The sequence below is a fragment of the Phacochoerus africanus genome, chromosome 2 (assembly GCF_016906955.1).
Source record: "Phacochoerus africanus isolate WHEZ1 chromosome 2, ROS_Pafr_v1, whole genome shotgun sequence".
Classification (NCBI taxonomy): Eukaryota; Metazoa; Chordata; class Mammalia; order Artiodactyla; family Suidae; genus Phacochoerus; species Phacochoerus africanus.
In genome coordinates this window covers 191404647-191548825 of record NC_062545.1, presented here as the reverse complement: position 1 = coordinate 191548825, position 144179 = coordinate 191404647, and the positions used below count along the sequence as shown (strand labels likewise).

Below are 144179 nucleotides of genomic sequence, written 5' to 3'. Positions count from 1 at the left end.
TTTTTATTTTTTTGTCTTTTGTCTTTCTGAGGGCCGCACCTGCGGCACATGGAGCTTCCCAGGCTAGGGGTCTAATCGGAGCTGTAGCTGCTGGCCTATGCCATAGCCACAGCAACACCAGATCTGAGCCGTGTCTGCTACCTACATCACAGCTCAGGGCAACACCGGATCCTTAAGCCACTGAGCGAGGGCAGGGATTGAAACCACAACCTCACGGTTCCTAGTGGATTTGTTTCTGCTGTGCCACAATGGGAACTCTGGAATTACTTTTCTTGAAGGATCCTGACAAACTAGAGCTTCATCACATGAGAAAGGTCATAGAATCCCTTCATTTTCTGCAGAGTAGTACTAGAACCAATGCATGGGAATTACTGAGAAGACAATTTTAGTTCAGTATAAAGGGAAGGGAATGAACTTGGCCTGGCCTAGGATGTACCAAACTCCATACCAGGCTTAATTAATTAATAACCAGTGTTACTTAATTCTCACAATAACTTTGCAAAGAAGATAATATTTTTCCAATTTAAAAGAGGAAACTAAGACTAAGTAAATGAGCTCATTTGCAGACCTAAGATCTTCAGATTCCAAGGTCTCTGCTTTTTCTGTTGCCAAAGACGACCTTCCCTCTTGAGAGGAATTTCTTTCCCTTTGAGGCCCTTTCCACTGCATTTTCCTATCCAGGAAAACAGAACAATGGCAACAGTGGTGTCCTAACTGAAGATGTCTTGGGAGATGGGAGAGGAGTTATATTGCACATTACAGAAGCAGAATATTTCTAAGCTCCATGTAAAATCACCCCATATCCTAGAATTTTGCTTCCTGCTGTCACCTCTTTCATTCTCCTGCCCTTTCGCCTCTAGGAAAACTTCTCTCTTCTCTTCTCCTAACATACCCTGCTTTCTTTTGGGCACAGTCATTACAAATCCCACATAGCAAGACAAAAATGAACATAACACCCATCGACCCCCATCCCACAAGTCCTTGGAGAGCCCCTTCATACTGCAGTTGGTAAAAACAAGGCAGAGGCCTCTTTGTGGAGAAGTAGCAGATAGTGGGAAGAATCAGGTTAGCATCATAGACTGAAAACTTAAGAGCCTGGGACCAGGCAAGTGTACTCTAAGTGTGATATGAGGCTGGGAATAATACAATAAGCAGTGGTGAGAAATGAGGACAAGGAGAGCATATTTATTTCATTTGAAGTCATCTAAAACAATAATTGTTTAATGTTTTAAAAGTTTTGGAACCAAAAAGGACACTCAAAGCCAACCTCAACTCTGTGTATTCTGTGGACAAGTTATTTAACCTCTTTCAGCCTTGGTTTCCTCATCTGGAACATGGGAATAATCACCTTGCAGAAACAGATGAGATCCTACACTTAAAGAACCCATCATTTTGCCCTATACCATATGTGTAGACACACAGGAAATGTAACCATTCCTTTTTTTTTTGGTAACCATTCCTTTTAAGCAATTTTTTTTCTTTTTCTAGTTTTAATGAATCCACTTCCTTTATTGCAGTAAGCTCTGTACAAAGCAGCATCTGCAATACTCAATGTTAAAACCTTAGAAAAGCATTTGTGTGACAGTTATAGTACAGTATTATCAAAATAATACATTTTTCAAACAGTAGATAAACATCCACCAGACCTCAAATCTTTCTTTCTTCATTTATTTATATATTTTTTTGTCTTTTTAGGGCCACACCTGTGGCATATGGAGGTTCCCAGGCTAGGGGTCTCATTGGGGCTATAGCTGCTGGTCTACGCCACAGCCATAGCAACGCCAGGGCTGAGACACATCTACAACCTACACCACAGCTCACAGCAACACCGGATCCCTAACCCACTGAGCGAGGCCAGGGATTGAACCTGCATCCCCATGGATAACTAGTCAGATTCATTTCCACTAAGCCACGATGGGAACTCTTGGACTTCAAATCTTTAAATTATTCTTCCACAGTCTTTAAAAATGTGTAATGTCAGAAAGCATAAATGAAGAATGTAAAAAGAAACTTAAAATACAAACGAAATAATGTAACAAATAAATATTTGATTTAATAATCAGCTAAAAACACCACCATTCTCTAAACCCAGTGAATTTGTACCTATAGAGATAATGAACTATCAGATGTCATTGCATAATTATTTATTTCCAAGTTATCACCAATGATTAGAACTAAAAGTAACTGGCATCAAAATAATCAAATTCAGCATAAATAGAATACAATAGAATAGCTTCAACACTAGCTAGCATCTCTAAGAATTAATTGTTGAAATTTATTAGAGCACTACAACAACCTTGAAAATTTTGACCTGATGTCTAGTGTTAAGTGAAAATAATGCATTTTTTCTTTAAAGTGAAAAGCTTCTTACATTATTTCACAGACAATATTGCCCTCCCCCATTATGCATATTTAGATATATTTTATGTACATTATATACATATGTATGATAGTATCATTTGGTTCCTATAGTATAGATCACAACAATGTTTTCCTGAATGGGAAAAAAAAAATTAAGTGTACCTGTGCACATTTCAAGATAGCAGCACTCAGTTATACTCTATTATCCATTTAAAAAGTTCAAACATGGGGAGTTCCCATTATGGTGCAGCAGAAATGAATCCGACTAGTATCCATGGGCACATGGGTTCAATCCCTGGCCTTGCTCAGTGGGTCAGGGACCTGGCGCTGCCATGAACTGTGGTGTAGGTCACAGACACTGCTCAGATCCTGTGTGGCTGTGGCTATGGCCGGAAGCTGTACCTCTCCTCCAATTCGACCCCTAGCCTGAGAACTTCAGTATGCCACAGGTGCAGCCCTGAAAAAAAAAGTTCAAACATGATATTGTCTATCAAATAATATGACATTTCTACTGTCTTTCCCCCAAATACTACAAAACCTCCAATAAACAGTACAATGCTGTAAGTTATAAGCATATCATATATTTTAATAATAACATACCTATATCCCTAGATTAAGGTTCACACTCTATAGTTACCAATTATAGGACTAACATCATTATTTTCAAGACTTTTTTAAACTTTCACTTCTTTGGCTTCAAGAGGCCTATGGGATTATATACATGATCTATGACAAGGATCTTCTGCTGGAGTGTCTTGCCTCCCTCACCAGCACTGACCCTTTTTGTGTATTTCATGCCACCTGCACTGAAAGTAATCAACCATTGGGTTATGAACCTAAACTCTAGATTGTTCTTCTCATAGTGTTCAAAAAAACTTCAATCCCTATATTACATGTATTATAGCATACATAAATTTTTTTTAAATTATATACTTGAGTCACCACACATTTTATCCAATCCATAGGTATTGAGCACCTGGAATATGCCAGGCACTGCTCTAGATCCTGGGGATATTGTGGTGAAAAAGCAAGGCAGTTTTCATGGAGTTTACTTGGGGTCAATAGAAAACAATACCATAAAGTATGGAAAGCAGAGTGTGAGGTGGACAAGCAGTCTAGAAGAGGGGGCAAAACAATTAAAAAAAAAAATTTTTTTAGCCACACCCACACCAGGTGGAAGTTCCTGGGCCAGAGATGGAACCCATGCCAGTCAGTCAGCGAGAGGCTGTTAGAGAAGGTGGCAGTTGTGCAGGCCTAAATGATAGGAGGAAGCCACCATGTGACAATCTAGGGAACGAGTGTTCCAGACAAAAGCAAAGGTCCTGGGGGTGGGAGTGAGCTTGGCATTTCAAGGAACAGACAGGACTCTGGGATGTCTGGGGAATGGCAATGGAGGGAAAGAGCTATGTAGGCAGAGTGACATTAGGCCACAGTAAGGATTTTGATTTTCTTTTAAGTGTGAGGGAAAACCACTGGTGGTTTTTATCCAGGGGAGTGATGAGATCTAATTTGTTTTGCTCTTGCTGCAGTATGGAGAAGAGATTTTCAAAAAGCAAAAGTGGAAGTAGAAAAATCCTTTCATATCAGTTTCATAAATCCTTAAAGAGGAAGTGAAATTGGCTTTCAGCTTTAAATGGCACAGAGTGATTATATTTTGGTGGTAGGAATGTTGTCTTTTAGAGAGCTCTTGTTACTATGGTTCATGTTTTCATTTTCTGGGAGCTATACTTAGTTATTTTTACCAATGACTCATCACATAACCTTCCTTTGTAAGTTTAGTGAAATGCAGTAAAGAGTACCTTGTAGGAAGAGCCAAGAGTAGGTAAAAGAGACACCCATGTAAGTGGTTCAATTTCAGGTGACTACTTAGTGTCCTCAAAAATATTCTCTAAGAACCTCATTACTCTCTCCCTTTCCACTCACCATTTTCCCAACATGTATTTGAAGGCTGAAGACTAAAATTCTACCAGTTAATTTACGCCTTGTGCTATCCAGTTAGGATGATAATTTAGGTGCCCCCTTATCTCAGGCACACATTTACATCTTAATATGGGTTTTTTTTTACATCTTTTGCAGAGTAAAGTTTTAATACTCTAGGAGCAAGTTGCCTTGACATGCATTGGTGAGATAGAGTAAAAGAAATTTAAGAAAGGATTTGGTAAAGACCTTGATAACACCAAAGATGAATTCTACTTCCACAACCATGCCCAAGTTCGACCTTGCTCATGGAGCTATGAAAGAAATACATACACTTCACATGTTTAGTCTTATTGGCTATTGGGTTTTCTTCATTTCATTTAACGGTCACAGACTGGTAGTCTTCAAAATAAACCTAGAATAAGCCTTTGGGAAAGGACCATGATTACATTTATGTTTAATCTTATTACCAGTACATTATAGATGCCCAAGAAATATTTAATAATAAAAATTATTATGGCTACTATGTTACAATTATAGAATCTACAGTCTCTAAATTGATGTGCCAAATAACAATTTCTGCCCAGAATGCCAAATTCAGCCTAAATACTAATGGTGTAAATCATAAGCACAGGAAAGAATAATCCTTCATTCGAAACCAAGTACTGATTAATATCCTACTATGTGTCAAACACCATTAAACATGGAGAGGGATGCAAATAATAGTTGCGTAATATATTGCAAACCTCCTATTTACCAGACTCTTAAATATGTTATAACAATTCTATTAAAAGTAACTGTTGGAAATACTTTGTTGTTCAAATTACCTTTATGGAAATTTTAAGTTCTTGAAAGAAATATTGAATAAAATATATGAATCTGTACTTTTAAAGAACCATGTGTACATTTCTTGGGGATCAGTAAAATACTGACCTTTATCCAAGTAGGCAAGACATACAAAACTCTTTTGTGTTGTCAATCACAACAAAAGCACTGAAAGGTTAAAGGGAACAATGTGAGTACTTGAAACATGCGATGCCAAAAGAAAAATCTTGGCTTGATATAAAATACCAGTGACTTATAAGGCCTGGTGAGTCATGTGTATCATATCTAGGTTATGTACCCATAAACACTGGCTTAAAGGCAGTCAGACTATTTAGACTGTCATCACTAAACTCATCATCACATGTCAGCCCTGCCTGAAATGAAAAGCTAAAATACATAAACCCATGGAATTGACAACATATGAAATTTCTGCTGTCCTACACTTAAGTTCCCAAAGGCAATGTTACAAAAATGTGCTTAAAAGCCCAAGATTGTAATTCTATCTAATTTGGATTAGATAGATATTTCTTGGCTATTTAATATTTGTTTGAAGCCTATAAAGACAAGAACTTTCACTGATTTCTCAATAAAATGCTCTAGGTGATGTAAATCATAACCCCCACCTGTGAAAAGAATTGTTAGTCAAATACCAAGTACAGCCGCTTGTCCTAATTCACAGAGCAAGTGAGTAGATAAAATTTGACTGCATGTGACTGTGGGTTTTTTTTTGTTTGTTTGTTTTATTGTTTTCTTGCTATTTTTTAAAATGTAAAACCAAAGATTAACATATAATCTTGGTGTCTATTCAGATATGAGGCTATACAAAGAGCCTCTTGCCTTGGGAGTTAGAACACAGGGTTTAGCCTTGGCCCTGATGCTATGCCGTGATGAACAACTCAGGAAAGTCATTCCTTTTTTGAATTTCAAGTTTCCACATATGTAAAACAAAGGTGGTGAGCAAAATAATCTTTACAGTCCCTTCCAGCTTCAATATTCCACCACTCTAGCAAGGAAAAATCCTGACTCTGGAAACAGATGACTATTTTCCCCAGACTGGTAACAGTAACCCACATTTTTTTCTGGGGGAACTACTTCTTCTCTCTCAGTGTAATTCTCCCCTCGGACTTCAGAATCTGGTGCAAGTTTGGGCACCTAAGTGGACCAATTAGAGTAAATCCCAGGAATTGTTTGGGAGACAACAGAGGAAAGATACCCTATTTCTCTATGATTGCTCGAAGTAATGATGATGAGTGTTTCAAGTTTCTAGGGGCATGCCCAAAGCCAGCTCTTGTTCTGGAATGTTCAGTTTCTTGAGGCAATACCTTCTCTGTTCCACTAAGTCAGTTTGAATTTGGGTTTCAGTCTGTTGGTTCATAGATGGCATTGAAATTTCACACTCACATTAGGACTTGAACCCATGGGCTTGGACTCTAACACAGCCAAAACCCAGATTGGGACTTGAACTCACTGTTTTTTAAATTAAAATCACATACCCAATTTTAGGATTTACTGAAGTTCAGGTTCTCTATGGTTCAGCACAGAAGGAATTTAGTAAGAGGTAAATTGGTAGGTAAGAAGTAGATTATCAAGAGAGATAGACCAAGTATGGGCCATCTCAGAGAGGCCCTGAAATGGGGGTGGTGGTGGAGTAGGGTGAGTTTTTAATGGGATGAATAACTTCATAGGCTAATGAGTGAGAGGATTATTCCAACTATTTGGGGGGAAAGGGTGGGGATTTCCAGGAATTGGACCACCACCCACTTTTTGCCCTTTGATGGTTGGCCTCGGAACTGTCATGGAACCTAAGGGCATGTTACTTAGCTGCTGATGTACTACAATGAGCATATAATGAGGCTCAAGATCCACTGGAAGTTGAATCTTTGCCATCTTGGACTTAATTGGTTCCAACCAGTTTTTGTTGTATCCTTAATGGCTATGTCATCATTTTTTTAAAAATTGTACCGTTCCCCCTTCCCTCCTGTTTCATCATGATAGGGGTAATCCTTGAAAGATGGGTTAGATTTTGATTAGTAGGCTGCTTCTTAGTGGGGAGAAAGCTATGCCCAGGATCCTTGAGATGGGAATGACTTCCTTAACTGAACTGGAAGTGAAGTGTGAAGTGACAATTAGGTATTTAGAAGGAAAAGTAGTATGAGACCAAATTGTTAAAGATTTTGAAAAACTCTAGGAGGACTTGATTTTTTTTTTCTAATGAAAAATTTTTTTTTTTCTTTTTACAGCCAAACCTGCAGCATAAGGAAGTTCATAGGCTAGGGGTTGAAACAGAGCTGCAGCTGCTGGCCTACACCACAGCCACAGAAATGCCAAATTGGAGCTGCATCTGTGACCTACACCATGGCTCACAGCAACGCCAGATCCTTAACCCACTGAACAAAGCCAGGGATTGAATCCACATCTTCATGGATACTTGTCAGGTTTGTTACCATGGAGCCACAGTGGAAACTCCTCCAGGAGGACTTTAGACTTGATGGTTATAGCAGACTTATTTTCAAAAAAGTTCTTTATGATATTTATTTTTTGAAAAGTTCTCCCTTTCCTCTTTCAAACCTTGCCATTCTCCTATCAAGAGCTTGGGTCATAAAAGGCAATACAGTTTCTACTTGATTCTCTTTCAGAACATTTACCCTTAGAACCACACTATCATGTTGTAAAGTAGGCCCAAGTAACTTGGAAAGGCAATGTGTAGGTATGACACGTGTGTCCAGTTGACAGCCTATGTAACAAAAATTTGGCCTTTGTCCTCAGTTCCTGTGAAGTAGCCTCTAAATCCTTGGAATTTCCCAAGTAATAGGAGAGTCTTTGTTATTCGTCATGTTCCCTGATATCTTTTGCTGATGTGGTGACTAATGGTGGGCTCTTACACAGTTAAAATAATTAAATGACTCAGGATAGAAGCTGCCCATGCCAGCAAGACCAACCACGTAATTAGAGGGTTAGAATTTTGAATTGGGTGACATTATTCCAACCTAAGGGGAAGGGAAGAGAGCTAGAGATTGAGTCACATGGCAGATGTTTAATTAATCATGCCTATGTTGTGGAATCCTAATAAAAACTCTGGACACTGAAGTTTGGGTAAGCTTCCAGAGTTGGAAATACTCTGCATATCTTCATACAGTGATGTGCGCAGAGAATGACATGTACTAACTCCAAGGAGTTAGGAAGCTTCACACTTGGAACTCTCCTCAATCTCACCTTATGTGTCTCTCCCTTTGGCTGATTCTACTTTGTATCCTTTAATTTAATCACAAATATAGCACTTTCCTGAATTCCGCAAGTCATACTACTGAGTCATACAGCCTGAGGGGCTGGTGGTAACCCCTGAATTTGTAGCCAGCTTATCAGAAGTGAGGATGGCTTAAAGATCCCCAAACTTATGGCTACTATCTGAAGTGAGGGTAGTCTTATGGAGAACTGTACCCTTAACCTGTAACTTTGGCCCAATTCTGGGTAGCTGGCATCAGAAGTCATTGCATAACTGTAGCTAATGTCGAAGTTGACAGCAAGAATCAACCATCAGACATGTGAGGGAATAAGTCTTTAGCTGATTTCAGTGCTCAGCCATCTAGTTACTCCTACCTCTGAGCCTTCTAAATGAGGTCCTAGACAACCCTGTATTTGAGGTGTGTAGGGAAGATAACTTGACTGTTTAGTTTACAGTTCCTTAGATCAAAAGATCAAAGATACTCAAGGAGGAGTTCCCATCATGGCTTGGTGGTTAACGACTTAGACTAGGAACCATGAGATTGTGGGTTTGATCCCTGGTCTTGCTCAGTGGGTTAAGGATCTGGCATTGCTGTGAGCTGTGGTATAGGTTGCAGGCACAGTTCGGATCTGGCGTTGCTGTGGCTCTGGCGTAGGCCAGTAGCTATAGCTCTGATTAGACCCCTAGCCTGGGGACCACCATATGCCATGGATTTGGCCATAGAAAAAAGACAAAAAAAAAAAAAGGAGGCATGCCCAAGAAGCAATACACAGGAAACATCATCCATTCATACAGATGATTTAGATAATGAAATTATGAACTTTAAACCTGATGCTGATGCCTTAATGGTATAAGACTTTAGGGGTTCTTGGGGAAGGGGTTAGAGGATTCACATGTGGGAGAGTCATGAATTATTTTGGTTAGAGGATAGACTGTGGCAAATTGTATTTTCCCTAAAATGACCAAGACAATACTTCTAGTCCATATCCTCTTCTTGAACCTCACCATTTCCCCAATGAAGATTCTCTATTTCCTTGAAATTAGGAGTGCTTTTATAACTGCCTTAATAAGAGAATATGGCAGAAGTGACAATAAGTCTATTGATTAAAATGATAATCTTAGGTCTCAGAAGGTGTTACAACATGACAGTGAAAATGGTAGAGTAAAAGCCTCTGAAAATCTTCTCCTCCATAAAAGCAATGGGAACCCTGAGAAAACTGTCAGAATCAGTTTTTTTTTTTTTTTAGGACACTGGAAACATGTGCAAAGAACTAAAGGAAATCATGTCTGCTAAAGTAACTAAAGGAAAGTGTATGAACAAAGACTCACCAAACAGAGAATATTAATAAAGAGACAGAAAATATAAAAGACAATGTACCTAAAATAGTGGATTTGAATATACAGTAACAGAAATGAAATACTGACTAAACGGCTTCAATGCAGATTTCAGTAGGCAAAAGAAAGAATCAGTGAACTTGAATATAGGTCAATTGAAATTATCCAGTCTAAGAAAAAGGAAGGAAAAAAAAAGAAACAGAGCCTCAGATACCTGTAGGATACTATCAAACATAGAATATATTCATAGTGGTAGCCAAAGAAAAAGAAGAAAGAGAGAGAAAGGCAAAAAAAAAAATTTGAAAAGATGATCTAAAACTCCCCCGACTTGGTGAAAATATTAATGTGCACAATTAGTAAGATTTGGAAATTCCAAATAGGAAAAACACAAAGAAATGCACACCTAGACAGAGTATGATAAAACTATCAAAAGCCAAATACTAAGAGGAAGTTTGGAAATCAGCAAGAGAGATGACTTGTTACATATAGGAATTCTCAATAAGACTAACAGCTGATTCCTTATCAGAAAACTTGGAAGCAATAAGGCAGTGGAAGGCATAATCAAAGTGCTGAAAGAAAAGATCATCAACCAGAGTTCTATATCCAGCAAAACCATATTTCAAAACTGAAGGAAATTTTAAGGTGTTCTCAGATTAAGGAAAAAACAAAATTGAAATAATTCGTTGCTAGAAGCTCTGCCCTATAAGAAATACTAAAGGGAGTCCTTTATGAAATTAAAGGACACTAGGCAGGAGCTTGAATTCATATACAGAAATAAAGAGCACTGGTAAAGGTAACTATATAGGTAAACATAAAAGACAGTGTAAGTGTATTTTTTTTGTTTATAAATTAATTTGATTAAACATGTCCATGAAATGATACAAATTGGCAGAATTTCTATTGGCCAATAGAAAAAAATAACATGATCCACCTATATCTGTCAATAAGAAACACACAAAAGATTCGAAGACACAAATAAGTTGAAGTTAAAAGGATGGAAAAGAGGAGTTCCCGTCATGGGTCAGTGGTTAACGAATCCTACTAGGAAGCATGAGGTTGCTGGTTTGATCCCTGGCCTTGCTCAGTGGGTTAAGGATCCAGCATTGCCATGAGCTGTGGTGTAGGTCGCAGACGTGGCTCAGATCTGGCATTACTGTGGCTCTGGCATAGGCCGGTGGCGTAAGCTGGCAGTGTAGGCCCTGTAAAGACAGAAAGACAGAAAAATTTTTAAAAATTAAAAAATAAAAGGATGGAAAAGATATATTGTGCAATCAGTAGGGGAAAGCAAGGTGAAAAGTCTCTACTAATATCAGCTAAAATAGATTTTAAGACAAAAAATATTATTAGGGAAAAAGAAAGATATTCTATAGTGATAAAAGGGTCAATCTATCAAGAAGATACAACGATTATAAATAAGTATAAATTTAACTACAGAGCCCTAAAATACATGAAGCAAAAATTGACAGAATTAAGGGAGACTTGAATACTCACAATAATGCATAAAACAACTAGACAGAAGGGCATAAGAAAATGGAAGACTTGAACTACACTATAAACTAGAACTAGAAGATTTGAAAGATGCTATAAACCAAGTAGACTTAACATATATCTATAGAATACTCTACCTACCAATTGCAGAATATACATTCTTCTCAAGTACACACAGAACATTCTCCATGATAGACCATATATTAGGCCATAAACAAACCTCAATAAATTTAAAAGGATTATAATCATGCCAATAATGTTTTCTGACCACAATGTAATGAAATTAAATTCAACAACAGAAAGAAATCTAGGTAATTCTCAAATATGTGGAAATTAAATCACATACTCACAAACAGCCAGTAGTTCAAATAAGATATATCACAAAGGAAACTAGAAAATACAATGAGATAATTTAAAACAAAGTACAATATACCAAAACTATAGGATTCAACTAAAGCTGTGCTTATAGAGAAATTTAGAGCTGTCAAGCTTATTTATACTAAAAAAGAAGAAAAATTTTAAATCAATAACCTGCTCCTCCATGTTAAACAAGAAGTAAACTAAGCCCAAAGCAAGTAGATAGAAGAAAATATGGAAATAAATGAAATAGAGAATAGATGAACAGTAGAGAGAATTGACAAAATCAAAAAATTGTTTCAATGAAAGGATCAACAAAATTGAAAATCTTTAGCTAGACTAACCAAGACAAAAGAGAAGACTCAAATTATTAAAATAAAGAATGAAAGAGAGGGAGTTCCTATTGTGGCTCAGCAGAAACAAATCCGACTAGCATCCATGAAGATGTGGATTTGATCCCTAGCCTCAATCAGTGGTTCAGGATCTGGTATTGCCATGAGCTGTGGTGTAGGTCACAGATGTGGCTCAGATCCCATGTTGCTGTAGCTGTGGTCTAGGCTGGCAGTTGCAGCTCTGATTCAACCCCTAGCTCGGGAACTTCCACGTGCCACAGGTGCTGACTGAAAAAGCAAAAAAAAAAAAAAAAAAGAAAAAGCAAAAGATTGAAAGAGACATTTCTGAACATTTTATAGAAATAAAGAGGATTATCAAGGAATACTATGAACATTTGTAGATTAATAAATTAGATAATTTCTTTTGTTTGTTTTTTGTTTTTGCTTTTAGGGCCACATTTGTGGCATATGGAGGTTGCCAGGCTAGGGGTCAAATCAAAGCTGTAGCTGCCGGCCTACACCACAGTCACAGCAACACAGAATTCAAGCTGCATCTGCGAACTACACCACAGCTCACAGCAACACCGGATCCTTAACCCACTGAGCGAGGCCAAGGATTGAACCCACAACCTCATGGTTCCTAGTCGGATTCATTTCCACTGAGCCATGATGGGAACTCCTAAAACAGATGATTTAGATGACATGAGATAATTCCAAGAAAGACACAGTTTAATGAAACTGATACAAGAAGAATTAGAGAATCTGAATAGATCGAGATTGAATTGGTAATTTTAAAATACCCTACAAAGAAAAGACCAAGAAGAGATGATGTCACTGATGAATTCTACCAAAGAGTTAAAGAGGAATGACTTACCACAAATACTTACAGACATAAAAGGAGAAATTGATGGGAATACAATCATAGTAGGAAACTTTAACACCCCACTCACATCAATGGACAGATCCTCTAGACAGAGAATCAATAAGGCAACAGAGATCCTAAAGGACACAAAAGAAACGTTAGATTTAATTGACATTTTCAGGACATTACATCCCAAAAAAAATCAGAATATACATTCTTCTCAAGTGCACATGGAACATTCTCAAGGATTGATCACATCCTTAGGCACAAAGCTAACTTCAACAAATTTAAAATATAGAAATTATTTCACGTATCTTCTCTGACCACAATGGCATGAAACTAGAAATCAACCCCAGGAAAAGAAATGAGAAAAAACTGACTACATGGAGATTAAACAACATGCTACTAAAAAACCAATGAGTCAATGAAGAAATCAAGAAGGAAATTAAAAAATACCTCGAGACAAATGATAATGAAGATACAACAACTCAATGGATGCCACAAAAGCAGTGGTCAGGGGAAATTCATAGCAATACAAGCCTTCCTCAAAAAAGAAGAAACATCCCAAATTGACAACTTAACCCACCACCTAAACAAATTAGAAAAAGAAGAACAAACAAAACCTAAAGTCAGCAGGAGGAAGGAAATCATAAAGATCAGAGAGGAAATCAGTAAAATAGAGATTCAGAAAAAAAAATAGAAAAACATCAACAAAACCAAGAGCTGGTTCTTTGAAAAGGTAAACAAAATTGACAAACATCTGGCTAGACTCACCAACAAGAGGAGAGAAAAAACTCAAATAAACAAAACAAGAAATGAAAAAAGAGAAGTCATAATGGATATTATGACATGAGAGAATACTATGAACAATTGTGTGCTAAAAAAATTTGACAAGACGGAAGAAATGGACAACTTTCTAGAGACTTTACAGCCTGTCAACTGAATCAAGAAGAAATTGATCAACTGAACAGGCCAATCACTAGAAATGAAATTGAATATGTCATAAAAACACTCCCTACAAATAAAAGTCCAGGACCAGATGGCTTCTCAAGTGAATTCTACCAAACATACAAAGAGGAACTTATATCCATCCTCCTCAAACTTTTCCAAAGGTTGAAGAAGAAGGAACACTCTCAAAGACATTCTATGATGCCACCATCACCCTAATTCCAAAACCAGACAAAGATACCACCAAAAAAGAAAGCTATCGGCCAATATCTCTGATTAATATAGATGCAAAATTTCTCAACAAAATTTTAGCCAATGGAATCCAACAACATATAAAAAAGATCATACACCATGAACAAGTGGGATTCATCCCAGGTGCACAAGGATGATTCAACATATGCAAATAAATCAATGTCATAAACCACATTAACAAAAGAAAAGTCAAAAACCACACGATCATCTCAATAGATGCAGGAAAAGCATTTGACAAAGTCCAACACCATTCATGATAAAAACTCTTACCAAAGTGGGTATAGAGGGAACATACCTTAACATAATAAAAGCCATTTATGACAGACCCACAGCAAATATAATACTCAATGGAGAAGAGCTGAAAGCCTTCCCACTACAATCTGGAACAAGACAAGTATGCCCACTCTCACCACTGTTATTCAACATAGTACTTGAAGTCCTAGCTACAGCAATCAGACAAACAAAAGAAATAAAAGGCATCCAAATAGAAGGAAAAGAGGTAAAACTGTCACTGGATGCAGATGACATGATACTATATGTAGAAAACCCCAAGGACTCAACCCCAAAACTGCTTAAACTGATCAACATATTCAGCAAAGTAGAAGGATATAAGATTAACATTCAGAAATCAGTTGCAGTATACTAACAATGAAATATTAGAAAAGGAGTACAAAAATACAATACCTTTCAAATTACACCCCCAAAAATCAAATACCTGGGAATACACCTGACCAAGGAGGTAAAAGACTTATATGCTGAGAACTATTAAACATTAATCAAGGATACTAAAGAAGATATAAAGAAATGGAAAAATATTCCATGCTCCTGGGTTGGAAAAATTAATATGTAAAAATGGCCATACTACCCAAAGCAAACTATAGATTCAGTGCAATCCCTATTAAATTACCTATGACATTTTTCACAGAACTAGAACAAACAGTCCAAAAATTTATATGGAACCACAAAAGATCCAGAATTGCCAAAGCAATCCTGAGGAACAAAAACCAAGCAGGAGGCATAACTCTCCCAAACTTCAGGCAATAGTACAAAGCCACAGTCATCAAGACAGTGTGGTACTGGTACCAAAACAGACATACAGACCAATGCAACAGAATAGAGAACACAGAAATAAACCCAGGTACCTTTGGTCAAATAATCTTTGACAAAGGAGGCAAGAACATAAAATGGGAAAAAAAACAGTCTTTTCAGCAAGTATTGCTGGGAAACCTGAACAGCTACAAGCAAAGCAATGAAACCAGAACACACCCTCACACCATGCACAAAAATAAACTCAAAATGGCTGAAAGACTTAAATATAAGACAAGACACTATCACAGTCCTGGAAGAGAACATAGGCAAAACATTCTCTGACATCAACCTTACAAACGTTTTTTTCCAGTCAGTCTCCTAATGCCACAGAAATAAAAGCAAAAATAAACCAGTGGGACTTAATCAAACTGACAAGCTTTGGCACAGCAAAGGAAACCAAAAAGAAAACAAGACAACTTACAGAATGGGAGAAAAAAGTTTCAAATAATACAACCGACAAGGGCTTAATCTCTAAAATATACAAGCAACTTATACAACTCAACAGCAAAAAAGCCAACAACCCAATTGTAAAATGGGCAAAAGACCTGAATAGACATTTCTCCAAAGAAGATGTGCAGACGGCCAACAAGCACATGAAACAATGCTCAACATCCCTGATTATTAGAGAAATGCAAATCAAAACTACCACGAGACACCACCTCACACCAGTCAGAATGGCCATCATTAAGAAGTCCACAAATAACAAATGCTGGACAGGGTGTGGAGAAAAGGGAACCCTCCTGCACTGTTGGTGGGAATGTAAGCTGGTACAACCACTATGGAGATCATACAGAGATACTTTATAAATCTATACATAGAACTACCATATGACCCAGCCATCCCACTCTTGGGCATATATTCGGGCAAAACTTTCCTTGAAAAAGACACATGCACCCGCATATTCATTGCAGCACTATTCACAATGGCCAATACATGGAAACAACCCAAATGTCTATTGACAGATAATTGGATTAGGATGATGTGGTATATATGCACAATGGAATACACTCAGCCATAAAAAAGAACAAAATAATGCCATTTGTAGCAACATGGATGGAACCAGAGACTCTCATCCTGAGTGAAGCAAGTCAGAAAGAGAAAGACAAATACCATATGATATCACTTATATCTGGAATCTAATATATGGCACAAATGAACCTTTCCACAGAAAGGAAAATCATGGACTTGCAGAATAGACTTGTGGTTGCCAAGGGGGAAGGGGAAGGGAGTGGGATGGATTGGGAGCTTAGGGTTAATAGATGCACTCTGTTGCCTTGGAATGGATTAGCAATGGGATCCTGCTGTGTAGCACTAGGAACTACGTCTAGCCACTTATGATGGAGCATGATAATGTGAGAAAAAAGAGTATATACATGTATGTGTAACTGGGTCACCATGCTGTAGAGTAGAAAATTGATGAAACACTGTAAATCAGCTATAATTTAAAAAAATAAAAATCACTATATGTAAAAAAAGAATGAACACAAATCCTTCACAAACTCTTCCAAAAAAACAGAATAGCTGGGACACTTTCCAGCTCATTCTTTGAGGCCAATGTTACCATGATACAAAAGCTAGACAAACACATCACAAGGAAAGAAAACTACAGGCCAACATCCCTTATGAGTAGTCAAAAAATCCTCATCAAAATACTAGGAAACCTAATCCAGCACCAGATAAAAAGTCAGTCATTATTATTATAGTTATAATAGTTTAGAATGCAAGTTTGTTTTAACAGCTTAAAATTAGTCAATGTATTACACCACGTTAACAAATTAAAGACTCCAAACCACATTATCATTTCAAAAAAACATGAAAAAAGCATTTGGCAGAAATCCAACACTCTTTTATGGCATAAAAACTTAAAACTAGTAATAGAAGTGAACTTTCTAAATCTGATAAAGGACATCTACAAAAACCCACAGCTCAAATCAAATTTAATGATGAAAGACTGAATGCTTTGTCTCTAGGATGGGGAACAAGACAAGGAAATCCATTCTTGACACTTTAACATTGTGCTCGAGGATCTAAACAGGATAATTAGGGAAGAAAAAGAAATAAAAGCATTCAAATTGTAAAAGAAGAAGTAAAACTTTTAAAAATATGATACCTATGTATGGAAAATCCCACATCCTCAAGAAAGATACCAGAACAAATACATGAATTCGGGAAAGTTGCAGGTTATAGGATCAAGAAAAAAATTAGTTGTGCTTCTATACACCAGCACTGAACAATACTAAAATGAAATTAAGAACATAATTTGATTTACTATAGCACCTCCTTCCCAACAGCTCTTGACCTCCCTTTGGGGGAAGCTTTGGTGTAGGCTAGGCATGAAGAAGTACTTGTCTTTTGCTGCAGAGGCTGAAGGGCCAGGTCCCCTCTGGCAGAAGAGTTGACATAGATTGGTCAATTTGATTCATACTTGCAGAACTCTGAATTATTAATAAATACTAATGCTAGTCCAAATTATTTCCTTGGTTTTGCACCTCCATTTTTCCTTTTGTAAAGTGGAGACAATATATCTTTCCATGGTGCCTAACACTCTGCTTCACAGGCATGTTTGTTGTTGTTGTTGTTGTTGTTGCTGTTGTTGTTTCTATTGTTGTATTTAGGGATGCACCTGCAGCATATGTTAGGGGATAGGGGTCAAATTGGAGCTGCAGCTGCACGCCTACACCACAGCCACAGCAATGCAAGATCCAAACCATGTCCAAGACCTACACTGTTGCTGTGGTAACGCTGGATCCTTAACCCACTGAGTGAGGCCAGGGATTGAACCTGCATCCTCATGGACAATAGTTGGGTTCTCAACCCGGTGAGCCACAACATGAACTCCTGCAAGCATGTTTTATTAATTGAGAATCCACATTTATAAAACATTTTGAGGTTACTGAGAGAAAAAGCACTATTTTAAAACACAAAATATCATTGCTCTTGAAGTGGAGTTCCTAAAAGACTGTATCTTTATGCCAGTTTTTGGCTCTAGGCACTTTAAAGTGAACAGCTGGCATCAAGGGAAGGCTGCATTTGCAATCCAATACAGGCAACCATCTATGTCAATCTATGAGCATCTTTATATCCTGATTAAATTCTCTGTATCTGCTTCCAAATGTGGTCCAATAAATTGTGCAAGCAAGGCTGGCATCATGACCATGTGGAGCTGTGTGGTCACACAGTTCTGCGGTGCCGTTTTTTAAAAAGCTCTGAGCTTGATTTGATCCTTTGCTGTCACTGACTTGGAATTCTTAACAACTTTTTAACAAGGGCCCCACATTTTCACTTTTGTCCTGGGCCCAGCAAATTATGTACCTGATCCTGTGAATAAGACATATAACTAATTTTAAGAATCACATGCAAATGCAAAATTCCAAGATTAATTGTTTTTGTATATAATTTTTATTCATTTATTTTCTTAGAGAGAGTTAGTCACAAATATTTATTAAACTCTTACTATATGCTAGGGCCAGGAAATAATCAAGAGCAAGACATAGTCCCAGACCAATGGCATTTACATTTTAGAGTTTTTCCAAACTTTTCTCACCATGCCCTAGCACAAACGGGTGTGTGTGTATGTGTATGTAGAGAGAGAGTGAGCGAGCAAGAGAGAAACAGAGACAGAGAGAGAAAATTGCCTCATTTACACATAAATATATGACTTTTTTTGGTTTTTTTTAGGGTCACACAAGTGGCATATGGAAGTTCTCAGGCTAGGGGTTGAATTGGAGCTGCAGATGCTGGCCTACACCACAGCCACAGCAACGAGGGATCTGATCCGCATCTGCAACCTACACCACTGCTGTAGCAATGCCAGATCCTTAACCCACTAAGCAAGGCCAGGGATCAAACCCGCATCCTCATGGATACTAGGTGGGTTCATTACCACTGAGCCATAATGGTAACTCCTAAATATATGACATTTTTAATATATCAATTTATATATTATATACATTTATATAAAAATAAACTGAAGAAAAATGAAACACATTGACACCCTTACTATATGAGATGAACTTTGATTTTTTTCACTTTTTTCTTTTTTAATTGAAGTATATTTGATATGAAATGGAACTTTGATTTTATATATCAGTATTTTTAAAACTTTTGGTTATAATTTACTAATTTGATTTTACAACCCACCAATAAGTTGTAAAACCTTGTTGGGAGGAGTAACTAATGAATAAGTGAACAACTACAATATACCCAGTATGATAAGATGGGGGGAAACTGAGTACTATAGGAGATTGTAAAATAAATTGCAGATTCTTCTGAGGTCAGAATAAATCAGTCACATAAGTGTATGACTATTATTATATAAAGTGCCGTGACAGAAATATGCACATAATACTATAGACTGAATCAAGTTAACAGGGAGGAAGCTGCTGGTGGTGGGAGAGGGGTAGATTTGAAGTTCTCAAACAACTCAAAGTAATTCAATAGTGAATTGTTATTTTGTGTGGGAAGGTGGGTAAAGTAGTAAAAAAAAAATTATGGGGGAAGAGGTGGGCCTCAGATGGTAACTGAGGTCCTTGCATGCCATGTCCAAATTTTACTGAAGGACATCGATGAGGCATGCAAGAGTAAGGGAAGTGATGGGTTTGGGTCAGCATTTTGGAAAGATTATGCTGATGGAAATGTGGGATTTGTCCTGGAAGGCAGCAATCCAGGAGGTGTAGCATTATGCACACAGCTGGAAGTCACTGAGGAGTTTATCTGTATCTAAAAACATAATTGGAAACTGACAGGGTCAAAAAGCTAGTTGCATCCATTCCTGTAGCAATAATGACAAACCCAGTGCGACTAACAGCTGGAATTAAGGAAAAAGTTATAAAGTAATAAAATAGGAGGAGCCTAAGAAGCCATCTGAAGTAGATCCCTATCTTTGAACTTAACATCTCTAGTAGACAGCCTTGCAAGAATGGCCACAACAATCACCACCTCCTGGTATTTACATCCTTGTGCAATCTCCCCACCTCCAGCGTGGGCTGGATCTAGGGACTCCTTTCTAACAAACAGAATGTGGCACAAATGATGTGATAACACTTCCAAGATTAGGTTACAAAAGACTGGAGTTTCTGTCTTCCAGGAGTTTTCTTTCACCCTCTAGCTTGTTTGCCCGAAGAAGAGAGCTGGCATGGTGCACACTGTCCTCTATATAGAGAGCTCCATTTGGCATAGAACTAAAGGCAGGCTTCAGCCAACAGCAAGCGAGGAACTGAGGCCCTTTGTCCAACAGTCTGTGAGAAACTGAACCCTGCCAACAACCACATGAATGAGCTTGGAAGGAGACCTATCCCCAGTCGAGCCTTGAGATAACTGCAGCTCCCGCCAGCATCTTGATTGAAGATCATGACAGCCCTTGAGCTAGAGAACCCAGCTAAGCCTCACACAGTTAACTGACCAGAAACTGTGAGATAAGACATGTATGTTGGTTTAAGCCCAAGGTTTTGGGGTAGTTTTAAAGCAGAAATAGATAACAAATACAGTATCTAAGCCTATGATTTCTACCCTACCTCCCAGCAATATTATAATGTATTGGTACTTGAAAAATTTTTTTGCAACACAGTTCTTTCTATCTCCCAGATATATATGACATTTTTAAAATCAATGTAAATAAAAATAAATTCATCTTGATACAGTTTTGAAAATTTAACTACATTCTTTGATGTAGTTTGAGAAATCCTGCAGTGTCTCAAACTGAGGCTCTGTAATCAAAAACTAAAATGGACTGAAAAGAGATTTTCTTTTCTTTTCCAAAGACATCCAACTAACTAGAAAGTTTATTCCAAAACTGCTACTTGTGAATTGCCAGCTCTTAATTGAAAATCAGAATGTAGAGAGGACAGCCCTGCAAGTTACCATGGCCTAAAAAGTCCAGAATTGTGAATAAGGAGGGCGTGCCATTAGTGTCTTACAAAATAATTCTTTAATTTCATATAATATGAATATGTATGTATGTGTATATATGTATGTATGTGTGTGTGTGTGTATACACATATAAAGTAAACATTCTCACACGCTTATAAATAGAATAATGACCCTGTGGAAATGTTAACATCTAATTCCTGGAAACTGCAAATATGTTACTTCAAACAGTAAAAGGAACTGCACAGATGTCATTCAGTTAAGAGTAATAAGATGAGAAGATTATCATGGATTGTCTTACTAGGCCCAATGTAGTTGCAGGCGTCCTTACAGGATGGAGGCAGGAGGGGCAGAATCAGAGAAGGAGATGTGGTAATGGAAGCAGAGGTCAGAGTGATAGGAAGAAGGGGTCATAAGCCAAGGCGTCAGGTGGCCTTTGCAAGATGGAAAAAGCAAAGAAATTGATTCTTCCCTGGATCTTCCAGAAGGAACATGGCACTACAGACAGATCTTAGTATTTCTCACCCACAGAACCATTATATATATATATATTTTTTTTTTTTTTGCTTTTTTTTAAAGGCTGTACCTATGGCATATGGAGGTTCCCAGGCTAGGAGTCCAGTTGGAGCTGTAGCTGCCTGCCTACACTACAGCCACAGCAATGCGGGATCTGAGCCGTGTCTGCTACCTATGCCACAGCTCACAGTGACGCAGGATCCTTAACCCACTGAGTGAGGGACTGAACCTGCATCCTCTTGGATAATAGTTGGATTTGTTTCCTCTGTGCCACACGGGAGTTCCCTAAATTTGCGTTGCTTTAAGCCACTAGTTTATGGTTATTTGTTACAGCAGGAATAGGGAACTAACACATATACTTCTTGAGGATATTGGCTTGCTTTTTATTGCTATCAGGTGCTATTTTCTTTCTTTCCTTTCTTTTTCAAATTAAACTATAATTGATTTACAGTGTTTCTTCAATTTCTGTTGTACAGCAAAGTGACCCAATCACACACAATTCCCTGTGCTGTACAGTAGGGCCCCATTGCCCATCCATTCCAAATAACAGTTTGCATCCCCAAACCCCAAACTCCCCGTCCATCCCGCTCCCTCCCTCCTCCCCGCCTGTCAACCACAAGTCTGCTCCCCTTGGCTGCAATATATTTCTGTTTTATAAATAGGATAATCTATGCCATATTTTAGATTCCACAAATAAGTGGTATTATATGGTATTTGTCTTTTTCTTTCTGGCTTACTTAGTATGAGAGTGTCTAGTTCTATCCATGTTGCTGCAAATGGCATTATTTTGTTCCTTTTTATAGGTGAGTAGGGTTCCACTGTATATATGTGCCACATCGTCTTAATCCATTCATCTTGTTGATGACTATTTAGGTTGTTTCTTTGTCTTGGCTATTGTGAATAGTGTTGCAATGACCATGTGGGTTTTGAATGAATATTTTGTCTAGATATACACCCAGGAGTGGGATTGCTGGATCAAAATGTAGTTCTATATTTAGTTTTCTGAGGTACCTCCATCCTGTTTTCCATAGTGGTTGTACAAATTTACGTTCCTACCAACAGTGAAGGAGGTTAGATATTTTCAAATCTAATTGAACAGTGTCATTTTATTACAGAAAACCAGCTGATTATCAAAATCACTTGGAAAGCTTTTTAAACACACATTTCCCTGAGCTTCATCCCCAGAGATTCTAGGCTGAGAATTACTGCTCCCGAATAAGCATTAACTGAAGGGAGAGCCCACTCTCATAGGATGATGGTTAAAGTGTAAATGGCAACTTTAAGCTCATTTATGGTTAGGATATATTTGTAATGAGACTTTTAAAATTAATGAGACATTTTAAAACCCAGGCTCTGGACTTCTCCAGCATACACAGACTTTCCTTATAATCAGCTTTCTCTAATAAGTGACCTAGCAGCAAGAAAGCATCACTGAGGGCAGCTGATTGCAATCCAGTGATGATAAAATATACCTTGAGGGGATTGTGGTTAGGTACTGACAAAGGAGTACCAGAGCCACACTGGAGAGGGGAGGTGTGTTACAGACAGGCTGACTGAAACAACCAAAATTTATTGTTTTACAGTTTGGGGACCATAAGTCCAAAATCAAGGTGTCAGCAGGGCCATTCTCCCTCCAAAGGCAGAGGGAAGGATCTGTTTCAGGCCCTTTCTTCTAGCTTGTGGCGGCATAACTCCAGTATGTACGTGGTGTTCTCCCTGTATGTGCCTGTGTCCAAATTTCTCCTCTTTATGAGGATACTAGTCATATTGGACAGGGGTCCACTCTACTTCAGGATGATCTCAACTCATTACATTTGGCCTATTTCCTAATAAGGCCACATTCTGAGCTACTGGGGGTTAAGATTTTAACATATGAGTTTCAGGAGGATGCCGTTCAACTTGTAACAGGGATGTAGGTCCCAGGAGACTAGAAACAAGGCTTGACAAGGAGGTGGGCAGGATAATAATAACAGGTATCTTTATTTTCATAGGGACCTTCCAAAGTAGGTATCTTTAGCTCTGCCTCAGACATGATGAAACTAAGGCTGAGAGGGGCTAGGTAATTTCTCCAAGTGCATGCAGTTAGAGAAGGCCAGAGCTGGGAGCATACCCAGGTCTGCCTGGGTTCAAAACCCAAGCTTTTAATTGCTTTGCTCTGCTTGATTCGCTTTGATTTCCAGGAATAGTCAAAAGAGCAGAAGACCTGGTTTCTAGGTTCAGCTCTGCTACATAATGAGCATAAGACATTCAATAAATCATTTAACTTCTCTAGGGCTTAGTTTTCTCTCCAGTAAAATGAGCCTAATAATAATATATGGGGAAGTACAAGTACTTCATAAACTGTAAAGCATTCTGCAACTGTAATAAATGTTATTAAGAGCAACATCAGCACAAGGGAAAGATAATTAACTTGTTCTCAGTGGAGAATGATGATATATTTGTTTTCTCTAGGTTTCTAGAGCTTATGCTGCTTTTATGACCATCCATCCTCCCTGTGTGGTTCTTCCAACAGACCACATACCTGTCTTCTGATCTTTCCCCCATTTCAGACTTCCTGCCTTGAGTAGCCAAGTGAATTCCAGGTTGCTTTTTTTTTTTTTAAACCAAATTTCCTAAGTTAAAACTATTGTTTTATTGAAACAGATCTTTCAACAACTGTGAAAAAATACAGTATCTTAGTTCAGGCTGCTACAACAAAGTAGCTTACAGCAGAGATTTATTTCTCAAAGTTTTGGAGGCTGGGAAGTTCAAGATCAAGGTGTTAGCATATTAAGTGTGAGGGCCTGCTTCCTGGTTCACAGTCACCTTCTCACTGTGTCCTACCTGGCAGGAGGATTTGGAGAGCTCTGTGGGGTCTCTTTTATAAGGTACTAATCCCATTCATAAGGGCTTCACTCTCAAGACCAAGTTACCTCCCAAAGACCCCACTTCCAAATATCATCATTTTGGGACTTAGGATTTCAACATATGAATTTGGGGGGGTTGCAAATATTTAGTCTATAGCATAGAGAAATGGAGTTTAGGTCTCTTGTTAAAGCTGTTCCTGACCTTTGCAAGTTGAAGATCTATTACCAAAGAGCTAAAAGCAAACATCGCAGTCAAACAAAAGACCAATTAACCCACTGGAGAATTTCACATAAATCTACTTTTTTTTTTAGGGCCACATCCACGGCATATGGAAGTTCCCAGCCTCGGCGTCAAATCAGAGCTACAGCTACCAGCCTACACCACAGCCACACCAGAAGCGAGCTGCATCTGAAACCTACACCACAGCTCATGCCAATGCGGAATCCTTAACCAAATGAGTGGGGCCATGGATCGAACCCTTGTCCTCATGGATACTAGTTGGGGTCACTACCACTGAGCCACAATGGGAACAACTCCTCTTTTTTATATTTAACTTTTGTTTACCTTTCTGATATTGGCAAAATGCACTTCATTATAAAGGATTAGAAGTACACACTAGGGATTCCTGCTGTGGTGTAATGGCATCAGTGGCTTCTCTACAGCACCAAGACACAGGTTGGATCCCAACCTGGTACAGTGGGTTAAAGGATCTGGCTTTGCCACAGCTGCAGTATAGGTCACAACTGTGGCTCAGATCTGATCCTTGGTCCAGGAACTCCATATGCTGCATGATGGCCAAAAAAGAAAAAAAAAAAAAAGATATACAATAAGTGCAAAGAAAATAAACCTCACTAATAATCCCACATCCCATATTTCTTTTCAAGAGAAAATGAATCGTTTGAACTATGGTTATTTACAAAATATTGGACTTTCGCTGAACATTTTTCTTTTAAATAGTATTATATTATCAGTACTATTTTTACATCTTTTAATATTCTTTAAAAATATGATTTTTTTTTCTTTCTCAGCTGCAGTGTAGCATATGGAAGTTCCCTGGCCAGGAATTATATCTAAGCTGCAGCTGTAACCAACACCACAGCTGCAGAAATGCCAGATACTTAACCCATTGCTCCACAGTGGGAACTCCAGGAAATGACTTTTAATTACTATACAGTATTCCATACTACAGATGTATTGTTACCCATTTAACCAATTCCCTATGGTAGAACATTCAATCATTTGTGTTTGTGCTACTCTAAACAGGGCTTAGAAGAATATTCTTTTACTTAAATCTGCACATTTCTAATTATTTACTTTGGATATATCCAGAGAAGTGAAATTAGTATATTGGAGAGATTTCTTTATATATTACTATACCAGTCAAGCAGCAGAAACCACTGCAGGAATTTACTACAAGGTGCTGGGCAGCCCACAAACTTGTCAGAAAAGCTAGAGCCTCAGGGTTAAACAATGGTCAGGAGCTGAGGAAGGTTGTGCAGCCACAACTCCAGCCAAAGAGTCCCCACTGAGCCAGTGAGTGAGGACTGCTCTGCCATTGCCACTGAGGCTGAATGGAAGCCTGCACTTGCTCTGCTGTCACTGCTGGCACTGAGGCTGCACATTGGACACAGGACATCAGACACCATGCTGGCACCACTGTCCCCAAAGCTCCTGGAAATTGAACATTGCTGCTGCAGCCAGAAGGAGTTCTGCTCTGTCCCAGCTTCTCAGCACGATAAGCAACAGACACACAGTCTTGGGTCAGTACATCTGAGTGCCTCGGCCTAGGGGCTGGCAATGAGAGTATCTGGTGTTCTCACCTTTTACAGAGAGGTGAGCCCTGCTTTCCACCAAGATCTGGAAAGTGGGAGAGTCCACTCACTGCCAATTTGATGGCAAAAATTAGATTTGTTTATTTATAACTTGCATTTATTTGTTTGCTAGAAAGGATGGACATTTTGGATCAAACTATTGGTAGTGTGTGACTCCTCTTTTTTAAACTGCCTAATTGTATCTTTTGATGACTTTTCTATTGGAATAGTTAGCTTCCTGATGGGGCATATAGCTGTCTCTCTCTTTTTTTTTTGTAAATGCTTCTTTAACAATAAGACTGTCAACTCTTTAACAGCCATATAGGTTTCATCTTTTCCCCTATTTGACCTTTAACTTAATTTAGGAATTTTTAATGTTAGCTTTTAGAAGTTTACCTATCTTATAAAGTTAAATCTATCACCTTTCCCATTATGTTTTCTTATTTTGCTTTCAAATTTAGGCCTTCCAAAATCAGGAGTTAGATAATCAGGAGTAGTTAGATTTACCTACATTTCCTGGATAATCCAAATAAATATGAGTTCTAAATCTTCAGGTGAACTGGTCAACCTGTCATAAAGTTGCAGAAATGAGATCTACATCCTAGAATGTGGAAGGAATCCATCAAAATTCAGTAGAGGCAGCACAGGAGGGATATTCATTCTCTTTTGTTGCTCCTGGGGGCATGTTAAAGCTCACTGCAGAGACTGCACACAGAAGTAAACTGGTCAGTTAATAATGCATTCTACTGTAACTATATTTTAGTCAGCTTACGTATTACAAGAAAGCGAAAATGTAAGTGGCTTCTCATTCAGAGTAGTGGAACTTTCTAAAGGTATACTACTATCTAACTATCTGACATTTGAGTCTCCATGGTAAAACCTCCCTTTCCTATCAGAATAGGTGTGGATGACCCTCGGGGTGGTGGGATGGGTGTATTAAAACCCTGAAGAGGATGTGGAGAACATTAATGTTGCTAGAGAAAGAAAAAGAAATACTCAAATACGACTTTCTACTAACCCTGAAGATGTTGCTTCTGAATTTCTCCCATGTTGTTGGTGGTGTTAACAGCTGGTAATGTGGGAGTCCCATCGTGGTACAGTGGAAACAAATCTGACTAAGAACCATGAGGTTGCAGGTTTGATCCCTGGCCTCACTCAGTGGGTTAAGGATCCAGTGTTGCCATGAGCTGTGGTGTAGGTCGCAGATGTGGCTCAGATACCAAGTTGCTGTGGCTCTTGCAGAGGCCAGCAGCTACAGCTCCAATTAGACCCCTAGCCTGGGAACCTCCATATGCCACGAATGCGGCCCTAGAAAAGGCAAAAAGACGAAAAAAGTAAAATAAAAATAAAAAATAGAATAAAAGTTCTCATAAAAAGGAAGAAAATCTGTAACTATGTATGGTATGTGGGCATAGCTGGCTGGAAAGATAGATGTTAACTGCAGGTATTCCTCGACTTACGATGGAGTTTTATCCCAATAAACCCACCATAAGTTGAAAATATCATAAGTTGAAAATGCATGTAATACACCTAACCTACCAAATACCATAGCTTATCCTAGCCTAACTTAAATGTGCTCAGAATACTTAGCCTACAGTTGGGCAAAATCATCTAACACCAAGCCTATTTCAGAATAAAGTTTTGGATATCTCATGTAATTTATTGAATACTATACTGAAAGTGAAAAGTGCAATGGCTCACAGGTGCCCAGTATCACAAGAGAGTATCGTAATGCAGGAAAAGGATCAAAATTCAAAATCCAAAGTGTGGTTTCTACTGAACGCCATAATGCTCTCTCACCATCGTAAAGTTGAAAAATTTTAAGTTGAACCATCATAAGTCAGAGACTGTCTGCAGTGACTTAATGCGGCGATCATTTCACAATATATGTAAATATTGAATCATTATATTCTACAGCTGCAATTAATATAATGTTATATGTCAATTATACACCAATTGAAAAATAGAGGAGGAAAGAAAAGTAGGCTGGGAGTTAAATGTTTGAGGTAAGGTGGATCTCACTCATGGTAGCAGTAAGGAGACTGCTTATTGCCCCAAACCAGTGCCCGGTATATTGAGTAATGGAGACAGCATCTGTCTGTAGCTTAACCTACCTTCCGAAAAAAGTATATACCCTTCAGTCAACAATGTGCATGCTGCACTGAGGAAAGAGGAAGAGAAAACAAATCCCATCAGCTTGGTCTCTGGAGACCCATGTATCCTGTTACCTAGGTGGTAGCAGCAATGGAAAGCCGCCAGAGAAATTTCTGGGGGCTTTCCAGTGATGTTTTGTCATAGTCTGATGTAAGGTACTACGTGGTACTTTCCAAAGAAGCCAGCATTAATAGGGCACAGGACTAGCAGCATAAAGTACAAAGTCCTATCTTATTCAATATTTCATCAAGTATTTGATGACCCTTACCAAACACCCACAATTCAGCATCAGTTTGCCTAGGCCCAAATCTCTTTTCAAGGAGTTCCTAATCTTCTTGGGAAAAGAACATAATTTCTTAATGAAAAAGCAATGCAAGAACATGTATACATATGTTCCAAGATGAAGAGCCTGGAAATATGGTCCATTTTTCTTATGATTACAGTAGATCCTCTATATCCACAGGTTCCACATCCACAGATTGAACCAACCATGGATTTGAAAACATTCAGAAAAAAACAATCAGAAAGCTTCAAAAAGCAAAACTTGAATTTGCCATACCCCAAAAACTATTTACATAATAGCATTTACATTGTATTTACAACTACTTACATAGCATTTATATTATATTGGGTACTTAAATAATCTAGAGATGATTTAAAGTATAGAGGATCATGTGTATAGGTTAAGCACAAATACTATGCCATTTTATATCAGGGACTTGAATGTCTGCAGATTTTGGTATCCACAGGGGTCCTGGAACCAACATTCTGAGGATACCAAGGGGTGACTATATTGCTTATATTTTACACTTTAAATAACTTAATATACAAAACACATTATGTGGCAAGACACTTTCTTGACCTATGAGCTGAATGTCTCATGTACCCACAAACCAATAACGGCTAAAGTTTCCTATTGCTTTAGAATGTCCATTTTACTCCAAGTACATACGGGCACCATTAAGGCAGGTACAGCAGAGAAGGGTCCTCACTTGCTTCTCACTTTGTTTTGAGAATGTTATTGGATAGCCCCTGAACCTGGGAGTGCTCCATCTCTCCAGTCCATCAGCCAGACTCGCTCTGGCCATTCTCCTTGATCTCTCCCACCCCCACCCCAGCATATGCTGAAAACACCTGGGGGTAACAATTAGAGGAACAAATTGAGTTTGGGTCATTTGGAGGGTAAATCAGTTAAATCTAGAAGGTCTAATCCAGTTGAAGACTTTCCTAATGTGTCTTTTCTCACTCCAGCCAAACTCCTGTCCAAGGGTAAAGTTTTGAAGCTCTCTGGGTAGATTTCAGCCCCTTCCATCCATAGAGCTTGATCCCATCGGCATAAGCCCCAGAGAGTTCTGCTCCAACTTGGGCTAGTCTTGGTCCCTAGGTCAGTGGTGGGCAGCCCTGGCCATCCCTCAGTCACTTGTAGGGGTTTTTAACGATACAGTCCCAGTTCCTGTCTCTGGAGTTGCTGATTTAGGGAGTCTGAGGCTTGTCCTGCAAAATCTCAGGAGTTCTCTTGTGGCACAGTGGGTTAGGGAATCAGGTGTCCCTACTGTGGCTCTGGGCACTGCTGTGGCACAAGTTCGCTTCCTGGCCTGGAAACTTCCACATGTCTTATGCATGGCCAAAAAAACCCAAAAAACAACCCCCCCCCCCCCGCAAACAAAAACCCTTTATGTGTCAGGGTTGAGGTGAGTAGGCATCCATTTAATGTAAAGGGAAAACTCCAAACAATTAGAACAGATGGATAGTGTAATCCTTTCTCTAAACTCAATGTTACTGGAAGTTTTCTGGCAGCTACCAAATTTATGAACAGTTACTCCTCTTTCTTTGTCATAAAACATAATTATACCCAAAAGTGACTTTCTACATTGCCTCATTAATCTGCACAAATGTCTGTGGGATATGGGTCATTATTATTCTCATTTTGCAAATGAGAAAAGTGAGATGCAGGGAGTGTAAATGATTTGCCTAAGATGAAGTATCAAAAAAAAAAAAAAAAGATGAGGGCAGGAGGACTGTGAGGATTATTCCTGATCAACTACCGCATGTGGCCTCAATTCTGAAGACAAGCTCTGGCCCAGGAAGGTGGCTGACAGCAGAGGCCACGTGTCAGTTCATTCAGAGACCCTGAGATTTAAATGGAGATCATCCTGGGAAAGGGTGGAGTCACCAGAGCCAGGGACATAATGCTGCAGATTTTCTTTGCTAGTCCTTCCTACTCACCCACCTCAGACCCTTGACTCTTTGGCGGTCACTGAGGAAATGACTGCTCTCATTTACTAAGTGCTTACCATGTGCCCAGGACTTTGCAAACTGACTTACATGAAGTCATTTAATCATTACAAGAATCCCAGTGGGAAGATGTTAGATCCATTTTACAGGGTTTTCCTAACCCTAACCCTGGAAACTGAGGCTGAATGTCATGCGCAGGGTCACACAGCAAGACCAGGAATCAAACTCAGATGTATGCACGATCAAAGCAGAAGGGTTGCTTTTGGGGTGGTGATGTTCTGAAGGGCAGGTAGGATAGAAAAGAATTAGTTGCACCCTTGGAGTCTCCCACTATCTCCCTGTGTAGGCCAATGGATATTTGCATGGTTAGCCCAAGGGACCATTCTCAAGGCTATTTCAGCTCCAAAGATGACATATCATTGGGGCATTTCCAACCAGACCATTACCAGGTATAAAAAGTTTAAGGATTCCTGGAACTTAACTGGCTGATAGAGTCACAGCAGGCACAAGGTACAATGTGCTGAGATGGAAAGAACGCTGTGTGCGTGTGCGTGTGCGTGTGCGTGCACGTGTGTACTCATGCACATGCACACATATGCATATGAGTGTATGGTATAGAGTTCTGGCCCCAATTGCCACTCTACATTTAAGACAGTCCAAAGAGGAATAAGAACCAGGGCCTTTTAGGGACATGCTTTACTCTACAGATGAGACAGGCCATCGGACGCTGAGATCTAAAGAGCCTTGAAACTAGCTCCCCCACCTCATCACCCTCCAGTCTTGAGCCTCTTTGGCAGACACTCTCAGGTCACATCTGAATCATCAACCCACCTCTGAGGGCCCTAGAGCTTCCCGGGCAGGTCTGGGGCCTACAGGCTTAGAGCTGTAGGGAGGTCAAGACCTTCAAAGGGCACTCTGACCCCCCCTACCTCATCCCACTTGGGAGCGGTCTAGTTTACAGCACACAGCACAAACTGCGTCCACTCTTGGTACAGAGAACTGTACTTCGGGTCTTGGAAGATGCCTTTGGGTGTCCTACTCCCATGCTTTCTAGCCCTGAATATGACATCTGTGTTTGTCATCCTCCACTGTGCCCTCCCCAGGGCACAGAAGCCTATGGGAACTAGGTGCTCTGGGAGGAAAGGAATGATGTCACAGGCCTTTTGAGCAGACAGCTGTCTTCAAGAGGATGATAGTTTGGCTTGAAGTTTTGGACTCAGACAGCCTTGAGTTTAAATCCTGATTCTGGGAGTTCCCACTGTGGCTCAGTGACTAAGGAACCTCGACTAGTATCCATGAGGATGCAGGTTCGATTCCTGACCTCACTCAGTAGGTTAAGGATCCAGCGTTGCTGTGAGCTATGGTGTAGGTCACAGATGCAGCTCGGATCCCGAGTTGCTGTGGCTGTGGGTTAGGCTGGAGGCTAGAGCTCTGATTCAACTCCTAGCTTGGGAACTTCCACATGCCACAGGTGTGGCCCTAAAAAGTAAATAAATAAATAAATCCTGATTCTGCCCCTCAGTAGCTCTTGGGAAGGTCACATGCTGACCTGGAAAATGGGGGCACTGATGCCTGCTGTTCAGGGACTCAACACAGCCTCTGGTCCGGACCTGGCAAATGCCCAGCTGAGGTGGGGCACTGACAAGGAGCCTCGGGCCAAAGCAAATCCCATCCCAGCCAACTTCCTGTCACGACCTGGGCTCTATTCTCCCCCTCAACTGCAACCAGGAAGAAAAAACTCCCATTCTGCTTCCTTGCATAGCACTGTGCTTTCTCCTGCCACCTAGTATTTGTCCCCATGTCCCCTCTTTCTAGAACATTGTTCCCTTCATACCTCCTCCCCATTCATCTGGTTAATAGCACCTGCCTCTTGATATCCTCAGTCATCCAGAAGAGAACCTTTCAGGGCTGCCCTGGCTCGGCCTTGCTTGCGTGCCTATTTTATTAATGCTTATAATAAATTCTACAACAAAATGTAGGGCCAAAAAACTGAAGAAAGGATATAAGCTTCATGAAGGTGACTGATTCACTCTCTGGTACCTGGCACACTCTGGGCCTCAATAATGACTTGTTGAAAGAATGAATGAATGAGAGATGCATTCACTTAAAGAAACATGTCTGTCACAGTGCTAGCACCCCTGAATACGGTAAGTTATTCTGAGGGCATAAAGAGGTCATTGGTCAAATAAGTTTGGGTAAAACACTTGGGGTAAAACAAAGTTGGGTTCCTTCTCTGTGGGACTTCTCTATGCCTTAATATGCTAATGTGGGTTGTGAATTTCCAGTAGGAAGAGGGTCAAAACTGAACAAGCAGCCACATTTAATCACTTACGCCCCCTTTGTGAATGAGTTTAAACAAAACCCTGCCCAGGGAGTGAGTAAAGGGGAAGAGAGGCTGTGGGCTCTGAAGGCAAGGAGCTTGGGTCTATCGCTGGCCTGCCTCCAAACACAGAGCCCCTGGGCTCCTGGGAGCAACATCAAATCAAGTCTCATGAAACTGAGTCAACAGGGCCATTCACAGCTCACGCCCTGCAAGTGAATCTTGGCCCAGAAATCTCAACCTGGACCCAAGTTCTCTACTGCTATTCTTACCAAAAGACGTCTTCCATCAGCAATGGCGGGATTTCATCTGTTTGTCATCTTCAATAAAATGTGACTCTGGCAACGTGGTGTAAGGTTGATGTGTCCTAGGAAACAGACCTGTTCTCTGTCTGTTTTTGTTTTCTTTTATTGCTTTTGAAATCCGGCATTCCCCTTTTGGTTGCTGGCTTAGGCTACAGGGCCGTGCAGGTTTCACTCAAATGGAGTATCTCTGCGGAGCTGACAGAAAAAAAACAAAACTGGCTAAAAGAAGGGTCAGGCCAGACCTAAAGATAATTACAATAGACATAAAAGGGTGACATGTAAACCAGACGGGTATCCAAAACCTGATTGGTTTCTATAGCGCAAATATTGATTTTGATTGTGAGCATGGGCCAATGCTTGAAACCTCACAATGGATGCAAGCATGTGAATGAGGTTGAACAGATCAGAGCTGAGATGTTGGCTCTGACCCCTGGTGCTTCCAAGATGTCCCCTCGGCATTTAGGAGGGTATTCATAGGCAGGGCAAAACTGCTAAACAGGAGGAGTTTGTCTCCAGCCCCTCTTTTCCACATCCAGTGGGAAACTCGGGTTGCTCCCTCACTAAAGGGGCCATAGGTACGTCCTATTTCAGCCCTAGCAGCTAACTTATGTCCATCCTATTCATTCAAGGTCCTGATCCTGCCTGTAAAACTAGTGCTTTAAACATGTGACTTTCTCCTACATAAAGTATTTGGATGTTAACAAGAGTCTTCTGGCTAAAACCAGGCGAGTCACTCTAGTGGTGGGAAGTCAGGCAGAAGGATAGATACTTCAGGGCAACTTGTCCTTCAGTTTCTTTCAAGCCCGACACAGACACAGCTGTCTTCTCTGGCTCTGTAGGACTGGCGCAGTTTCAGATCTTTGCTGTGTGGTAAAGGCAGGTTAAAGGGCAACAGGGCACCAAATGGAACCGAGAATAGAAAACAGCACACAGAGATGGTATTTTGTCCATGGAAGAAGGACTACTAGCCTAGGCAGCCAGGATTTTTCCAGTAGAGTTTTATACAATAAAATAAATGTGTTCTGTACTTTTAGTGTTTAAATAAACATGGAGGATTTATTTCTAGACATAATGTAAATCAGTGACATGGAAAGTTATGAAAAGAGAATCCATGCTAAAACTTCAGACCTCCTGGTTCCTGTCACTGCTCTGTGTGCTTAAACAACACCAATTTCTACATAAATAACTTACTTCTTATGCACTATTTGTAAGATGTTTTACTCTAAGAATTTCCCTCTTTTTTTAAAAAAGAGGTACTGTTAATGTGAACCCAAGTTTATGGAAACTAACATGAGTAAACCAAGGGCAAAGTGCAATATACTATTTATTTTATTCTAATTTTCCCCCATTGGAGCTTTTGATTGCCTATATTTGTGTTTAAAACTACAACTGAACACTGTGACCCAAGATATCCCTTTCTAAAAATAAACCCTGAAGTAGTGGCTTTCCAACCTTTTTTGACTTTGACCTGTCATAATAAATCGATTTTACCTCATGATCCAATACACACACACACAACTGAAATCAAAGTTTCATAAAATAAAACTTATTCTTGTTACATGCAGTACTCTAATATTTTCTATTATATTCTCTATTTATGTTTTCTTTCTTCTTTTTTAAAAAAAATTGTTATTACTAACCACCACAGTTTGAAAAACACTGTCTTAGAGAAACTCTTGTGTGCATATATATAAGAATGTTCATAGCAACACTGTTAGAAATGGCCAAAAAGTGGTAAAATGCATATGGCCAATGATCAACATTGTGTATAGAGTAATGGCAGGGGTTTAACTTGGATTGAAATATTAGGAAAGGACTTTCTGAGGAAATGACATTTACATTCAGACTAGAAGACAAAGCCTGGCAAAGACGACTGTACACTGAGCAGGCCTTGAATAAGCAAAGGACTTGGCATCTTCAAGGAATTGGAGGAGGCTAATGTGGTTGGGTCAAGGACAAAGCCAAGGGCAGAAATGCATGATGAGACAGGGATGGTAAGTTGGAGATAAATTAGGCAATGCCTTGAAGGCAATATTAATGTAGTGGATTTTTATCCACTGCAGCGGGTAGCCATTGAAGGATTTAAGTTGGGAAATGGCATGATTAAGTTTATCTTTTCAACCATTGCTCTGGCTCTTGAATGAAGAATGGATTAGAGAAAGGACAGAGAAAATCAGTGAAGAAACTACAGCAAAAGTCTTTGGTGGTTTGGATTTTGGTTAGAGTGGAAGCAGGGAGAAGTGGATTGATACACAGGTTATTTTAGAAGTGTCATCTACGGACTTGAGGATGCCTTATTTCTTTGTTTGTTTTTTATTTTTTGTCTTTTTAGGGCTGCACCTATGGCTTATGGAGGTTCCCAGGCTAGGGATTGAATCAGAGCTACAGCTACTGGCCTACACCACAGCAATGGCAATGCAGGATCCAAGTCTCGCCTGTGACCTACACCACAGCTCATGGCAACACTGGATCCTTAACCCACTGAATGAGGCCAGGGGTCGAACCCATGTCCTCATGGACACTAGTCAGGTTCATTACCCCTGAGCCACAATGGGAACTCCAGGGATGACTTATCTGGGACTGAAGGAGAAAGTTGAGTTTGAAGATAAGGGCTATGTCAAGGGTGATGCACCCAGTATTCTAGAAAGCACATCTGAGTAGATGGTGTCTTATACTGATGCAGATGACCAAAAGAGAAACACATTTGAGTGAGTCAAGAGTAAGAGTTTGGTTTTGTAAATCTTAAGTCTGAAATCCCTGTGAACTGTCCAAGTAGAGAAATCAAGTCAGCAGTTATCTATACAAAGCTGGAACTCAGCAAGGAGATCAGACTGGAGATATATATTTGAGAGCCAGCGGTCCATACAGATGAGGTCATTCTGGGATAGCAGAGCACAGGAGAGGAGAGAGCCCAGGATGGAGTCATGAGGAGGCCCAATATCATTCAGAGGCAGCTAGAGAAGGAGGAATCAGAACAGGAGTCTGTGGAGCCACAGCCACAGGGGTCTTAATATGCCAGGAGTGTGTGGTCTTGTAGGAGACAAATGAGGAGAATGATTTAAGAAGTGGCCAGGAGTTCCCTAGTGGCACAGTGGGTTAAGGCTCTGGCATTGTCGCTGCAGTGGCTTGGGTTGCTGCTGTGGCACAGGTTCAGACCCTAGCCCAGGAACTTCCACATCCCACGGTGTGTCAAGAAAAAAAAAAAAAAAAGAATTGGTCAGTAATCAACAGTGTCAAATGCTGCTAAGAGGTTAAATATGATGAGACTGAGAATCATCTGTTAGATTTAGTAACATAAACGTCATAGTGACCTTAGCAAAAGTTGTTTTTCTAGATTGGTGAGGTAGAGGAATGAAAGGAAATGAGAGAAACTTGAGTTAGCGAGTGCCAATAACTTGTGTACCATGGCCTGAGAAGGAGAGACGAGCAAAAGGAAGACAGGCAGAAAATGTATTTCAAGAGAAGTATTTTTTTTTGTGTGTGTCTTTTTTCCATTTGTTGGGCTGCTCCTGCGGCATATGGAAGTTCCCAGGCTAGGGGTCCAATCAGAGCTGTAGCCACCGGCCTACTCCAGAGCCACAGCAACACGGGATCTGAGCCATGTCTGCAACCTATACCACAGCTCATGGCAATGCCGGATCCTTAACCTACTGAGCAAGACCAGGGATTGAACCAGCAACCTCATGGTTCCTAATTGGATTCGTTAACCACTGAGCCAAGATGGGAACTCCCATCAAGGGAAGTATTTTTGTTTGTTTTTGGTCTGAGGATGTTTGAATGCTGTTTATAAGGTGTGGGTGGAGCATCGGAGGCTAGGGATGCAAAACATAGAGGACAGCCACCAGAGCCAAGTCCTCGGATGGAAGGAGAACCACAGACGGCTGAACGGCTTCAGGTCAGAGGAAGGATATTCTCCTTTATTGTGGTAAAAGGAGGGAGAGAGTGTGTTTAGGTCTGGGAAATCCCATGGGATTGATGGTGGGAGTTACTGGCTGATGATGCAAAGTGAGTCAGTTTTGGATGGTTTGGCTGCAAGACACAGAACACACAGCCCGGAGTGGCCTAAACAAATAGAGGCTCATTTTTCTCCCTTACTATAAAGTCCAGGACTGATCAGTTAGAATTGTTAGACTTGAATGTCTTCATCTGGGAAGTTCCTGTTGTGGCTCAGTGGTACTGAGCCAGACTAATATCCATGAGGACACGGGTTTGATCCCTCGCCTCGCCCAGTGGGTTAAGGATCCGGCATTGCTGTGAGCTGTGGTGTAGGCCAGCAGCTGGAACTCCGATTCGATCCCTAGCCTGGGAACTTCCATATGCCGCAATTGCAGCCCTAAAAAGCTAAAAAAATAATAAAAAAGAATATCTTCATCTGAAATGATGAAGCCAGCTTTACATCCTAAGTTGCATTTAATGAACTTATTGTCCCACACTTGCCTATAAAGTAGAACTTGTACTTTTCAGAGGGCAGTGGAATGTACTTTGTGAAAAGTTACAGAAAGTAAGACACAAAGAGGGGCATGAGATAGTGAGTGTACAAAAGGATCATTACTGATTATGGTTAACACGACTGGCTAGGAATGGTGCCTCCTGCGGTTATGCACTGTTGCAGCACTAATTGTTAAGTGCATAGTAGAACTCACTATAAACTCCAGTTGGGATTGTCCAGAACATCTAAGAGGAGGGGGGAGGTATAAATAAACTAGCCAGGAACTGTTTGTTACTGACAGCCAGTAGGACATGTTCACTTAAGGAAAAATGAATGTAGATTTACAATATCCCATCGTCTTTTGGTAAATGTTAGGTCTTTGTGAATGAAAAAGAAATAAAACATGAACTTTTGATCCATGTTCTTTTTACTCTGAACTGTATCATTCACCTTAGTAATAAGTCAGCATGGAACTTTTCACCTCTTCCTCCTTAAAATACAACAAAAGACGCAAGCCAGGCATATTTTGAGACATGGATAAAGGAAAGTATTCACCTGACACTTTCCTTACTACTCTGAATGATGAGGATTCAGAGAGACTAGCTCTGACACAGATTGGTATTTGCTAGCATGCATTTTACAGTCCTGAATACATGAATTCCAAGATGGACAGAAATCCCGGAGATTTGCCATGGATAAAATAAGGTACACCATCTCCAACATTTCTTCTACATTGTTAAATAAGAATTGTCATTACTCCCACTGCCAAACTCAACAATGTATCTTAATTCCAAACATCCCAATATAGGCCAAATGCCCCATTTCTAAAACTGTGCTTCACTGTTAATGGAAATATGGTATAAAGACATGAATCTCTATTATGGGCTTATGGTGCCTTAACTAAAGAAAGCTTCTCTGGGAGATCCCGTCATGGCTCAGTGGTTATCGAACCTGCCTAGCATCCATGAGGGCACGGGTTCAATCCCTGGCCTCACACAGTGGGTTAAGGATCTGGCGTTGCCGTGAGCTGTGGTGTAGGTCACAGATGTGGGTTGGATCTGGTGTTGCTGTGGCTGTGGTGTAGGCTGACAGCTGCAGCTCTGATTCGACCCCTAGCCTGGGAATTTCCATATGCTGCGGGTGCGGCCCTTAAAAGACAAATAGACCAAAAAAAAAAAAAAAAAGAGAGAGAGAGAGAGAGAGAGAGAGAAAGCTTCTCTGACATCAACATTTTGAAACAGCCCTTGATTTAGTATATCAGCACTTTTACTGCTGTGCATTTCCCCACAGTAAGGTTTTTTAAACATATGAATTTCTTTTGCAAAGTTGAAGAAGGGTAATTGCGAGACAGAAGGCAAGAACTGAGCACACTAGGGCATTTCCGAGATTTCATAAATCTCATTATTTATGAAAAATAGCTGAGAATCTGCGATGATATTCCCTTGGAAGGGCTTTGTGTTCCCCTGAAGGTTCACATAACACAGGTTAAAAGCTGCTGGTTTAGCCCAAATGTGATTCCCTGTCACTGAAATAAAAGTAGGATTCTGTGAACGAGGGCAAACCTACAATGTTTACAACAGGAGGGCCTCTGAGAGTGAGGGGGAAGGGAGTCAGAGAAACAGTAGTGGCAGAAAGTGGGAATTAAGTCCTCTAGAGAGCAAAAAGTAAGATTGCTGGGCCACATAGACCACCCTCCGAAATCTGTAATGAGACCTTTTGGTGATACCAGTCTGGAGTGGTTGGAGATTTTTTTTTATGACAATATTCAGTTGCTCAGACATTGACATGGGAGGTGGATGGGGTCCTGCAGGCAGATGCTGTGAAAGAAGAAGTCAAGTGAACCAGTGCACTTGCTGCAGGATCATTGCAACAGTGGGTCCAGGAATCTAAGCTGGTGTGGGGGAAAGGAGGGCAAAGGGTATGATGAAAGGGACTTCGGATTGGTAAAGTTTGATGAGCCTAAGCAGGAAAGCTGGAAGGAGGAGGTTATGGATGAGAAAAGGGCAGTTAAAAGTTGTGATTTGTGAGGTGATGAGTTTTTGGTAGTAAAGAGGAGCAAGGTGTGCCTATGGGCGGCTGTGGAGGAATGGAGGAGATCTTCAGGAATCAGGAGGTCAAGGAAGTAGGATGCAAGGATATCGATGTGCCCTTGCACAATGAGATCTTCGAAGGTAATGGTGGGAACAACGTGGCGAGGAGGGCTGTGAGCCAGGCCCTCACAGTGTGAGCAGGAAACAAAGGGGTGAGCAGCAGATTATTATTCCAAGGTGGGCGGGCAGGCTGTAGCCTGAGCAGGGTGAACCTAAGAGAAGGTTTTTTTTTTTTTTTCTTAGAGTATAGGATGGAAAGAAATAGTCTGAAAGTGGCCCTGGAGAGCAAAAAAGGTAAGTGTCCACTTTCCAACCCTGAGAGGTATGGTGCTCATCAGATTTCATAAACGTCCCTATGCTAAACAGAATCCCACCTCCCTTCCTGAAGATTCTGTACACTGCGATTTTTGGTAGCCCTCATGGGGCTCACCCTGAAAGTTTGCATCCCGAACACTGAGAAATAAAATCAAAGTGGAAAAGATCTTTGAAAATTCACATTTCCTAAATGTAGAGAGACATATGGAAATGTCATGTACAGATGCTTATTTTATAGAGAAAACCTGAATGAGTTCCCTACATTTGCCAACTTTCAGCCACCTCTTTTGTACATTTTTTTCCTAGATTTAGGTGAGATTTGGCCTTCTCCCTCAAAGATAATGAAATATAACTTATTTTCTTCAATTCCTACCAGAAGAATAATTGTGGATTCAGTGGCCTGTACCTACTTCTTCCTATTCTTAAATGAACACTCGGCGAATGCCAGGTACTATGGTAGGCATGGGTCAATGGCTAACAATACACAATCCTTCCCTCAAAGAGATTAACTGATTAAAAAAGATACTGTACATTACCATTAGATACCTCACCATTTTTTTTTTCTTTTTGGCTTCCTCCTCGGCACTAGAGCTGACACCTATGCCACAGCTGTAGCAACGCCAGATCCTTAGCTTGTTGTGCTAGGCCAGGGATCAAACTGGCACCTCCACAGAGACAAGCCAAATCATTAACCCACTGTGCCACAGTGGGAACTCCAGATACTTCACTAATTTATTTGTCCATCCATACACTGATTTATCCATCATCCATCCATCCACCCATCCATCCATTCATCCACCCCTCCCTCCATCCACATGCAATTTGGGCATAGCACTGCCTTAGCCACTTTGATTGTTGTGCATCTACAGGGATCTATAAACTATCATTGTGGGTCTGAACGGTAAAGATAATTTACAGTACTCCTTAAGGTAAAAAGCACATTTTACACAAAAATGCTAAGAGGAAATGTAAGGTGGCCAAGAACCTGGATCTATCTGAAGTCAGATAGATTTGGATTCAAATGGACTTCAGGCAAATTTAATCTCTATGCTCCTCAATTTTCCCATCTATAGGTTGAGAATAACACCTATCTCACAGTGGTTGAAATTCAGCAAGATAATATCTGCATAATACTTAGCAAAAAAGTACTTACTAAATGTCATTGAAAAATTATTATTAAGGCAAGTAGAAACAGACAAGACTGGAAGTTCTCCGGTAGCCTAGCAGTTAAGGATTTGATGTTGTCACTGTTGTGGCTCAGGTTCAACCCCTGGCCTGGGAACTTCCACGTGTTGCAGGCGCAGCCAAAAAACCAGAAAGAAACAGACAAGACTATATGGCAGCATTCCATCACTCCATCACTCCTTCCTTGTCCTCATCACTGTCAACTTCAGAAGCAAGCACTTAGAAAATAAAGTGTATGAAAATGCACATACGTGCACACAGACTGTACATACACAAATCTGTGAATCCACAGGCAGAGTGGAGCCTGACAGCCCAATGGCTTCATGTAACCTGACAAAAGGCTTTTTCCAGAATGAGCTGTTCAGAGTACCAATAGTAAAATCCAGTTGTCTAACAGAATTAAAATTCCACTGGTGAGATGCTTTACCTGGGAGTGAGAAAGCCGCTAGTCCACGGTCGACAGTGTCAGAATTTTGCCATGTTTCAGCTAATAGGTACTTCACCATAAGATGTCCTGGCTTCCACCTGATAACCATAACAATGAGAGGAAGTTAATTTCTGTGGATTAACTAACACATTAACTTTTCCTTGGGCAGAGTCTTTACAACTTACCTGCACATGGGAATGGCTGTGGAGCTGTTAAACAGCTTCCATGCCAGATCTCATCTCCAGAGATTCTGACTTAATTGGTCCAGGATACAGCTTGGGAAAAAGGATTTTCTGAAAAACCGCCCAAGTGAGTCTAATGAGCAGCTAAAGTGGAAAATCCCTGCCATAAAGCCCAAGCTACAGCTTATGTCACAGGAGAATTCCCATCTATATTGCATGAAACACACACACACACATTCTCTCTCTCCCTCTCTCTCTCTCTCTTTCTCTCCAGTCACTTGCTCTCCTTGGAACCTCACCAAGAAGCCACAAAGTCTGTGTTTGGTCCTTACAGAGGTGGAATGCAAGGCTGACCATTTCCCATCATTGTTTAGAGCCTAGGAGCAGAGCTCATGGCATTATCATTCTCAGGTTTTTCTCTTTTGATACAATTGCAAAAGTGCCATGAGCAACAGCAGCTACTCTTAGCATGTGGAAAGCTGACAGCATCTCTTCACAGGCAATGGTGAAGATAGGGCATATGGACTGTGAGGTCCAGAGTAGTGGCAAGGGCCAGATACAGGAGGTGTACATTCACTTTGGCCATGAATGGAGCCATTCTGCTTTGCTCAGAGCTAGACACAGTTCTTCCTGTGGTTTACAGAGGAAAGCTGCTGATCTTCATCAGGGTAAATGATGGCTAGAGTGGAGATTTCAGACAATTGTGAATGTAGAAATCTCTTGGGAGACTTGTTAGAATGCAGATTCCTGGGCCTCAGCATCTCGTCCCATTCTGATTCGCTAGCTCTGGGACAAGGTCACAAAGTCTGCATTGTAACAGGTACAATAGGTAGTTTTTATGCATGTGGTCCAGGGGTCACTGATGTTGGAGGACTCTAAGCAAATCAGTCATCAATTATACTTAATATGTTGAAAATATGAAGCTGCTTTTAAGTAGCACCCAGTCCAGTCACTGTTAAGGATCTATGTGAACAGGTATTCACAGAAAGAAGTGATACAGGTCTCATTTGCCACTAGATTTTCAGCACCTAGAATAGGAAGAATGAAGAAAGGAAGAAAGAGCAAGAAGGAGAGAGAAAGAGAAGGCCACAAGAAAACAAAGACGCACAGATTTGTGAAGTCTGCTTGGGAGGAGAGAAGATGCAGTTGATGTTAAGCAAGTATCTGCTGAGTTCCCATCAGTAGAATCTGTAACATTCTTCAGCAGCCACACCTGAACACTGTCAAGAATGATCAGTCTTTTGATTGAGATTTTGAAGACCCTATTCCCCTGACTCAGCACATTTTCTCTTTTTCTTTTCCTTCTTCTACTGATTTTACAGTGGGCACCATGACCTGATTCTCAGCCCAGTCCAACTTGGCCTGCATAACATTAGGGCATAACACATCCTAATTTGCTCTAAACTTTTCCTGCTACTCTGTGAGTGGGGCCAATATATCTGGCCAGGTGCCATCCATACGGTCTTTGTTGGGCTTCTATCTAATTGCCAGCTCTCATTTATTAAGTCTGGCAAGGTTTAAAGGCACAACAGGCACTGAGGAAGAAGATGCAGCCACGTTGCCCACGAAGAGATTACACCCAAGACTTTGATCCCCCCATACAGTGCTCAACACAAAGGGCTGTCATTGGCCTCAGAAGTTGGAATCAGATTCTCTCGTGTGGTTCAAGATAATGAAGCCAAGAAAAAAAGTGCACTTTTCTCCCTCACTCATTTCCATCAAAACAGTCTTGAGGAAGATTTAATTATATGGCAATGAACACCGATCACACAGAGCCTCACTGCTGCGGTAGTCTTTTCATGTAGATTTCCCATGTGCCAGTATCTTGAGGTCTGATGCTCTTAGAAAGACTTCTTTAAGATCTAAAGAATAAAGGATGCCCCCAAATTTGAGAATCTCTGAGTTCCCTATTAACCTGACAGTTGATCGACTGATTGTGAAATGCAATCAGGAGCAACAGAAGTTTAAAATGATTCCTGATAAAAGCAGACCACCACCAAAAGACATGGCAAAGGATATAAATAAGAACTTAATATAAAAACATGTAGTAAAATTTAATATACATGTCATCTGGCTCAGCAAATCTTTTCCTTGGATATTAATACTCTTGAGAGCAATTAGTTCAAGGATGACATATGATAGAAACAGTAATGACCTAAATATCCATCATCTGAGTTTGTTGAATAAATTATAGTACAGCAAATAGAGCGGAATGCTATGGAACCATTAATAAATGGTTATTTACTTGATGAGATGGAGTGCTACATTTGTTGACACAAAGAGGTGTCCTCAATACTGTGTTAAGTAAAAACGCCGATGGCAGAACACTGTGATACAACTTTGAAAAATCTGGAAGAGACCCATTACGATGTGGTAGGGTGAGAGGAGACTCTCATTTTCTCCTTTTTCTAGGTCATTAATTTTTTACAGTAAGTATCCATTGCTCTGATAATCAGAAGACCCACTAAAATTGTTCCACTCATAATCCTCATAATAAGAAATAAAAAGGGTCTGAGTGAGCTAGCAAGCATTTATGTAAAAGGTGAGCCACAACCTTTCCCACCTGGTATTGGAATTCAAGGTCAGCATCACTGCGCCAGTGACAAGTAGGGGAAGGGTTAGTAAAGACATGATGTTTCAAGAACTTTTTTGAAGAAATTCATAAGCCTGAAGATGAGGGGAAAGACTAAAAAGCTGTCTCCTTTTATGGTATTGTGTGTGTGTGTTTGCATGCCCTTAGACATAGCTTCTCATGCATCTTTTCCAATGAACCTCAGAGCCTCTGGGTGAATGTCAAGGGTACCAACTCTTTTCACATTCCCTTCCTCCCACGCTGATCCCCAGAGGAAGTCCTCCTTTTAGAATGCTCAGCTGCACCCAGCACCAGTCCTGGGAAAACCTTATGTAGAGGGGGCCCTCCCCATATCCTGTCCACAGGACCCTCTACCTCCTCCCACCCTCCTCCCATCACCCTCTGTCAACCGAGGCTACCCTCCAACTACCCGCATTTGTCAGTTGAGGTCCCCCGCCCCGTGACTTTCCTCTCACAGCCCTCCTTCTCTTCAGCCCCCAGAACAGAGTTGTCTTCTATCCTCATCTTCCTGTGGGACCACAGTACCTCCTGTTATGTTGGGGCTAGTCTCTTGTTTAGGAGCAAGTGAAATCACCCCCACAGTATAGATAATAAACATCCTGACAAGCATCATGTCACTAAAGCTACTTATGCCTTAGAGAGTTAACCTGGAGTAATGAAATCTATCATAGTGGAATTTGAGCCAGAGGTACAGACTAGTTAGGAAGATATTTTGGGTAGGAGGAAGCTAGTTAGCCATAAAACAAGGACAAGAGCTGTTGTTTCCCTGTCACCCAGTCTAGGACCCTTCCCATAATAGCCTCGTTTTCTCCTATGTTAAGATTCAGCACTTTTAGCACTATTTTATAACCTAAAGAAAATTCCATCTTTCATCACTTTAAAGGGAAACAATATATTGCTCTAGAAGATGCATACAAAGCTGATTTGAACAGTGTTTTTAGTCATCATGGTGTCTCAATGGCTTATCATATTATACTGGTATTTCCAGTTTAAAGAAAAAAATCAAAATGTGAATCCCTGCTAAATTGTTTGACAGATTGTGAGCTCTGGAGCCAAAATGTCTGGATTTAGTGAGTGTATCATACGCAGCAGCTAGCTGAGCCACATACTGGCTTTGTGACCTTGGGCAACTTTACTTCAACTCTCTGTGCTCCCATTTTCTCTTCCATAAAACATGACAGTAAAAATACCTACCCAATAGGGTCACTGCTAGCATTGAGTTGGTGCATTTAAAAACACTTAGAAGAGGAGTTCCCGTCGTGGCTCAGTGGTTAACAAATCTGACTAGGAACCATGAGGTTGTGGGTTCGATCCCTGGCCTCGCTCAGTGGGTTAAGGATCTGGCGTTGCCGTGAGCTATGGTGTAGGTTGCAGACGCTGCATGGATCCCGTGCTGCTGTGTCTTTGGTATAGGCCAGTGGCTACAGCTCCGATTTCACCCCTAGCCTGGGAACCTCCATATGCCACAGGAGCGGCCCTAGAAATGGCAAAAAGACAAAAAATAAAAAATAAAAATAAAAACACTTAGAAGAGTTTCTGCTGTGGTGCAATGGGATCTGCAGCATCTCTGTGGTGTCTCTGCAGCCCCAGAACGCAGGTTCGAACCCCAGCCAGGCCCAGTGGGTTGAAGGACTGAGGCTGCCTAGCTGCGTAGGTCCCAACTGTGGCTTGGATCTGAGCCCTGGCCTAGGAACTCCAATATGCCATGGGTCGGCTAAAAAAAGAAAAATCAAACAAACGAACAAACACAGAGCAGTGCCTGACACAATGCACTCAATAGATATTCTGTATTAAAATCAGTTGAAGAAATCTAAGTTACATGTATATATACATTTAGTTGGATGCCTAAGTCAGCGAAAAAAATCTGTGAAAATAGTCAAAAAAACCTTTTATTTATTTATTTATTTATTTATTTATTTATTTAATGGCCTGAAGCATATGGAAATTCCCGGGCGAGAGACTGAATCTGAGCCACAGCTGTGACCTATGCCGCAGCTGGGGCAACACCAAATCCTTTAAGCCCCTGTGCTGGATGGGCACTGAACCAGGTGGGAATTGAACCTGCAGCTTCACAGCGACCCCAGCCGCTGCAATTGGATCCTTAACCCACTATGCCATGGCAAGAACTCCTGAAAATAGGAAAACTTTTAAAAGAACAGTAATAAAATGAAGGCTTGCATTTCCAGGCAACATATGATATAATATACTGTAATATGCACATATAATTACAATATAGAAATACAATCCATTAATACAATCAATAAAACAAAGTGAGACTTATGCAACAGTGAACAAAACAATGGGACAGAATAGAAATCATTGAAAGCAATCCCCAAACACACAAGAATTTAGTGTTTGACAAAATTGCTGACATTTAAAATTTGGGAAGAAAAGTTTAGCCACTAAAAAAGTGATGGTAACTTTTGAGACACCATGATGATAAAAAATGGTAAACAATTAAGAAAAGTTGTCAGATTTACTCTCTTTTTTTCTCTCTCTCTCTTTTTTTTTTTTTTTTTTTTTTTTTTGCTTTTTTAGGGCTGCACCTGTGGTGTATGGAAGTTCCCAGGCTAGGGGTCAAATTGGAGTTATAGTTGCCAGCCTACACCACAGTCACAGCAGCGAGGGACCTGAGCTGTGTCTGCAATCTACACAAGAGCCCAAGGCGCAATCTACACAAGAGCCCAAGGCAACCCTGGATGCCTGACCCACTGAGCAAGGCCAGGGATAGAACACTCATCTTTACGGAAACTGGTAGGATTCTTTTCCACTGTGCCACAATGGGAACTCCCAGATCTATTCTTTATAATTTATACCAAACCCAGGTTGATTAAAGAGTTAAATGTAAAAACAAAATAAAAACATAAAGTTATCAAAAGTAAATTATGGATCTTAATTATTAATCAACCATCAGAGTGAGAAAGGACTTAGCCTGAAATTAATGGAAGAAGCTACAAAGAAATGGCTTGATTTGAATATACAAAGATGTATTGGTAGATTAACATTTTTTCTAATTAAAGTAAAGATTTGGGAGTTCCCATCATGGCACAGTGGAAACGAACTTAAGAACTATGAGGTTGTGGGTTCAATTCCTGGCCTTGCTCAGTGGGTTGAGGATTGGCGTCGTTGCCATGAGCTGCAGTGTAGGCTGCAGATGTGGCTTGGATCTGGCGTTGCTGTGGCTCTCGCAAAGGCTGGCAGCCACAGCTCCAATTCGACCCCTAGCCTGGGAACCTCCACATGCTGTGGGTGTGGTCCTAAAAAGACCAAAAGAAAGAAAGAAAAGATTTGTAAATAATGAGGTTAAGAGCCTTGATATATAAAGCTCATTTACAAATCAGTAGGAAAATACAGTGCACAATGAAATAAAAATGGATAAAGTACATGGAAGGTTAATTCCCGAAAGAAGCACTTTAGTGGCTAATATATATTAATTGAATTAATATGTCAAAGACTAAAAGTTTTAAATGAGATACTATATTAAATTTTTGGACTATAAATGAGGAATATAATTTATTAAAAGTTGATTATTTTTTAAATTTCTTTTTTAGGGCCGCACCCGCAGCATGTGGAAGTTCCCAGGCTAGGGGTCTAATCGGAGCTGCAGCTGCCGGCCTACACCACAGCCACAGCAATGCAGGATGCCTGACCCACTGAGCAAGGTCAGGGATTGAACCCGCATCCTCATGGACACTAGTCGGATTTGTTTCTGCTGCACCACAACAGGAACTCCTATACTTTTAAATTTTTACATATTTTCTACGGAGAGCATGTGCTATTTTAGCTGAAATGTTAGTTGAGATAACTGTATTCTCACATGCAATTATCACCATCAGGATATTGACATTGATTACAATCTATGGATCTTGTGCAAATTTCTTATTTTATTGTAATCATTTGCACACACACGTGTGTGTGTGTTTAGTTCTAATTTATCACATCTGTAGGTTTGTCTATTCACCATCACAAGCAAGATACAGAAGAGTTTCTTTACTGTTAAGAAGCCTCCCTTCTGTTTTCCTTTATTCTCCACACCAACCACCCTCTTCTCCCACCCATCCTCCTGATCCCTAACCCTGAAAACCACTAATCTGTTCTTCATTTCTAAAATGTTACATTAAATCCTTTAAACAAATGTTTCAATTTGTTAAATAATTTAAAACATGGAATGTTAAGTAAATGGAATGTTAAATGTTCAAATGTTAAAAAACATGTGTTGACTATTGGAATGTTAAATGCTAACATTTAAATGTTAAATAATTGGAATCATACTGCATGTAACTTTTCAGGACTGGCTTTTTTCCCCCCTCTCAGCATAATTCCCTAGGGATTAATCCAAGTTGTTGTGTATCAATAGTTTCTCTCTCTTCTTCTTCTACTTCTTCTTCTTCTTCTTTTTTTTTTTTTTTCTAGGTAGTATTTCATTGCATGGCTGTGTCTCAGTTTGTTGAACCCTCTAACTGCTGAAGGACCTCTGGACTGTTTCCAGTTTGAGGCTATTATGAATAAAGCTGCTATGAACATTTGTGTACAGATTTTCATTTTGACATAAGTTTTCATTTCTCTGGGATAAATGCCCAGGAATGGAATTGCCACATCTTATGGTATTTGTGTTTAGTTTTCTGAGAAACTACCAAATTGTTTTTCCAGAGAGCTGGGTCATTTCACATTTTTTTTTTTTTTTTTTTTTTTTTTTTAGTCCTTTTAGGGCTGCACCCATGGCATATGGAGGTTCCCAGGCTAGGGGTAGAGTTGGAGCTCCAGCTGTCGGCCTACACCACAGCCACAGCAATGCCAGATCCAAGCTGCTTCTGTGACCTACACTACTCACGGCAATGCCGGATCCTTAACCCACTGAGCAAGGCCAGGGATAGAACCCCTGACCTCATGATACTAGTTGGGTTCATTAACTGCAGAGCCATGAGGGGAAGTCCTTTTTAAAAAATTTTGTTTATTTTTATTTTTTTCATTTTACATTCTCACCAGCAATGTAAGAGTGATTCAGTTTCTCTGCATTCCTCACCAGCATTTAGTGTCATTAAGTTTTATTTTCACATTCTGATAGGTATACAGTAATAACTCGTGCTTTTATTTTGAATTTCTCTGATAGCTAGTTATGATGAACATCCTTTGATGTTCTTATTAACCATCTTCAGTGAAAAAGCTGTTCATGATTTGACCCCTCTTCTGATTAGATTATTTGGGGGATATTTTTAGTGCAGTTTTATTTGCATAGATTCTAGATAGAAGTCTTTGCTGGATATGTAGTTTGCAAATATTCTCTCAGTTTGTAGCTTGTTTAACCCATTCACATAGGCTCTGTCACAGAGCCAAGGTTTGTTTGTTTTTTCTTTTGAAATTCTCACTGATTTAAAAACCTGTCCAAAGAGTATTTGAGAAACTAAGTATTTCTGACGGTGAGTCAGGTGTCCTCATTGGTCGTGGCAAAATGGAGCAACAACTCTCTACTCTGTCATTCTAGATTCCATTTAAAACGGATGGAGTTCTGCCTCCAGGCGAGCAGTCCCTGAGGCAGTTTCCCCCTTCCTCTCAGAGCACACTCATGGGGCACCAATCTCTATGAGCCAGGTAATACACATGCCTGTGTTCATGACTCTTCATGACAGCGATGGACAACCCTGATTCGGATCCAGAAGCTACAACCTCGACTTTTCTGTTGTCCAGAGAAGGCAATGATATGAACTAAAAGAGGACTCCTTCTCCCGGGGCAGGGGGCATGAGCATCCAGGACCTGCAGAGAGCTGTCCTTTCCACTGCCTGGAGCCTTTCAAAGGCAAAGTTGCTGGTGGTCTATTTAATACCTTGCTTTGGGGAATTCAAAGATTACATTTATTCATAAAGTAGTGCTTCCGAACCATGCTCCTGGATCACCAGATCCTGGAGGTGGGTCCATTTCATTAACCAAGGACTCAACTAACTTCTCCAGCCTTCACGTCCTACTTCAATAAACTGAAAGAGTTTCTGTTTCTAGAAAGGGTGATTCTTGCCCTGACACACTAGAGTCTCCTTTCTTTTTTCAATATAAACTATCACGTATGCAAAGAAAGGAGTGTAAAATACAAAGGTGAAACTGTGGAGTGAAGACCTGCAAAACACCCTTCATCAAGGAAGAACATTGCCAGACTAGAAGCCTCAAGGTTCCCTCTCCAAACATAGCTCTCTCCATCCCCAGAGGTAACCACTGTCTTGACATGTGAGTTCATCATTCCCTTATTTTACTTCCCTAGCATTTTTTTTTTTGTTTTTGTCTTTTTAGGTCTGCGCCTGTGTCATATGTAAGTTCCCAGGATAGGAGTAGAATGCAGGCCTACGCCACAGCCATAGCAATGCCAGATCCGAGCCACGCCTGCAATCTATACCACAGCTCATGGCAATTCTGGATCCTTAACCCACTGAGTGAGGCTAGGGATCGAATCCATGTCCTCATGGATACTAGTTAGATTCATTTCCACTGAGCCACAATGGGAACTCCCTTTAATTCTAGTTTTACCAATTCTGTATGGATTCCTAAATAGCGTAGTTTAATTCTACCTACTTTTAAACATTTTATAAATGGAGTCATACCATATATCTTGCCTCTTTCATCATTATCTTTACGATCTTCACAAATTCTGATGAGTTTAAATGTAGTTTGTATGCTTTCATTGATATATATCATATGATAACACCATATTTACCCATTTTTTAATCCATTTTACTGTCGATGAACAATGATAATGTTTTCAGTTTTTAGTGAATAGAAATGTAAACTATAAACTTTCTTGCATGTGTTTACTGGTGCAAATGTGCCAATAGTTTCTCCAGGGTAAGTACCTAGAATGGGTACTTACCCTGGGTCATTGTGTATGGTTATCTCCAACTTTAGTAGATAATGCCAAAGAGTTTCTCTTCTGTCTCAAGAGTAGTCCCATTACTCCATGGGAGCAGTTATATTTTTAGAGTTTTGGTGGAAAGACCTATGTGGCTGATGCTTTCATAGAGTGACACCCTTTTCCTTTGCTCCTATAGATCTATGCAGGTCAAAAGTAGCCAACTTACCTAGACCCCGGACTGAGTATAACTCTCCCCAAAGACAACAGGTATCAAAGTCATCCTCACTGAGCAGGTGGCTGTATTACCACAATATCATGGATGTGCTGCCAAAGAAAAGACATAATTTGGAATACAAGATAATTTTGTAAAGCATAAAAATATTTGTTGCATTAAAATAAAATGTTCATTGTAGCACTATTCACAATAGCCAGGACATGGAAACAACCCAAATGTCCATCGACAGATGATTGGATTCGGAAGAGGTGGTGTATATACACAATGGAATACTACTCAGCCATAAAAAGGAATGACATAATGCCATTTGCAGCAACATGGATGGAACTAGAGACTCTCATACTGAGTGAAGTTACATCAGAAAGAGAGAGACAAATACCATATGATATCACTTATAACTGGAATCTAATATCCAGCACAAATGAACATCTCCTCAGAAAAGAAAAGCATGGACTTGGAGAAGAGACTTGTGGCTGCCTGATGGGAGGGGGAGGGAGTGGGAGGGATCGGGAGCTTGGGCTTATCAGACACAACTTAGAATAGATTTACAAGGAGATCCTGCTGAGTAGCATTGAGAACTTTGTCTAGATACTCATGTTGCAACAGAAGAAAGGCTGGGGGAAAAAATGTAATTGTAATGTATACATGTAAGGATAACCTGACCCCCTTGCTGTATAGTGGGAAAATAAAAAAAATTATTAAAAAAAAATTTGTTGCATTGAATGACATTAGCAGAAAACAAGAACAAAATATTTACCAACAATTCTGTTACTCAATGAATCATACTGTTTTTCTGTGTTTCCTTCCAGACCTGGCTCAATTTTTCTATTTCGATTCTTGACATAAGTACAGTCACAGATATAATTTTATGTTTTGCTCTGTTCCCTTAAAAGGATGCTATGAGCATTTCTTCCTACCTTGCTAATAAGCTTTCTAATAATTATTTTATTTACTGTGCAATATTCTGCTGATAGTGGTAGTTCTGGAGGAGATAGTTGAGGCAGTCCTAGTCTTCATTCCCTGCAACCAGCCTCAAATAAATACTCAGTGTAAGGAAAAAGAGTGTACTCTGTCTAAATGCAGCTTTAGGCCCCTTGGCCTCCCTCCAACAAAATTGTGTATCCCAAACCCCTTCCATGAAGAAAAGCTGAGGTTCTGCTGACTACCAAGGGTATATGACATAACTGACTTAACTGCTCTTCTGCAGATGAGCCTTAAGATTGTTCCTAATTATTTGTTTTCTTTTTTTTTTTTTTTTTTTTGTCTTTTTAGGGCTGCACCCAGAACATATGGAGGTTTCCAGGCTAGGAACTGAATTGGAGCTGTAGCTGCTGAACCACAGCAACACTAGATCCTTAATCTACTGAGCAAGGCCAGGGATCGAACCTGCGTCCTCATGGATGCTAGTCAGGTTTGTCTCCACTGAGCCATGACGGGAAATCCTGAAATTTTAAATCATGCCCATTCATAGGGCTATTTTCCTTCCTTTGGGCTATTTCCCTTAGCATAAATTCTTAGAAGAGGGTTAATGAGTGAGAGATGAATGTTTTTTCCTGGATCTTTTTAAATTTTTAAATTAAAAGACATATTTTTTTGGCCATGCCTGCAGCATGTAGAAGTTCCCAGGCCAGGGACTGAACTCGGGCCACAGTGGCAATGCCAGATGCTTAACCCACTGCGCCACAAGAGAACTCCTAGATCTTGATATGTAATACTAAAACACTTTACAAAAACAAAAGTGCAAAAACATGAATGGATATACTATATCAGTCAAGGTCCTTAACTGCCAACCAAGGAATTTATTGGTCCTTTCAGAGGTCTGGAGAGTATGTCTTGAAGGCTCCTCATCCATAAAGGATGCCTACACCACACTATGGGGCTGTTCTAGAGAAGATTCTGTTGTCGTCATCAGGAGATACCACTGCAGCTCACCTGCTGAGTCAGGGCACTGCTTGATGGTGGAAACTACTGTCCCCAAAGGTGGACACCTCTGCTGTTATTTTATCAGAAAGTGACTTTTGTCATCCGTTTCCCCCTGTTTTCCTCTTCTATATCAAACTTTCAATTGGATAGTTACATGTCTATATCTCTGCTGCAAAGGATCTTGGTAAAATGAGTTCTGTATTTTTTTGTAAGAGGTAGGACTTACAATTTGACAACTTCCTCAAATATAAAAAGATTGTTCAAAAGATGCTGGTGGCCACAGATATAATATGTGTCTGCCTTGCCTTCCATAACTGCCAGCATGAGACAATTAACTTGCTTTTTGCTAATCAGTTATAAAATAGTTCTTTCAGAGTTCCTGTTGTGGCTCAGTGGTTAACGAATCTGACTAGGAACCATGAGGTTGCGGGTTTGGTCCCTGGACTTGCTCAGTGGATTAAGGATCTGGCGTTGCCGTGAGCTGTGGTGTAGGTTGCAGACACGGCTTGGGTCCCACGTTGCTGTGGCTGTGGCGTAGGCTGGTAGCTACAGCTCCGATTGGACCCCTAGCCTGGGAACCTCCATATGCCACAGGAGCAGCCCCAGAAAAGGCAAAAAGACAAAAAAAATAAAGAAATAAAAAATAAAATAGTGCTTTTTTCATTTATCTGATTACTAACTACATTTCTTTCACATTTTTATATACTAATTTTATATCTACTCACGTAAACAACCAGTTCACTTTCTTCATCTTTTAGAAACACCTGTGAATATAGTTATTAATATATTTCTCATGGATGTATGGGAACTTTTACATAAATAGAGATTAACCTTACCTGCCAAAGTTTTTCATTTTCCAACATCCAAAGGTCACAATCATTTCTATGTAAGGCAGAGGTCAGGTAGGCTCAGCTTTTTGGCCTTTGTGTCCTTTTATTGCCATGATATTTATTCAAAGAAACAGCTAGTCTCTTGATATGTGCCCAGAGAATTCTAAGTATCTCTAAAAAAAGAAGAAAAAAGAATCCAAAATCATAAATATTTGTTTTAAGCCTTTGCCCAATTCATGGTTATTCTAGGAGGCATGAGAACATTTAAGTGACTGAGATGGATTCTCATCCTGTCTCAGGTGGTATTTTTTTTAACAAGACAGATTTGACCCTGACATTTTTCTCCCATCTTCACCATAGATTGATGAAACAAAGGAAATAATATTTGTTTTTTTATGTCTAATCTTTCAACCAAGGGATTATTAGTTTATAAACATTGACCTCTAGCTGAACCCAAGCTTTTTTTTAAAAAATTATTTTTATCATAGTTGATTTACAACGTTCTGTCAATTTCTTTTGTACAGCAAAGTGATCCAGTTACACACACATATATGTATATATACATTCTTTCTTCTCATATCATCTTCTATCATGTTCTATCACAGTTGATTGGATATAGTTCCTGTGATATACAGCAGGACCTCACTGCTTATCCATTCTAGACGTAATAGTCTCAAGTTTGATGTCTACCTAAGTGTCCATTTTACATATGGGGGGAAAAATAGCTATTTCATTAAGGTTATGGATACTTTATGAACAGAGTCAGGAATTGTCTATTGCTCAGTTTTGGTCCCTTACTATTAACTAAATTCCCATATGCCCTTAACACAGAATTGTGTAACAGCCAAATCACATTCTCAAGAGCCAGGGCATTAGGTGGCACTCTTTGGGGGCACTGGGCCAGGATCTCTTCTCTACCAATAAAAGCATAAAAGGTGCAGGCTACCTCATAGACCCCTGGACAAAAGCCTAAATCTTCCTGGATTGATCTGCCCATGTTTTCTGACACATATAGATTTGCCCCTGCTAATGCTCCCGGGGATTGGGAATGTCTGTGGAAGGCCTTTGTGGGATGAAGGGCACTTTTCACTACTTGGTGAACTGTGCACTCCCATGGATAATAAAAATAAATCCAACTGACAGGATTGTGTTTCACAGAAGGGGTTGTAGACAAGGGAGCCACCAATCGAAAGTATCTAAAGCACCAAATTATGCCCCTGAGGAGTCATCTTGCATATCCTCGGTTCTGTTTCCATGGTAGTAAGGACTGCTTGGGATATTCAAAGGCAATTTAAATGCATTTAGGCCACAGCTTACAAGGGGATCATCTTAGGGAAATCAGGAGTAAACATTAACAGCTAGTAAAATAAGCAATATTAAAAATCATACTCCATCTTGCTTGCTTTATTTAGGTGAAAAATTAAAAAAAAATTTTTTTGACATCTGGAAACTTAAATCTGTTTCTAACTTGGGCTTAAGATGACTCATTTCAAGACAGTCACAATTGCCATATGCTAAAATACAGAAATTTGAGGCTGCTTATTTTTTAAACTTGATTTTTAAGCTCAAAAGTATTAATTCACATTACCTTTCTCCCCAGGGCCAACCTCAGGAGTGTGCAAACCAGGTACAGAAGGGTCCCCCCACCTGAAAACACAATTCCTCACTGATGTGTCAGGGTTGGATATTCGTTTCTTTAAGCTCTGGTGACTTCTCAGCCTTTGAGAGTCTCTGAGGAAATTCAAAGTCCCCTCTGAGAAGAAGCATAGACTAGCACCTTAAAACATTACCAGCTGTGATCTGCTAACACTTTGGTAGGAACCGGAAAGGGGACTCAAGATGAACATAGAAAAAGGAAGATAAACTTGAAAGAAGGAAGTGCAACTAGGAAAAACAAAAAGCCTATTTCTTAATTTTTCTTCTAGGGCACTGCTTGATTGTAATAATGGGACCAAAGCCGCATGTTGCTTTATTTATTTCATAATTTTCTTTAAACAGATTCTTTCATTGCACTTGCTAGAGACACTATTCTATGCACTTTATAAATATTTGCTTGTTTATTTCTCATAACCATCTGAAGGCACTTTTTTTTTTTTTTTAATGGCCTCACCAGTGGCATATGGAAGTTCCCAGACTAGGGATTGAATCTGAGCCACAGCTATGATCTATGCTGCAGCTATGGCAATGCCAGATCCTTTTTAACCCACTGTGCTAGCCAGGGATTGAACCAGTACCTCTGCAGTGACATGAGCAGTCAGGTTCTTAACCCACTTGCCACAGTGGGAACGCCTGAAGGTATTTTTATTATCTCAATTGGATAGCTAAGGAAACAGGCACAGAGGTTGAGGTGAGGTACTGAGGGTCCTCATGAACCAGTTAAGAGGCAGATTTGAGATTCTGGGTCCAGGTCCAGATCTGGCTCCAGAACCACACTCTTAACCACTCCTCTCTGATCATATTACAAACCAGGAATGTTTTCAACTGTCTCTGAAGCTTTGGTGATAGAGGATGTAGATGAAGAGAGAGGTCAGTTTGTAATGGTAACAGCTATCTCTCTGAATTCAGCTTTCCAGTAGAGAATATATAATAATGTCTACAGAGAACCCTGGATAGGAGTCCTGGAATTTGATTCCCCCTCTGCTCGTGCAGCCTTTAGAGATTTACAGCAACTCACTGCCACTGTTTCCATCTTTGAACGGAGATTCTAATGTTATCAGGTAAGAATTTAAATTTTCATATAAAAGAGAGGTTGAATTCCCCAAGAGGGTATTTGGGCATTAGCTTGATGACCTATGAAGGAAACTTCACTTTTTGCTTCTTTGAAACCAGAGAATAGTGGGATGGGAGAAAAAAGTAGGAAACTCAAAGTATTTTGTGGAATCTGAAGCTCTTCTCTATGACTGAGCACCATGGGAATTTTCTTGGCCTGTGCTGTGAAGGTAGCATAAGCCTCTCTCTATGAGGGATGTGAGTTACTCACAATTTCCAGCCATACAATTGCTTCATTATGTCCACACCCACATTTTTCTATTTACGGCCAAAGAAAAGGCTCATTGTTGACGCCAAATCAGCACCTGCAAACAAATGTATCATAATTCATCTGAAATATCTTAGACTGTTCTGAGGAACAGTATATTTTATTTGAAACTGGAAAGCAATGTTTTCTTTTTTTCTTTTTTTTTCTTTTTATGGCTGCACCTGTGGCATATGGAAGTTCCTGGGCCAGAGGTCAAATGGAAGCTACAGCTGAGGCCACAGCCACAGCAACACTGCATCTGAGGGGCATCTGTGACCTATACTACAGCTTACAGCAACGCCAGATCCTCAACCCACTGAGTGAGGCCAGGGATCAAACCTGCGTCCTCACAGAGACAATGTCAGGTCCTTAATCCACTGAACCACAACAGAAGCTCCTGGAAACAATTTTCAGTCATTATTTATTTAAGAAAATGGTCTTAAATATTTCTAGGGTATTAAAATACTTAGATCTTTAAAGGTATTTAATCTTTAAAGGAATTGCAAATAATCCCTTCACTACCCTCAAAACTGCGTTTTCCTTTTTTAGACGTTATGTATTTTCACATATTAGTAGTTTATCCACAGAAGCCTGGGTTTCTGGTCTTTGAGAGCATCAGAGGACTGAAGCGGTTTGTAAGCCATTTTTCAGAGACCACTGCATTCCAAAGCCTCAATGGAGAGTGATTTTGGTCCCTCAGGGGACATTTCCTTGGCTGTAAATAGAAAAGTGGTGATGGGATGTTGTTACTGGCATTTAGTGAGCTGAGGCCAGAAATGCTGCTGGATATCCTACAATGCACCAGACAGTTCCCTACAACAAAGAATTATCTGGCCCCAAATGTTAATAGCACTGGGATGGATAAACCTTGAAATAGAGATGTTTGAAATGTTATTTGTAGGACTTTTTACATAGGCCCTTCATTTTATGCTGCTCGTCTTATAAACCTACTTTATATATAACTAATCAGTCCATATTGGAGCTTCCCAGCTGGCAAGGGTTCCCGGCAGGACTTCATGTTCAAAGAGGATCAGGGATCAGAAAAGCTCTATTTCAGGGCTTAAGGTTCCAAACCATACTAGAACTAATTTTGTGAGCTAGCCCAAGAAGCTAACCTTCATTCATAACTTAGAAAAGGTATTTGTGGGAGTTCCTGTTGTGGCTCAGCAGGTTATGAACCCAAGAAGTATCCATGAGGATTCAGGTTCTAACCCTGGCCCCATTCGGCGGGTGTAAAGATCTGGTGGCATTGCCTTGAGCTGTGGTATAAGTCAGAGACAAGGGTTGGATCTTGTGTTGCTGTGGCTGTGGTGCAGGTTGGTAGCCACAGCTCTGATTGGACCCTAGCCTGGGAACTTCCTTATGCCACAGGTGTACCTCAAAAAAAAAAAAAAATCATGCATTTTCCTCTGCCTCTGATTCTACAGATAAGCAGATCTGGTCAAAGCTCAAGGATGGACTTCCAGAGGCAGACCTTCCATTCCCTTCCAAGTGACTGATAGGCACAGCCAAGAAGTCACTTCCCCTGTGGGAGGACGGCTGCTCAGCACATCTTCCCTGACCTCCAGGGTCTAGAAATCTAAATTTGGGGGAAGGAATAAGAAGCCTGGTCCTGGCCTTTTGGGTTCCTGTGACATTGTCCATTTGACTCCTAACTCTATTGATCCATAGAGAAAATGGGTAAGATTACCATTTCAGGGAGTTCCTGCTGTGATGCAGTGGGTTAAGGATCCGGCATTGCTGCAGTTGTGGTGTAGGTCACAGCTGTGGCTCAGACGGCATCCCTGGCCCAGGAACTTCCATATTACTATTTCTGAAACTCCAATAACTAGTCATTAATCCATACAGCAATTCATTATTTCCACAGCTATTTTTCAGCATCCTCGTGTGGCAAGTACAATATTAGAACCTGGGGGTAAAATTTTGAATAAGACACAACCTCGGCTATAGAAGTACTCACAGCCCAGTGGGAAAGGGAACAAGTCACGACATGGTATAAGAGGCATATTTAGGGGGTGCCTTGGGAACATGGGATCAGGTCAAGAACTCAAGTCAGTCTGAAAGGACCAGAGAAATTCAGGCTCTTCTCAGGAAAGGTAACATCTACTGAGTCTTGAAGGCAGAGGAGTTTTTTACACATACAGACATGAGCAGAAGGATAGCATCTAGGGTGATGTTCATGTGGCTGACTTGGACAATGAGATGAATAACGCTGGCAGTAATTAGGAAAGAGAATGTAGAAGGAGAAGAATTTTAGACATTTCCTTGGCCTGGGTGTCACCTGGAGTTGTCGGATAACCAGGTAGCTCTAAGAATTTGGAGGGAAATGGAAAAGAAAGCCATGGTTTTATGGAAAACCTAATACGTGCCAGATACTATATTAAGTGATTTACATGCTTTATTTCATTTAATTTTCCTCAGACTCTGTGAATTATGTGTTTTTATCTCCACCTTGCAGGTAAGGAAAACAAGGTCTTTTCTCAAAGCCATCTAATGGCAGAGCTGAAATTTGAATCCATGTTGTTTATGCCAAAGCCCAGGATCCTTCCAGCATCTGAGACCGCTTCTGGAAGAGAAGCTGGAGGTCAGGATTGGGGAGTCTAATTTGGAACTTTTAACCCAGAAATGATGGCTTATTCTGTCTTTGCATTTGTCTTATTAAGGCCACATGTGGGTGTTCTTGTTGGGATAATTTATGACATGTAGTTTAATTTGCATTAGGTTTTTCTCTTTTTTTTTTCCCTTCCTTTTTTTTTCTTTGTAAGACTTATTCATGTAGCAGTAGGTTTTAATTACTATTTATTTTTTTCTCGTAAGTCAGAATTTAGGCTAGATCAACGGGTTTTCATGCTGTTACTCTGCTGGATAGAGCAATTTGCTGGCTGACTCCCAACCGAACACAGTTTAATCTGCTTTAATAGAAGTGTAACATTTTCACAGAAGTCAAACTGATCATGATAGTTGACCAAGCTTACAGATTAAATTTTGTCTCAAAAAGATAAAAAGTTTAACTTACGAGCTAGAATTAGCATGCACATTGTAAGAACTATAGCTGGTGATGTCATAAAGAAAGCATGTACTTGAGTTTATTTTTGAGGTTGCCAAAGTAGGAAACTAGTCCCTGTTTACTCTGAAGAGAACTGACTCTCATTCTCTGGCACTCTCTCCCTCTCTCCTTCATCTTCACATCTATCTTTCTGTCTCCCTGACTCTCTTTGTTTTTAATGCACTGGAATTCATTTTTTTCCAAAGCATGCAATTCTCAAATTAGAAAAGAAAGGCTTTTGTGAGGATCATTTTACCTGATACATTAATAGGCATGGAGAAATATCCAGACAGCTCAGATGTCCTGGTTTCCATGCAGCTTTCACAGAAATTCAGAAAAAATATCTAAAATTCTATTTACATCACCTTGGACACAATTGAGTCATAAACACAGATTATCCAGTAGAGGGCGGTGCTGATTTATTCATGAATGCCTTCAATAGTGGATGAAAAATTTAGTAAAAAAAGCCTTTTTTTTTTTTCTTTAAAGGAACCCCCAGATAGACAATAGGTAGTTATACCTGAGATGTTCTGAATTCAGCAAAAGTGGCTTTACTGGAAAGAAGGAGCCTGGTCATCAGCTTTGTTCTCTGAACACCTCCGTTTCTATGCTACCTCAGCCCAGGAACATTTCTGACTGCTCAAACTAGACTAAGATAGTGAATACATCGCATCTCACTCCTGTAGTCCAAGCCCCCATCAGGGTCCCTTTGAAGGCTGGTTAGGAGCTTGTGCTGGGGAAGATGATTCAGGGTATCAATGGTGCTTGCTGTCGAGCTGGTCCTTATGCTGATCTGCAGCTTCTATGGAGAGAAGGGTTTGAGGCTGCTACAATATGATAGATTTTGTGAGACTGAGCACAGAGAACAGTACATAAGGCACGGGGGAGGAATGAGGTGCTTTCCTTCCTTCTTCAGGGAACCAGGGGCAGTCTTGCACCCTGCAGACTATATAGTAGCATGTTATGTTAATACCAAACTCCTAATTTATCTCTGTGCCCCCATCCCCTTTGGTAACCATAAGTTGTTTTTGACGTCTGTGAGTCTATTTCTGTTTTGTAAATAAATTTGTTTGTATCATTTTTTTAGATATAAGTCATGATATTCCTCTTTCTCTGTCAGACTTATTTCACTTACTATGATAATCTCTAGGTCCATCTATGTTGCTGCAAATGGGTTTCCTGTGCTATTGGTGTCATATCCAAAAAATGATTGTCCAGTCCATCCTTTTACTTTTAATCTATTATGTCTTTAAATTTAAAGTGAGTTTCTTACTCATGTACTTGGAGAACAGACTTGTAGTTGCCAAGGGGGAGGAGAGGGAGTGGGATGGACTGGGAGTCTGGGGTTAATGGTTGCAAACTATTGCATTTGGAGTGGATAAGCAATGAGATCCTGCTGTATAGCATAGGGAACTATATCCAGTCACTTATAATGGAACATCATGGAGGATAATGTGAGAAAAAAATGTATATATGTGTGTGACTGGGTCACTTTGGTGTACAGTAGAAGTTGACAGAACACTATAAACCAACTATAATGGAAAAACTAAAAATCATAAAAAAATAAAATAAAGTGAGTTTCTTATAGACAACGTTTAACTGGGTCTTGTTTTTTGATCTAGTCTGATAATCTGTGACTTCTGGTTTTTGCTTTTAGACTGCTTACTTTCAAAATTGATATATAACTGGATTAATACCCACCATATTTGTTACTATTTTCTATTTATTGTCCTTATTCTTTACTCCTAATTTTGTCTTCCACACTTTTTCTGCCTTTTGTGGTTTTAACTAAGCATTAATATGATTCTATTTTATCTCTTTGAGGGTTAATTTTATGTGTCAACTTGATTGGGCTAAAGAGATGCCCAAGTAGCTAATAAAACATTATTTCTGGGTGTGTCCCTAAGGGTGTTTCTGGAAGAGACTGCATTTGAATAAGGACATGCTCATCCATATCACCCTCAGTAATATGGATGAGCATCATCTAATCTATTGATGACCTAAATGGAACAACAAGCTGGGGAAGGGGAACTTGCTCCCTGCTTAAGCTGTGACATCCATCCTCCCCTGCCCTCAGACATCAGCGCTCCTGGGCCTTTGGGCTTGGGTGAGGATTCACACCATCAGCTCCTCTGGTTTTCAGGCTTCTCCATAATTAATTTCCTCTGACACACAAACATCTTTTTGGCTGTTTCTCTGGAAAACTGACTAATATACTGCCCTTTATTAGCATATCAAATACATATTTTTTTTTAGGTTTTTAAAGTAGCTGCCCCTAGATTTTGTAATATTTATTTATTTATTTGGCTGCACCCCTGGCATGCAGAAGTTCTGGGGCCAGGGACTGAATGAACCCTCTCCATGGCAGCGACTCTAACCACAGAAGTGGCAACATGGGATCCTTAATTTTCTGAGCCACCAGAGAACATCTGTAATATACATTTATAATTAATCCCAGTCTACTTTCAAATAACACTGTACTGTAATGCAAGCACCTTATAATAAAAAAATACTCCTACTTTAAAATGATTACAGATTCACAGGACGTTGCAAAAAATGAAACAGAGAGGTTCTCTGAACCCCTCACCCCGTTTTCTCCATTGATGCCATTTTACATAATTTCAGAGCAATAATGGAGCCAGCAAATTGATATTGTCACAATCTACAGTCCTGATTCGGATTTTACCAGCTTTACAGATGCTGTGTGTACGTGTGTGTGTCTGTGTGTGTGCATGCTGGCATGCATGCACAGATATATGCAATTTTACCACCTGTGTATATTTCAGTAAATACCACCACTGGCTAAATCATTCACTGAGATACATAAAAGGAAGCTTGAAATGAAAACTTCAACAAGGGAGGGAGAGAGAGAGAGAGAAACAGAGACAGGGAATCATATTGTGAACTTTTCATGTTTAAGAGATGCAAGATAATGTTGAAGTCAGCTAATCTAAAGAAACAATCAATACAGTGATGTGCAAAACATCATGAGGTCAGCAGGGCACTGAGATGTTCCTGCTGAGGAATCCCATGAGATTACTCAAGAGAAGGAAAACTTACATAAGAGAAACAGGACTCCCCAGATAAGACTTGTCTGCCTACAGAATATCAGAATACTGAACAGCAATCTGAATGCTATACATGAAGTTATGGCCCAGCAGATGCAGAGGGTGTGGAGAATCCTTCCCTTGAGCAGGCACCCTGGGCATTTGGGGCCAGACAGTTCTTTATTGGGTATGTCTTCAAGTGCTGCTGGAGCTTTAGCACATCTGGCCCTTGGCCACCCGGCACTATGGAAACAAAGCACATGGTATACATTTCCACAAGTATCCAGTGGCTGGGTCACGTCTCCAACCAAAAGCCACAGATCCCTTCTCATTCTAGAGGGAGAATATTCTCTCCCCAGACTCCCTTAGTCTCTGTTTCCACTCATATGGTCTGTCTGTCTGCCTTCTTTCTTCTTTCTTTCTTTCTTTTCTTTCTTTCTTTCTTTCTTTATTTTCTTCTTTCTTTCTTTTCTTTCTTTCTTTCTATCCTCTCTCTCTTCTCTCTCTCTTCTTTCTTTCTTTCTCTCTCTCTCTTGTCTCTCTCTGTCTCTCTCTCTCTCTTCTCTCTTTCTTTCTTCCCTCTGCCCTTCCCCAACCCCCCTGCCCCCCGCCACCTGCCCCCAGAGACTGCCAACCTTGGAGGATCTGGATTTCTAGGTTATTTTTACTATATGCTTTTGTTGTGGAAGGTGACAATCTTCTTACACATAACTGCTTACCTCTTAGCTGATCTACTCTGATGGAACCTGAGCCCACACTATCAAAAGTGACCATGACTAAAGCAAGGAAGGTGGGGGTACCGTTCTACAACTGCTGGAATTGAAAACCTTAGTACCAATTATATAAAATGCCTTGCTTGGGACCTCATTCAAAGCACTTTAATTACATACAGAGAAGTTTGATTTACTAAATTCTAACAACTCTTATTCTAATACCAACCTGAGTTGAAAACGTCACAGAGGTTTACTTTCAAGGAAAGGAGAATTTAACTCAATTCAAATGTATTGTTTGTTAAGCTAAATACTGTAGATCCTTTCAAAGAAACATCAGCTTTGCTATTTCATCTTAAAGAGCTTAAAGTTTCCTTGGGGCAATAATATATTAACCCTGAAAATAATTAGAGATTTCAGACATAGTTCCTACCAGAAATAATTGTAAAAAGAAGCAAGACTAGGGAGGAAGTGATATGGTTCCAGATAGCCAGAAAAAAACCTTCAAGAGAAGGATGAGAGTGGGGGTGTGTTGCTGGAGGAGGTTTGCAATGGGACTGGAAAGGGAGAAGGAAGTGCAGGTTAAGGAAATTTAACTACTGCAAGCAACATTCTTCAAAACATTTCCAGATGAAAGAAAAGGAAGTGTGGTAAGCAAGATTGGAAAATAAAACATTGAAGAGGGAAGCCACTATCTCGCTTTCATGACTGTTTTAAAAGTTGTATCTGGCTTCTGCTGAAGCACAGCCTTTGACATCAGAGCATACAAGGTATTGCAGGAGTCAGAGATGATGGAAGTTCTGTTGCATCAACACCTAGAACTTTCTCCATTTGACTCTCTATTGTTTTCAAGCTACGACCTTGTTTCTAAGCACTCTAACTGGGTCCCCATAAGGCTTATGAATTGAAAACCCTCTTGCTTTTAAATGCTTACAGATAAAAAGGTTACTGCTGTTGATGCTTGTCTGACATACGTAGGTGTTTAGGAAGAAGCAATTAAATGCTCTGAAGCATATTTCTAGTGGAAATTAATCAAGAATAGTATCTTAATATTTTATGAATTAGAAAGAGGGGTTTTGATTACTTTCTGTTTTCACTGCATTGTGCACTTCAGGATGTGAATCATGGCTCGGGTAGGGGGAGATTTAGCACCAGACTAGGATTTATTTGCCAAAGGGGATACTTTTGCTGCGACTGAGTTTGTGTGTTCTCAGAAATCATGTTGTATGGTACTGAACTATAGTATATGGTTTCAGTCTTTTTCTCTAACTGTGAAAGGCTCCTGTTCCAACTGAGGAACCACTGCTTTAGGTCATGGGGCCTTGCGTGATGGCCCTACTCTTCAGTGCAGTCCTGGCCTCATAAAAAGATACTGAGACCTAAGGAGAGGATTGGCTGCTACTCTTTCCAAGTGGGGATGGAGATGGGCGCTTACATGACAGTGGGTCTCTCCTTGACCCTTGGCAGTTAGGTTTCTCTCTCTCTTTTTTTTTCTTAGAGCTGCCGGTCTATACCACAGCAATGCAAGATCTGAGCCATGTCTACAACCTACACCACAGCTCACAGCAACAGTGGATCCTTAACCCACTGAGCGGGGCCAGGGATCGAACCTGCACCCTCATGGATACTAGTTGGGTTCATAACCCACTGAGCCACAACAGGAACTCTTGAGTTTCTCTGTTGATAGAGAAAATACTGTAGCTTATGTTTGAATACTTTTTTTTTTTAATTTGAAAAAAAAATTTTTTTCTTTTTTTGGCCATACCCAGAGCATATGGAAGTTCCCTGGTCAGGAATCAAATATGAGCTGGAGCTATGAAACTATAGCTGCAGCAGCAAAGGATCCTCAACCCACTACACTGGGCCGGGGAACAAACCACCTCCACAGAGACAAGCTAGATCATTAAATCACTGTGCCACAGCAGGAACTCCCTAAGTGTTTTTTTGTTTTGTTTTGTTTAATTATTGGAATATTATATTTAAATGGTTAAAATTTGGTCAGCCCATGAATGGACTGATTCAGAAGGGGCCAGTTTCCACTGCTTTACCTCTATGCCCCACCAGCCTCAGAAGAATCCCTTCATTTGTTTATCTGTCTTTTATTTGTTTTGAACACTTTGGCTTCAAGTTTTGCAGTCAATTCTACGCAAAATGGAAAGAGGTAACCCTGACGGACAATATTTGTGAAAAGAACTTGCTGAGTATCTTCACCAGAGACAGCAGATTCTGAAGATGGATTTTTCTCACTCATGAACAGAACAAATGAGGACATTTGTACTGTCAAGATATTAGTTATAACAGTTATTTTTTTCTGATGATAGTAACTGATTCTTTAGATGTATACTTGAATTCCAAAATTAATTATACCTCTACTCAGGTAAAATAAAAGTTTTTAATGTTAAATTTGTACAATAGTTTATTGTTTTCATTTTCTAAGGCAAGAACTGCTGGTGAGGTGCAATGACTGTGTGGTTTTATCACAGCTTATACATTAGCCAGGGTTCTCCATAGAAACAGAATCAATGGAGATATACATACATTAGAGAGAGAGAGAGGGATTTATTTTAAGGAATTGACTCACACAATTGTGAGGGCCAGCAAATCTGAAATTTGCAGGGCAGGCCAGCAGGCTAGAGACTCAGGGAAGAGTTGGTATTGCAATTCAAGTTCAAAGGCAGTCTAGGAGGCAGAATTCTCTCACTTCTCTGGACCTCAGTGGGGTTTTTTTTGTTTGTTTAATTAATTAATTAGCTTTTTTTTTCTTTTCTTTCTTTTTTTTTTTTAACAGCCTCACCTGCAGCATATGGAAGTTCCCAGGCCAGGGATTGAATCGGAGCTGCAGCTGAGACCTATACCACAGCCATGGCAACACTTGATCCAGGCTGCATCTGTGACCTATGCCACAGCAACAGCGGATCCTTAACCTACAGAACAAAGCCAGGGATCAAACCTACATCTTCACAGAGACAACATCAGGTCCTTATCCCACTGAGTGACAATGAGAACTCCCCCAGTCTTTTTTACTTTAAGCCTTTAGCTGTCTAGATAAGACCCATCCACACTCTAGAGCCTTTACTCAAAGCCTCTACTCAAAGTATACTGATTCAAGTGCTAATCACATCTTAAAAATAACTTCAAAGCAACATCTAGACTAGTGTTTGACCAAAAACTGGGCACCATGGCATAGCAAAGTCAACACATAAAATTAACCATTATAGCTTGTAAATTAATAAATGTACATAATTTATAATAAGTACATACCCTGGCGTGAATGAGACCAAAATTATCAGATTAAAAGATAAAGATACAGTTTTGAGTCTTAGATGTTCAGAGCTCACACAGACCTCTTACTCCAGGACTGGATAGATCAGAGATCACATTCTTTGGGACAGGTTTTCCCAGCACTGGGCCTGCTGTCTCAGCTCCCACTTCTTAACAGCTATTTGCAGATCTGTCCCACCCACCCACCCACAGCTGGAGTTTGTGATGGAGAATCCAGTGTTCTGTTCTGCACATAGCCCCCACCTGCACACCTCTGAAACACTCCAGTTTTTCCCTATAAAACCTTTCCCCTCTAACTGACAACTGGGAGATGGTTTGGTGGATATTAGTCTGCCATCTTCCCAGGTTGCCAGCTTCCTGAGTAAAGCATCTTTATTTTTCCATGAACCCTTGTCTCTGGAAACACTGACTTTTTAGCAATGAGCAGCTGAACTTGAGTTTGGTTCCAGCTCCAGCTGGTAGTATTACTTTTAAGTACCTTATTTGGAAAGTCAATTATAAGAAAAAAAAGAGTGTGTATAAATGTATGACAGAAATTGACAGAACAATGTAAATCAATTACAATAAAAAATAAAAAATAAAATTAATAAAAAAACAAAATTGAATATGGCTATTCAGGAAAAAAAATAAAATAAAAGCCTATACTGCAAAGGCAGCAAGCTAATAAGAGTCACTCCTGAGCAATATTATTTCAAGTTGTGATCAGGATAAACCATTAGTCAGAGTCAAGGTTTAGCTAAGGGCACATCTTCTTCCAGGAACCCAGAACAATGCCACAATGAATTTTTTTTTTTTTTTTTTAGGGCCACACCCAAGGCATATGGAAGTTCCCAGATAGGGGTTGAATCTGAGCTGCAGCCAGCAGCCTACACCACAGACACAGCAACAGCGACCCTGGATTTGAGCCAAGTCTGAGACCTACACCACAGTTCAGGGCAACATTGGATGGCAGACCCAGTGAGTGAGGCCAGGGATTGAATCTGCATCCTCATGGATACTAGTCGGATTTGTTTCCACTGTGCCACAGTGGGAACTCTCAATTTTTTCATAATAATTTTTATTTTTTCTATTATAGTTGGTTTACAGTGTTCTGTCAATTTTCTAATTCAATACAATGCAAACATTCTTATGGCTTTCAGGTATAAGGAGAACTAGAGTTGCAGAATGTAGAATTTTATAAACAAAATTCCTGCTTTTCAGGTTGGAGTCCAAAAATGATAAGTATAATAGAAATAATGAAGAATAATTAATAATGATAATTAATTAGTTATAATAATTACGAAAGAAAGGATGATTAGGATTACTGTGTTTGAGTCACTGTGTCCCTCACAGGCATTTTCTCATTTAAATTACATATTCTTTATGGGTGCAGAAAAGGAAATAATTTACTCAGGATTGCTGAGGGCTCAGCTACCTGGACTCCAACTGAGTTGGCTCAAATCCCCAACTGGTACTCCTAGCATTATGCTCAAGGTCAAGTGCTGCCCAAGCTGCACTTTCTCATTCAGCAATGGGGCCAGGGTCACTTTCAAATTTAGGTGGACACGTGGCCAATCCCACTCAACCCTTGGGTTAATTCGGTGAGGGGGTGGGCTGGGATGGAAAACAAATTGGTGCTTTGTTGGGCTCATCTAAAGAAAGTTAAGAAGTGGGGAGGAAGAGGCCAAATTTATTCGTTGTAATATTTGTGCTCTTCCTGTCGACACAACTAGATCTTCGAAAACTATTTGGCCTCAAAACAACTGTTAACCGTTCTTGATTACTGTACCAAATGCAGTATCGCCAAGCATCTGTCATTCACGCCGTCTGCTTCTACTGCAACTCTTTACTGGGCGCCCTGGCAGGCGAAACCTAAGGAGCGATGGCAGCCTCGGCGTCCCTCACGTCCAACTCCCTGAGCCCAGGGCGCCTCCGCTTCCAGCCTGCTCTCCGGGTCCGCCCAGGCCAGGGGTGGGCGGGGCGGCGGCTGCGCCGTTGCACTCGCGCGGCTCAGACCAGGTCGGAGGGTCCTTGGGTCGCTCTAGCTATCTCCGCAAAGCAGGGCGCGCGCGGCGGTGATGAGCTGGGAGTTGTTTCTCTGGCTGCTGGCACTATGCGTGCTGCTCGCGCTCGTGGTGCAGCTCCTGCGCTTCCTGCGGGCAGATGGCGACCTGACCCTGCTGTGGGCCGAGTGGCAGGGGCGACGCCCAGGTGAGGACCCGCAGCCGCCTTTCCGGAGTGGACGGCCGGGGTTCTGTGCGGTCGGTTCTCCGCCTTTCTCCGCGTCCCTCCGGGTGGCATGGAACTTCCGGGCGACGAGGTTGCGCCTTGTTCCAGGGCGCTGCGGTTTGGGGAGGAAGGGGCCGAGGCGTTTTGTCTTCTGTCCTGGACCATGTGGACTTGCCTGGTTGCCAGAGTTAAAGAGCAGCGAGAGCGCTGGAATTGGCAGCGCACCCTCAGCTTTCTCAATTCCTAACCCTGAGGGATTTTGATGAAGTGTTGGAGGATAATACTTTGCGAAACTGCGTTTGCAAAGGAACCAACCTCCTTTTGAGGACTAGTTTTTCTACTTCGTGAGGTTGTTCATCTTCCATTCTTACGCTAGTCAGAGTTGTGAAATAAAATTTGAGATATTCCACAGTCACCCACATACTTGCCTATTTATTGGGTTAAAGTATAACTAGCAAAAACTGGATTGGTGTTTTGCCAGGAGCAAGACTGTCATACTAAAGGGCGTCCTGCCTATCTCACTTTTTATCTGTGCCCTGCTTCATATTTGATCGTCATTAACTAAACGCATTCTATGTGCTAAACAGTGTTCACACAGAACTGTTCATTTACAATGACACTTATAAGCAGGCATTATTAATCTTATTTTCCAGGTAGGGAAACATGTTCGGAGAAGTTCAGTGACCTGCCCAGAGCTAGGCTTTGGATTCATAAGGGCTGGAGGGAAGTGGGGTTTCCCCGGACCTAGTTTTCTGTATGAAAGAAGGTTTGCTTTGAAGTGATGACTAATATGCTTTAAAAATGGGGCCAGGGAAGGAAGGGGTGCCATATAGCTTCTGCAAGGGTGAAAATTGATTCTTAGCGACCGAAAAAAATCTTAGATGGTATAGTGTTTTATGCCCGTCCAAAGCTCAACCCAACCTGACAAAATATTATCCCTTAACATTTCAAAATTTTTCTTGGGCTTTTTTGGGGGCGGGGTGGTATAGCTAGTATACCTCTGACATTGAGCTTATGGAAAATACATAACATATGCAAGATCAGGGCTACAAAAATATGGCAAAAATATGGTTCTGACTGGCAGACTTTCTCCTAGTCATTTGCTCCATCTCAACAGATGAAATGTATATGCCTATTGGCTGCTTTGTGGATGTTTGTGCTTGATCCTTAGTGCTTTTTTGTTAACTTAGACTTTGAAATTTACATAGAAATACTTTATATTTTATTATTCTATGAAAGTTATTTAACTGATTATTCAAGTGCTGAAAAGGAAAAAAAAGTTGACAATATCTAGCAGCTAGTTAAATTACAAGTTATTTTCACATATCAAGCAAAGTTAAAAGTTAAGGTGATTAAAGGTAATTTTTAACAAATTCATTGTTTTGTCAGTGTTTCACATTTGCTGGAAAATATCAACTTTGAAGGATTTTTTAAAATACACTTACTTTGCTCTATTATTATGTAGTTATGTAATTTGCTAATTTACATGTGAAGCATGATACCTTACAGTTCAAGTAAATACACTACAAGTTACTCAGCAAATAGTTTTAAAGGTAAAGTAAATGTTAATAGCTTTAATTTTTTTTTCCTTTTTTTTTTTCCTGCACCCATGGCTTGCAGAAGTTCCTGGGCCAGGGATTGAACCTGAGCTGCAGCAATGATAACACTGAATCCTTACCACTAGGCCACCATGGAACTCTAATTTAACTTTTAACGTAATTTAAAATTTCACCATTCTGGACTTCCCCTGGGGCCTACAGCATAACTACATGGCATTGTTTCTGCAACAGCTCTGGTTATATCCTTGGCCCTGGAACTTCTGCATGCTGTGGGTGAAGCCAAACACTTTAAAAAAAATTCATCCTTTTTTTTTTTTTTTTTTTTTTTGCTGCACCCACAGCATGTGGAATTTCCCAGGCCAGGGATCAAACTTGAGCCATAGCAGTGACAATGCCAGATTCTTAACTTGCTGTGCCATAAGAGAACTAAATTTTACCATTCTTAAGCCTGTATTGACTAAAGAGTAAACTTTATAGATCTCCTTTTATGTATAAAGCTCAGATAGATACATTTAAATACATAAACAATATACAATATATCTGTGAGATTAAGTAATGAAAAAAGTTAAACGAACAAGAAGACAGATTCAAGTTCTCAAAATAGTTCAGACTGGAAAGATGGGCAGACTTTACTAAGGATAAAAAAGATTATCCTCATTTTCTTCTCTATGGGTTTATAATTTTTTTTGTTATTTTAAAATAGACAATAGACTCACATATGATCAACTTTTTTTTTTTTTTTTCTTTTTAGGGCCATACCCAGGCATATGGCATATGGAAGTTCCCAGGCCAGGGGTTGAATCAGAGCTGCAGCTGCTGGCTTACACCACAGCCACAGCAATGCCAGATCTGAGCTGTCTGTGACCTACACTGCAGCTCACTGCAACACCAGATCCTTAACCCACTGAGTGAGGCCAGGGATAGAACCTGCATCTTCATGGATACTAGTCAGATTCATTACCACTGAGCCACAATAGTAACTCCCAAGGCCAACTTTTTTAAATGCAAAAGGAGGTAAGTTGACTAGTAAAGCTCTCTCCCACCCTTATCCCTGGCCACCCATTATGCCTCTTTGGGGCAACCACCATTTCCTCCTCCCTTTTATGTATCCTTCTAGAGAAATTTTCTTCATTTTCAAGCATGTGTCTCACATGGTGAAATTTAAGAGTGACTAATTTTAGATATTGCATGTAGATCCAGAAAAGTCTACAGCACCAGTCCAGAGTAGGAAAAGTGTCAACAGCAATGAGGTGAGGAAAACTCAGGTTTTAGTTGACAGGCACCTCAGTTGAGTCAGCAGTGAAGGGAAGTGCCAGAAAAGATTAGGCAATCCTGGGAGACTTTTAGTGTCTGATGGAATAAACTGCAAACAACAGATGTCTTCTCAAGACCTGCCTGTATGTGTTGGCCTTTGTGCTGGGCACTAGGGACATGGCAGTGACTGAGTCAGTCACTGTATGGGCCCTCACAAAACAACCCTTCTGGAGGACCAGGGAAATGATTCAGTCATGTCACCTTACTCTGAACTGTCCAGACGCCATGGGAATCTGGTGTCCTGCTCTGGCCAGCTCCTTTCAATAGGAACATGGATTAGCTGGAGCTTGTGTAGAGGGTGTGAGCAGAAGAGGGAAGAAACCGGATGCCATGTCATCTGAGGGAAGGTAGCAGAAATTGGAAGTGTTTATTTCACCTTAGAGAAGCAAGAGATGAAAGGACTTAGGGAGGACATAACAGCTGTCTTCAAATAGATGAGGGACCGTCATGAGTAAGACAGGCTTGATTTATTGTTCCCAGTACCCTGAGGCAGAACTGCCACCCTTGGCTGCTGGTCCTTAGGTGTTAAAGATATAGCACATTAGTATAAGGAAGAATCCTTGAATCCGGGGAGGATTAGACTTGTCCAAACAAGGAGCCAGTGCCTCAGAGATAACTGGCTTCCTCATCCTGTGAGGGAATTAATTAGAGACTAGCCTGTCAATAGCCTGAGGAGCGAATTCTCAAACTGGGTTGGGGGTTGAACTGTAAGTTTCCTTCCAACTCCATGAATCTGCTTTCAGAAGCTCTTTATGGAGGTCATTATGTATCCGATTCTGCAGAATTAGTAAACCAAAAAAAGTTGGTGCTAAATTAAAATGTTTTCTTCTCCAAGGGTGGGAAGAAGGGTACCAGAATTGCAGTCGTACTAAGCTAAACGTCAGCCTGGGGGTTTTCATTGTTGTGTTTAAATAATGTTTGCATGTAGGTGTACAAATGAAGAAATCTTTTATTAGTTCTGTGCTAGTTAGTAGATGGTTACAAAGAAATTATTTTCACTGTGGAATCTGAGTATTGCAGGAGCAACAAGTAGTTGATGAATGAATAAATGACTATCTGACTATACATTCTGATATTTCTGATTAAGTCCATCAGGAACGTGGCTCAGTTGGACCTTTCCATAAAAGTACACCACTTGATAGGAAACCATTGTAGCCCAGACACAGTTTTGGGGATATTTCTGTCCTTAGTTCAGATACTTACATGAAACTTCTTTCCTGAGGACAAGTTGCATTTTCTTGAATGGCTAAGAAACAGTTGGATTCTAAAATACTGATCATATTCAAATGTGGGCAGTGTACGCTATTGACCAGAGCATGGGCTTTGGAATTAGATATACCTGGACCCACATTCTTTGTCTGCCGGGGTTCTTGGGTGTTTATTCAATAGCGATTTTTGGAGTCCTTTCTCTATGCCAGTTTTTGTGTGAGGCACTGAGGAAACACTGCGGTGAACAAAGGAGACCAGGTTGCAGCCTTAAGGATGTGTACAGTGTAGTGGTACAAATTAATTTCTGTAAACAACAATTTCCTTTGTTATAAAATTCAGATAATTCCTGAAGGTTTTAATAAGGTAATGCATTAAAGCACATAAGAAGCAGTTAAAAAAAATGTTAAGCCATTATAGTTAGTAACCCCATTGCACCTGGCTGGAGAAATTAGAACACACAAGTTAATGGAGTGAATGTGTTTTACTGCCAAAAAGTCCATTTGTTAAATAATTTTAGCAACAATTACAGTTGACATTTTACTTATTAAGCACTGAGTATGTGTCAGACATTGCAGTGAGTGCTTTACATGTTTTAACTCATTTCTCTCCAACAACCCTATGACAGAGGTTTTATTATTAATTACATTTTCCAGTTTTGGAAAATTAAGTCATGAAGTTGTCACATGGGAGCATTTCACTGCTGTGTGTGACACAGCTGGAATTTGAAGCCTGATGGTTTCCAGAATTCATACTGAAAACCCAACAGTTAGGTTTTAGGTTTGCTTAAAACAGTAAACTAGTTCCCCAATTTTAACTTTCCTGATCTAAAATCATCAATGCATATCTTTTTTTTTTTTTTTTTTTTTAGGGCCACTCCTGCGGTATATGGAGGTTCTCAGGCTAGGGGTCTAATCAGAGCTGTAGCCGCTGGCCTATGTCACAGCCACGAGGGATCCGAGCTGTGTCTGCGACCTACACCACAGCTCACAACAACGCCAGATCCTTAACCCACTGAGCGAGGCCAGGGATGGAACCCGCAACCTCATGGTTCCTAGTCAGATTCGTTAACTACTGAGCCATGATGGGAACTCCAGCAATGTATATCTTAAATAATAGGCTTCTTTGCTATTTTCAATAAATTACACATTTTAATAAATAAGGCACGTGGGAAGATGGCACTTACAGTGACTCTGCAAATTCCAATGGACAGTGACTATTGTGCTGCAGTGCTAAATAAGGTTTTCATTGGAGAGGAAACCATTTCTGTAACATAGTTACAATCTTTAACAGGATCATACTTGGGCAGGCAGAGTACATTTTATCTCTCTCATATGTATTTCATCTTGGGTGAACTACTAGGTTCTCCTAAGATGAAAGCTCAGGCATTTGGAGAGCACTTTTACAAAATGACCTTTAGTTGATAGGCATCAGATATGACTGACACATGGGGAGAATGTGACTTTAAAAATCCAGGATGCTTCTACCATACCCCAGAGTAGAACTTGCTGCATTCAGACTTGTTATCAGTACCTCCATTGCAAGAAATGAGAATAATGGAATTGAAGACTGGATGGGACTCTTAGTGATCATCTTATCTGAATCCCACATTTATGAATAAGGAAAGTGAGTCCAGACACTTTCTATTTATTTAGCCATCCTTTTCTCTGTCAAATATACAGATAAATACAGCCTTAGAGTCAGACCATGGTTAGAAGGCTTACCCTGAAGTAAAGTCTGGAAAACTCACCAAGAGTGTAGAGTCTAGAATACACAAAATAATGTTTTGGTTAACCGTTACTAATGATTTGTATCCATGCTTTTTGTGGGAAATGTTTTCTTCGGATATTTAATTTTAAAAGTTTAATTACTTTATTGAATTATGATTGTCATATAAAAACTGTCCATATTTAATGTATACAGCTGGATGAGTTTGGGGTTAAGCACACACTGGTGAGACCATCTGCACAATCAGGCCTATGAACATAGGATGTTTCAGTTTTTAAGCTCCATGCATTATGTCTTCATAGTCAGTGATATTGTTTAAAACTGACTATGAAGACATAATGCATGTCTTTTGGTTAATCTTTGATGGCCGTAACCCATAGCTTATTTTTTACCCTCAATCCCCACTCCTTTTTCAATAGAATGGGAGCTGACTGATATGGTGGTGTGGGTGACTGGAGCATCCAGTGGGATTGGCGAGGAGCTGGTTTACCAGCTCTCTAAACTAGGAGTTTCTCTCGTGCTGTCAGCCAGAAGAGTGCAGGAGCTGGAAAGGGTGAAAAGAAGATGCCTTGGTAAGTAAATCTAAAATAGCAGCAGTGCTTCCTAGAAGTAAATCAGGACCCAGAGTCAAAATTTGGGACTTTTGGAGTTCCCGCTGTGGCTCAACAGGATCATCAGTATCCCTAGAGTGCTGCAATGCAGATTGGGGTCCCCTGGCCCAGCACAGTGGCTTAAATATCTGGCATTTCCATTCCTGCAGCATAGGTCGCAGCTGGTCCATGTGCCTTCGGGTGGCCAAAAAACAAACAAACAAAAAACCCCCAAAAAACAGAAACAAAAAAGCAGGGGGAGGGGGGAAATTTTAGAGGGAAGAGGAGTATTCTTCTGGGCAGTATACCCTGGTTCCAAATACTCCAAGTGCTTTCATCTGAATCCTCTTTCTTTTGTCATTTCTTTGTTAGCTGATCTGTCCTTTTTCTTCTCTTTTTTGCTACCTTTCTACTTTTTTGGGGCACTGATTCTTGGCATTGGGGAGTTATCATCAGTGCTCTGACACGCTGGTCGATTTTTAGTAACCAAGTAAATATATTTTCATCTTAGGGAAAGAACAGTTTGGTTCTTATGTATGACATACATGTATGTAACCATAGAAATTTAATTGGAAAGGATCCGGACTTGTTTTGCTAAAATATCAGATATTAATGTCATGTGTGATGGCATAAGGTTTTTATTATAAAGGATGAATGAACAGGAATGCATGCAGTTTGAAAATGCAACATGGAATAACATTTCATATATGTAGGACAACAATGTCAATTTTTGTTTGGGTTTAGGTGTGGTTATGTTCACAGTGAAAGCAGCCTCAAATAATAAAGTTATTATTTCTCATGGGACATTTAGTATATAAACTGAAATAATTTCGAATTTTCCAGTAGACTATGTTTCCGGTCAGTGAAAGAAAAAAACCTTTCTTTCACTTTGCTGATGAAACTAACCACCCAGAAGTAGAGTTGCCAAGGCCACAAGACCTTTTTCACAATACTGCTTTCCAAGGCCTTCTGTGTTTTCACACTGGGCCACTTCTCATGACACTGCTCTACTGTTGAGACTTGCACTGGCAGAAATGAGCCGTAACAGTGTTTCTTAGCTGGAGTAAGGCTGTTTTCCTTTTATCTGTCAGATCATTGTTGCAAACTTTTTTTTTTTTTTTTTTGGTCTTTTTAAGGCTGCACCTGCAGCATATGGAAGTTACCAGGCTAGGGGTAGAATCAGAGCTGCAGCTGCCGGCCTACACCATGGCCACAGCAATGCAGGATCTAAGCGGAGTCTGTGACCTACACCATAGTTCATGGTAATGCCAGATCCTTAACTCCCTGAGCAAGGCCAGGGATGGAACCCGTGTCCTCATGGACGCTAGTCAGATTTGTTACCACTGAACCACACTGGGAACTCCCAAACTTTTCTTTTAAAACACTTAATCTTTCACAGTTTAATTATTTTCCCATAAAGCCTTTGCACCTCTTATGTTTTCTCTACAAGATAATTTAGTTTCAGTTCTTCTTCTTTTTTTTTTTTTTTTTTTTAATTGGCTGCATCTGTGGCACATGGAAGTTCCAGGGCCAGGGATTGAATCCAAGCCACAGCTGTGACCTACGCTGCAGCTGCCACTAATGCCGTATCCTTTCAACCCACGTGCTGGGCTGGGGATGGAACCCCCGCCTCTGTGACCTGAGCCATTGCCATTGTCAGATTCTTAACCCACTGCACCACAGAAACTCCCTCAGTTGTTCTTTTGGTGAACAGAAAGAGGAGCCATTATAGCCCAACATTTTTCTTGATTGGGAATTTTAGGATTGTGTCCTTTTCCTTATTCCTCCTGGAATCCTTAGCCTCTGGAAGGAAATCTCTGTGTGTCATGTGACTGGAAGATTCTGAACTGATTTTTGGCATTTTTTTTAATGTACTTAAAAATCAGCCAGTGAACCTATCATATAATAAATGTACAGATTACTTTTGTACTTCTAAATAAGTCGATCTAAAATTTTTGCTTATTTTAGTTTCAATATAATCTCGATTTTTTGCTGGAGTCTGTTCCAATGTTAGCCTGTTTATACTCATGTAAAAGAGAGCCAGTCTGCTTCCTGTATACCCAGCCAGTATTTTATCTCAAGATGTTGCCATATAATCACCAGTCCCCTTCTTGGTCACTGAGAGAACCTCATCCACAAGGCCGCCGAGAAATAAGTTATGGCTGAGTGTGGTTGTAGAATGGATGTTAAGTAGCAAGGAGCTAAAGTAAACTATTGTATGACTTCCACATTAATTTCAAGTGTCTTTATTTAGAGAATGGCATTTTGAAAGGAAAAGATATACTAATTTTGCCCCTTGACCTGGCTAATAGAAGTTCGCATGAAGTGGCTACTAAAGCTGTTCTCCAGGAGTTTGGTAAAGTAAGTAGAATTTTTATTGGATAAGTGATGCTGCTGCTTCTCTCTCTCTCTCTCTCTCTCTTTTTTTTTTTTACAGCCACACCTGCAGCATATGGAAGTTCCCAGGCTAGGGATCAAATCAGAGCTGCAGCTGAGGCCTATGCCACAGCCATGGCAATACTGGATCAGAGCCACATCTGCAACCTACACTGCAGCTTGCAGCAATGCTGGATCCTTAACCCACTGAGTGAGGCCAGGGATTGAACCCGCATCCTCACAGAGACAATGTTGGATTCTTAACCCACTGAGCCACATTGGTAACTCCTGGATAAATCTTGCTTTGAAGTAGCTGCAAAGAGATTCCCATCTATGGTGCTAACATTCAAATGGCTTTAGGTAAATGGGTTCATGCAGTGAGATGAAGGCCCATAAGTTAGACCTCTTATCTCAAAGTGGGTGGCTTTATGTAATTACTACTTTTTTTACTTTAACAAATATTAACTCCTCCATGTAGAACAAAAGAAGCTAAAAATCTGTGCCTTCTATTTTTGTGACACTTATTGCCATAAAAAGTCACTTAAGATGGGAACTTAGGAGTTCCCTAGTGGCTCAGTGAATTAAGGATCTGGCATTATCTCTGTTGTGGCACAGTTTAATCCCTGGCCTGGGAACTTCCACATGCTGCCAGTGTGGCAAAAAAAAAAAAAAAAAAAAGGAATTTAATTCCATAGGTGGATTCTGGTTTTCATTTTATCTTTTTTATTGCTGACTCCTGGAAATAAATTAATTTGTTCCATTGATTCATAAAGTTAACATATAACCAGCCATCCCAAGGAATTCCAGCCGTCCATGTACAGGTCATCCCTCAAGTGCCCCTTTTCTGATTTTCTTTAACTAGATCGATATTCTGGTCAACAACGGTGGAGTATCCCAGCGTTCTTTGTGTGTGGACACCAGCCTGGATGTCTACAAGGAGCTAATGGAAGTTAACTACTTAGGGACGGTGTCCTTGACAAAGTGTGTTCTGCCTCACATGATTGAGAAGAAGCAAGGAAAAATCATTACTGTGAATAGCTTCATGGGTATTATAGCTGCACCCCTTTCTGGTGGATATTGTGCCAGCAAACATGCTCTTCGGGTAAGGCTGCCGAAATTCACCTCTGATAGAACTGATCTGAATGTGTATGGGGGGGATATGGCCATCACTGTAAGATATCGTGGGAACTGGGTAGTGATGTAAGGAGGCAGAAAGAGAACCCCAAGGAGACCTTGGGTAGAAGATTTATCCAGAAGATGCTAAAAAAGACTTGAGCTTCACCTACCTCTTCCTAATTCAGCAAACACATATTGAGCATCTACACTGTGTTGTGCACTGCAACAGATCCTGGAAGTATAAAGATGGTCAGATATGCTCCCTGCCCCCAAAAAGTGTGTGGTTTAAATATCACCCTTTACCTCATCCTCATTTCTGCCACATCTTCATGGCAAATCTGGGGTCTACCTCTTGTTTCTTCTGCAAACAGGATTTACTTGCCCTCTCATTTCTGTGATGATTTTTTTCCTTCCCTATTGTTGTTGGTGTTTATTTTACCTGCATTTCTAAATAGATATGTCAGAAATAGAATCTTCCCACTGGATGATCAGTCCTGGGCTTCATACCCCTACTGGGACTAGCTTTGACTCTATTTACTCTGATGTCATTGGAAGAAGAAAAGCTAGTTCAGGCAGAGGCTGGGAGAAAGCCTGACTTAGGTTGTATAACTTAGGAGATGTGAATATTAGAAATAAATGAATTTTTAATGTTGGCTTAAGAGTGGATATAAAGAAATGGTATTAAGCTATAACATGGAGCAAATTAAATCACATGAGCAATAGGAAGAGAATGATTAAAAGAGACACTTGATTTATAATTAATGCTGTTGAAGGTCAGTTTAAGTAGGATGTTTCATTTTTGGAATAGCTGAGTGGTCATCACAATTTCATGAAAATTTGAAGCTCTGGTTCTTAAGGATCTGCTTTGTGCTGTGAAGAGCAGACAGTTGCAGAGGGTGATGTAACAAAATACTGCACTGATGATTTCCTCATACTTGGTAATGGGGTATCAGTTACTTCCTATAGAGCAGTCAGGAGAGTCAAGCAGGCAGGAGAGAGAAGGAGGCCACCTCATCTGCTTGGTAGCAAGTATCATGACATGCAGGAGGCTTTCAAACACACACAATGAGTTGTTTGTTCCATCCTGCTAGACTCCCTGTTTTATTACTGAATTTGATTGTCTGATGATACTATGTGGCAAGTTGAGACTCTAGTTTTACCAGTAGCTGAATTCTGAGACCAGGAGGCTCTTTTTTTTCTTTCTCGGCCACTCTTGCAGCATACGGAAATTATTATTGGATCATAAATGAATGTACCCTGGGTTAGCTGTTTAGGCTTTTCAATGTTAACTCAGATTATAACAGTATAGTCTTGGAATATTCCGAGAAGAGATGAGGGGAAGTAGATATTTACTCTGTTTGGTTTAGAAATGGCCAGTATCTTTGAAGTCCTGAGAGTCTAGCTTGTTTTTACAAAAGTCATGCGTAAGCAATCATATAACATTTTTAATTAACCATGTATTCTCTTGCTACCCTAAGAAAGATAAATCTTGGCTGAAACTAATTGTCTGTTAAAATAGCCATGGAAAAAATTGAACTGTTTCTGTGACAGTTTCAGTTAAGTGCTAATCAATCCCCTCTTGCACCAACATCTGCACTTTAGGCCCCTTTGACGGATAAAAAGAAACCCAGCCTGGGTGATGATCAGTGGAGAACATGCAGTCCTAGAGTGGAGGGCCAGGGACTGGCTGAGAGGGTGTCTCAGACTTTCCCGGGGGAGCCTTCCACTCATCCAGCGCTTGCCTTCCATAAAAATCACTGATGGCATGGGCTGCCACTGCCAACGGGGTGAACCATTCATACCCAGAACAAGCCGAGAACCCTGTTCTAGATTGCGTCCAGTCTTAGAGTTAAAAATGCCTCATCTTGTGTAATTCCATTTCCTGTCCTTTACTGAGGCATTTCAGAACATATTTTGATAATGTGCTGCTATTGTCCTTCATAAAAAGTTAAAGAGTAATTTCATGCTAATAGTAACCATGAGATATGTATTTGTACTTAATTTTTTTTCCTGATAGGGTTTTTTTAATACCCTCCGAACTGAACTTGCCAACTACCCAGGTATAACAGTTTCTAATGTTTGCCCAGGACCTGTGAAATCAAATATTGTGAAGAATGCCCTAACTGAAGAAGTCACAAAGGTAAAATTTTCTAGTTGGGGAATAATCGGAATGCTTTAGTAGTTATATATTAGTGTTATAGTATTATGCCTCAGGGTTTTCACATTAGAACTGCTTATTAATTATTTATGACACTTAACTCATGGCATTAGGAAAACTGTTTAGGCTGGCTGATAGTGCTTTGGCATTCAGTTTTAATATAAGCTAAAGAAATCACCAGCATACTGCTTATATTAATCCACTATTAAAAGGGTTGTCAGTATTTTTAAAACCAGTTTCTATAAATTCACAAATTATAGCAACAATGAAAGGTTTTGTGTGGCTGAATTTTAGTACATTAAATCTTACTGGGATTTTAAAGAGAGATTGTGGTGAAGAAGCTTAGAAAAAGCCTTGCAGAACTTTGATAATTTTAGGTTAGCCTCACCCAGGCCTGTACTCCTGGCAGTTCACAGATTACATGTTAAGTGATCTATCAACTGAATAGTAAATGTCTCAGGAAGAATCCAGAATTACTCAATAATAAAAAATCTCTCCAAAGACCATGAAATTTTCCTTCTTTTCTATTAATATATATTTCTGCTGAGACATAAAGCTACATATGCTATGTAAATGTTTACATATACAATTTATATTTTCGCATTTCCTTTGAAGGGACTATGGTAAAATCGAATAAGCACTCTATTATAGGAATCAAGGACTTGGAATATAGACCTGGTTACTACTGAATGATCTGTATGAGCACAGATAAATTACTGCCTTTCTGGGCCTCAGTTTATTTATTTGTAGAATGGTAGTGGGCTAACTAGAATAGTAGTACCAGATTTGTTCAATACCTAGAAGCCACTTTTGTCATCTTCCTCCATTTCATCCCCATGGGCTACATCTTTTGTAGAATTTCATTTGCTAAATGTGTTAAAAATTTGCTTAAAAATTTTTACTATTCAAGTGATGTGTATATTAAGATGGGTACAATTACAACTAAAAGCAAAGAACCTTTAATCTTTTATTTAGTCTGTGCAATCTTATCTGGTTAAGTGTTATCAATTCCATTAGGCTTTTTAAATATTACCAATAGCTTATAGACAATCTTAATACCCATGGGGACTCCTAAGGGGCATGAGGCCACTTTAAAGGAGACCCTCATCTCAATGTCTTCTGGATCTTTTCTAGCTTAAAAGTTCTGTGAAATACCCTGGATAAATACTCATCATTCAACTACTTTTTGAAAATTTCTTAGACTCTAGACAGTGATGCAGACCAGTCCCACAAGATGGCAACCAGCCGTTGTGCACGGCTGATGTTAATTGCCATGGCCAATGATTTGAAAGAAGTTTGGATTGCGGAGCAGCCTTTTTTGTCAATGGCATATTTATGGCAATATATACCAACCTGGGCCTGGTGGCTGACCAGCAAAATAGGGAAGAAAAGGATTGAGAACTTAAGAGTGGTGTGGTAAGACCAATTTATATATTTCTTAATACCTATCCACTTTGTAGGAAAGTATGAAAGTTTCTAGTGCTTAAAAATTTCTTACTGATCTTCCACCAACTTCATGATATAAGTACAAAAGGTATACAAGGTTTTCTATCCTCCATGCATAACTGCTGGTTTACTATAAATTACTACTGGTCTTGGAGAAAGGTTTTCTACAAGTTAAGTCAAAGGTTTTCTACAAGTTAAATCAAAGACTGCCATTTTTTTTTCTACACTTACTGTTGGGCCAGTGTATGTGCCACCAGTGCTCTTTCTCCACCATTTCTTCCTACAAACTCCTACTCATCCTACAAGTCTCAATATCCTACAAGTGTCACCTCTTTGGGTTGATACCTGACCTCTCCTCCCATTTCTCCCCAGGACTAGGTGCACCTTAGCCACTTCCCACACTATTAAAAGAGATGCCCTCTCATGCGTAGTACTGGTTCCTTTGGTCTTGCTCCTGAAGCATTTTGCACATCTCAGATGTGCCTCTGTTCATGTCTAGAAGAATATGCTGATCACTCATTCTTTCAGCCCTCGTTCTTACAGAAAAGTGAAGAATGTTATAAACTACTTCTGAGAAAATTGTGAGTTGAGCCAAAAATTATAGATCACATAGATATGATTATGCAAAGAAAGGTTATTTCTGTGAATGGTTTTTATTAAAATATTTCATTGATCACTACTTTCTTTTAGAAATGTTAGTAGGGATTGTATATAAAGAGAATTATAAGATGGGATCATGCTGCCTGTAACATTAGATAACTCCCCACTCTTTAAGTAGGCACAAAATGTTAGATATGTAATTTGTTCCAACTTTTTGAAGGACAATTAAATGAATTAGTAAAAAAGCAAAAGAACAAAATACTTAGAGACTTAAAGGTTATAAAACTTTCATGATATACTAACATGTTTAGAGCTTGAAAAATCATGAAGGGGGCCATTCATTTACTATCAACTTGTAATGTGGGGTGCCTTGGGCCAAAACGTTATAAGTGTTTTGGTAATGTTGAGACCTGGTCGTGTGGGATGGTTCTAAAGATCATCAGATACTATCACTAGATACCATATCTGAGTTTGAAATATGGAGGACAACAGACATAGTGGCATTGTGCCCAGTGATGGATAAGGGAAGGAAAGGCCACATTTCTAGAAAAGTGACACAGCATCCTGGTTAAGGGCATAGAGCCACTGGTGCCAGGTTACTTGGGTTGAAATCCCAGCTCTACCCATACTCATCCCATGACCTCAAGCAAGTTATTTCTTGATAAATCAATCTCCCCATCTACAAAATGGACATTGCTGATGAGAATAGCACCTAGTCATAGGATTATTATGGGACTTAAATCAGTTGCATCTGGAAAGCTCTTAAAACATACCGTGGAGTGTTATGCTTATTAAGTATTAGCTGTTAATGCTTTTGTTTTGATGGCAGCAGGATGTTCAGTGAACAGATAGTAAAGATCAAAGAGTTAAATAAGGAGTTCCCGTCGTGGCGCAGTGGTTAACGAATCCGACTAGGAACCATGAGGTTGCGGGTTCGGTCCCTGCGCTTGCTCAGTGGGTTAACGATCCGGCGTTGCCGTGAGCTGTGGTGTAGGTTGCAGACGCGGCTCGGATCCTGCGTTGCTGTGGCTCTGGCGTAGGCCAGTGGCTACAGCTCCGATTGGACCCCTAGCCTGGGAACCTCCATATGCCACGGGAGCGGCCCAAGAAATAGCAACAACAACAACAACAAAAAAAAAAGACAAAAGACAAAAAAAAAGAGTTAAATAATATGGCAGAGAAGGAACGCATTATATAAATAATTATTTCAGAGGGAAAGAAACCAGGAGCTTGAGTTTCAGTCCCACTGTAGCAGTTGTTCTCTCAGGAATGTCCATAAGGTTATTATGTTTACAGAATACCTAACTGTAAAATATAAACACACTCAGTTAACCTAGGCATTTTATTATATCTAACATTTGCTAAAAATGATGATTTCTACCAGCATTTAAAAAATATTGCTTATTATGTGGTCTCACTGCTTTATCACTTTATGATAAACTGGACATCTTTTGTTTCCCCAAAACTATTTTACACAAAACCCTTTACACACAAAAAAAAACTTTAAAAAAATTTTTCCTCACTTTTTGACTCAATTCTCTTCTTCCTCCTTTCTTCTCCCCACTGTTACTTTCTATTATATATATCCATCTCCTTACTAAGATTTGTTTATAAGTGTCTAAGAGAATGCCCGTATTATCCCAAACTAAATGGTTATCTTCCCAAATGAAATATCACCTCTTAGAGATTATTGAGCTGCCTTATTTTACTCTTCTGTCAGTATACTAAAAAAGTTCACAAATTATTTGAGAGTAATCTGTCAAATAATTTACTTCTAGATGCTCTGACCTATTCTTTGTATTTATTAAGGCAAGTCAGTGTAGGTGTGACATGCTGATCTAGAAGAGTAATGATAGAGATTTCAGCATTAGTGAAACAGCATAAGCAGGTGCTAACCAATGACAGAGGAAATAATGATGCTAAGCCCATTAGAGATTTTTGTGTAGATCTAGAATTCTGTGATTTTTATTCTAATTTAAGCATTTTCCCAGGTTTTATATAGATTCCCAGTAGTGAATCATAATGATATAGTTCCTCAAAACAGAAGGAATTAACTGTTAAAAACTGGGGTAGAAAGGACTGATTCATGTTTCCGTCACTCTGTTTTAGGATGCAGATTCCTCTTATTTAAGATCTGGAAGAAAAAACATGACTGAAGGAGTATTTGCATTTTCAAGCCACTGAACAAAGAAATGGAAAACATGAAAACAGTGATCTTTTAATGCACTGAAGACTAATTTGTGATTTTACTTCTTAACAGATACAACTTTGCTTTCAACATGTAATAAGTAACAAAAGACTATCAGAGCCTTGCAATAAAGATATTAATACATACTGCATTCCTGGGTAAAAGAGCATTTTAACATACTCTAGCATTTATGCTTAAAATCTAGGTTAGCAGAATGATAACCAAAGTATTATAGTAATGCATTTAACATAAATGCATAGAATATTACATGAAGCAGAGTGCTGGGTAGTGGGCAGATATAAAGATGCATTTGAGGAGTTCCCTTGATGTGCAGTGGGTTGAGGATCCAGGTTGTTGTCACTGCAGCAGCTTGGATCACTGCTGTGGCATAGGTTTGATCTCTGGCCTGGGAACTTCTGCATGCCATGGGCACGGCCCCCCCGAAGAAAGATGTATCTGAAATGGTCCTGCCTCCAAGGTGCTTACACTCTTTTAAAAGAGTTGACAGGTACAAATGACTATTTGAGGCAGTAGGTAGGACTCATAGCAACTGTAATTTATTAAAAACCTTTAATTTTTAATTAAAAAAATTTTTTTTTCCTTTTGTCTTTTTTTTTTGTCTTTTTGCTATTTCTTGGGCTGCTCCTGCGGCATACGGAGGTTCCCAGGCTAGAGGTCTAATCGGAGCTGTAGCCACTGGCCTACGCCAGAGCCGCAGCAACTTGGGATCCGAGCCGCGTCTGCAACCTCCACCACAGCTCACGGCAACGCCGGATCGTTAACCCACTGAGCAAGCGCAGGGACCGAACCTGCGACCTCATGGTTCCTAGTCGGATTCGTTAACCACTGCGCCACCACGGGAACTCCCCTTTTGTCTTTTTAAGGGCCACACCCATGGCATATGGAGGTTCCCAAACTAGGGTTCTAATTGGAGCTGTAGCTGCCAGCCTACGCCACAGCCACAGCCACAACCACGCCAGATCTGGGCTGCGTCTGTGACCTACACCATAGCTCACAGCAACACTGGATCCTTAACCCACTGAGTAAGGCCAGGCACTGAACCCACAATCTCATGGTTCCCAGTCGGATTCGTTTCCCTCTGCGCCACGATGGGAGCTCCTTAAAAACCTTTCATATGTCATTTGCTCTGATGAGGTGCTTTGTATTTAGTCATTTATTCCTTATAACAGCCTTCTAAGGTAGATGGTATTATCTACCTTTATAGATGAAAAAAGAGATACCCAAAGCAAATAGGTGTTACTTTCCCAAGGTCACAGAACTAGTAAAGGGTAAAGCCTTGGTTAAACTCAACTCAGGAAGATTCCATTGACAACTGTTTACATTAGTTATTATTATTAATTTAAACTTTAGCACCTTATAGTAGAGCATAGGCCACAACAGAAAATCAGTAAATACCCCTTGACTATTTACTGTCAAGAGAGGAGAACAGGGGAAGAAAAACATGGCTCTTGCTTATTACCTACAGCCAAGGTAACACCCGTAAAATAACCGTGAAATAGTTGTTGGAGAAGTTGGCAGCCACCATGGTGGCTACCCTTGGGCACCAGGGAAGGTGTAAATGGTGGAGTGATACCCTGGGGAATAAGTGCATGCATGGCAGCATGGGTATATCCTAGAAGCATGGTTATGAGTGAAGAAAGTAAATGATGAACAATAATACAATTCTGTTTACATACACCTACATTTATGTGAATAGAAGACATTGCTCATTTTGCCCACAGGGGGTCCCAGATAGTGAAATTATTAAACACAGCCTCAAAAATTATGTTTGATTGGAGTTCCCATCATGGCTCAGCAGAAACAAATCTGACTGGCATCCATGAGCACACAGGCTTGATCCCTGGTCTTGCTCAGTGGGTTAAGGATCTGGTGTTGCTGTAGGTTGCAGACACTGCCGTGAGCTGTGGTGTAGGTCACAGACGCAGCTCGGATCCTGTGTTGCTAGTGTGGTGTAGGTTAGCAGCTACAGCTCTGATTTGACCCCTCGCCTGGGAACCTCCATATGGGTGTGGCCCAAATTATGTTTGATACATTTAAAGATATAAAGCACAAGACTGAGAATTTTCAGCAGGAACCTCATGTCAACTGATGAATAGATAAAGATGTTTATTATATATACATATAAAATGAACCATTACTCAGTCATTAAACAAAATCCTACCACTTGGGATAACTTGGATGGATCTAGAGGCTGTTATGCTAAATGAAATAAAACACCAATACCACATGATCTCACTTATATGTGGGATCTAAAAAATAAAACAAAAACAGACACAGATACAGAGAACAGATGGCTGTTGGTGAGGGCAAAATAGCTTCTCATCTGTGGATTCAATCAACTTTGAACTGTGCAATACCTTAGTATTTACAATTGGAAAATATCCATGTTCAAGCAGACCTGTACAGTTCAAATACACGTTGTTCAAAGATCAGCTGTAGTTGGTTTGACAATTTGAAGGTAGTGACCTTAATAAAAACTTTCTTTGGGGGGATAGTAGAGAAGGAATCCAGACTGGAAGGGTCTGAAAAGTCAATAAAGATAAGGAAACTTGAGAAGAATGCAAGGTAAAGGGAAAGCATGGCCTGGCATTATTATAATAGTGAAAATCTTTAAACAACTTAAAATGCCCATTTGGGGGAGGGGTAGTCTAATAAATCGTTGTATCTATCGATGTTGTGCAGTCAAAATGATATTGCTTTCCCCCAAAATGACTAACACCAAAAATCTTGTGATTTTGTTAATTGAAATTAATCTAAAAAGCTATCCTTTAACATTACTGTATTGAACTGTTCCACATAATAAATGAAATAGTAATAAAAACCTAATTGGTACACATCCAGTAATTTCAATCATTTCTAAAGAGAATATATTACTGTACTACTAACCTAGGACGCCACTATAGATCAAATAAAGGGTGCTATAGATGGCAGTAAAGTAAGGGGTAGAGGAAATTCATGTCTCAAATGATGTAGATTCATTGTTCATCCTCCTTACAAGTACCTGTAAATAGTTTCCTAAGCAGTAAAAGAATGAAAATCCTAATCACATTCTGAAAACTTTTCTCCATCTCTTCCTGCCTTTAGTTCACCTCAGGACACAAGTAACTGGTAGTTCTTCAGAAGCAGTATATTCAGTTGAAAAGAAAGGAATAAAGGAGGCAGATGACAGAATGGCCTCTAATATTAGTCATAATCAGATTACTCTAACATTGCTATTGCTAGTCCTGTGAGTATTCACAGGATGAATGGGAAGATCCCTTTTCCTTTTGGATATATAAAAAGGACACTTAGAAAAAAAAGAAAAGGAAAAAAAAGGGGAAGCTTTTATTAAAAATTTTAAGGTTTCTAAATTGCAGTATATGTAAAGAAAATGAAAATGTATTAAATGTTAAAACAGCATGAAGTTTGAAAATACTATAAATTATATTTTAAATAAATACAGATACATAATGCAACCTTCAGTATGATCCATTATCATTACTTAAAAACACTGATATGTATATCCTTTAAGTATGTAAAAATTACACAGCTGTTGACTTCTCCAAGTCAAGTCACTTATCACACACTTAAAAAGCATTAAAAAAACTCATTATATAATCTTATACAAATGTTTTATATTTACCAAAGCCCACCACAATCCATACGGCACAAATATTGGCCAACTACTTCTAACTTTTATGTTAGGCATAGAGTTGATGTTGTTTAAAACCATTAGCATATCTTAAAAAATGAGCTTTATAGAGCTTAGCTTTCTCAGGCATCTGACTTTTGGGAGGAGAGAAGGAAGTTCAGTGAAGTTATGAGGAATCACACTGTTACATTTCTAGAATGAAAAAATAAAAACATCTCACTTGATGATAGTACATTTGCAGGGCAAAGTGGGCTCTAAAACAAATGTATATGGAGAGGTTTCGAAGAATAAATTGGATATCCCAGGGGAGGATCAGCTGCTTGTACTGTAAGGTTTCTTAAAAGTAGTGGATGAGCTTGTATACTGTAACGTTCCTCATCGTCATTTGTGGCGTAGAGCAATTCCCACGAAAGATTGGCCCACTGACCTCTAACTGCTTCAGCATTTAACTTCCCAACTTGGATCAATAATTCTTGAAGGGTAAGTACTCTCCCTGTGTAAACTCCCTGTAAAAACAAACAAACAAACAAAAAAACCCAAAAAAAAAACTTAGAGAAAAATTCCACTGTAGCTATTAGGCAAACTTAAACAGAAAGTGTATCAAAATGTACACACAGGAACACATATACTGGGATACTACTCAATGTATGCTTAAAAAAGAAAATAGTGCCATTCACAGCAACATGGATGCAACCAGAGCTTATCATACTAAGTGAAAGTATGAGAAAGACTATACTATATGTTATCACTTACATGTGGAATCTAAAATATGATGCAAACGAACCTGTCTAAGAAACAGAAACAGACACATGGATAAAAACAAACTTGTAGAGGAGTTCCCACTGGTGTAGCATATTAAGGATCCAATGTTCTCTCTGAGGTGGTGAGGGCTCAACCCCCAGTCCCACACAGTATGTTAACAGTCTGGCATTGCTGCAGGCTGTGGCTCAGATTTGATCCCTGGCCAGGAAACTTCAATATGCCAAGGGTGTGGCCGAAAAAGATTTAAAAAGAAAAACAAAAAACAGACTTGTGGTTGCCAAGGGGGGGGGGGGGTTAGGGGAGGCGTGGACTAGGAAGCTGGGGTTAGCAGATGTAAGCTATTAAACATGGAGGGTATAAACATCAAGATCCTACTGAGAACTACAGTCAATATCCTATGATAAACCATAATGGAAAATAACAAAAAAAGTTGTATATGTTTATATATCTGAATTACTTTGCTGTACAGCAGAAATTAACATAATTTTGTAAATCAATTATACTTCAATTTAAAAAAAATGTACACACATGAGTTGCTTGTCTTCTGAATCAAGAATCCCTTCTGTTTGGTAACTTTCTGAGTAAGTTTGAGAGAAAAAAATTCCTGGACAGCCACTGTACTCAGTTCTCTTTCATTTCTTCTATTTCCTCACCCTAACCAGCCTCAGCAATGTGTAAGTCACAAACATTAGCCAGTGAACAAGCATCCAATAGTCTCTTTTTAAAAGTTTTATTGAGACTAATTCACATTCCATATAATTTATTACTGTAAAATGTATTAATTCAGTGGCTTTTTTAGTATATTCAGGTATTTATAACTATTTCTACAATTTTAGAACATACTAATGATCTCAAAAAGAAACCCTGTCCTCTTTAGCTATAATCTTCCTATGCCTTAATTCCCCTAGTCCTAAACAACTTCTAATGTATTTTATAATGTAATGTATAGATTTACCTGTTCTTGGAAATTTTATATAAATGAAATCACATAATACATGTTTTTTTGTGACTGGCTTTAACTCAGCATGTTTTTAGGGTTCATTCATTGCCGGAGTCCCGCTCCAGCTGAACCAGGCCCTCCTGAAGGATGAGCGGTGTCGGCGAAAGAATGGACACAGACCCAGCGTTTGTGTGGGACTGTCGTTTATTGTTTGAATCAACCAAGCTTATATAAAGTTTTTATTTTCTTTTGGCATACGTCATGTGTCATACATCTGGTGATATTTATTAATTTTCCTCTCTGTCAAATATTACCTTATGACCTGGTACATGACCAGGTACATCTGGGAACACAATGTTCTTTTTGGACTTTCCATAATTAAATGTACTCAGGTTAATGATCTAATTTTGTGGGTAGCAAAAGCATGAACTTACTAACTTTAAAAATATTTTTATGTGTCTAAAACCTAAGGCCAAACTATATTCTATTAGTAAAGGTTAATCATATATATCAAAGATTATTTTGATTCTTATAGAACTAGAAACCATAGCACTGACACTCCTTAGGGTTGGGCCAATAGGCCTGGCATAGCAATATACAATTGACTGAAAGTAGGCAATTTCCTGACCTGTATTCGATTACATGGTGCAAACCGCACAAGTTTTTCAATAACTAAGGCCCAATATCTACCCTATTCATCAACTAGGCCCTAGCATAGAAAAGAACTACCTGCTGGAGCATGGAGACCTTTGCCTCAAGCCTCTATTATGCCTTCAGGATTCTTTCACAGGTTAAACAGTACCAGTCCAAATATGAAAGCATTCTATTAGGGGCTGTATTAGAGAGGAAAAAGGGGGAGTCTCGGAAATGGATGATGATCATAGAACAGGGGGATCGTAGGAACTTGTGGGTAAGCACTAGGCCCTAACGTCAACCCCCCTGGGATCTTTTTTTGGGGAACTTTATTTGACAGCAATTTCCCAGCTCTCACAGTTTTTATTAATAGCATAAGCAGGCAGAGAAGAAGAAGCAGGACCGTCGCCTTCCCAGACATGCTGTGCAGTCTGGGGTCCTTAGTATCCTGGACTTTGTCAGCAGGCAGACCTTCACGAATGGCTCCCAGCAATTCATGTTGTACCATTCTTTTTGTAGCCAAATAATACTCCACTGAATGAATAAACCACTATTTGTTTATTCTTTCATCAGGTGATAGACAGTTGGGTGTTCCCATCTTTCAACAATTATGAATAATGCTGCTATATACATCCATGTACAAATTTTTGTGTGGATTTCTGTTTTCATTTATTTTGGGTATATGCTAATTCCTAGGAGTGGACCATGGTAACTCTGTGTTTAATTTGAGAAACTGCCAGATGTTTTCCAAAGCGGTTGTGCCATTTTACAGTTCTACTTATACTGTGTCAGAGTTTCAGTTTCTCTATATCCTTACTAATATTTCTAACATTTTGATTTTAGATATCCTACTATGATGTGATATCTCACTGTGGTTTTGCTTTGCATTTCCCTGATGATGAAGGATGTTGAGTATCCTTTCATGTGCTTATTGCTCCATTTGCATATTTTCTTTGAAGAAATGTCTATACAAGTCCTTTATTTTTATACTGGGTTAAGTTATTCTATTTATGGTCTAGCCCTCTAGTAAATTTTTCATTTAGTTCTTTTCTTATCATTTCTATCTCTATTGATATTCTTTATTTGATGTGAGATTGTCATCTTACCTTCATTTCCCTTTTTAAAGTGAGTTATAACTGAAATATATATTATATTTATTTTAGGTATATAATAATTCAGTATTTTGATATATTGTATAATAATCACAATAAGTCTAATTAACATCATCACTACACAGTTATAAGCTTTTATTTTTTTCTTGAGAACTTTAAAGATCTACTTTCTTGCAACATAAAAATATATGATGCAGTATTAACTATAGACATCATGTTATATATTACATTCCCAGGACTTATTTGTTTGATAACTATAAGTTTGTAGTTTGACCAATTTTACCCACTCTCATCCCTCAACTTCTGGTAACCACATGTAAGATTCCACATATAAGAGATCAAATGGAACTGAGATCAAATTGATCTCTCTCTGACCTACTTCACTTAGCATAACACACTTAAGGTTTATCCATTTTGTCACAAATGATAATATTTCCTTTTTATGGCTGAATAATATTCCAGTCTGTGTGCATTTTATTCATCCATCCACAGGTGAACACGTAAGTTTTTTTCCATGTCTTGGCTATTATAAATAATGCTGCAATGAACAAGGGGCTGCAGGTATTGTTTTGAGTTTTTGTTTTCCTTTGAATAAACACTCAAAATTGAAGTTGCTGGATCATATGGTAGTCCTACTTTTTATTTTTTGAGAACTGTAAATATTGTTTTCCATAGTGGCTGCATTCATTTTCATTCCTACCAAAGGTATATGGGAGTTCCCTTTTCTTTACATCCTAGCCAATATTTGTAATTTCTTGTCTTTTGATAAGAGTCATTCTAACAGGTGTGAGGTGAGAGTGGTTTTGATTTGCATTTCCCTCATGGTCAGTAATGCTAACAACCTTTTCATGTACCTGTTAGCAATCTGTATATCTTCTCTGGAAAAATTCAGATTCAGGGTACTCAGATCCCTTGCTCATGTTAGAATCAGATTTTTTTTTTTTTTTTTTGCTACTGACTTGTATGAGTTCTTTATACATTTTAATATATCTAATATACTGTATAATAATCCCTTATTAGATACATGTTTTACAAATATTTCTCCCATTTATATATGTTCTTTTTCATATTCCTTTCCATTATAGGTTATTACAAGATACTGAATATAGTTTCCAGTGTGACATAGTAGGTCCTTCTTGTTTATCTATTTTATATATAGTGATATCTGTTAATTCCAAACTCCTAATTTATCCTCCCCCCCCACTTTCCCTTTGGTAACAATGAGGTTTTCTTCATATGTCTATGAGTCTATTTCTGATATGTAAGTTATTTTGTATCATTTTTTTTAGATTCCACAGATTCCACATGTTGGTCTTTACTCTGCCTTCCTTCACTTAGTATGATAATCTCTAGGTCCATCCATGTTGCTGCAAATGGCATTACTTCATTCTTTTCATGGCTGAGTAATATTTCAATGTGCATATATATTGAGGTGCATGTATCTTTTTGAATTAGAATTTTTGCCTTTACTGGATATGCCCAGGAGTGACATTGCTGGATTGCACAGTAACTGTATTTTTAGTTTTTTAAGGAAGGTCTATATTGTTCTCCATTGTGGTTGCACCAACTTACATTCCCACCAACAGTGTAGGAGGGTTCCCTTTTCTCCACACCCTCTCTAGCATTTATTGTTTGTAGACTTTTTGATGATAGCCATTCTGACTGGTGTGAGGAGATTACTCACTATAGTTTTGATTTGCATTTTTCTAATAATTTACAATGCTGAGCATCTTTTCATGTACCTGTTAGCCATCTCTATATCTTCTTTGAAGAAATGTCTATCTAGGTCTCTTGCCCATTTTATGATTGGGTTGTTTTAGTTTTTTTTTTTTTTCTTGATACTGAGTTGTATAAACTTCCCTCTTAGAACTGCTTTTGATGCATCCCATAGATTTTGGATCATTGTAGTTACATTTTCATCTGTCTCTAGGTATTTTTGATTTCTTCAGTGATCCATTGGCTTTTCAGCAGTGTATTGGTTAGCCTCCAGTGTCTGTGTTTTTTCGCAGCTTTTTTTCTTGTAGTTGATTCCTAGTCTCACATTATTGTGGTTGGAAAAGATGCCCAATAGAATTTCAATTTTCTCAAATTTACTGAGACTTGTTTTGTGGCCTAGCATGTGTTCTATCCTGGAGAATGTTCCATGTGCACTTGGAAAGAATGTATATTCTACTGCTTTTAGATATAATGTTCTTACACATACCTATAGTCAATCTATTTAGTGTGTCACTTAAGATCAGTGTTTCTCTATTGATTTTCTGTCTGGATGATCTTTCATTGATGCAAGTGGGGTATTAATATTAGTTACTGTCAATTTCTCCCTTTATGTCTGTTAATATTTGCTTTAAGTATTTAGGGGCTTCTATGTTGGGTGCATAATATTTTACAATTGTTATACTGTATATCATTTTGTTGGATTAATTCCTTGATATGTAATGTTCTTCTTTGTCTCTTGTTACAGTCTTTGTTTTAAAGTCTGTTTTGTCTGATATAAGCATTGCTACCCCAGTTTTCTTCTGGGAAAACAACCTCATTCATAATTGCATCAAAAATAATAAAATACCTATGAATAAATTCAAGTAAGGAGGTAAAAGTCCTATATTCATAAAACTCTAAGATATTGATGAAAGAAACACATGTCACAAACAGAAAGAGATACTGTGTTCATGGGTTGGAATAATTAATATTTTTAAAATAACCATATGACCCAAGGCAATCTACAGACTCAGTGCAATCCCTATAAAATACCAATGGCACTTTTCACATAACTAGACCATATAATTATAAAATCTGTACAGAAACACAAAAGATCCCAAATAGCCAAAACAATCTTGAGAAAGAATAATAAAACTAGTGGTATCAGTCCTTGAGTTCAAAATATATTACAAAGCTACAGTAATCAAACATATGGAACTGGCATGAAAACAATACATAGATCAATGGAACAGAACGGAGAGCCCAGAAATGAATCCACACTTATGTGCACAAGTAATCTATGACAAAGGGGGCAAAAATATAGGATAGGAAAAAGACAGCCTCAAATGGTGTGGGAAAATTGGACAACTACATGCAAGTAAATGAAACTGGCATACTTTCTCACATCATACACAATTCAAAATGGATTAAAGAATTCGGAGTTCCCGTCGTGGCTCAGTGGTTAATGAATCCAACAGAACCATGAGGTTGTGGGTTCGATCCCTGGTCTTGCTCAGTGGGTTAAGGATCTGGTGTTGCTGTGAGCTGTGGTGTAGGTCACAGATGTGGCTTGGATCCCGTGCTGCTGTAGCTCTGGCATGGGCCAGTGGCTACAGCTCTGATTTAACCCCTAGCCTGGGAACCTTCATATGCCGTGGGTGCAGCCCTAAAAACACAAAAGACCAAAAAAAAAAAAAAAAGACTTAAATGTAAGACCTGAAACCATAAAACTTCAAGAAGAAAATAAAGCTAGCAAGTTCTTTGACATCAGTCTTAGTAATACTCTTTTTTTTTTTTGATATGTCTCCTCAGGCAAAGGAAACAAAAGCAAAATTAAACGGGACTACATCAAACTAAAAAGCCTTTGCACAGCAAAGGAAGTAATCAACAAAATGAAAAGGCCATATACTGAATGGTAGAAGATATTTGCAAATAACATAACTGATAATGAACTAATGTCCAAAATAAACAAAGAAACTCATACAACATCAAAAAAAAACAAACGCACAAACAAAAAAAAAAAACCATGATTTAAAAATGGCCAGATGACCTGAATAGACTTTTATCCAAAGAAGACATATAGATGGCCTACAGGCACATGAAAATATGCTCAACATTCCTGATCTTCGGGAAGAGGCAAATCAAAACCACAATGAGTTATCATCTCATACCTTTCAGAATGGCTATTATCAAAAAACAACAAATAACAAGAGTTGATGAGGATATGGAGAAAAGGAAACCTTCATACATGGTTGGTGAGAATTTAAATTGCTGCAGCCACTATGGAAAACAGTATGGAGATTCTTCAAAAAATTAAAACTAGAACTACCATATGACCCAGCACTTCCACTGCTGGGTATTTATCCAATTAGGAAAGATATATGCATCCCTACATTCAGTGCAATATTATTTATAATAGCCAAGATATAGAAGCAACTTGAGTGCCTATCAGTAGATGAATGGATAAAAGAAGATGTGGGATATACATATAATGGAATATTAATCAGCCGTAAAAAAGAATGAAAGCTTGCCACTTGTGACAACACAAATGGACCTAGAGGCTATTATGCTAAGCACAATAAGTCAGAAAAAGACAAATATTGCATGATTTACTTATACTTAGAATCTAAAAAACAAATGAACAAATGTAAAAAAACAAAAACAGAGTTACAGACACATAAACAGGTGGTTTGCCAGAGGGGCGGGGGAAAAGGAAGGGGAAGGAGGAAGAAGAGAATTAGGTGAAGGAGATTAGGAGGTATGAACTTAGAGTGACAAAACATTTTTTTTCTAGATATTTTACTCTTTTTGATGCAACTGTAAATGGACTGTTTTCTTAATTTTTCTTTCTGATAGTTTATTATAGTGTATAGGGTTTCCATGTATAATACCACATCATCTGCAAATACTGTGAGTTTTACTTCTTCCTCTCCAATTTGGATGCTTTTATTTCTTTTTCTTGACTAAACTGCTCTGGCAGTAGTTCTAATACTATTTTGAATAAAAGTAGTGAAAGAAGGCATCCTGTCTTGTCTTGGCTCTGATCTTAGAGGAAAAGCTTTCAGCTCTTCACTGTAGAGTATGATGTTACTTGTAGGCTGTCATATATGGCCTTTATTATGTTGAAGTTCATTCCCTCTTTCTCACTTCAGTGTTTTTTGGCCATGCCCATGGCATGTGAAGTTCCCAGGCCAGGGACTAAACCCAAGCCACAGCAGTGAGAATGTAGAGTTCTTAACCACTAGGCCACCAGGGAACTCCTCTCTATACTCACTTTGTTTTAGTTCTTTAATCTTGATTTCCTTCAGTCTTTTTAACATACACAGAATGGTTACTATGAAATCATTGTTAAATCTGATATTTAGTCACTCTCATAGGCCATTTCTGTCATCCCTTACCCCAGCACATGGATCAAATTTTCCTGTCTTTTTGTTTTGTTTTTTCCATGTTTCCTAATTTTTGTTGAAAATTGGACATTTTCGATAATACTGCAACAATTCTGAGTACTGATCCTCTCTACCCCCCACCCCAGGGCTTGTTACTGTTATTTGCATATTTGCTTAGTGAATGGCTTGGTGACTTCAGTGAAGTTAATCCTACCTTCCCTGCAAAGTGTAAAGTTTCTGAGACTGCTCCTCGGGGACTGCAGCCTTGTAAAGGCCCACAGTTAAGAAGGGATGGCAATGGTTTGGCAGGGCTCTCTTTGTGAAATGCTTATACCCAGCTGGTTGCTCTACATAGTCAACAATGACCCAGGACCTAAACTGCTCCAAAGAGTGATCCAATTCAATTTGGGACAAGAACTATTATTTGAGAGAACAGTTTTTGAGGTCAATGTTTGTGATTTGTTTTGACCCCAGGAGGGCCCTTCTTTGCTGTTTCTTTCCCTAGTTCTCTCTGTTAATCTACCCAGCCTACAGTTTAGCTTAGATCTCAAATGATTTTGCCAGTTGCCTCTAATTACTTTTACCACAACCTCCACTGTTTTTGAGAACATCTTAAGCTTTAACATGTCCGCACTGTGTGCAAATGCAGTCAGCTCCTTTGGGAAGAGATCTGGAGCTTTTTTTTTAATGGTCTGCTTCACCCGGGGGGCAAAATGTCTGACCTAGAGCTCTGGGACTGGAAGCTAAGACAATGGCATTCTTCTGAGTGACACCTAAGCTTTATGACGTAAGTGTTTGGTATAAGAGAAGCAGTAAACTCAGCTCTTTCTGACTTGTCTCTCCCAGTGTGGAACCTCCACATGCAAGGGAGATCAGGGCCCCACCATTCTCAGTGGCACCATGTTTGGGTAAAGTCTCCATCCAACATGTTGGGGTGGCCAGAAAGAAGTTCTCACCTTTTGACTATACATGCCCAGAGTAAGAAGAGAAATGCTGAAGTTCTTCTTGTAGGAAAACAGCCTTTCAACTGGGAGCTGAGGAGAGAGGGAGCCCTGTGTTCTTGGCAATACCAGTCTGAGTGGAGTTTCTGTCTTGCTGAGCTGGGAGGGAATGGGTCTTGGTTCAAATAATGTGGACTCTAACCACTCTTCCTAGGTTTTAGATTTTTTTTTTTTTTTGCTTTTTTTGGGGCTGTACTCGCAGCATATGGAAGATCCCAGGCCAGTGGTCAAATTGGAGCTACAGCTGCTGGCCTACACCACAGCCACAGCAATGTGGGATCTGAGACATGTCTGTGACCTACACCACAGCTCACAGCAATGCCAGTTCCCTGACCCAGTGAGTGAGGCCAAGGATGGAACCCACATTCTAATGGATACTAGTCAGATTCATTTCCTCTGCACAATGGGAACGCCCTAGAATATTTACTTAAATAAATGTTTCTTTATTTGCTGTATGCCCTTAGAACTATTTCCAAGACTTTTTCATTTGTTTGATTTTTGTTTGGTTTGGTTTTTTTAGGGCTACACCTGTGGCACATGAAAGTTCCCAGGCTAGGGGTAGAATCAGAGCTATAGCTGCCAGCCTATGCCACAGCCACAGCAGTGCAGGATCTGAGCAGCATCTGTGACCTATAACATAGCTCACAGAAATGCCAGATCCTTAACCCACTGAGTGAGGCCAGGGATCCAGGCTGCGTCCTCATGGATTCTAGTCAGATTCGTTTATGCTGAGCCATGATGGGAACTCCCCATTTCCAAGACTTTAAATGGTTGTTTTTTAAAAACAACTTCCTTCTTTTTCATTGGGAAGCACATTTGCAATAATACCACACATGGAACCCTCAAAAAGCTCATAACACTGAATCTTTCATATTGTGTACACTTGATGACATTTTTTTTGTCTTTTTGTCTTTTTAGGGCCTCACTCGTGGCATGTGGAGGTTCCCGGGGTTGGGGGCCAATTGGAGCTGTAGCCACCAGCCCATGCCACAGCCATAGCAACGCCAGATCTGAGCCACGTCTGCAACCTACACCACAGCTCACGGCAATGCGAGGCCAGGGATTGAACCCGCAACCTCATGGTTCCTAGTCGGATTCGTTTCCGCTGTGCCACAACGGGAACTCCTCAATGACATTTTAAATGTAATAAGAACAACTACTAAATCTTAAAAAAGTCGTTCCTTAGAATCTCTCTGAATTTTCACAAGTCAGATTTCAGCAAAAGAAATATTTTGCCACTTAATGAATTAACTTTTTATCAAGGAGTCAAATCCAAAGTGATAAGTCATATACCTGAATTTCCCATGGAAATATGACTCATTTAGTCAAATATGCTATAGCAAATTACATTTACTTGACTATTCTGCAGCTCAGTTACTGCACAGTGGCCACATAACATTCTTTTTTTTCTTTTTTTGTCTGTTTTTAAAGTTTTAAAAATTTTATGGCCACACCCATGGCACATGGAAGTTCCCAGCCAGGGACTAAGTCCAAGCCACAGATGCCATGTAGCAACTGTGGCAACACCAGATCCTTTAACTCACTGTGCTGGACTGTGGATGGAACCTGCACCTCTGTGGTGACCGGAGCCGCTACAGTAAGTTTCTTAACGCACTGTTCCATGGTGGGAACTCCCACACAGCATTCTTAATTGGCTTCTATTAGGTTTGCAAAAGTAAATAATCAGTCATTCTAGGACTGGATTATATTAGCCATAAAATCATAATTACAAATGCCTTAATACTGCAGTTAATTTTATTTATACCTAGAATGTTACCACTCTCACTAGATCTAATGCTTTATAACTGATTTCTGTTCTTTACAGTTAATATGTGAAAATGTTTAATGGGACATATTTAACCTTACCATATTAGGATCATACCCCAGAGAAAACAAGTATGGTTTTTCTTGTAAAATTGCTTCCTTCCACTTTTCATCAGACACCAAACCAATGTACCAGTCACTTTCATATTCTTCAAGACAGTCAGTCAGCTCTTTAAAGTCTTCTATTGGACCTAAACTTGCTTTATCAATCATTAGTTTCAGAGTATACCTAAAAAAAAAAAGGAGAAATAAGGAATTTTAGAATTTTTAAAATCAACTTTATAGATAGATCTTGGGTTTTTTGGCTTCTTAGGGCTGTACCCACAGCATATGGAGGTTCCCAGGCTAGGGGTCTAATTGGAGCTATAGATGCCAGCCTATGCCACAGCCACAGCAATGTCAGATCTGATATGCATCTGTGACCTATGCCACAGCTCATGGCAATGCCGGATTCTTAACCCACTGAACAAAGCCAGGGGATTGAACCCACAACCTCATGGTTTCTAGTTGGATTCGTTTCCACTGTGCCATGATGGGAATTCCTCAATCCATATTTTATGACTTAACTAAAATCATACACATTTCAGAAAAAAAGATCAGGGAGAAATGATAAGAGTTAAAGCAAAGAAATCCAGGAAGGCATGTAAAAACAGGTTCCCCACCTAACCAAGAAGTACAAACTAAAGGGCAATCCTGATATAATCATAATATTTACTAAGTATTTTTTTCTTCATTTTTGGGAATGTAATTACTTTTTAAAATGATCACTTTTTAAAAATTAGAAATGGAGGAGCATATCCTTCTAGGTTATAAAAAAAAATCAATATTTTTCAGTCAATATTACAACTTGTATGTAACCAAAACAAATTACCTGAAAGCTTTCAGGACTAGTTGAAACAGCTCAGGCTTTTCTGTAAGCCAATCCAAGGCAACAGACCAAGGCAAAACGCCACTGTAAACTCTCAATATATGACCAGGACTAGGAGTCATATTGTCCACTCCAATAAACTAAAATAACAAGTCACTACTGCATGAACATAAAATTCTTTCAATACTCTGTCCTTTGCAATTTCTTCCACTATGCTTGAAGCATTTTCTTTTGAATGAAAACACTCCAAGTGCTTTAAAACAAACTGATACCAGTCTTCTGGAAATAACGATCTCATCTCCTTCACTTTGGAATTAGGCAAACAGTTAGACATCCATTCTTCAGGTAAGCTTAACAAGTGAGAATGAGAACAACTGAACTCCATGAGAGGGATATATGTCCGGTCTTCTTGCTCTCCTTTGTCAACAGCAGGGTATCCCAACACAACTGCTTGGTAAAGACTACTTTCAGTGACTGTGCTTGTAGAATGATTACCTACCCTCTGTGATTCTACTGATCCTGGTATAGGCAAATTTATAACTGGCAAAACTTTCAGCTGATCTTTTTCTTCTTTTCCTTTTTTGATAGTTGGCTCCTCACCAAAAATATCATCAGACCAGTCATCCAAATTTTCTGAATTTAAACTATCTGTGTCTTCTAGGGATTCAGGTTGTGGTGAAGAATTCAAAGCAGGCAGGATTATTAGAGATGCTTTCCCTTTATTTTCAGTTTTTTGAACATTCTCCTGCATGCTGGATCTTCTGGAACAGTACTGAACAAGTATCCAAACAAGTACTTTAACAAGGTCACCTTTAAATTCTTTTAAGTTATCATGGGAATCTATTATGCCAGACAAGACACTCCTGGCATCAGAATAGAGTTTCACAGGCAAAACAGTACAGGGTGTCAGGACATTTCCAAAGTGTTCATTAATGGAACATACTCTTGCATATTCCTCTTGTTCAAAGGCACCCTGAAAAACTTCATCAACTCTTCGAGCTTCAGCAGTATGACAGGATGTTTCTTGCAATTCTAACCCCTAAGGAGCAAACAGAAAGTACTTCAGTTTATGATAACTTAATACACAGAGAAAAGTAACTAATTTTATAAACACTCATGGATTGAATTCTCATAATAAAAATATGAAAAATGCAAAAAAATTCTTTAACCCAAGAGCCACGCCTTAGTTCAAATTTAATGACACTTAATATATTCGCCATTGAATAATTGAAAAATATGGAGTTCTCGTCTTGGTGCAGCAGAAACGAATCCAACTAGGAACGATGCATTTTTGATATGAAAAATGCGGAGTTCTTGTCTTGGTGCAGCAGAAACGAATCCAACTAGGAACAATGAGGTTGTGGGTTTGATCAGTGGGTTAAGGATCCAGTGTTGCCGTGACCTGTGGTGTAGGTCGCAGATGAAGCCTGGATATGGCACTGCTGTGGCTCTGGTATAGGCCGGCAACTGCAGCTCCGATTAGACCCCTAGCCTGGGAACCTCCATATGCTGCAGGTGCAGCCCTAAAAAAACAAAAAAACAAAAAGAAAGAAAGAAAGAAAAAACACTACATTATCATTTTAATAGTTATAGAAAGATCATTTGATAAAATCTATCACACTTTCATAATAAAGATGCTCAGTACACTAGCAATAGAAGATAACTTCCTCCACCTAACAGAGACACTTTACAAATGTTTTCTCAGGTCAGTCTCCCAAAGCCACAAAAATAAAAGCAAAAATAAACCAGTGGGACCTAATCAAACTGATAAGCTTCTGCACAGCTAAGGAAACCAAAAAGACAACCTACAGAATGGGAGAAGATAAGTTTCAAATGATCCAACTGACAAGGGCTTAATCTCTAGAATATACAAGCAACTTATACAACTCATCAGCAAAAAACCAACTACCCAATTGTAAAATGGGCAAAAGACCTGAATAGACATTTCTCTAAAGAAGACATACAGATGGCCAACAAGCACAGGAAAAAATGCTCAACAACACTTATTAAGAGAAGGGCAAATGAAAACTACTATAAGGTAACACCTCACACCAGTCAGAATGGCTATCATTAGTAAGTCTACAAATAACAAATGCTGGAGAAGGTATGGAGAAAAGGGAACCCTCCTAGACTGTTGGTGGGAATCTAAGTTGGGACAACCACTATGGAAAACAGTATGGAGGTACCTCAGAAAGCTAAATATAAAACTACCGTATGACCCAGCAATCCCACTCTTGGGCATATATCTGGATGAAACTTTCCTTAAAAAAAGACACATGCACCCATATGTTCACTGCAGCACCATTCACAATAGCCAAGACATGGAAACAACCTAAATGTCCATAGACAGATGAATGGATTAAGATATGGTGTATATACACAATGGAATACTACTCAGCTATGAAAAAGAACAAAATAACGCCATTTGCAGCAACATAGATGCAAACTCTAGTGACTCTTGTACTAAGTGGAGTAAGTCAGAATGAGAAAGACGAATACCATGGTATCACTTATATCTGGAATCTAATATATGGCACAAATGAACCTTTCCACAGAAAAGAAACTCATGAACTTGGAGAATAGACTTGTGGTTGCCAAGGGGTAGGGAGAAGGAGTGGGGTGGACTGGGAATTTGAGGTTTATAGATGCAAACTCTTGCCTTTGGAATGGATAAGCAATGAGATCCTGCTGTATAGCACTGGGAACTATATCTACTAACTTATGATGGAGCATGATAATGTGACAAAAAGATTGTATAATATATGTGTGACCAGGTCACCTTCCTGACCAGTAGAAAATTGACAGAACGCTGTAAACCTATTCTTATAAATTTTAAACACAGTTGATTACTCCCCTAGAAGGAATCACTTGAAGAGGATACACAAGGTCATTGTTTACTATTATTTACTTATTTATTTATACATTTTTAAAAAACTGCTAGATTGTAAAATGGTTGTATTATTATCCATGGAAAAAACATAAAATGTGACATCAGAACCTACTTTTAAGTTATGGCTCCACCAGATGCAAGTACGCAATCTTAAGTAGGCCACTTACCCTCTTCAATTCCTTTGGCTTCTCTTTCAAAGAAAAATAATCTTAGCACATAGGGTTGTGAAGATTAAAGCAAGTAATGAAAGTGCTTTATAAACTTTAAAGTGTTATATAAATGTTAGTAGATGGTATAGTTAAGCAAGCCTGTATCCAAAACAATAAAGAAAGAAAGAAAAAGACTGCCACCAAAAAGTATATCTTTATAGCATATATATATCATGGCACACAAAAGATCAATAAAAGGACCCACATTTTAAGATATTATAAAACTATACCATTTAAAACAGAACTAAATTAAGCAATGAAAATGTCCTCCAAATTTTACATAATTTTTCTGCTTTCTCCTACTTGTATGTGTTCGACTAGAGTAGTAGTTCTAGAACATTAGGTGAGTCAGAATCAGTGGAAGGCTTCTTAAAACAAAGATTGCTGGGCACTCCCCCAGAGTTTCTCATTCAGTAGATCTGGGGTGAGGCCTAAGAATTTCCATTTCCAACAAGTTCCCAGTAGATGTTACAATTACTAGTCTGAGGAGCTGCATTTTTAGAACTACTGGACTAAAGGAAGAGCGCTTTACTTACCAACAATTTTATCTAATCTGCACTAAGACAAAAAAATTCACTCATTCGCCAAATATTTGTTAAGGGCCTATTATATGCCAAGCACTGATCCAGGGGGTTAAGATACATCCTCCAAATAAAAACAGAGATACTTGCTCTTGTGACATTTAAATTAGAGAGTGGAGAAACACGGGCAATCGATAATACAATTAATAAGTAATTACATAGTTTACTAGAAGGTATAAGTGCAATGAAAATGGAGAAAAAGTAAAGCACATAAGGAGGATCAAAATGCAGGCAGGGATGGGAGTGGGTATGCAATTTAAATAGGATGGCCATAGTAGAACTCATTGTAAGTGTGACATTTGAGCAAAGCTTTAAAGGTGGTGAGGGAGTGAGCTGTGTGGTGATCCGAAGGAAGAGTATTCCAGGCAAAAGGAACAGCCAGTATATTGGAGTAGAATGAGAGGGTTAAAACAGTAGATGAGACCAAAGAGGGAAGAGGGAACATTTAGGGCCTTGGCTTTTACTCCGAATAAAGGAAGAATATTTTGAGTAGGGGAGCAACATGATCTGACTTAGATTTTAGAAATCATTCCAGTTGATAACAGGTTGTAGGGGGGTGAAGGTGGAAATGGAGAGACCAATTAGGAAGCTATTGTAGCTATCCAGCAAAGGGATGAAGGTGGCTGAAAGCAGAGTGGTAAGAAGTGGTGGATACAGGACATGACTTAAGCAGAGCCGACAGAATTTCTTATTGGATTGGATGCAGGGTATAGAAGTAAACAAAGAGTCAAACACTACTGGACCAAAGCCCAAATGTTTTTGAGCTGGGCAACCAGAAGGATGGAGTTGTTAGCAAGGAAGGGAGCACTCTGATATTAAGAGGTCAAGGAAGAGAAAAGGAATCATCAAAGGAGGCTGTGAAACAAGTCAAGAGATCACCTGTGTCAAATGCTGATGACAGGTCAAATAAGATCTGATCTGAGAATTAACCACTGGATTTAGCAATGCGACAGCCATTGGAGATCTTGACTAGAGCAGTTTTTAGTGGGGTAATAAGTAATAGGGTCAAAACCCCAGAGCAAGTTGAAGAGAAAATGGGAGCAATCAAATGGGAGACATGACTAAAAGTGACTCTGATAAGGCATTTTGCTCTGCAAGGAAAGAAAAAAACAAACAAACAAAAAAACAGATTACTAGCAGGTAAGGGCAGTGGGATCAAAAGAAGGTTTTTGCTAAGTTGAGAAAGCTTATACGATACAGGATGAAGAAAATACTACTGAGCAACGTTTTTGAGATGCTCAACTAGACAGGGATAAAAAGAATAAGACTGGATGAAAAGGGGCAAGTGTATTTTGTTACTATGCTGTATTACACAGTCAAATACCAGTCTGCCTATCAATATGTGCATGTTGAAATACACTTTAAAAAATCCCTAGGTTTTGAGGGCACAGTCTCTAAGACATTAGCCTGCTGTGGCTCCCTTTGCCTGGCAAAGCTTTATTAGCTATCTTTTTCTCCTTCACTCCCCCAAAAAATCCCTTGGTTTTTTTTTATAGGTAGTTAAAAGATACTCTTTCAAAGTGAGCTATTAAGTGTTTGTGTGTGCAAAACAAACAAAATTTTCACACATGTAGTAGAGAGGTTTCAAATGCACATTGACCTTAATGTTAAGGCAGCAATAAGTATAGCCACACTCTAGAATCATTATCCATATTAAACGATCCTGAAAACGGCCCAAGTAATGAGACCCAGGTAAGATGAGACCTGAAACAAATTAGGAAAAAAAAAAAGTGAGTGATTGTTCAAGCTTTATTTTACCATGTGAGTCTTTAAAATTGATAACACATGTGGAACTAATTCATATCTCTTTCTACCCTCTTTTTATATTAAGAATACAAAAAACTTCATTACATATCAGGGGGCATTAAATTAAGCTCTTTACAGGAACAGCTGGAAGAGAAAATCTATACGTAATAAAACATAAGAATTCAAGAATATATTTTCCAGAAAAACAACAAATTAGAACCTGCTATATAAAATCCTAAATACATGTTAACTATTTTAGGAAAACAAATTAAATATATTAAAGCCAACTTCACATTAATTATTTAAAACATTTTGTACATTTTTACATACATGCATATAGAAATGTTTCGTTGTGTTAAAAATTTACATAAAATGCTATCTACCGTGTAAATGCTCTTAAAACTTAGTTTTTCTCTCAATGCTGTCTCTGAGACATTACGTTGACTACAAACAGCCCAAAGTCATTCACTGTAACTGTACTGAGAATTCATTACATAGCTGAATTTAGTCATTTTCCTGTTAATAAACATTTCAAATGTATCCAATTTTTCACTGGCATAAATAATGCTGTAGAAGTGATCTCTCTGCCAAGTCTGTTTGTATAATGCATTATGTAGAGAAGAGCTAACATAGCAGAACTGACTGCCATCCTTTGAAAGGCCTGCTTACCAGGTTGTCCCATGGCTGGCACCTGGGCACTTGTATTTCAAGAGTTCTCACCACCCTAACTGGTAAACAGTCTCTCATTGTGCCTAGCCTGTGCAAAGAACACAGTTTATACTGAACACACTCGCTTTCCTTTTGGGAGTCTGGAATTTTGGTGTGTGGTAGGCAGACGGTGCCTACATGACCAGCCTTCAATGAAAGCCTTAGGCATTGAGTCTCAAATAAGCTCCCTGGTAGTTAACATATCACACACACTGTCACAATGAATTGTGGGGGAATTAAGCATGTTCTGTGTAACTCCGCTGGGAGAGGTACCTGGAAGCTTTCACCTGGTCTCTGATTTCATGTGACTTTTGCTTTGCTGTATTTGCTCTGTATCCTCTTACTATAATAAATCTTAGCTATGAGTACAACTATATATTGAGTCCTATGTGTCTTCCTTGAAAATCATCAAACCTAGGAATGGTTTTGGGAACCCCCAAAACACATGTACGAAAGTTTCTCTACAACTGGAATCACTGAATCATGGACTCTAAAACTGGAATCCCTACACCATGGAATACATACGTCTTTACTACAGACTATTATGTTTACTCTTCAAGGTGGTCGTATGAATTCACATATTCCCATCAAGCAGGGTTTAAGAGTTCCTGTTCCCCATTCCCTAGCCAATACTTGTTAATGTCAGCTCTATTTTACATTTTTGGCAATGAGATGTGTGTGACATGTTACCTCACTGTTTTATTTTCTCCAGGAAATACTTTATAATACACTTGTTGGTTGAATATAATTGTTTTGATGATAAAGTATAATTACCACCTAATTACTAAGGTATTTATTATTTCAGATGTGAATTTAACCTCATAGGTTATTTTTAAAGTGGCATTGCACCATATAATAAAAATATTGGAAATGGATAAAAGTATTAAAAGTGTAGTTATTTCCTATAAGAAAGGGAAAATGATTAGTTATAAAAAAATTTATATCATAAAGTTTTTCCTAAATTATCTCACATAATAAATAATAAGCTGAACCCAAGTAAACATATCATTAAAATTCTAATTTTAAATTGCTACTCTCTGCCAGGAGTCAGTCTGCCAGGAAGTCATTGGACATATCTAAAACAATTTCAGGGGCTAAGGCATATGGAATGAGACCACACACTACTGTCATCAGCTTGTACCTTATCTAAAACCAACCTTGAGAAGTGTAATATAGTTGAATTTATAGTTAGTGTATGGTAAAATTAAAAGATTATCACAAAATTATATTTTCATTCTTTATTGATCAAAGCTATTATCTACTTGATATAGCTCATTATAAATTCATGGAAATTTTGAAAGATAAGGTGTTTTCATGTTTCATGGTGGGACTATAACCTGATTTTATTCAAGAAAATGGTTTTTAAAAAATCATCAAATCAGGAATTCCAGTTGTGGTGAAGCAGAAATGAATCCAACTAGCAGAAATGAATCTATGAGGATGTGGGTTTGATCTCTGGCTCCACTCGGTGGGTCAGAGATCCAGCATTGCCATGAGCTGTGGTGTAGGTCCAAGACATGACTTGGATCAGGCACTGCTGTGGCCTGCAGGTTTGGCTCCGATTCAACCCCTAGCCTGGGAACTTCCATATGCTGCGGGTGTGGCCCTAAAAACCAAAAAAAAAAAAAAAAGGTCAATTCATCTTAATAAAATTTTCACTTAGTATTTCTATTTTATAACTTTATTGACCTTAAAATAAGGAGATATACTTCAACTTTGTGTTTAGTCTTTATGCCTATTCATCAAAGTATCAGAATCTGTGTAACAGTTGGATCAAAAGACTGCTTTTCTATGTGTTTATTTTTTTGTACTTCAAATACATTACTGAGGATTTCTTAAGCACAACCCATTTACTTACCTAAACTTCCAGCTGCCATTGCAGACTGCAGTGCAGTGGTCAAACTTGGGACCATCTGGTAGTAATACACTGTATCTGCACACACGCAGGCTGTGGTGCCCACCACTCCTGGCCAACTCTGAACAGGTCGAGGAAACCCCACCAGGAACAAAGGAAGGGTGAAGAGGGGGAGTAAGGGGGATGAGAGTAGTGTAGAAAAAACTATTAAGAGCAACATGAACGGAGAGAAGACAATGTTGAGTATACATAAAGTGGTGGTTGATTTTCTACGTTTTTTCTCTGTCCAGGATGCCGAAAGTACAGTCACAGCAAACTGTAATTTAGAGATAAACTGAATCAGACGATCACGCATGATACCAACCTGTAGAGACATAAAAATAATTTTTTAATTCTTAAATACATTTCATGGATCTTCAAGATCACATTAAGAAAACCTATGTAATTTTACTGTCGCTCTAATATTTTTGCGGAAATAACCCTTATATTAGATTCTTTGTGACTTGAAGAAATAGAAAATCTGATGAGACCTATAACAAGAAGAGAAATTGAGTAAGTTATTTAAAAGATACCCAAAGAGATTAGCAATGAGATCCTGCTGTGTAGCATTGGGAACTACGTCTGGTCACTTATGATGGAGCATGATAATGTGAAAAAAAAGAATGTATACATGTATGTGTAACTGGGTCACCATGCTGTGCAGTAGAAATTTGACAGAACACTGTAAACCAGATATAATTGAAAAAAAATAAAAATAATTATTAAAAAAAAATACCCAAAGAGAAAAGCTGAGGCCCAGATGGCTTCCTTACTATGAAATACTACAAAATATTTACGGTACATACTGAATGCTACTAACATTTAAGAATTATTGGTATGAAATTCCAAATTCATTCTATGAAATCAGTTCTGTTATCTAAAGCAAAGGTATGAAAGAAAAGAAACCTACAGATATTTGCATCACACAAAAATTCTCATCAAAACACTAGCTAATTAAATCCTGCAACATAAAGACAAGACTATATACCAAGACTGAGGGAGATTTATTCCGCATATGCAAAATTGGTTTAACAAGTGAAAATCAACATATTCCATCATGTTAATAGATTTAAGAACCAAAACCACATGACCATTTCTACACATAAAAAGGGCATTTGACAAAATCCAACACCCTTCTTGATAAAAAGATTTAATTAGAAATGGAAGGGAACTTCCTTCCTGATAAAGAGCATCTATGAAGAATCCACAGCTGATGTCACATTTAATGGTAAAAGACTGACACCAACTTAATGGAGAAAGACCATATTATTTCCTCATAAGATGTTCACACTCTTATGCATTTTGTTCACCTTTATACTGGAGGTTCTAGCCAGGGCAATTAGGTAAGAAAAAGAAATAGAAGACATCCTGATTGGAAAGAAAGAAGCAAAACAATCTTTACTGTATCTAATTTGCAGATGACATGATCTTATATACAGAACATCCTAAGAAATCCACTAAAAATCTATTAGAAACAATAAAATACTTCAGTGAGGTTTCATGGCATAAAATTAATATTAACAAATCAATTGCATTCTATATTTGAGCAATGAAACCCCCCCAAATGAATCAGGAAGACAGTCCATTATAACTAATGAAAAAGAATAAAAAAGGGGATTTCCTTTGCGGCGCAGGTTAAGGATCTGGCATTGTCACTGCAGCAGTGGGGTGCAGGCCCCCCTTCCCTCCAAAAAAGAATAAAATACTTAGGAGTAATGTTTGATCAAAGTGTACAACTTATACACTGAAAACTACAAAACATTACTGAAAGAAATTAAAGAAGATATAAATAAATGTGAAGACATGTCATGTAGATAAGTAAGAACTAATATTTTTAAGATAGCAATATTCCTCAAATTGATTTAAAGAACCAAGGCAATCCCTATCAAAGTCTCAGATGCCTTTTCGAAAAATCTGAAAAGCCTAAGCCAGTATTTCTACGGTAATGCAAGAGTACTAGAAGAGTCAAAACAATCTTGAAAAAAGAAAAAGTCGTAAGACTCACAATTACCAATTTTAAAACCTACTACAAAGCTACTGTAATCAGGACAATGTAGTACTGGCGTAAGGACAGACATATAGATGAATGCAGAAAAAAAAATGGGAGTCCAGAAATAAACCCTTACATTTGTTGTTTTATTTTTGATAAGGTGCCAAGAAAAGTCATTGAGGGAAGAATAATTTTTTAATAAATAGTGCTGGAACCATTGTTTATTCATATACAAAAGAATGGATTTGGAACACCAGCCCACATCGCATACAAAAATTAACTCCAAGTAGATTATAGACCCAAATATAAGAGCTAGAACTGTAAAACTCTTAGAAGAAAACATGATAAATCTTTATGATATTGGAGTAGGCAGTGTTTATTAGATATGACACCAAAAATATAAGCAATAATGATATCAAAAAAAGCAAAAAAAAGAAACATATAGATAAATTGAACTTTTATCAAAACTAAAACTTTTTTGCTTCAAAGGACATTATTAAGAATGCTAGATACTATAAAGATTATCAGGAAAGCTAGACATTATCAAGAAATCTAAACCTGGAGTTCTCGTTGTGGTGCAGTGGTTAACGAATCTGACTAGGAACCATGAGGTTGCAGGTTCGACCCCTGGCCTTGCTCAGTGGGTTAATGATCCAGAGTTGCCGTGAGCTATGGTGTAGGTCGCAGACGCAGCTCGGATCCCGCGTTGCTGCGGCTCTGGCGCAGGCCAGTGGCTACAGCTCCGATTCGACTCCTAGCCTGGGAACCTCCATATGCTGCAGGAGCGGCCGTACAAAAGGCAAAAAAAAGACCGAAAAAAAAAAAAAAGAAATCTAAACCTACAGAATGGAAAAATTTTTACTTATTGTATATCTTACCATATATCTGTCAAGGAATTTGTATCCAGAATATATAAAGAACTCTTAAAATTAACAGTAAAAGAAAAATAACTCAGGTAGAAATGGACAAAGAATTTGAATAGATAGTTCCTCAAAAAACATACACAAATGGCCAAAAAACCTATGTAATGATACATCACTAGGATTCAGAGAAACGCAAAATCAAAACCATGAAGAGACAGCAGTTCACACCCATGAAAACATTATAATGAAAAAGTCAGGCAACTGTTAGCGAGAACGTTGAAAAATAAGAATCCTCATATGTTGTTAGTCACAATGTATCAATAGTGCAATCATTGTGGAAAATGTTTGGCAATACTTTGAAGTGTTAAAACATAAAGTTTATATATAACTGAAATTCCAATCCTAGGTAACTTACCTGAGAGAAACGAAATCTTATGTCCTACATAAAAACTTGCACATCAATGTTTATAGCAGCATTTATTGTAATATTCAAAGCAGAAACAATCTAAATGTCTTATTATTTAATGAATGAATCAACTAAATTTGATATATCCACAGAATGGACAATTATGTGATAAAAAAGAATAAAATACTGATACATACTAAAACATGGATGAACCTGGAAAACACATAAGTGAAAGAAGTGAGATGCAAAAAAGACTACATATGATTATATTCATGTGAAATGTCCAGAACTGGTAAATCCTTAGAGACAGAGAGCAGATAATGGTTGCTGGGGCTGAAGTGAGAGGGTGGATGGAATGGAAAGTAGAATAGAGAATGACTATTAATGTGTATGAGGTTTCTTGGGGTGGAGAGTGTTGCAAATGTGCTAAATTAGATCATGGTGATGGCTAAAAGGTTCTGAATATATACCACAGAACTTTATTCTTTAAGTGAATGGTTTTATGGTATATGAAACACATCTCATTAAAGCTATGAAAAACATATTTACCAGTAAGAGTCTGATTCCTGTGTCTAAGCTTCTGTTCCACCATGTGTCTGTACTGGAGATCAACAAGTGCACTGCTGATACAATGACTGTCTCCAATAAAGCATTTTCTGTATTCTGCCATACCTGTAGTACACAAATTAACCACTTTATTAGGCCAAATTTGATAACCTGAGTAATCTCTCAGTGTAAACAAAATCCTAATTAAATTTGGGAAAAGGAAAATACTAGTAAGTGCCTATTATGATTACCATTCTAAAAGCTCTTGTGAATCCAATGGAGACAGACACAGAGTGGAGACTTTGTAAGGAACTGTCCATTGAAAGAAATGCTATCATAGCAAAAGGTGACACTAAGATAAGAAAAAAGAGACAAATTACACAAAGGCAAAATAACCCCTTATACCTTATTTTATTTTGGCCAATATGGATATTTTTATAATTACATTTAAGCAATTAACTTAAAAAACCCATAAACAAAGCAAAACATAAAATAAACACATACATGCAATATATTATACAAATACAGAAATTCTGTAATATTTTTGTATACTTCCAAAATATAATCCAAGTTTATCAGATTTTTTATCTTCCTACCTATATTTATCAAAATCCGTCTGACAACACCAATCTTCACGAGCTTTGTTTGCTTCTCTAGGAATAAAGTCACAGTTTGCACATCCTTTGGATAGAAAGGGTTCCGGAAAATTCCAAAGATATAGACACTTTGAATTTCTTTAAGTATCCATAATATTATAAATAATATCATCAAAATATAGCCAACAATAGCCTGGGGACTGCTTTTGGAAATATGTGAGAAACCAGCAAAGTGATGTAACAAGCCAGTTTCCAAGAGAGCCAAGACTAATACAATGATGTAGAAAAGATATTCCTTCCAAGTATACTGTTTTTCCAAACCACTGGGTAAAGTCTTAGATTTGGTTTCAACTCTGTGTTTGGTCACACTGTGTCTGAAGAGAAAACTCATCTCACTTAGGTTAAGACTCAGTAAGAACCCAAGTCCAGTCATGAAAAGAACCACACCAACAGTGCTGGGGATGAAATATGATGTTATCACTGTTCCAGAGGAAATGATGAACATTATCAACAACCTGCAGAGAGAGAGAAAAAAGATTTGCTTGAAAAGAAAAAATGTTTTTTTAAGAATAAGTTACATATAACTTTAATATTTAAAATAATTACCGTAGGTGGGTTGACATAGATGAGCCTCCAAGGCCAAACTCTAAAACCTGCTCCATTGCCCATAAGAAAAGGGCATCAGGTGGGGGTAGAGTCCCGAGTGCCCACAGAAAGGGTAAAAATACAAATAAGATGTGTAAAATCTGATTCATTTGTTCTAGAACTGGTATATTTACCATAAACCTACAATAAAAAGAAAATATTTAAATCATACAAAACAATACATAGAAGAGGATCTTTCCAGAAAAAACAAAACACATACACCTCCCTCTTTACCCCCACCTCCTCCCTGAAACAAAAGAACACTTACAGAAAGGCCCTAGTCCCAAACTGCAAAAGACAAACAAATATGTATAACAGCCCAGAAGCAACAACAATGGTTATAATAATGATATAATGAACTTGCTCACACAGATACCTGGATGATGCCAGCTAATGTACTCATAATTACATAATGTATGTCCTTCAAATTTTAAAAGCAGAGAGAATCAACACAAGGTTAAAAATGTGATGCTAAATTAGAGGATAATACTTTCTATAGTGTAGTTTTAAATAAAATTCCTTTCATTCTGAGAAGAAAACACTCACATAACAAAAAAGAAACTCAAACTACACAAAATAAGCCATAGGAAGGTCAAGGAAAACATGTAGATTTGTACAGTTTTTTTTTTTTTAGGACAATACTTCTCTTGCTAACATATTCAACGAAAGGATAATTTGTGCAAAAATAATGCACACTCAGGAAATATTTTATACAAGTTCTATTTTACCCTTTCCCCCTAAATCTTTTTGTTCATAAAGTAAACAACAGGCAATAGTATATACAAGTATTTACACACAGGGATATCATAAATAAATACAAGAACACGTAACTGAAGTAACCAACCACTGTGATTACTTTTCTTTGTCTACAATTTAGCCCCAAACAGATGATTACTGTGGTTCTTTTATACAGAAAAAATGTTTAAGTCTAAGTTTCTGATAATGAACTTTCTGATAATAAATACACATTTAAACCTGACATTATTGCTAAGTTTTCAAATTCAGGCATTTAACTGTAATATATTTTATAGTTAGTAAATGGTAGTGGTACTAAGAAACCACTCATAAAATAAATTCTCCTCTTACATCTTTGATTAGGTGAAGAAACACGGGGTATTATAGTGTCCTCTGGCCCATAAATGCAGCACGATTAGAAAAAAAATTGAGTTGGGAGTTCCTGTTATGGCTCAGTGGAAATGAATCTGATTGGGATCCATGAGGACGCAGGTTTGATCCCTGGCCTCACTCAGTGGGTTAAGGATCCAGCGTTGCCATGAGCTGTGGTGTAGGTCGCACTCCCATCTCTCTTCTTTTATAGTTTACTATAAGCAGTCAGGAGAAATCAAGCTGTTCCTTCCACACTTTGCTTAGAAATCTCCTTAGCTATATATTCAATTTTATCACTTTCAAGTTCTACTGTCCCCAAAACATTAGAAAATGGTTCAGCTAAGTTCTTTGCCACTTTATGCCAAGGACTGCCCTTTCCTCCAGTTTCCAATAACATGAGACCTCACTAAAATTGCCTTTACTGTTCACATTCTTAGCATGCATTTTAAAACTCTTCCAGTCTCTACCCATTACCCAGTTCCAAAGCCATTTCTACACTTTTAGGTACTTGTTATGAGAGTATCCCAACTTCGTGGTATCAAAATCTGTCTTAGCCAGCTCAGTTTGCCATAATGAAATACCATAGACTGGGTGATTTAAACAATGGAAATTAATTTCTTACAGATCTAGGATCTGGAAGTCTGAGATTAGAGTGCCCTCATGATCTGGGTATGATAAAAACTCTTTCTGGCTTGCAGACAGCTAGCTGCCTTCTCACTTTATTTCATATGTCAGAGGGACAAAACAGGCTCTCTGGTGTCTCTTTCTATAAGGGCACTAATCCCATCAGACCAGGGCCCCACCCTCATTGTCCTAATTAGCTCCCAAAGACTCCAAATACTACCACACCAGGGATCAGAGATTTAACATATGAATGGAGGGCTCAAACATACAATGCTGCCTGTACATTTCACATTAACCAGTGAAAAAGAAAGCTGCAATCTATAGAACAGAGAAAGGTCAGATTTAGAAAAGGCAAAAAAGGAGTTCCCGTTGTGGCTCAGTGGAAATGAATCTGACTAGTATCCATGAGGATGGAGGTTTGATCCCTGGCCTTGCTCAGTGGGTTAAGGATCCAGCACTGCTGTGAGTTGTGGTGTAGGTCGCAGACATGGTTCAGATCCTGAGTTGCTGTGGTGTAGGCTGGCAGCTACAGCTCCGATCTGACACCTAGCCTAGGAACCTCCATATGCTGCAGGTGAGGCCTTAAAAAGATGATTAAAAAAAAAAGCCAAGCGAAAGGAGTCACCAAACAATTCTGTTTAAAATTGCTATTTTCTATTTTACTCCTATAGCAAATTGATTTAAAAAAAATCATTATTCTATAAAGCTACTATAACAAAATTAAATAAGGTATTCTCTTTATCTTAAATCCACTCAATCTATGTATAGTATTTATGTGAATATATTTTAAATTCTTCATTTTCCCCTCACAGAGATATTCCATCTCCTTTCACAGGTTTTAGCTCAGATGTCTTATAGATCCATAGCTCCTTATTCAAAGTAAAACACAGGATTGAAATTTTGCTGATTTATCTTATGAACAGTTTTCTTTTTACTCTTCAATAAGATTTAATTACTGCTTCAGGATGAATGTTTAACAGAGATTAGTCCTAAGTGATTAATCATCAAAATAATGGTTTACTTTCAATTCACAGATTCACCCAATAGTTTGGTTACCTTTAATTCATAGATTCTTTGTTTTTTAATACTAAGAAGAGTGCTCTTACTATACAAATTTAATAGTAAAGTAAGTTGAAAGTATTTGACAGCTTATTACCTGTGTGCAAGATCTACAGAAACAAAGACAAAAATATAAAGTGGTCTCATAAGAGGAGTGATTTCATAAGTATCCTGGGTTTGGAAAGTCGCAGTCTCTGTAGCTGTGTTTACAATTAATGAATATTCTCCTATACACAATGTCATCCATCCAAAGACAAATAGTAGAACAGTGCCTCCTGCACTGCCATACAGCTGTGTTATTCTATTTGGGAGCAAATACCATGTTCCAAGACCACACACTAACCCAGCAAGAACAGAATGAAAAACTGTATTGACTATATGCTTTTTGCCAGGAATTAGAAATTTGATGGTCTCAGCACCAGCACAACTCGTAAATTCATGCTCATCTTCCTCTGCTAAGATATTTGTGGTTAGCATTCTTTCTACTGTCACCGATTTGTTTCTGGCATATCTACTTGTGAACTGGATGACAAATGCAGTGAAAAGCATCAGTCCACCTGAAAGTGCCGCTGTATAATAATCTTCCAGGATGCCAAATTGGTACAAAAGTGTTCCTATTCCACCCAAAACCCATGGCATCAAAAAAAGGATAATCTGATTAACATATATGTAAGGAGGGGCACAATAGCCTAATTTGAGTCGAGGGCCTCCAAGAACAGTCTGTGGAAAGCGCTTCAGAAAGAAGTCCTGTTTGTAATCATTCAGCAGAGGAACATCTGGACTCATCCTTCTCACTCAGGATTATTCTGAAAGTCACATCCTTTTCTGTAACACAGCAGTCTCTAAGAAAAAGAAAAAAGTCGCTATTTGAAAATGTCATACTTAAAACATAGGGGAGAAAAATCCCACATTTCTCTTAGTTCCTTTAAGAGCAGGGTTTGTAACTTCACTTCTCTAGTTCCTTTCCATTGCCTGACACATACTTGGCACAAAATTAACAGTTGCTAAGCTATTTTTTATTTGAAAAGAAATCACATTCACTATTAATTTATCTAGAACTTAGATAAACTTGCAATTTCTTAAGTAACTCACATTTTCAGACTTCAAAGTCAAAGGAGAGTTCAAAAAGTCAGTACTCTCAACTCAACTCTGCTAGTGGTTTAACTGATCATTTCCTTGAGTGCTTCTGCTGTTTGTTTTTTAACTTTTTCCTCTATTACAAGGATGAGGAAAATTTTTCTTCAAGGGCCAAAGAGTAAATATTTTAGGCTTTGTGGACCATATGGTCTCTGTAAGAATTACTCAACCCAGCTGGTGTTGCAGAAAAGCAGCCAGACTTAATACACACATAAGTGGGTATTAGTAATTATGTTTTAATATAACTTTACCGTATTTACCCAAAGAGGCTGTGGGCTACAGTTTGCCAACCATTGCTCTACACAGTAAGGATATTATCTACAATTCCTATGCATTGAAATGGAAATAGAAGTAGAAATTGAAATACTAAGTCTAAGTCACAGCATTTAACAATTACAGTAAACTTAGGATTCGGGGATAATTTAAAAAGTCAGACACTGCTAAAATAGTAGCATTTCAATAAAAAGCCATTGGTAGCTCAACCTGTAGTCGGAAGAACAATAAACTAGAAATCAAAAGATTCTGAGGGTTAGATTACATGCCTACTTCAGACCACTTCATGACTCAATTTTTAATCTTTCTATTGTCAGTTTCCAAAATCTTCCAGAACCAAGAAAACCTGAAATAATAGTAGTACTCATAAATGCTTTAGTCTACATTATTTTCATTTAAGGGACATAAAAATCTATGTATCAAATAATATAGATTCTCTTCTCTTCAAGTTTCCCCTTTCCTGGGATATACTCAGCAGCTTTTTCTGAAAAACAGTGCCTGTCACAAGATCAGCCAGCAAAGCATTGTCTCAGGAGTTATATGTAGAGTTAGAAAAGAAAAATTAAGTTTAAAGGCATCTTCATAGAGACAAATAGACCAATAGATTAGAATAGAGTACAGAAATAAATTCTCATGTATATAGTCAAATACTTGAGAAGGGTGCCAAAACTGTTCAATGAGGAAAAAACAGTCTGCAACAAATAGAGCTGAGAAAACTGGGTATCCATCCACATGCAAAAAGATAAAGTTAGATCCTTGCCTAACTAAAAAATTAACTCAAAATGGATCAAGGACTTGTGTATAAGACCTAAAGCAAAAAAAACCCTTAGAAGAAAACATAGCACAAAGCTTTTAACATTAGATTTGGCGATGACTTCTTGGTCATGACACCAAAGGTACACGTAGCACAGGAAAAAATGGACAAAATGGACTTCACGAAAATTGAAAAGTTGTGTGTATCAAAAGACACTATCAACAGAATGAAAAGGCAATCCACAGAATGGGAAAGAAAATAGGAAATGAATGTCCATAATACATAAAGAACTCCTAAAACTCAAGAACAGAAACACAATTTAACTCAAAAATTAACATAGAACTTGAATAGACATTTCCCCAAAGAAGATATACAAATGGCAATAAGCACATGAAAAAAATGCTCAATATCACTAATATTAGATAAATGCAAATCAAAAATATGAGATACCACCTCACATTCATTAGGATAGATATGATCAAAAAATATAGAAAATACATGTTGGCAAGGATGTGGGCAAACAGGAACCCTTGTGTACTATTTGTGGATAGGTAAAATGGTACAACTGCTATGGAAATAGTATGACAGTTTCTCAAAAAGATAAAAATCAAATTACCATGACCTTACAATTCCACTTCTGGATATATACCCCAAAGAACTGAAAGCAGGGACTCCAAACAATTTGTATGTCCATGGTAGCATTTTTCACAATAACTAAAATGTGGAAGCAACTCAAGTGTCCACTGAAGGATGAATAGATAAGCAAAACATGGTATAGTCATGTAATGGAATATTATTCACCCCTAAAAAGGAAGGAAATCCTGAAATATGCTACATCATAGGTGAACCTTTAGGGTAGTATGCAAAGTAAAATAAGCCAATTGCAATAAAATAAATACTGTATGATTCCATTTATATAAGGTACTTAAAGTAGTCAAAATCCTAGATAGAAAGCAGAATGGTGGTCACCACGAGCTAAAGGGAGAGAAGAATGGGTAGTTATTGTTTAATGGGTATACAGTTTTACAAAATGAGAAGAGTCACACAGGGATAGATGGTGATGATGTTTGCACAATAATGTGAATGAACTGAATACCACTGAAATCTATACTTAGAAATGGTTAAGATGATAATATTTATGTTGTATGTATTTTACCATACACAAAAAATTTAAGCTATCTTAAAGTAAACTTTCTTCCAAACTTTCTTAAAAGAGTCTTTCTGCAATTCACTTCTACCCAACTAATATCAGTCCTGGAGAGAGCTTTTGGGCATCACGAAAGGTTTCTGGTCATTATTAAGAATTACTACTTTGAAGTACCTCTTTTTACACCATTGGAAAGTTCTTTATACTATAAAAACTTATCATCGTGTATCTTCTAGCTTCTGTCTTAGTTCTACACAGTAAGTCATAGCTTTTACTCATATGACAGCCCTACAAGTACTCACAACAGAATACTACCACAGGGCCGGGAGGTTCCTGGTGGCCTTGTGGTTAAGGATCTGGAGTTGTCACTGTGCTTGGGTTTGATCCCTGGCCCAGAAACTTCTGTGTGCTTGGCAAAAAAACAAAAACAAAAACAAAACCCAGAAATGGAAATTTATTGATTGATAGTTCAATTCTCTATTCAGTAGGTAAGTAAGAGTATGTTGTGGGCGTGGGTAAACATTTTGATTTCAATTATCTATGGAAGATGCTATCAGACAGGAAAATGAGGTTGGATGGATGACCAGGGCATCTTGATAAACCTAGAAATTTCTAGGCATTTTGTGTCTGAAATTTCTCCAGGGCATCAGGTAAAAAAGCTGGTCCCTTCTTCTCCACGGAGGCAAATCAGGAACAAGTGAGACAGCTCTATGGGAAAGGAAGCCAGAAACTGAAGATACTTATGATCTGGCTGCACGTTACTACTCATGTTCATCTACCTTTGAGAACTTCTGAGTCGTCTGTAAATTTAATTTAAATGTTCTTACCCATTTGATGGAATACTGTGTGATTATATTTCAAACAGTGAAATATCCTGAAGAAGATCTACTGTTGTTACAGAAACACGGACAGATGCTCACAATATATTGAAAAGTAAAATAAACACACTGATGACCTCTTTCATACTTTTAAAAACAAGGATGCATATTTGTGTGTATACATAGTCGTACTGTGTGCATAAGTAAAAAATTTCAGAAGTCATACACACTAGGCTGTGTTTGTATGTATTTTACATATAACATTTTGACACTTCTTCAAATCACCAAACATCCTCTAGAACTCTCGACCCATGCTCCACAAACACATCCTGTGCTTCTCCTTCTGGGCGCCTATGCTCATACCCTCTCCTTTGCCCAGGACATCTTTTCCTTCCTTCCATAATTAGGAATATTAGTTAACTTTCAAGATTCAGTCTTTTTTGAAAACTGTGCAGAGTACTTAGACCAAACTGTGCCTCTCTTTTCTCTATATATCAAAACACTGCTTGTTCATTCTACTCATCCTGTAATGTGTAACAACAGAGGGCATTTTTTGCACTGTTCACTTCATTATATGCTTATTTTTATGTTTTTCTTTTCCCTACTAATAAGTTATTTGTGAGTACGGGTCAAATCTTGAGATACTCCTGAATCTCCGTAACATTTAGAAAAATACTGTGGCACAGAAAGGCATACAGTACATTAATGCCATAGCTTAAATAAGGTGATCAAAGTTGGAAAATATTAAATATTGCTGCTTAAAAAAAAGGGAAGTTGGAAGTATTTACTGTTTTTGAAAACTTCTTTCAGTATATTATCCCATTCGAAACAGCAAATCTATTATCTCTTTACTCTCAGTTTTTAAATATCTGGAAATTATCTTCATTTATTTTTCTTGTGGAATAAATACTGGCATCTATTGACAATATCATTGGCTCAGAGAAGATTCTGCCTAGAGTGGCATAGTATCCCAAAGCAATACTGGAGAGGATGGGCCTGAGGGAGAAACATGGCTGGGTTTCTCCCATGAGGAAATGGCCAGAGAGACTTTAACATGTCAGAAGTCCAGTTTTAATTTGCTCCTTGTCCCATGCTATACTTTAATTTCCTTCATTATCAGGAAGAAGGAGCTACTTCTTACTGGGAGAGAAAAAAAGAGGAAGAACAGCAGGTATAAGAGGCAAAACAAGGCAGGAGTGATAATGAAGTGAGGTCAGAGCAAAAAGTATGAAGAGAATATAAGTTCCCCCAAGAAGCTGTAAAAGTGTTGGGGAGGACACTGGGATGGTGATTCATTTTAATGAGATATTAAAAGGCTGAAGGATATAGCATTGTTTGCCTGGCAGAATGTTTCTTGAAAAGGTGTTTATGGTCAAAGAAGTTTGAGAAACTATATACCAGACTGTCATCTTGAAGGTCGCAAAGGATTTCCACAAACTAAAGACTCTGAGACATCTTTAGGTTAAGAAAGAATACCAGTGCAGGAGTACTCTTTTGGTGCAGTGGGTTAAGAAGCTAGTGTTGTCACTGTAGCAGCTTGGGTTGCTGCTGTGGCAGAGGTTCAATCTCTGGCCAGGGAACTTCCATATGCCACAGGTGTGGCCACCCCCAAAACCAAAAACACTACTGCAAACCTGCCTAAAACATGTCATTTGAGTTTTTCAAACTTATTTGACCTTGGGATCCTTTTCCCCCACGATCATGTGTGCACTGTTTAATGAGAACTGCTTTCAGAAACATCAGCCTGGGTTTCAATCAGGACATTAAAAATTTACTAGGTGTTGGAGTTCCCGTCATGGCTCAGTGGTTAACGAATCCAACTAGGAACCATGAGGTTGCAGGTTTGATCCCTGGCCTTGTTCAGTGGGTTAAGGATCCGGCGTTGCCATGAGCTGTGGTGTAGGTCACAGATGCAGCTCGGATCCCGCACTGCTGTGGCTCTGGCATAGGCCGGTGGCTACAGCTCCAATTCAACCCCTAGCCTGGGAACCTCCATATGCCATGAGAGTGGCCCAAGAAATGGCAAACAACAACAAAAATTACTAGGTGAAGGAGAGTTAAAAAGATATAACAATTAGGGAGGAATGTCATGATCAAAGAAAAAAAATTATGGAAATTTGACAGGTAGCAAGTACATCGGGTTGCACAGACTGATTTACAGTACAGGTATTTTTTTCTTAGTATCTTAAGGATAAAAGGGGATTGCATGACAAGTACTGGAAATTCATTCAGGCAAAAATGATAAATTGGTACTATAGACTTAATTACAGATCCTAAAATACTTAAAAAAATTTTTCTTTGTATGAAGCAACAGTTACATTTATATAGAGAGATCTTCTAAGTCGTAATCTTGACTGGGATCATTTAGCATGAAAACAATCGGAATAAATAAAACTAATTCCCTGAATGAGAATTTGGCATACACTCTGAAAGATTGTTAAAGACAGATTGATCCATTTATATGGCTGCTACCTCCAACATGTTAAGATGAAAAATGGCTCAAGGATTAGGGGAAAAAAATTAAAAACCTGTGAAAAGAGAAGTTAGGCATAAAGATGGCATCACAACAATGATTTAAGCCGTATGGTTTCTTCATATGCTACTCTGAAAGCAGGCCAACAAAACAGCCAGAGAAATGTTGTTTTGTTTGGAATTCAAGTTACATTTCTTATACATTATCCAGAAGGCTAGGAAACACCAATTTGGCAATTACCTAGGAAGGAGTTCTTAGTTGCCAAAACTTTAAATCACATAAGATCTAGCCTCTTACACTTTTAAGTGTACAATACAGTATTATTAACTAGTGACACAATGTTGTACAGTAGATATCCAGAACTTATCTTGTGTAACTAAAACTCCTGGCACATCATTTTACTCCCTGTTTCGAGGAGTCTGATGATTTTAGATACCTCATGTAAGTGGAATCATGCAATATTTGTCCTTCTGTGACTGGCTTATTTCATTTACCATGTCTTCAAGGCTCATCCATGTTGTGACATATGGCAGGGTTTCCTTCTTTTTAGGGCTTACTAATATTCCATTTCATGTAAATACCACATTTGTTCATCCATTTGTCACCTGATGGACACTTAGTTTGCTTCTATTTTTGGCTATTATGAAACAATGTTTTAGAGAACATGAAAGTGTAAATATATCTTTGAGATCCTGCTTTCACTTCTTTTGGATAAATACCCACAATGGAATTGCTGGATCACATGGCAGTTCTATTTTTAATTTTTTGAGGACTCTCCAAACTATTTTCAGTAGCACATGTGCCATTTTGTATTCCCACAAATACCTGTGGAAAGGTTCCAATTCTACACACCCTCACCAACACTTGTTATCTTTCCTTCTTTCCTTCGTTTCTTTCCCTCCCTCCCTCCCTCTCTCTCTTTCGCTTTTCAGAGCTGCACCCACAACACATGGAGATTCTCACCCTAGCAGTCGAAATGGAGCTACAGCTGCCGGCCTAGGCCACAGCCACAGCCATGCAGGATTCAGGCTGCATCTGTGACCTACACCAAAGCTCACGGTTCCTAGTCAGATTCGTTTCTGCTGCACCACAACAAGAATTCCATCTTTTCTTGTTTTTATAACAGCCATCCTACAGGTGTGAGAGGTGATACTGAATCCACACATATTTACTGAGCACTATGGCACTGTGCCTCAACACTATTTTTGTTGTGCTTTCCAGAAACTTACTATCTTCTACTATACATGTCAAATTTTATTAAATCTTTGCTCTTATATTTTTAACTTCTAAGAACACTTTTTAAATTCCTAAATGTTCTTTTTTATAGAATCCTACCATTATTTTATGAACATGGTCTATCTCTCTGAGAATATTCATTGTCCATATGTACATGTGTGTGTGTAGATAAATGCCATTTATTTTTTGTAAACTGCTTCATAACCTTTACTTCTTTTCTACTGAAGTGTTCATTTTTTTTTCTTTTTTTCAGTTTTTTGATTATAGTGGATTTACAATGTTCTGTCAATTTCTGCTGTAGGGCAAAGTGACCCAGTTATACATTTATATACATTCTTTTTTTTCACATTATCCTCCATCATGCTTCATCACAAGTGGTTAAATATAGTTAGTTCCCTGTGCTATACAGCAGGGTCTCATTGCTTCATGTTTCTTATTAATTTGAAAAAAACTTTTACACATGAAGGAAATTAACTCTGATATATGTTACAATTCTTTTTGCCCCCATTTTAATTTGCCCTTGAAGCACAGTTAGAAGATGCCAGTGAGGATTAAAGATTATATTTCAGTAGTTTTCAGAGAAAGGTGGGCCTGAGAGGAATCTACAAATGTCAAAATAGGAAGCTGTTGTTGGCTAAGCCAGCAGGGCAATGCCAGGTAGGACTGCTTGATAAGACAAAGAAACATAAGAGGGAGTTCCCATTGTGGCTCAGTGGGTTAAGAACCCAACGTAGTGTTTGATTCCTGGCCGTGCTCAGTGGGTTAACATCCTGGTGCTGCTGAAAGCTACAGTGTAGGCTGCAGATGCAGCTGGGATTCCATGATCCTGTGGCTGTGGCAGAGACCAAGGAATTCCTGGCCCAGGAATTTCCATATGCTGCAGGTGCGGCAGTAAAAAGAAAAAAAAAAAAAAGAAACCTAAGAGGGCAAAGTGTCTAAATGAAAAGATTTTCACTGTCAAGAATGCGAAAACAATTCACAGAATGGGAGAAAATTTTGCAAATCACATACATGATAAGGAACTTATACACAGAGTATAGAAAAAACTCTTACAACTCAATAATGAAAAAATATTTTAAAAGTGGGCAAAAGGATGTTAATAGACATTTCTCCAAAAATAATATACCAATGGCCAATATAAGCACGAAATGATGCTCAATAACATTACTCACTGGGGAAATGCAAACCAAAACCACAATGAGATGCCACTTCAAAGCCACCTGAGTAGCTATCAAAAAGACTGACAGTAACAAGTACTGAGGAGGTTGTAGAGAAACCAGAAGCCTCAAGTGATAATTGTAAAATGGTGGTTGCTTTGGAAACAGTCTAGCAGTTTCTCAAAAGTTTAAACACAGACTTATCATATGACCTAGAATTTCATTCCTAGGTATTTACCCAAAAGAAATGAAAACAAGTCTATACAAAAAGTTGTACATGAACATTCATGGCAGAAATATTGTTAGTAACCAAAAATGGAAACAACACAAACATCCATCAACAGATGAAATAAAATATGGTATATCCATACAAAGGAGTATTATTAGATTATAAAGAATGAAGTACTGAGGCATGCTGCAACATGAAAAGAACCTTGAAATCACAAATGCTAAGTGGAAAAAGCCATCACAAAAAAAGGCCACATATTGTATAATTCCATTTATATGAAATGTCCAGGATGAGCAAATCTATAAAGACAGAAAAGAGACTACTGTTTGCCCAGAGCTGGTGAGGATAATGAGAATTGGTGGTCAGGAGAGAGACTGCTAAAAGGTACAGTGCTTCTTTTGGGGCAATGAAAATGTTCTAAAATTGAATTGTATGGATTGTGAATTTTATCTCAATAGAGTTCTTAGAAAAGAAAAAGAGACAAGGTTCCCAATCTGGTATTTTCTGTGACAGTTAATAACTAGTAGGCAGCTCTTAAAGTAGTAAATTTAAAAGGAATGGACAGGTGCCCAAATAATTAAATTACTAAAATGGCAACATCTGAACTAGGAGTCTGGCTTTGGATGCTATAATAAAGGTTTGGAGATTTCACATGGCTGGCAATGGACACCCAATAATATAAAGGATGGTCTCTGCCCTAACTGCAAGAATGAGTTAACGAACCTAATATTATACAGCTGAATAAGAGAAATGATTGGTATAGTGCAGAAAATCAATTCGGAGGCCTGATAACTTCTGATGCAGTAGACTGCATTGAAGTAAATGCTGGTCCTCGATCGACAGAGGGTTGCGGAGAGAGGGTAGAGATCAATGGAGAAGAGTTGTTCATGGTCAGGGGCCCATGATTTGACCAATTTGGGGGCAAAAGTGAAGATAAGGAGAGAATAAATAAGGGAGTTTGTGAACTTCATTGGGATAACAAGGCCATCCCTAAACCATGACTGAAAAAGCCATTTTCCATTTCGCAAGTGTTATCTTAAAAACAGAATGCTAGGAGTTCCCGTCGTGGCATAGTGGTTAACACATCTGACTAGGAACCATGAGGTTGCAGGTTCGATCCCTGGCCTTGCTCAGAAGGTTAAGGATCCGGCGTTGCCATGAGCTGTGGTGTATGTAGGTTGCAGACGCGGCTTGGATCCTGCGTTGCCGTGGCTCTGGTGTAGGCTGGTGGCTACAGCTCCGATTGGACCCCTAGCCTGGGAACCTCCATATGCCACCAGAACGGCCCTAGAAATGGCAAAAAGACAAACAAACAAACAAACCAGAATGCTAAAACTCAAAAGGCTAAAGTAGGTTACAAAAGAAAGTTAAAAACAGCGGATTGATACCTCTAGCCACTGGGTTTATCTCTTGTCTTAAAAAGTGTAATAACCGCACTTCAAAGTTTTATAATGAAAAATATAATGCACAGCAACTAGAGCTGCAAGAACAACGTGGCTCCGCACAAGCCTGGGAATTAAGGCGACCAAGAAGTTGCCAGGTGGGTATCGGGAACTGAACGTACCTCGAGTCACCCGAGGGAAGAGACTACGCGAAGGCATCCCGGGGAATACATTTTTGCAGGTAAACTCACGTTGGGCGTTCCCGCCGGGAGGCTGCCTGCGGTCGGAATGCGGAGGCAGAGAAGCTGTGGCGGTCGGGAAAACCAGCTCACTGCAGTGGCGTCGGGGACCGGCGGCGTTTCCATGGCTAACGTCAACTCCAGCGGGCGCCTCACCTAGCGGAATCCAGCACGCTCGCGGGCGGGCCGGGCGCTCGGCTCGCCCCGCCCTCCGGCCTTAGCTCGCGACTTAGTGTGCAGCTTCCGGCCGGTCAGGCGAGGACGAGCTCCAGGAAAGGCGCACTTCGATCGCTCCAGGCCTTGGTCAACGCTCGCCTGGCAGGCGACCATAAGAGTCATTTGAATTCTGGCCTCGCCTTGGGCCCAGGAGGGGTGGCCGAGATCCATCGCGGGACAATCTCTGAACTTTGACCCTGATCGCGCCCGTACGCAAGAGCGTCGTTGCCCTGGTGACGACGTCCCGTCGAGGGGTAGTGCTCTCGAGCTGCGGGAGGTGCGGCCGCCATTTTGAGAACGTGTGGTACCCCGGAATCGGACAGATGAGCCTGGCGGCATAGTGCAACCCCTGCCGCTCAGGGTCCTCTGAAACTACGTTGACCGCAGCCTCACTTTAACCGTCAGCACCCAACACAGTGACGGTAATAAATGCTCTTTAGTATCGGCTTCATACATGTACGTGTTCGCAATCGCACCTTTATTGCATTCCACGCCCCCCCGTGAGGATTTATGACTGCGTTTTAAAATAACAGGAACCAAAATACCCGTAAGTGAAAAATGCCACCAAAGTATCTGTTTAGTAATAAAGTAAGACAAAGTTACTGTGTTCCATCTGGGGAAGAAAAAAAGCTCTGGTAGACTGTTACTAGTGGGATTTGATGTCAAATCCGGGAATCTTTATGGGGTGACCACGAAGTCCTTAGTTTTGCCACTTTAAAAGGTAAACGTGTCCGTCCACCCACTGCCTCCATTTCCCATGAAATTCCCTAAATTCTGGATACTTTCCAAGTTCCTGGCAGGAGTTCCCCAGGCAGTTCCTGAGATCTTTGGTCTCAAATGATTTAGAGGCGCCAAAAGGGGAACGTGGAAGCCAATTTGTGATTATCGAGGTACCTGAATTTACCCAGGTGATTGATAATCTCTTAGTTTTGCATGCGAGAGACTGCTGATTGGCTTGGGGTCTTGTTTGGATCTCCTTATCTCAAAATTATTGAGTGCGCCCTTTTTTTTTTTCGTGGCTTTATCGAAAGTGATGGTTTAGTTCTTAAGCATTTAGATTTGTAAGCCATAATGGGGAAAACCTTTTGGTGTTAATTAAAAGAAATCCGAGGCCTATAAAAAGAAGATACAAATCTATCCAGAGGAAAAGTGAGGTTTATTGAGGAAAGTGTCATGTGGAAGAAAACCCTGGGCAGCATTGATGGTGTACGTATATGCTTATCTTCAAGGATACAATTTGCAGTGTAGTTGGGGGTGTGAAGAAGAAGTGTGCCCTTAGTCCATCCTTAATGTTTTCCAGTCTTTTGGGGACAACATAACCACAATCATCATAGGTCACCGTTCCACATTAAGCATCTTTGAAGCATTAGCTGCGACTAGGAAGTCAGCCTAGAATGGTTAAGAGCAGAGGCTCTGGGGCCTGGAAGCTTGAGTTGGAACTGTTAGGGCCCAGAGCAGACCACTCCAATGGCATATTTTGAATTAAAGTTACTTAAGAAATGGCCAATGCAAGAGGGACTTATGAGCTTCATCTAACTGTCTCTGAAACCAGGAAATAAATATCTCATGTGAAAGGTACCCTCCTTGTAATGGGAAGTAGGAAGACCAAGGCCTTTTCAGAGGTAGGCCAGGAAATCTGTATAAACAAACCTTGTTATTTAATTTACTACCCCAAGCCCAAACTCTATTTAGATTCTCCACTGATAAAGCACCCAAAGTGTAAGTTTCTTTGTCCTATTAAATCTTCACAAATGTATTACTATTGTGTCTTAAAAAAGTTGCCTCCTCTGGCCACTTCTTAGGTCCTATATATGTGAGACCTCTGAGCAAAGGAATTAAGAGTTATTTCTTAATGACCGCTAATCTGTCTTGTGTCAATTTTATTATTAGTCCAGCCACAAGAACTCAAGTGGGGTAGAGAGGGCAATTTCCCTCTCCCAGACAGAATCCTGACACTACTGTTCACTTTTTATGTCATGTTGGAGTTACTTAATATCTCTGGCCTTGTTTCCCTATCTTGTAAAATAAGGCCAATAATAGATACAGAATTTGCCCTATAGGAAGATGTGTAGAGTGGATTAAATCAAATAATTGCTTAGTAAAGTAACTGGCATAGTTTAAGTGCTTAGTGAAGATGAAGCTATTATCTTTATGCAGAGAGGTTGTATTCACAATGCCGATTTTTGCCACCCTGAATTACAAATGACCCAACCAGAGTGAACATTTTTGTTGTAGAAATACCTGCTGTAGGAGTTCCCATCGTGGCACAGTGGTTAACGAACCCAGCTAGGAACCATGAGGTTGCCAGTTCCATCCCTGGCCTCGCTCAGTGGGTTAAGATCTGGCTGTGAGCTTTACTGTAGGTTGCATACATGGCTCGGATCTGGCGTAGGCCGTTGGCTACAGCTCCGATTAGACCCCTAGACTGGGAACCTCCATATGTCTTGAGTCCGGCCATAGAAAAGACAAAAAAAAAAAAAAAAAACCTGCTGTAGGTATTTGGTAGTTAATTTTTTCCCCCAATATGTTAGTACTGTGTACTTTCTTAGAATAAAATTAGTAAAGCTTATGGCACAAGCTTTTGGTTATTTGTGTGTAAAGTATTCAGTGTTTGTTGAAACAGTGGATGCTCCTTGCCAGGAACCACACTAATTGCTGCAGATACAAAGCCAATTGAAAAATGATCTCTCTCCTAAGAGTTCCTGCCCAGTCGGTGGCACAGTGGGATGTGGGGGTGGGGTCTCTGTAGCACTGGGACACAGGTTCAACCCTGGGCCCAGTACAGTGTTAAGGATCTGGCATTGCTGAAGCTGTAGTGTAGGTGGTAACTTTGGTTTGGATCTGATCCCTGGCCCAGAAACTCCATATGCCGTGGGGCGGGCAAAAAAGAAAAAAAAATTATCCCTCTCCTAAAGAAATTTACCAAAATACAAGCTGGGAAACCATAAAGATGTCAGTAATTACTGAGAATGAGATAAGCAGATACGCACCTGAGCTATAGAAACACAGAAGTAGGACACAGAATCCACTCTGAGGAAGTTCAGATGAATGCAGTTGAGTTTTAAAAAACAAGTAGAAATGAGCTTGATGAAAGTGTGGGAGAGGAAGTGTTCCAAGTAGGGGTATATTCGTATATTCATTCACTCATTCAGCAAATATTTAGATCGTACAGATATTCAGGTACGTATGTACTTTTAAAAATCCTAACCTTATGCAGTAGCTTATTGTTATTTCAAATACGGAATCCAAACTTCAGAAAAGTATAATATGATAATATCTGGAATAGGGCATATATCTGTATGTCTCCAGGATTCATGTTTTTTTTCTGTTACCCTGCAGATTCTCATAAAACGAAACATTACCAAAAATCTGGAGCTGCTTCTTCAGCCAGAGAAGATGTTTTCCAGGCATTATCATGGCATACATGTTTTTATGTAATGACATTGTCCATTTTCAGTTCGTACCCAAGTCACTACTCTTGCCAAAAAGTGGGGGGAAAAAAACTCCACCACCTACAAAAAAATATTCTGCCCCACTGCTCAGAGATCTTTGACCACAGGGCTCTGAAAATAACCGTGCAGAGATGCAGCACAGAGTAGGATGGGTTAAAGAGGAGGTGGAATGTCCTCAAGGAATTAGAAAGCTGACCTTCCAGGGCAAGGGAATAGAATTGCTAAAAATTGGTAAAGGGTTGAATTGGAGTAGGAGTGGGGTGCAGTGGTAAGGAGATCAAAGAAGAAAGATGAGCCCAACCTAGGAAAAGGGTCATCACAGAGTATTCTGAAATAAATAAACACAGAGAAAGAATAGGTTTGGAAAGAAAGATAATTCAATTTGAGACGTGTTTGAGAGGCTTGTGGGCTATATCTTGTTAGAAATATACAACTGGACCTTGGAAGAGAGGTGAAGTCACAGGAATAATACTTTACATTTAAAAAGAAAGTGGAAATCACAAGATTGGAAGGGAATGCCAAGGTTTGGATATTAGTGGCTGCAAAGAAAAGCATCAGGAGAGAAGAAAGGGATTATAAAATGAATCATTTTTAATATGGCTGTTGAAATTCATCTTTTTATATAACAGATCAGGATATGCATATAAATGCATACAAAGGCTAAGTGAATGGGCATGTGATGGGTAGAATTTTAGTATGTCCCAGTCTATTCACAGGCATGTGGGTTGGGTGACATTAGGTAATGATATTAAAGATAAGAAGTAACCAATTGTTAATCTCAAAGTTTTATACCGAAACTTCCTTTTATATAGAAAACAAATCTCATACCATATAAACATAAATAGAACCATCAAATAATATATAATCATAGCTTTGCCGTTAATTGGTTTTAAGCTTCATTATGAAATACAATATATTTTAAATTATAACTCTGAAAGTCTTACAGTAATACCTGTGAGAATTATAGGGTGAAAGGATAGAGTTTCTCAGGTTTTTGTGTTGATCAAGAATTTTGAATTTTCTTATCTAGCTTTTAAATTTAATTATTTCATATCAATAGTTCATATATGAGATTTGTAATTTTAGGATATTTCAATTAATATTATTTTAGAAAGTTATCACCGATGGAATTTATTTTACATAGTTTAAAAAGAGAACACAGTAGAGTTATTGAGAGCCTGAAGATCACTGAAGGCTAGAGTTACATTTTTTAAAGTTATATTACATTTTGTAAAAGTTTATGAATATAACTTCACTGAAAAATTAAGTTTTAAGAGTAATCAAATTCTGCAAATATCCACAGGCATATTTTACAATTTGACTCTTTACAAAAATTATGTTACATGCAGATCTGAACTATGATGATTCCCCTTTATTTTGACATATAATTAAGAGTTGACTATGCAGATTTCATAATATTCATCCCCAGTGTTCTATATTAAGATTGGAACATCAATTAACCTCTTCTTTTGACAGTGTTGCTGAGAATATAGTATCTTATTATTAGTAATACTAATTTCTAAAGCTAGAAACCGAGGTTAGTAACCTCAAATTAAGTGTCCTTTTCCTGGCATTTGCCTGCTAACTTCTATGTTTATAAGTGTACAAATCATTTAGAATTGCGTGAATGTGATTTTCACTTTCCTATAGAATGAATATATAAGGAAATGCAATGAACAATTGCCTAGTAAAATTTCTGTTTGAAGTTGTAATTAAATAATAATGTGGGAGTGGAGGAGAGTTAGGTGTAATTTGCATAAAAATGGAGGAAAGCTTATATACCCTCTCATAATGTCTCCAGGATCACAATACCATTGCTATTGAATGGGAAAGTCCACACAAATTAGAATTACTTCCTACAGCTTGCATTATGAGGCCCTCTTCAGGGTAATATATATAAAAACATGAAAATTGAGGGTTCCCAACGTGGCTCAGCAGAAACAAATCTGACTAGCATCCATGAGAATGCAGGTTCCATCCCTGGCCTTGCTCAGTGGGTTAAGGATCCAGCGTTGCTGTGGCTGTGGCATATGCCGCAGTTGTAGCTACGCAGCTACAGCTCAGATTCAACCCCTAGCCTGAGAACCTCCATAGGCCATGGGTGCAACTCTAAAAAAGAAAAAAAGGCAAAAAATAGAAACATGAAAATTGGAGGTTACTCCTAGATAAATAATTTAGGGGAAATGAAGCCACATTTGGCAACTAAGTTGTACATAAACTATAAATAAAAATAATATCAATAATAACCAGCTTTGATGGGATGGCCCTTTGGAGGGACATTTTGAAATTTAGCTTTGCTCTAACAAAATTTTAATTTTCCCTTTGATAGAGAAATTTTGTCTTAGAAATACACCTTACAGATATCTCCCTTTACAGATGTCTCACCTAAGTATGTAGCTATGTTTGTCCAAAGATATACTTAGAACATTTGTAATAGCAAAATGCAAAATATTCTTAAATAGGAAATGATTTTAAATGAATTTGATTAAAAAGCATGTACATGTACACAGACTCCTGTGTAGGGATATCCAACTTCAGTAAAAAAAATTTTAAATTACATTAGTTTGTATAGTATGATCTTATATGAAAACTAGATGTATGCATGAGCATACATTGCGTATACTTGTTTTTAAAGGTCATGTAAGAAACTAATAGAATTCAACCTCTGAGGAAGTTAACTCAGGTTTGATAGGAAGGGGACTTTTACTTTTTACCTTTACTCTTATGCTGGTCATATATATATATATATATATATATATATATTTTTTTTTTTCCTCCCATTCTGTGGGTTGTCTTTTCATTTTATTTAGGGTTTCCTTTGCTGTGCAGAAACTTTTAAGTTTCATTAAGTCCCATTTGTTTATTTTTGTTTTTATTGTCAATACTCTAAGAGGTAGATCGGAGAAGATGTTGCTGTCGTTTATGTCAGAGAGTGTTTGGCCTATGTTTTCCTCTAAGAGTTTTATAGTGTCTGGTCTTACATCTAGGTCTTTAATCCATTTAGAGTTTATTTTTGTGTATGGTGTTAGGGAGTGTTCTAATTTCATTCTTTTTCATGTGGCTGTCCATTTTTCCCAGCACCACTTATTGAACAAAATGTCCTTTCTCCATTGTATATTCTTGCCTCGTTTGTCATAGATTAGTTGGCTGTAGGTGTGTGTGTTTAATTCTGGGCTTTCTATCCTGTTCCACTGATCTATATTTCTGTCTTTGTGCCAGTACCATATGGTTTTGATGATTGTTGCTTTGTAGTATAGTCTGAAGTCCAGGAGCCTGATTCCTCCAGCTCCGTTTTTCTTTTTCGGGATGTCTTTGGCTATTCTGGGTCTTTTGTGCTTCCAAACAAACTTTAGAATATTTTGTTTGAGTTCTGTGAAAAATGTCCTTGGTAATTCGATAGGGATTGCATTGAATGTGTAGATTGCCTTGGGTAGTATAGTCCTTTTGATAATATTAACTCTTCCAATCCATGAGCATGGTATATCTTTCCAGTTATTTGCGTCATCTTTGATTTCTTTCATCAGTGTCTTATAGTTTTCAGAGTATAGGTCTTTTGTCTCTTTTGTCTTTTGTCTCTTTTGTCTCTTTATTCCTTTGGATGTGATGGTAAATGGGATTGTTTCCCTAATTTCTCTTTCTGCTCTTTCACTGTTAGTGTATAGAAATGCCGTCGATTTCTGTGTATTGATTTTGTATCCTGCGATTTTGCCAAATTCATGGATGAGTTCTGACAGTTTTCTGGTAGAGTCTTTAGGATTCTCTAGGTATAGTATCATGTCATCAGCAAATAGTGATAGTTTTACTTCTTCCTTTCCAATTTAGATTCCTTTTATTTCTTTTACTTCTCTGATTGCCGTGGCTAGGACTTCCAAAACTATGTTAAAGGGTAGTGGCGAGAGCGGACATCCTTATCTTATTCCTGATCTCAGCAGGAATTCTTTCAGCTTTTCACCATTGAGAATGATGTTTTCTGTGGGTTTGTCATATATGGCCTTTATTATGTTGAGGTAGGTTCCCTCTATGCCCACTTTCTGGAGGGTTTTTATCAGAAATGGGTGTTGGATTTTGTCAAAGGCTTTTTCTGTGTCTATTGAGAGGATCATATGGTTTTTATTCCTCAGTTTGTTAATGTGATGTGTCACACTGATTGATTTGTGGATATTGAAGAACCCTTGCATCCCTGGGATAAATCCCACTTGATCATGATGTATAATCCTTTTAATGTATTGTTGGATGTGGTTTGCTAGTATTTTGTTGATGATTTTTGCATCGATGTTCATTGGTGAAATTGGCCTGTAGTTTTCCTTTTTTTGTGGTATTTTTGTCTGGTTTTGGTGTCAGGGTGATGGTGGCCTCATAGAATGAGTTTGGGAGTATCCCTTTCTCTGTAATTTTTTTGAAATAGTTTCAGAAGGATAGGTGTTAGCTCTTCTCTAAATGTTTGATAGAATTTGCCTGTGAAGCCATCTGGTCCTGGACTTTTGTTTGTTGGAAGTTTTTTAATCACAGTTTCGATTTCAGTTCTTGTGATGGGTCCATTCATCTTTTCTATTTCATCTTGGTTTAGTCTTGGAAGATTGTACTTTTCTAAGAATGTGTCCATTTCGTCTAGGTTTTCCATTTTATTGGCGTATAGTTGCATATAGTAGTCTCTTAATGATCCTTTGTATTTCTGTGATGTGTGTTGTTTATGCTGGTCATATATTTTTAACAATATATGTGTGGCTTTTATAATCTTTAAATCATAAAATACCCAACAAACAAAAATAAACTGACGATCAAAAACACTCCCTCTATCCTCCTCAGAACTCCACCAAGCTGCTATATAACCTGAAAACTGGCATAGTGGATTTTTGTTTTTATAATAATACCATTATCCAGATAATAATTTGGAAAACATAGTTGATAGTTTCTATGAATAAATGATTACAGTATTGATATTTTCGTAGGCAGAAAAATGCTATATTATTTTTTAGTGTTGTATCACAGTTAAAAGTTACAGTAAGTTATTTAGTATGCTGGTAAATTTTGAGGTCTGATAATCTGCTTAGAATTTTGACTACCTCAGTGTTACATCAGTAGGAATTCTTAAAGTTAGTTCATTTTATACTAAAAGAACTTACTGAATTTATGTATACATTCTCAATATTATTAGGATTTCTTTCTAATGTTGGATATAAAATCCTCACTTTAGAATATATGTAGATTATATATAGATTATATATTCATATAGATATATATGTAAAATACTTGTACATATTAAAAGTATGTTATATATTACACGTGAAATAAAAAATATGGGAATTCTATTTTATTGGACCAGCAATGTCTAAGTATTAAGTGGAGGAAATTTTCATATGTGGCTTGTCTTTAGCAATATAATTTTTAAAAGCACAATTTTTAATAAAATGTATACCAGTTATAAAAAAAGTTTACCAGAACTGCTTTTTCAGCTCTTAGTTTAAATGAAAACTAATGTACAGAAATGAATATCAGAACAATTATGAATCCTACCACATTAAAGAATTATTTCTATAAATTTCAAGCCAAATATTGGATTTATGTTTTCACATATAAATTTTCCTCTTAAAAGACATTATAATTAGTAGAAAATGTATATACCAGTAAAGAGCAGCATGCAAGAAAGAGATACATTTATTTGTGGAAGTAGCCATCTATTAAGAAATAAACAGTGAATCATATTTATCTGTGGTTTTTATATAAAACAAGCCTATGGATTTTTTTCCCTGTGAATTTTTTCGCTTATGACTTTTTCTCCTGGCAACAATAATGAATAAAGTTTTAGAGACAAGCTTTCTTTTAAGGGCGTACATGTCCTGCCTAACACATGTAATAAAACCAAACCTCATACTCTCTACTGAAAAAAAATCAAGTGAAACCCACTGAGCAAGGGCAGGGATCGAACTCTCAACCTCATGGTTTCTAGTTGGCTTCATTAATGACTGCGCCACGACAGGAAAGTGAAAACTTTTTTTTTTTTTTCCAATGGCCCAATTAGTATAGACGCATACACTCTGAATTCCACAATCCAGTATTCCTGGACAACTTGTTCATCATTAGTATGCCCAAAGGTACTGTAGGCTAGAACACTGGACTATGAAAATCTAAAAGTTGCATTTACTCTATGAAAAGACTTCCTTTGTTCATCTTTTCCTCAATAAACATTTTCCTTAAAATTATAATACATCTCAAAAATGCAAACCTGAATGTGATGTGGATTCTTCCAGAGAGAATTTTTGTTCCCTTTTCTCCTGATGCACATAGCGAAGGGTTTGTCTTCTATTTATTTTTTATTTTTATTTTTTTTGTCTTTGCCTTTTCTAGGGCCACTCCTGCAGCATATGGAGGTTCCCAGGCTAGGGGTTGAATGGAGCTGTAGCTGCTGGCCTACACCACAGCCACAGCAACTCAGGATCTGAGCCATGTCTGAAACCTACACCACAGCTCACGGCAATGCTGGATCCTTAACCCACTGAGCAAGGCCAAGGTCAAACCCTCAATCTCATGGTTCCTAGTCGGATTCGTTAATGACTGCACCACGACGGGAACTCCGAAGTGTTTGTCTTTTAGACAACAAATAGTCTTTAAGAACCATGAGGAGGGCTCTGATTTTCCCCTCCTTTTGATTATAGCACCAATATCCCATCCATTACCACCTCCTCCCAAAGAGAATGACTCGTTCTATTCAGAAACAAAAACAGCTCTACCTGTCAATATTCTGAAATACTTTGCCCTCTTTTCATAACCTCCATTTATTAGACAATATTTTCCTCACTCCTATCAAAGCATGAACTCAGTAACTTCTTTCTTCTTCCTTGTTGGATAAATGGACACAAGAACTTTTATTTCAGATGAAAATAGTGGAAAATTAAGAAAACAGTGCTCTGAGTGTGAAGGGCAAGGCCGGTGATTTTCATAGAATTAGAGAAAGCATATTTAATTGGAAATAATGAGATCTGGATTGTAATTTACTCTCTGCAACAAAATTGATAATTTAACACTGAACAAGCTACTTAAATTTACTGGACTTCACTTTCCTCCTTTAAGAGACTTGAGCTACATCTCTAAATTTCCATTTAATTTTGTATTTTTACTTTTGTATTATTTTGGTGTTAAACGTCTCAGGTATGGGTGGAAATAAAGACAGGCTATAACATTTTTGTGTGTGCAGATTTTTAAGGTGTTTTCTAAGTAACAATCCTTTAACATAAGAGTGAGCTTTATTTATTAAGCAGACTTTAAACAAAACTGACTATCAGACTTAAACAAAACTGACTATCATCAGAAAACTAATTCTGCTAACTTCAGCAGTATTGACCACTTTTCCTGGGAGAGAGATTTCTGTCAGTGTTAATGTAGGGTAATGTGTCACCTTAATCAGAGTTCAAGTGCCAACAGTTTACTTTCTGAGGAATCTGTCTTTAAGGTCAATTAAATAAAAATGTCAAAACCAGGATTGTTGAAGAGTTTTGCTACATAATAGTCCAATTATTTTATGTTTAGCCTCTTTGATTAAAAGTAGTGGTCAAAAGATGTTGAAACCCTCAAAGGTGATTTTGAAGCTGGAGAAGTGGTGAAGCTACCCAGGCAGCAATCAGAAACAATTAGGAAAAATGTACCAAGTGCTTCATTCTTTCTCTAGGCTGCATTGCAAATTATATTTAATATTTCAGGCTTGTTGCATTTTAAAATAAAGCCTCCAACTAAGCAATTTTCAAGACAGTCAAAAGATATTGCTTAAAATTTTCTTATTGCTATAGAAATGAAAAGAGTGATTGTCTATGTTGATTAGCTTGGAGATTGCTTTGGGAAGTTTGACAGTTCTAGTAGCATTCCCATTATAATTTACAGCCTATGAAGAATTGAATACTACATTGAACATCAGGAAGGTTTAAAGCTTCTTTTTTATCTGATAATTTTATTCTACCACTTTTAACATAAGGGAATCTTTGTAATGTGTATTTTTAAAGCAAATATTTATTTTTATCATGATTCTTTAAAAGTATTCTCAGATCAAATAGAAAATAAATATGTAGCATAATAAATATACTAAAATATTTATTGATGCCACTTATGTGCAATATTTTTTTTGGTGCTAGTTTGGAAGATACACTGATGAAAAGAAACATTTAAAAAAAAAGAAAAGAAACATCATTTAATGTCAAAGGACTCAGAAAATTCTCAAGAAAGAAGAACAAAGAAAACTTAGAGCCAGCTGCATTTTGGTTGTGATAAATTGAGTATGGCTGATACTATTTTATTTACTTATTATACATAAAACACTAAGTAGAGGCAGTAACCACCTAATATTATAAACAATGGCAAGTTAGGAAAATGGTCCCACAATAATATTTTATCTTTAGAAGGAAAGGTTATAATTGATGGAATTACATTACATTTGGAAATGATGAGGAAAATGTTTAAACAGTAAGAAAACCTACATACTGGAAAAGTATAGGAAAAGGTTATATACCAAGAAGACCTACATATTTTCATTTTTATTGACCTCTTAATTTGAGGACCAAATTTTTAATTGCTTTAAAATAAATAGTTTAAGCCAGTCCAAAATGCACTGGCTCTCCTAAATTAGCAAACAGAATAAGATTCAATGATAGTTAGGATTCAATGAAAGGGCATTCTCATTTGTTCATTAATGAATTCAATTAGTAAACATGTATTGTGTGTTTACTGGTTGATAAGCAATTTGTTAGAGAAGAAGGATAACGTACCTCCCATCACAGCTCCTTCTGGTCAGAGTGCTGGGTTAGTACAAATTTGTATAATTCCTTTGTAAAAATAATTAGTGATATTTGTCAACTTTAAAAAAGTGCATACCTGGAGTTCCCGTTGTGGCACAGTGGTTAACGAATCCGACTAGGAACCATGAGGTTGCGGGTTCGATCCCTGCCCTTGCTCAGTGGGTTAACGATCTGGCATTGCTGTGAGCTGTGGTGTAGGTTGCAGACGCGGCTTGGATCCCGCGTTGCTGTGGCTCTGGTGTAGGCCGGTGGCTACAGCTCCGATTGGACCCCTAGCCTGGGAACCTCCATATGCCACGGGAGCGGCCCAAGAAATAGCAACAACAACAACAAAAAGACAAAAGACAAAAAAAAAAAGTGCATACCTTTTAGTTGATTTGTGCATATGTTTGTTGCATATTTTAATGATTTAAAATTGGAAGCAATTTGAATGTTCAAATGTTTGATGATTAAAAAATAGTAATATTTTCCTTAAGTTGAATGTAATTCAAACATTGAAATGATAATTATATCGAGTTTCTAATATCATGGAAAATGCTTAGATTTATAATGTGGAATAACCCCCAAATTATATAGTATATAGAGTATAATTCTGTAAAAAAACACAAGTGAGAAAGCATTTAGATTTTATAAAATGATAATTTTATTAGCATGTGTGGTATTTTAGATGAGCATTTCAATGCTTGTTTTTGAAACATGTAAATGAAGTGCATAAAGCAGTGTATTAAAAATTATAAAATATTTTTATGTCTAAAAGTATTCCCAAGCTAGAACCCTTGTGCATTGTGAATGGGAATATGAAATGGTGCAACTTCTCTGGAAGATGATATGGTAATTTCTTAAAAAATTAAACTTGGAATTCCCAAATAACCCAGAAATTCTGCTTCTGAATATTACCCAGAAGAATTGAAAATAGAGACCTGAAAATAGAGATATTTTTACACCACTGTTCATAGCAGTATTGTTCACAATAGCCAAAATGTGGAGACCAACCAAGTGTCCATTGATAGATGAATGGATAAGGAAAATGTGGTATTTACTTACAATGGAGTATTATTACAGTGGGTATAAGTTTTGCAAGATGAAGAGAGGTCTAGAGTAGATGGTTGCACAGCAGTGTAAGTGTACTTAATGCCAGTGGACTGTACAAATAAAATGGTTCAGATGGTAAATTTTATGTATATTTCACCAAATTAAAAAATTTAAAAGATTAAAAGTAAATTTTTATTTTCTTTTTAGGGTTGCACTCACAGTATAGGGAAGTTACTAGGCTAAAGGGCTGAATCAGAGCTGCAGCTGCCAGCCTAGGCCATGGCCACAGCAACACCATATCCGCCAGATCTGAGTAGCATCTGCTACAGCTTGCAGCAGCACTGGATCCTTGATCTACTGAGTGAGGTCAGGGAGGGAATCCGCATACTCATGGATACGAGCCAAGTTCTTAACCTGCTGTGGAAACAGCTCAAGTAATATTCATGAGGATGCTGTTCGATCCCTGGCCTCAGGCAGTGGATTAAGGATTTGTCCTTGCACTGAGCTGCGGTGTGTAGGTTGCAGATGGGGCTGGGATTTGGCATTGCTGCGGCGGTGGTATAGGTTGGCAGCTGTAGCTCTGATTCGATCCCTAGTCTGGAAACTTCCATATGCTGCAGGTGCAGCCCTAAAAGACAAGACACCCCCCCCCAAACAAGAACTCCAAAAATGGTAAATTTTGTGTTTTGTATATTTTACTACAATTAAAAAAATACTAAGTGGTCCTGAAGTTATGGATAGATTTCTAGATATGTTTCAAAAGTTGAAAAGAGGGCTAGTTAATAGATTTGAGTATGAAACAATGAAAAAATTAAATGAATGAAGCAGTTGGAAAAATAATTTTTTTTTTGTCTTTTTGCCATTTCTTGGGCCGGTTCCCAGGCTAGGGGGTCCAATCAGAGCCATAGCTGCTAGTCTACGCCAGAGCCACAGCAATGCAGGATCCGAGCCGCGTCTGCAACTACACCACAGCTCACGGCAATGCCGGATCCTTAACCCACTGAGCAAGGCCAGGGATTGAACCCGCAACCTCATGGTTCCTAGTTGGATTCGTTAACCACTGTGCCACGACGGGAACTCCGGAAAGATAATTTTTAAAATGAATATCACCAAATTCAATTTTGTGTTATGCTCATACTAATGATTTGAAATCTGTCCTTATTTTTCATGTTTTTCTTTTCTAACTGCATGTATGTTGATAGTAGGAAAACATGTAATTTTGAAAACAAAATGAGCTTTTTTCATGACTGCACCCACAGCATATGGAAGTTTCTGGGCTAGGGATTGAATCCAGATCTTTTTAACGCACGGCGTGAAGGCTGGGGATTGAACCTGCAGTCATTCTGAAAGTTTGCCTTGTGGTGAGAACAGAGGTCCAGAGAAGTTAAGATTATATAGTAGGTAATGACAGATATGACTAGAATGGATCCCTTGACTTTTATTACAATGTTATTTAAGCTTTATACCATATTGTGCAGGCCAGATTATAATATTTTAAAAAATTAATCTTATGAAACAAATAATTCAAGAAATAATTTTCTATTAAGAAATTCTTATATCAAACATGAATTTCCTATGGCAGGCTTATTAAATACTGTGTCTTTTACTTCTGCTTTTCATTTCCTCAAGAAAAACTTCTCAAACTTCAGCATTTTCTTTTCCCAAGTCATAGCTCCTTTGATGCTAAGAAAAGATGCATTTTCTTTTTTTTTTTTTTGTCTTTTTGCCATTTCTTGGGCCGCTCCCGCAGCATATGGAGGGTCCCAGGCTAGGGGTCTAATCGGAGCTGTAGCCGCCAGCCTACGCCAGAGCCACAGCAACGTGGGATCCGAGCCGCGTCTGCAACCTACACCACAGCTCACGGCAATGCTGGATCGTTAACCCACTGAGCAAGGCCAGGGATCGAACCCGCAACCTCATGGTTCCTAGTTGGATTCGTTAACCACTGCGCCACGACGGGAACTCCATTTTCTTTACTTTTAAAACTAATCTCTTTTATGAAATGATGGCCTATCCCCACTGTAGGAAGTGAGGGAACCATATTTTTTCAAATTACCCTCTAATTGAAGGACTTAAAGTAGAAATAATATATCTTATGCATTGCATTAAGCCAGGACAGTTTTGATTGCATGACAGAAGTTGAACCCCTAAAAGGATTTATTAGCTCATGTAATTGAGAAGTCCAAGGTTAGATCTTAAGGAAAGACTGCATCCAGAGACTCAAATATCACTGTCAGGATTCTCTCCATCTCTTGGTTTACATTATTTTATTCTTCAAATAGATTCTCTCCTAGGGACAGTCAAATAACTTCAAAGGCTTCAAACTCAAATCCTCCCTATTAAGCAACTGCAGTGGAGGAAATAATTCTCTCCTGGTGTCCATATGTCAGCTTCGGGTTCTGTATGCCTAAACTTATGATCTGGCAGCCACAACAGTAACACA

At 38.8% G+C, this 144179-nt stretch overlaps 2 protein-coding genes and 1 long non-coding RNA gene across 4 annotated transcripts; 1 reads left to right on the top strand and 2 right to left on the bottom strand.

The window, feature by feature from the left end:
• Positions 1-33014: 33014 nt before the first annotated feature.
• Positions 33015-69238, bottom strand: LOC125119895 (uncharacterized). 2 transcript variants are annotated; one of them, XR_007133205.1, is made up of 6 exons: positions 68954-69238; positions 57065-57158; positions 54091-54257; positions 51323-51420; positions 41489-41586; positions 33015-33237 (listed from the first exon to the last, which is right to left on the bottom strand). It is a non-coding gene; the product is annotated as an uncharacterized LOC125119895 (long non-coding RNA). The 2 variants fall into 2 exon arrangements; XR_007133206.1 differs by lacking the exon at positions 57065-57158.
• DHRS7 (dehydrogenase/reductase 7) lies at positions 68927-85825 on the top strand. Its single transcript, XM_047767464.1, has 7 exons — positions 68927-69375; positions 75620-75772; positions 78045-78151; positions 79029-79268; positions 81300-81422; positions 82642-82856; positions 85596-85825. Exons 1-7 carry the CDS (start codon positions 69243-69245, stop codon positions 85615-85617), a joined length of 993 nt encoding a protein of 330 aa, XP_047623420.1. The 5' UTR covers positions 68927-69242; the 3' UTR covers positions 85618-85825.
• A 1951-nt stretch (positions 85826-87776) lies between these two features.
• Positions 87777-128682, bottom strand: PCNX4 (pecanex 4). The gene is given in 12 exon segments (XM_047767463.1): positions 87777-89832; positions 100722-100908; positions 101551-101683; positions 101686-102586; positions 106828-106931; positions 109540-109900; positions 113384-113506; positions 113632-113732; positions 113977-114491; positions 114583-114762; positions 117509-118253; positions 128200-128682. Coding segments are annotated over 11 exon segments (3546 nt in total). The 5' UTR covers positions 118198-118253; positions 128200-128682; the 3' UTR covers positions 87777-89580.
• Between the last annotated feature and the right edge of the window lie 15497 nt (positions 128683-144179).

Excerpts from the sequence above, each read along its gene's own strand:
- DHRS7 (XM_047767464.1), top strand. The coding sequence starts at position 69,243 with ATGAGCTGGGAGTTGTTTCTCTGGCTGCTGGCACTATGCGTGCTGCTC. Across the intron at positions 79,269-81,299 it reads CCAGCAAACATGCTCTTCGG|GGTTTTTTTAATACCCTCCG; the intron begins GTAAGGCTGCCG and ends TTTTCCTGATAG. Across the intron at positions 81,423-82,641 it reads TAACTGAAGAAGTCACAAAG|ACTCTAGACAGTGATGCAGA; the intron begins GTAAAATTTTCT and ends AAAATTTCTTAG.